Here is a 144,179-nt window from a genome sequence, read left to right on the forward strand (position 1 = left end):
GAACAATATCTCATATGTTTTGAGTAAATGAAAAGCGTGTCACTTTACAAACAAATCAGCATGTTAGAGTGATTTCTGAAGAATCGTGTGTCTGTGAAGACTGGAGTAATGGTTGCTGAAAAAAAAGCTTTTTCAAAACGGGATTAAAGTACATTTTAAAATGCAAAGCAGTTATTCATAGTGAAGCGATCCGTCCTTCTCACTCGACGAAAGTCGACCTTTCGAGTTTGAATGAGATTTAATGAGTTTGAATGAGATTTAATGAGTTTGAGTGAGATTTAACACTATCTACATTAGCGGCGTCCAAGCGCCCTGCTCCTTAAAGGAATAGTTCACCCAAAAATGAAAATTACTTAATATTTTACTCACCCCGAAGCCATCCTAGGTTTGTATCACTTTCTTCTTTTAGACGAGCACAGTCTGCGTTTTTTTAATTATAAGCTTGATAATTCGTGGATATAGGTCATTATTTTGAAGCTCCGTAAATCAGAAATATCTGCAAGTTCTGCGACATAAAACTAATCTACTCGCTTATTAACCTATTGTCACATGCCATCCGAAGCGGACCGATGGGTTGTTGTGACAAACATATTTCTAGTTTTAAATTATAACGTAAAAAACAGACTGGCTGAGCGACAAAGTCCGGTTTCTTTGCTGACTTCTGACTCAACGTGTAGGACGTAAGTTGCGTCATACGTCGAGTCACGTGTCAGCAAGAACATGGCGTTCTCGTGGAAAATACCACGAGTCAGTTGTTTACATTATAATCTTTTTTTTTTTGATAGGTGAGTAATGTTGAGTTTGCTTTGTTTCACACAACTTATCCTACTGACTTTTGTTTGAATATGCTTGTGTGTCATCACTCCTTTCCAGGATTGTCGTTGCCATGGTATTAAAATAGTGGCAAGGTCCCATGGGGGTATGGCCGTGTTTGTTTTGGTGCTTTCAAATATCAGCTAAAAGCTTCATATGAAATCATTTTTGACTGAAAAAAGTCAATGGACTTAACACTGACTTTTTTTCGTGAATCTTTAAATAGGAAGAACGTTAATTGATGTGATCAGTGCGATTTTTATTTCAAAATAAATACTTTTTGTTATTTATTTGGCTTTTTTAAATCGTATATTTGATGGTTTATCAATGCATTATTATTGTATTTTAAATGGAAGACCTCAAAAAAAGATGCATGTTCCCTTTATAATTAATTTAAAACAAATATTACCACATTGAAGCCTCAAGAAGGTGTAATTGTTCAAATAAAATATTTAAAAAACAATGATAACCCCAAAATATTTTTTTAAGTATAATATTTCTGTAAAGGCTAGGAACAGAAAAAAAAATATCCATAGAATGATCTTTGTGCCTGTAGTTTTAACCATAGTGATTGTATACTATTGTCTATTACAGAGCTGGTGTCAAAATATCATTGCTTTTCCAGTCTGACTGCAAAGATCTCAGTAGTTAGACCTTTCAAACTCAACAAACTTGAGCAATTCATAATCATTTGTTTAGTCACAATGATTTGTCCTCTTTAAAGATGGTTTGAAGTTTGTCTGACCCATAATTTATTATTTCAGGGCTAACAGGAGACAGGAGAATCCTGAGACACAATGGCATGTTCAAAGGTCTTATAGACAATGACCGTAAGTGCAAGCAAATATATAAAATCATTTTCTGGTAATCAACTGGAAACAATTATGTTTAGTCAGAAACCTGGAACACTGATATAGATGCTATAAATAACATGCTGTTGAACATTTTGAACATGTTCATTATTAATGAATGGATTCCAATCAGTCTTCAAACATTTCTTCACGTTTTTCTCCTTTAGCTGTGGTTAAATAGATTTAGTCTGGGAAATGGGTAACATATGGTATTACATTATATTTTGAACAGCCACACTGTGCTGGGAAAGGATAAAAAAGGCAAGACAATATGATGCATTAGTTTTCTCTCAACAACAATTATCCTCAGTAACTAAACAGTACTTTGTTTAACCTGCTTGAATTTCTTCGTCCTTGTCAAATCTGAAGATTGATATTTCAGAAATGTTTTATTGTGTTCGTATAGGGTTTCATATTTGTATTATGAACTGTACCATGTGCGTTTAGTCGAAGTAATTCACAATTCTTAGGATTTATGACTTAATGAAACCTGCTGAGAAAATAGTTTTAAAAAGTATGGAAGTATATGTTTGTGTGTAATTATGTATAGTTTGTTTATTTTACTTATTTTTTTTCACTTTCTATTCGAATGATCTGAAATCCAAAATGATTTATTATAATTAGTTTTTAATACATTTATTTATCATTGATTTGCTTTATTTTCTGATCTTAATAATACATGAATAATATAAACATAATATCGTAACACCACAAATGTATTTTTCCTTTCTAATGAGGGTCCCAAATATTGCTTTGTGATATTATCACAGTGACTACCCCATGAAGCTGATCCCAAAGCTTAAGAAGCAATACAGAGCATGCTGAAATTGTGCAGCGAGAGAGAGACAGAGATAAGCTAAAGGTTTAACAACTACAGTGTGACATCATAGGGTCCCTCCCTCTTGTTAATAATCCAGTATAGATGGTCGTACAATCACACACCCATTTCCAAACACACAAAACCATACCACACAGTTTCTCTCACACCGAGTGTGCACTGACACCTGATCTGGGGTCACTTTAAAGGACAAGGAGAAAGCATATGATTCAAGAAAGAACAATTGCAAAAGTTAGATAGATAGAAGAGGTTTGAGTGGACTATATGAGCTCTGTATTGTTTTCTCTGAGAAAAAAGGACAACATGCGAGTCTTCCTCCTCCTCTTCCTCAGTGAGATCTTGCTGCTGAGACTGACCTCCGCAACCACCATAAAAGGTACCAACACAAAGCAATTCAATCTTGGATTCTAGACACGTTCTAGAACCATAAATATTCAATTTTGAATATTTATAAGCAAATTTGACTGCCAATATATCACTTTACAGTTTTAGCTCTTTCTAGCTGTGGTTAGAAATCCACATGCATGCAACTTTGAAATGATATCCATGCAGAAGGCTAATCCTGCATGCAGTATGCCTATTGTAATGCAATACTGCTGAAGTCATTAGTCTGGTATGCTGAGGATGCATGGTGCCGGTTAAAGGATGCAAGCTCAGCTGTTGGCAATCTGTTTATACAGATATACATAATGTATATGTTTTGTTTTTTAGGTTGGGATATTGCAATAATTTGCTGCAATTGTTTTTTGCAGAGTGCATTAACAGAATTCATTAATGATGTTTATGATTACACAGTAAATAATTTGTATTATATCAACAGTGAATGTTTCGAAAGCCTCGCAGGTCATTAAAATGGACTTTTATTGGATGACTGTAATGGATTCTGTTGAAATTGCAAAACAAATATTGTGCGTTGATGTCTTTACTGGCAGCAATTGCAAGGTCACATCAGGAGGCAGGTCTGTTTGTGTGTGTTTCCTGTTAAAGCTTGAATCTCTGAAGTGAGATTGTTAGAAATATTTGAGTGGGTGAAAGCTTAGTGCATGGGCGTTGGTTGAATGTGGATTAGTGTAGTTTACTTTTATTTTGCTTTAGTGTGCAATATCAAAAATGACCGACTCTGTACTTAATATGACTGTGCCTGAATTTGTTTTGGCCTCAGCACTCCTCATCTCCGGTGTCACGTGTAAGGTACAAGTAAGAGCAGACCCTTGTTGTGCAAACTGACATAAATCATACTGAAAGTTGTAAGCATCAACCCAACAACTGCCACTAAGCAATGGCCTCTTCATCCTATGACACTGCCTTATTGTAACACACCTCAGCCTTGACTAATTTATCCCAGGCCACCCATCTGTTCAGTCACTGAACATCTCTAAATCTCTAGTTCTCATGGAAACCCTTGTTTATCAATTCTTCATTGTCATGTGTTGCACACACTCTCCCAGAGGAAAAAAAATAATTTATTAGATGCTGCTGCTTTATAGCTCAGGAGACTTAAAGCAGTTCTCAAATTCAGATTTCACACAATGAAAATGAAACTTCTGTCATCAGTAGGTCCCAACCTCTACGAATTTCTTTGTTCTGCTGAATTCAAAAGAAGATTTTTTTGAAAAAGTTTGTAACCAGGCTGTTTTGGGTCACCAGTGGCTTCCATAATATTTTTTTCCTACAGCAGAACAAAGAAATTCATGCAGGTTTGGAACTACTGATGACACAATTTTCATGTTCTATTTTATTTCCTTTAAATAAAAACATTTTTATAATAGTAAAATTTTACTTAGATTGCATAAATCAAATGTTGATTTTTAGGAAAATATTCATTTTATTTTGAAAGGATGTATTAAGCTTATAAAAAGTGAAAGTAAAAGAAAGTTAAATTTCCATTAGATCGTTAAGATATAAATAAAGTTCAAATTATTTTGAAATTCTATTGACAACACAGTCCTGAAAAATATTTCACGTTTTCCACAAAAATATATTAAGCAGAACTGTCAACATTGCAAATAATAGGAAATGTGTCTTGAGCACCATGATTAGCATATTAGACAGATTTCTGAAAGATCATGTGACACTGAAGACTGGAGCAATGGCAGTATTTCAAATCAAACATTTTAAAGCAGAAAACAGTTCCTTAAAATGACTGTAATGTTTAAATAAATAATGCTTGATGAACAAAAAAATATTCTAGGAAAGTCTTTTCTACTGTAACTGATACTTTGATTTAGTAAGAATGTAATGATTTACATACTGAAATCTCACACTTTTGACTTTTGATCTCTGAAACTCTAAAGGAGAAATATGCGGGCAGCAGGAAATGTCTCCAGTTGCTTCTGAATCAGTCAGTATCACTGCAATCTGGGAGAAATCATTATTCTCAACGTGTCAGATTCAGTGGATGATTATGTTTATCCATGTTGCATGCAACAAGTGTTTTTTCTCATGTTACATCCACACATGATTTCTGCCATATCTCTGAAACACAGCAGTTTATCTGCTGATTCCTCTGGGAGTCATACAGAAACCAGATCTGATGTAATAAAACATGGGCTGTTTGTGTGATCCGGAGCGCAGTGCTCAATGCCAGGGGTTTCCCTCAAGCAGAAACAACTTTCTCTGGCATAGGATGCTGTTTCATTCTTCAGAAATGGGAAACGCACACATTTATGAGAAACAAACCACACTGGGATTCTTTTACGTGTTTGTGTTTTGTTGTCATAGTTTGCAGAACTAGATCATTATAACGTCACAATGTGATGTTTGCAAGAAAAACAATGCTGCTGACAAGTGCATGGGTACATGACCAAACCACTTTCATTTAGACTGTAGAAGTCTAGCTTTCAGAAAGGAAAAAATGACGCCGGGCTGATTGTTATTCCAAATCTCTTGGCAAAAACGTTGTAGATACAGTCACATGACTTCTGATATCCCTAGCTGAAGTCATGAAGTAAATGAAAGGGATCGAAGTGAATCTGAGATCACTTTTTTGAATTCCAGAGCAAAGACAAAACATGAGGGTGCGTATCAGCGCAGTTGGAGACACCATTGTATTGAAGTTCATCCGGCCCCATGCGGACACCAAACTGGAGGGATATATCCTGGGCTATGGCAGCAGTATGTTCTCTAAACAATTTATCCAGCTACCTGAAGATGGACAACCCTATGAGACTGAGATAGGTACTGTATTTGTTTCTAGCCTTCTTGTTTAGAGATGATGTTTATTTAACAGTTTCTTCTCTGTTTTATAGATGCCGAACCTAAATATCTTGTTGCAGTACAGTCGAAGTTTCCTGAGGAACCTAAGAAAAAGTGTGCTAGTAAGCAACACGGTGACACAAATGAAATTAGATCTGTGTATACACTCATCCCAAAAAGTATTCGGACATTTGAACCACACTTTAAAAGTTGTTGGCCTTCAGTACATTGTAAAAATAGGGTAAGAGAAATATTGTAAAAAAAAAAAATAAATGTTGGAGTTGTAAATAAAGATAATTTTCAATATAATCTATATTGAATTCGGAAAAGCTTTGTTCATCCTCTGAACAAAATGTAAGATATTTTGGATGAAAACTGAATAAATGTTGTTATTTTCATTTTCTTTGTGTAAAAAAAGCATTCTCATCGCTTCATAATGTTACGGTTGTGTCACTGATGACAGATGGAGTATTCTAATATTCATAATTTAATTACTTGGCATTCAGTCAAGGGACAGTCATAAGGCTCCTCAATTTGATCCAAAATATCTTACATTCTGTTCCGAGGATGAACAACTTTTTTACGGGTTTGGAAAGACAAAGGGGTAACCCTTTAATTGTAAAATTTGCTAACAGTTTCTGAGTGAACAGTGTATAATGCATGTTAACTGATGACTGACTTGTGACTTCCAGGAAAAGTAGATCTAGACAAACCACTGAACGTTGTGATTGGCTCAGTAACGGAGTCGTCAGTGCTGCTGTCCTGGGGGACACTACTGACCAGCCCCTTCATGGATACCGTTGTGGAAGACTGTTTTGAAGAAGGGTATGTGTCCTTGAGCGCCTGTGTGTGCATATCCATGTACCGTGTGGGTGTTAATCTGGATTCAATTAGTTTGTTGTTGACCTTCTCTCATTATTACACAGACAGAAGACAGAGCAGGTACAGGATCATGTGTGCAGGTGCCCATGTGTTCCAGAAACAACCAGACAGATTACGCACATTTATGGGAAAAACAACAGACTTTAATAAACTAAAACAGTATTAGAAAAAGTAAAAAAGAAAAGAAAAAGGAAATCGTAAAACACTGTGATAAAATCAACAGATGTTTGGGTGGAAAAAATAATTTGGGAGTGTATGTATGCACCGACGAATACACACATTTATTTTTATATCATTTTTGTGATTTTGCATATATGATTTTTAAACTAATGATGATCTCCTACACGTTCATATTTTTGTTAAGACATCTTTATGAAGTCTTTTTACTCATAGAGACTGTTGGATGCTTGCTGCAATGCATCCAATTTCAGTTTTTACTGTCCTTGTGGGTACATATGGTCCCCTCAGTGTAGGCACAATGTGACCCACACACACACACACTGTCCTTGGACACGTTAGTGGAAAGCTTGACCTCAGCCCTCTACAAAACAGCTAATTTGATCCCTCTGACCCATAAAAACCTTATAAAAGCCAGAAGGAGAGAGAGATGCTGGAAAAATTGAAAAAGGGTAAGCAGGGGCATCTGTATACATAAATAATATCTGAATTTAGCTCATTAGTGCCATATCACGCTGGTATAATACAAATGTGAGTTATTCAAACCAGAGGTCTATTTTTCACCTAGTTTATAGTTTCTGGTTTGCCGTTTTGTCTCCTCTCAGTCAGTTCACAGTGCGCTATAGAGAGAAGGAACCCAGCAACACCTGGAACTACCAGACCTGTCCATCCACCAGCACGGTCATCGACAACCTCAAACCAGATGCTTTGTATGAGTTTACAGTCCGAGCAGACACTGACACCAACAGTGGAGTCTGGAGTCCACCAGTCGTCCATAACACAGCTGGTGTGTCCCACTATAAAATATCCATTTTGCAATGAGTCATAGTTAACAATTGTCTTTTGTTTTTGATTTCACTTATGGATGTTTAGGATGAATGTCTTGACTGATATTTAAATGAAACATACTATAACTAAAAAGTTTACAAAACTTTATTGATTTTTCCCTCCCAGATCAAATAATAGAGCCTAAAGAACTAAACCAGGCGAAACCTAAGGTAAGCAAAGTTTAAGGACAGCACTTTTATTACCCTGCTTTATCTTTTATTTAATTTGGATATTGCTTCATAAACAGAATCCAGTTTTAGCAAGCCAGGAATCATTGCCACCAGAGCCAGGTAAAAGACATCTTTTTCCTTCCTAAACACATTACTACTGATAGTAGTAACGAATATAAAACATTTCATGAATTTTCCTGCCACTCTCTAGTCTTAAACAACATTAACCAGACCAGAACAGCTCCTCTATTCAGATACCCTAGCCTTCCAAAGCCAAGCAAAACATCAGGTAAATGACATTTTCCCAAGCAAAATAATACATAAGCAGAATGCAATACAAGTGTAATGCACACCACATACAACAGTATTAATGGCATAATGCTTGCTATTTTTTAAGTTGTATGTGAAACTGTATACAACATTAACTTGTATGCTGCCTTTGTCACCACATTACAAACATGCATATTTTAGTATGTTGACCACCAGTCATCTCAAAAACAAATGTGGTTATTTTGCATTCTTATTTGTTTTAAAAAAAAATACATATATACCATATACATACACAAACTGCAAAAATAGTATAAGTATGCCACAGTAGTTTGCTATACCAACCATCTCATGCTCTGTAAAACTATTTTTCTCCCATATATTTTCAGAACACTTCTTGCATGTAAAAAAAAGTCACATTTCTACTTCTCTAGATAGAAAACAATTCATCTGTTTTTTTATGTACACACACCTGGTTTTCTTCGTAAAACAGAGAGCCTGAATCGATATCATAACTAAAATGATTTTTTTTTTTTTGCGCTTCCAGCTTTAAATGTTTAGACATCTTTAAACACTAAACAAACCAAGTGCACCTGCTTTTACTCAAATTAATTATCTATGTATGTAAAACAGACTAAACAATTCTTCTGTTTTATGTCTTGTGACCTAAACTGTGTTTTAAATTAAACCGCTCAGTCTGCACATGTAGTGAGTCTCCTGTCACAGTGATTTTCAAGATAAATTTCAAATAAATGTCCTTCCATGTGTATCATAATTCCATGTGCCAGATGTGAATTTTCTGAAATACGCACAAGCTGAAGGTTCTGTTGGAGGAAAAAATATGTTTATAAAATTCCTGCTAAAGGATTTTATTAAAACCTAAAAATGTCCCATTAACTTCTGTGACAGGAGAGCTGCATGTCTCATTATCAACAAATTTATATAAATGCTTTTTTTTTTTTCCTGTGTGACATTTTCATTGACCGCCTGTAGTATAAAAAGTGTCTTTTTCTACAGTTTCATCAACATGGACAGTTCCTGACAATCCACCTACCTCAACTGAGGCCCTTCTTTCCTCTCAGACATCTATAATTCTGCCCACTCCAAAGACCACAAACACAGTTCAACCTCAAAACCTCTCCAGCCATCCCAGTACAACCCATGCAGATCTTCTGCCAGAGCAACATACTAGCATAACCTCACAACAACCTACAACATCTCAGCCACCACCTTCCAGTACGCAACAACAAACAAGCACAACCCAAACACCATCCACTACAATCCAACAATATACCAGCAAAATGCAGACCACGGTCAAAGATCAACCAAATACAGCGCAACAGCTTCTAATTACAGCCCTACAACAGATTAGAGAAACATCTACTCCAAATCCACCTACAACCAAACCACCAATTCAACAAACCCAACGACTCACCACAAGCACTGTCCAGGAACATCCTCGCCTATCTAAAAACAAGACACTATAACTCAAGAAACTGTCCATAGAAGAAAAATACAGCCCAGCACCAAGCTACATCGACTGAGCACAACCCAACGTTCACAAGGCACGTCCAAACACCAAACCACTCAAACTTATTTTCCAGAAACCACATCTCACTACCAATCCAGCACCATCACACATCCTGAACAGCCAAACACCAAACCACCACCAACAACACAGGATTGGTCCACAAATAGCCATTCACTGACAAAGACAGCTTTGACTTCACCCACCACTTTGACAAATATTGTCTTAGTAACAGACCAACAAACAGATATCTTAGTATCGCAGCTGAAAACCGATGTTAGCAAACATCCGGTGTTTAGCTCTAATCCACCCATCCCTGAAGAATATTCTACATCTCATATTCCCAAAACTAAAAATCCACCTATTACTGAGAACATACAGAAACTGACTCCACATCCTATATATCTACCCACAACCTTTTGGTACCAGCCCAGTCCCAGCACCATAACTAAGCATTCCAGCACCACTAAAAAGCAAGCTAGTACTGCTAAATACAACCCCAAAACGGATTCCCAAGTTGAAAATCAACCACCTACCCCTGAAGAATGGTTGCCAGATACCCCAATACTAAACATCACACCTCAAACAACTTTCACCAAATCCGATGCCTTACAAAACACACCTGCGACGGAGAGGGTAACAGTGGGGACGAGTCATCCAAGTCGACCAGCGGGTAACTTCTCCCCTAGACATATGATGTAGAAACAGGCTAGTTTTAGAACTTAAACGAATAGAGCACCCCAGAATAAAAATTACCCCATGATTTATTTGACCTCAAGCCATCCTAGGTGTATATGGCTTTCTTCATTTAGATGAAAACATTCAGAGTTATATTAAAAATCTCTTGGCCCTTTCAAGCTTTAGAATGGCAGCTAATGGGTTTTAAGAATTTGAAGTCCAATAACATGTACCCATCCAAAAAGTACTTTGGGGGGGAGTGAATCAATGTGTTTGACTAAGAAAAATATTCTAATTTAAAACTTTTTTAAAACCAAAATCTATAGCTTTCAATAACTGAATGTTTATGAGAGTAGAAGAGAGTCATATATCCCTAAGATGGCTTGAGGGTGAGTAAATAATGGGGTAATTTTCATTTTTGGGTGAACTATCCCTTTAAGACAGTAGTGTCAAGTCCTGTTCCTGGATGGCTGCTATACAGCAAAGTTTAGCTCCAGACCTAATTAAACACACCTGCATCAACTAATCAGGATTGCTCAAAATTTCCAGTCAAATGTGTCCTAAATTTTGCAGGACACTGGCCTTCTAGAAGCAGGATTGAACAGGTTTAAGAGATTCTTGGATGTTTTTCATTCGTTGTTATACCGTTTTTTAAATAAATGGTGCCAGATATTCCTTTCGCTGTCATTGATGATCTAGACAGACTAAAAGCTATTGTTCCACCTCTGTATGTCAGCTACTTCCCAGCCAAAGGACGAACAGCTACTGTCACAGCCAACACTTACAAATGAGGTGGCCAATAGGAATGAGGGTAATGATATCAGCTCCAGTTTTTTCTCCTAAATGTGCTGTTTGTCACCTGTCCATATTAACCACATAAATCTTTGTTGTACACAATAGCGTTTTGAGTGTCAGCACCAAACATCACCACCACTTCCAAACATCATCCTGCTGGGCAATGCCATTACCACCTGACTAGCACTGAAACAGCCCCACCACTGCCCCCAATCACCATTAAACCATCACCAACTGCACCAGCTCTCACATTACTGTGCCATTTATTCACCTCAAGCGTCTTACTACTTCATCCACTCTTCATGTCCAACACTTGCACTGTCATAATGCTACGCACACCATTTCCACCATCTTTTCTTCTAGATCTGTTGACTTTTGTTTCTGGATAGCTGGTGCTCTTTTGTGAGCTTCCCAGACTCATTCCCATCCAGTCAGTAAACAGATCTGTTGCCATAATCTTTAATCATTGTCTCCTTCCCGTTGCTGACTATGTTTGTGTTTATCTAGGCAGAGGTATCTTTCGCAACTCTTCTTCTGTGTCCCACCTCCTGGCACGAAATGTTACACAGAGATTAACACCTAATGGTCGTGTCCCTTCAGTTCATCATACAAGGTTTTTCAGGCCATCCTCTGGATATCGTAACTCAACAGGCAACAAGAAAAAGGGTATAAAAGGTATTTGAGATCTTCACACTGATACAGACATTCATTTTCATCAATTTTAATTGGGGCTTTTGACTGTTCAGTTTTCCATGCGTACATGCTTCCAATAATATATCCAGCCATCCTTACTTTTTTATTAATTAATTCTGTCATTCATTTCGTCTGTCTGTTTTATTAGACTTTTTAAATGTTATGTAGTGTGCAGAAGCTTGTAAGTTATGCTGTAGTGTACACTGCAGTGTTGCTGAAGTAAATATAACATATTATATGTTACTATAATGCATACATATTTTAGTTGTGGCTATTTTAAATATTTAAGCCATATTTATTTTATATCCATTTATATCCTTTCATTTGTTGAAATATTATCTTTATTATTTTTGCTTTGTATATTAGTAAATTGCAAAACAAATACTCAGTGTAAATTCTGAACCCTGTTAATATATATGAACCCTATTTAAAAAAATGTATAGATTACATATGTGAAGTGAAACAAGCCTTAGTCTTATTCCTAATATAGGTCCAATATTAACTTTTTTCAAGAAAACAATACAACGGTTGGACATATAATACATATAATGCATATAATCACAGTGGATCGAAAGAGAAAACTGTTTCTATACAGTCCCTTCTATCATTATTATGTTTATTTAATATTCTCAGTTCACTTGGAATTGTTAGACATGGTTAAAACTTAATTGCATAGGCTTATGTACAGTGTATACTGTGGACATTCTTCTTTGCACATGGTTTCTTGGGTGGATTTTAAATTCATTTTTAAGGGACTCTTCGGACCTGTTGACAAGATTCATTTGTTATCTACAGGGAAAAGACAAACACATACAGTCTACCTCTTTCTGCCAAAAGTCTGTTTCCCATCTTATCCTCTTCACGCTGTCATTTAATTCTGCACAACAGCTGATGACTCCTGTGACACCTGATATTACAGTTCAAACTGCATGGTTAAAAATAAATAAAAATTTAGTCCCTCTTTTTCACATCTGGTCTCTTACTCTAATATATATAAAATATTAATAAATATTATCACATATAAACATTCTTATATTTATTATATTGTTGTTTCTGATATGCTTTTAACACATTTCTTTAATTTTCCCTTTAATTTTAATTTTTTTATGACAGTGCCCCATGGTGAGCAACATCAAAGGCTTTTGGGGTCCAAATTTCCAAAGGGAATCAGAGAGCAACTGGGTAAACTCCTTCATGGATTCTGAATGCATATATTAAAGGTTATCTTAGTTTTATCTATATAAGGGGTTTCATGTCAATGTCATATTTGTATTACAATCCATGTTACTGTAGTTCTAAAACCTGGTGTTGTGTTTTTTAGTTTATTGTATGATTTTGCGGTCCCTGTCCCAGGAAACTGTGAATCCAATTGAACATAGTGTTAGTTTGGATACAGTTTTAACATGATGTCTGAGATAGATGTCCCTGTTTGGTAGAAAACATCTCCTGTCTAAAGAACGATTCCCTTGCAGCTGGATTTCATGACTATTCTGGGCCAAAGAAAATATTTATGTGCTGTTCATGTCATGATGGATTTTCAGAGCTTATGATTCTTTGAAAAAGCATGACAGATCAGCCATTGATAAACTTAGCCAACCAGTGATGAGAACCCAGGATCCTCTCTCACTTTCTCCATCAGCCTCTCCTAACCAAAGACAACTGAATAATAAAGAATCAGACCCCTCTGTCCTTACTCAATTGCTCATCCTATCCATCAATCTGACTCATATTAGAAAGTTTACTTGAACACATTTGGCAGATTACTTGAGTAAATGTGAAACTGTCCTTCTTCCAACTTTTCTTAAAAACCTTCTATTCATACTATATTAGGTTTCTGAAAATGATCTGGAATGTTTTGCGTATCGCATACTGGAATAATAGACCATTAGAGAGATGGCTGCTGGAAATTACATTTGGAAATTGATTCATCGACAGGCTTTGGTTAATATTATCCCGCACTTCTATTTTGAGTGAATATGCAGCATTATATCCGTGTAGTTCTGCACTTCATCATAGCATTGGTCCTTGCTGTTTTTGGAGAAACCGCACGCCTAAGAGTCTGGACAGCATTAAAAGATCCCGTTTGGCTCCCACCATACTCTGACTGTGCGGACATTAACCTGATGTCATACATTATATTTTAAAATTCCAACCATGTCAGTGTTATGCAGAACATACTTTAACTTTTAAATGATAGTCAGTGTGCAGTGTTTTTATTTAGCCTTCGAGAATTATATTAATGTGAAATAGCTGTTTCTTTATGCTGATCTTATTTTTTAAAATGAAAACTAAATTAAATAGAGCAAAACACCAAAAAGTCTTACTCTGAGCAGGCCGTAGGAGCTCCAGCTGTCTTATTGTTATTCAGATAATTCTCAGCAACTTGGGTTTTAATGTTTTTTTTATTATTATGGTCAAACTATTAAATGACTCCTCGATTAACCACAAACAATTACACATTATCTCCTACTAACCTTATGCCTTTTTTACAGAAAATACAAAGCTGAACCAGGTCTCAGAGACTAAAGAAAAGGGTGAGGACACTGACAGATAAAATGATCAAAGTCCACATGGCGAGAGTCTTGTTGGACATGCATGTGTTTCTTGCCAATTAATGAAACAATTTCCATGTTAACTTTTAGAAAACATTATTGATCTGAAGCAGATGGACCCAGTACCAGATTTAAAACCTCTAGCTCCACCCACTACTGAAAGACCAGCCAAACAACGGCCACCATCGACAACAACACCACAATCTCTTTTTGAGGGTATGCTCTAATTCGAGTTACCTCGTTTGAACAGAACTTTGATAAATACAACAATACTAAATGCTGAAATTAATGTGTTTCTGTACATATGTCTTCTGAAGTACTGAAAACATGTAAAACAATACGTTGAGAATGAGAGAATTCGTGTATGAGTAGTTAGAGTGTTGAATTTCTGGTCTTACGGTGTTTCATGTTTGCTTTTGAATCTTAGGGAGTCGTTTTGACACTGGTGACAACTCCTCTGTATTCAGTTCTCATCCCCTCTCTGAGGTAGATGCCACAGGAAAGAAACGTTTCGTAGGTAAGAATATGAGATAAAAGCATTAATATTTTGGAACTACCTTAATGTCAGACAGAATTGTGACTGATTTATGATTCACAGCCTTTTGAAATGAGTGTTGGACCTCTGATTGGCTGTCCTCCTTCTGCAGGGCCTCATGTGATCTATAGAACCGACAAACGTCCGGAGGAACCATGCTCTGTCACTAACTCTCTCAGCTTCTTCCCTGATGAGGAGATCGGATACTTGAATGTCACTGGCCCACCCAAGACCCCTCCATCCAACCTTACTGTGGTCACAGTGGAAGGATGCCCCTCCTTCATCATCCTTGACTGGGACAAAACAGACAACGAGACCACAGGTAGACAGAGCATTTGATTATTGCTTTTGCTGGCTTAAACTAGACACAGTATTGAAGGAGATGATGGACAACTTGAGAAATGAATGGGAAAAGTTGCAATGCCCAATATGGCAGCTGTTGGAAAGAAAGTTGAAAGAGCCAACTGCCTTTTTGATGGATGCAAAGTCTGTTTTTTTACCTCTGGAATGTACATTAGCTGAGCAAGCCTCAAAAATATTGGTTTTTAGCTTTCGTTTGAGCTTAGGAAGCTAAATTTATGATACCATTGTTGTCAGACTTTATTGCGAATTTGAATTATGGCTTTGAAAAGTTCTTCTGACAAATCTTAACAGATTTTTTGTATTTCTCCATTCCAGCAGATAGAAGTTGTACTTTATGTCCATTACCTGCATAGAAAATCACTGCCAAGATGGCCGCCAAGTGAACTGGCTTGCCTTGTGTGAATTTTGGTTAAACTTACTTTAGTTAGATTTAACAAGATATATGAGATACAAAAATGAAAACTGTCATTATTTGCTCCTTCCAAAATTAGGTAATTCCATACTTTCTTCCCTCGAATAACAGAGATACACTACTGTTCAAAAGTTTGATGTTTTAATATTTCTGAAAGAAGCCTCTTATTGTCACTAAGGTGTAATAAAATATTGTGGCAACACTTTATTTTACAGTCTTGTTGCTCATATACCTACTATGCACTTATTATAGTAATTACAATAACTAGGTAATAACTAGCTACTAACTAGGTACATTGTTGGATAAGTACATTGTAAGTACACATACTGTAAAATAAAGTGAACCAATATTGTGAAACAACTGTTTTTTCTTTGAATATTCTCTTTATTTTATGTAATTTCCTCCAGTCTTTAGTATAACATGATCCTTCAAATCATACTAATATTCTTATTTACTGTTCAAGAAACATTATTATGATAATAAATAGATTCTTTGATCATTAAAAAATCAGGTCACACTTTATATTACGGTGTCTTAACTACTATGTACTTACATCAAAAAATGTTCATAGTGTATTGCAAGACACTTTTTCTGCTATTGATTTGGATACAGATAATTTGAGGGACAGGATTGGTGGTATGGGTAAGTTTAAGCGTGGGTAAGTTATTAAGGCCACCTGGTATAAAGTGGTACCAAAAAAAAGTATCCAAACTTTTCAACAGTAGCTTTTTTAATATATTTATTTACTTCCTTACTCGCTTATCCCCAAAATCCAAATAAAACACAACAGATATATTTTATTAAATAATAATTCTCTTTGGTGTTCTACTAAACAATTTTAAACAACAAATTGTTTCTGTTGTGTGAATAGAATATGAGGTAGTTTCCTCCACCAAAGGTCCGCATGGTGAGGAGGTCTCTGTCCAAACAACAAATCAAACACATACTGCTGTGGAAAACCTGAAACCAGAGAGCAGGTATAAAAACAATATTTTATTAAATTAAGCTAATTGCAATTGCTACACACTAACTCATATTTCTACCCTTACAGACAACATGACAAATAGTGTATTGTTTAGTGCTGTTATGAAGCTTTTTGCTGTGGGGCCGTAAAAGTCCACTTAATGTTTGTTAAAAGAAAACATAACTCATTAGTAATGTTTGCTTGTCCGATCAACATTATATTGGTTCAGAGTTATCAGCTCTATTTTCTCTTGTAGTTATGAGTTCAAAGTTACACCCAAGAATGAGCTTGGTTCAGGCCCAGCCAGTGAACCTGTCACCTTCAGTACTGAGTCAGGTAAGTGGAGAAATGTTAAATTAATTCATTATAAATACATTGTGTTTTGAAGATATGTGTAAGAGTCTCAGCTGAAAGTCCCAGATCTGGAACCACAATCTGTTCTGAGGTCATTGTGAAATCATTTGGCTCATCCAGTGAATCTGAGCTCTGTTTATTCCAAAAGTGTCACTGGGCCAATTGTATCAACAAGAGAAGCTTTAATGGTTTTTGCTTGAGTTTTACACTATGTTTAAGTCATCTCAAGCCATAAGACAGACCTAAAACTAAATCACTTAAATCTCATTCAAATCTTATTCATGCTTCGAAACCTTCGAAAGCATTGCGATTAGTCACAAGTTGCGTGTCAACCGATTATGTTTGACATCACTGAAAAATTTCAAGAAACTGGCACTTATATGAGAGTAGAGTCATGCAGGCCAAGGTAACTTAAGAATGAGACATCAAACTCACAGGTGTGTGTCATTGGCAGTGAATGGTTGCTGTAATGTATATGTATAATTAGCATATAAGCATTACTGTCGGCAGTGAGAGTAATGAGCCTAATGTTCAACTAATAGTTCCAATGTGTTCACTCTTCTGGGTCCATTGCACTTATTTACTGTAGGTAAAGGGGCCCTGATAAGCTGCCAGAAAATAATAATAACCATGAGGATGTCTGAGACAAGCTCTGGAAAATTGTACATCATGATAGTGAGGACAACTCTTGGGTCTTTGGATTTTTAATAACTTAAGTTGAAAACCATGCCGTGTCGTTATATTCAGGCGTTGAGTGCAATAATAATTGCCTGAATGGCATATTATTTGGCTTTGTTTACCTTTGACGGCTATGTTTGGATCAGCCTAATTTATTTATGTATAGTTTTATTGAATTTTAAATGGGTTTACTTCATTAACTTCATTAGACATGCATTTGCATGTACACCATGCTTAAATGTTTGGGGTGAGTAAAATTATAGTTTTTGAAAGAGATCAATACTTTTATTCATCAGTGATGCATTTGTTTTCCATTTATCAAAAAATTCTGAAAAATGCATCACATTTTCCACAAAGGCATTAAGGAGCTGTTTTCAACTTGATGTCTGAAGGATCGTATGACACTGAACTGACTGGATTAATGGCTTCTGAAAATTCAAAATGGAATAAATGGCATTTTACAATATACACAAAAACTTATTTTACTTTAGTTTTTACTGTTTTTGATAAATGAAGGAACTGCAGCCTTGGTGAGTGTAAGAGATTAAAAAAAAAAAAAAACCCCAGAAACTAAATCTTACTGACCCCAAAATGTCTCATCAACAATGCATTAAGCCACAGTGACATCATGTTTTTGTGCATTGCAGCTGATCCTCGTGTGAGTGAGATCCAAACCGGTAAGAGCTCGGTCACCTCAAGCATACGATATTAAAATACAAAGAAGAATAATCCTGTATACCAACTGTACATGTGTGTCTAATTTATATTGGGTCTCACAGGTAAAAATGCCATCTGGTCATCGTTTCCATTCAAGTCTGACTCATACTCCGAGTGCAACGGGCAGCAGTTCATAAAGCGGACCTGGTACCGCAAGTTTGTGGGTATCCAGTTGTGCAACTCTCTTAGATACAAGATCTACCTGAGCGACTCTCTCAAAGGTCCGTCTTAACCATTTACAGACTCTACAGATATTTCTTTCATTTAGTTACTTTGTAGTTTTTCTTTTTCTCCAGGGAAGTTTTACAGCATAGGAGATCAGACTGGGTATGGAGAGGATCACTGCCAGTTTGTTGACTCGTTCCTGGACGGACGAACCGGTGGTCCTCTTCAACCACATCAGTTACCACCCAGAAAAGGTTACTAATAAAAAATGTTTTATTGAACAGAAACAGTAATCTAACACTAGCATGCAAGATATGACGATTCCTCCTGTCTTATCAAGGCTTTTACCGGGCCATGCGCCAAGAGCCTGTCAAGTTTGGGGACATCGGAGGAAATTCCATGATCAACTACGTGGCCTGGTATGAGTGTGGGATTCCCATTCCTGGGAAGTGGTAGGATCCTGAGGAGCAGATGGAAGACGTGACAGATAAGAAACATCCGCTCCTGAAGGAAAACAGCCTTTTCTATGGGATGTTTGTATAGAGAGTGATTTAACGGGAGTGTTTATCTGAATTTTCGGGTATCGGGCACATACAGATTTATTTATATACTGAAGTAGTGCAGCAAACGTACAGAGAGCTAAATCAGTTTTATTGTTGAGATTTAACTTTTGAGAATATAGGGAAGCAGGCTCCCTTAAAGGCGAAATGAATGTGTATATTATTTATCAAAATGTTAAATATGCCAGTGAAACGAAAATGACCACGGCCGACTTAAAGGAACGTTCCAGGTTCAAAACAGGTTTTGTAGACAGCATCTAGAACATTACAGAAAAATATCTTTACTAACAAGTTATATTTGTATTATATAAATGTATGTATAATATAAATATATTTATATAATTATAAAAATGTCACTTATGCTTTGCTTTTTACAAAAAAAAAAAGTGATTTTTGCACGTTTTCTCTGTCAGCGGTCCTTTTTTGGACTTTGCAAGTACTGTGCAAACGTTACCAGGTTTACGGGCTTTATATGGTCATACACTAGTCTCATGTGAATATCCTAATTAAATGTTTTGGCTTCACGAAATACTGTGTATTTTAAGCTTTATCCGGGTGCAGTGCTTTGCCCCATTTTCATTGGAGGTGCTTTATTCTGACCATTTTTTTCCAAATAGAGTCAAATGATTTTTCTGTCAATATGTCACAGATGCTGTTAACATACTTATGTACTAAGCTTGAAACATTCCTTTAACAGCTCAAGCGCAATGTTAAACAAGAAATTTAAAGACTAGGTCATATAAACTATTGTTCAAGACATGCAGCTTTTCAAGTAATTGTTGTAATTATACTATGTATGAATGTCAGAAATGCAACATCTCTTTAACAAGGAAGTCTATTGTTTTGTACAGAAGTTCAGTGACTCATGATTTCCAGAGAAAGCTTTTAAATGCCAGATTTTATGTAACATGTTTTTACATTGAAACTTTGATATATTTTATAAGGTTTATAATGAATCCGCGTTACCAATAAAAGCACAAGCAGTTTATTTTACGATCTTCTTTTTTGGTGGCTACAGTTTAAAATTGTTCGAGTCTGACATGAAAATATACATTTTTTCATGTTGTTTTTTTGCAATCCTGATCAGTTAAAAAAAAAGACCCAAAACAAGAGATAAATGTTAAATCCATGAACAAAGATGATTCAGTCTCAAAGTCTTTATTCACCTCCTGAAAACAATGTTACAGTTTATACAGAAATGACAGGCTTCACTGCAGAGGGCCAGTCAGGGGTTAGTAAAAACCAGGACATTGGAAAAAGTAAAGAAAACAAGTAAAGAAAACTAAACAAATATCACTTACTTTGATTATGATAATTTTCTAGTGTTTAAACAGACTCATGGTTTATGACAAAATAACACCAATGAGGAGACCGTGATAAAATAAAATGCACGCGCACACACACACAGCTGTCCACTTCCACACCATTTGGTCTCCCATGTGTGCAAACACACACATACAACCTCAATCTCATTCTCACACGCATTCTTTCAATCACGCAAAGCACAAACAAACACAAACACGATATTAGAATGTCAAACACAGATTTTGGGGGCTGATGCGTTGGAGACAGAAAACTTGTAGCGAGGTGCTGTGAGGATACTAGTGGCCTCTTACCGATACCCAGGGCCCGGCTGGGTGTAGCCCTGGCCAAAAGGGGGGCGGTTTCGGGCATAGGGGTTGGCACCCCCAAGGGGAGGGGTGGCGCCTGGCGGCGGGGTGTATCCGGGACGAGGCTGATAACCTCCTGTGGCCTGGGAGGTTGGAGGCAGGCTGTAGTTAGCTGGCTGCTGAGAGGCCTGGGATGTGTAGTTTTGAGGCGGAAATGCTCCAGGCGGGTATTGGGTGGGTCCTTGGGGAGCAGGAGGCTGTGATTGGCCGGAAAACCCTGGGGCGGAGCCAGGAGCACCAGCAGCCTGAGAGGTAGGGGCGGGGTAATTCTGGAACTGCTGCTGAGGAGGCGGAGCCTGAGGAACACCAGACTGAGGAGTATAACCAGCTGAAAAAGAGGATTAAAAATTATTCATTTAAAAATAAACAATGTTACAATTTGCTAATATACATGTCTTTGGGCGAGGAACTGCGTATGCGTGTTTGTTTGTATGTATTTTGCTGTGATACATTCAGGATTTTTTAATAAAAGAACAGCATTTATTAAAAAAAAAAAAAAAACTTGATGGTGAAGACCTACAACTTAAATAAATGCTGTTCTTTTTAACTTTTTTATTCTTCAAAAAGACAAAGTATCAGAGTACACAAAATACTGATCGGCACAACCGTTTCCAAAATTGATAAATCGACAAACTGTTAATAAGCCAGAATGATTTTTAAGGATCATGTGACACAGAACACTGGAGAAGCAGATGATTAAAATTAAGTTATGCATCACATGAATAAGTTATATGTACAGTATATTAAAATAGAATGTTTTTGTGCAATAATATTTCACAATATACATTTTTTTCTGTATTTTTGATTAAATAAATGCATCCTTAAAAAAAAAAAAAAAACCAAAATCTTACTGATTTCAAACTTTAAAAAGGCAGAACATAATTAGTTTATATTTCACATATTACATTATTTACATTGTATTAATAGTTATGCATTAATAACAAACGCACATATCAGTAACTAGTTTTTTTTCATACGTTTAAGAGAAATTCAGCATCACACCAACTTAGTTGTTTGCAAACGCCTGCATCACTTTTGTTAGGAACAGAGCTAGCAGAGCTCTAATTCACAAAGGCATCATTAGTGGGTGTTTCGGAGAATTACCAGGGTACTGCATCCCGTACTGCTGCTGGGGTCCAGCTGGTGGAGGGTATCCACCTGGAGCCTGATACTGCTGATACATCTGACCTGTTAGATAAACATGTTTTCTGTCATTAAGACAACAAAAATTCATGTTTTTGATTCACACCGTTAAGGGAGGGAATTCCCTAAAAATCAGGGACATCAGCGGATCCTAGCGAGGATATCCCACTGTTACTTGGTTTCATCATCAAAAGTTAGAGAAATATCTGGGACACCAGAGGGCCATAAATATTAAGAACTGATCTCTCTCACTCTGTGTCGGAATATATTTTAATGTGGGATATCTGGCATGTTCCTCTGGAATATCAACAAATGAAGAGCCAATGCAGAGAGGCTGATTGAAAACATACAAATAGGATAGCCACATAAAATTGAGCAGATAATAGATCGTCCAAACACTGGCAGTCAGTGACAGCCTGACCATCTGCGCAGAGCATGGCTCCTGACTGAAGATGAGAGACGTCTGACCAACTCATTTTAAATGCTTTGTTTGGAACCAAACGTAAGTAGACTTAAGAAGCTCTAAATGGTTTTAGACCCACGTTGCGCAAATCACAACGAGTAAAGACAACAGCAAATATGCTGAGACAAAGCACACAGACTATCCAAAGTTTATAAATGTTTGTGTGTATAGCACCAAGAAACTAATGAGAAAAGGCTGTGTGTCTGTGTGTTTCCCTTTGCAGTGGATGATGGGAACAATAAAGCAGAGAAAAGCATCACAGCTCCATAACTCTATGTAACCATGGAGACCATCCACACAATCTGCCAAATCTAGAATAGCTCTGCACAATTTCTCATGTGTTCTGCGTCTATGTGGAAGAACTTCTTTGGAAAGAGTGATGGGGAAAACAAATCCAGCGGACGGGCGGAGAATAACATTACGCTCCTGACTTGAAGGCCATTCTGGTTCATTTTTCTTCTGCTGTACACCTTCCCAAGAGCCTCACTTAGAAGGCAACATCTGCAAGGTGATGTTTTTTTGCTGCAAACAAATCCGTTTTGCGTGGGTTCATGAAGAGAACATGTGTATGTACAGGTGTGTGACCTTCCTGCCAAAGCAGCATGACCTGCCAAATCAGGATGCGTCCTGCATTTCTCAAGTCCACTGGAGTGATGTGGGCGTTTTTTGGAAGGAAAACGAGGGGAGATATTTCAATGGCCAAGTGGAGAATAACATCATGCTCTGAATTCACTACAAAGACTTTTGAGCCACATGATTCCTTGTTCATCTTTCTTTCACTGGACACTTTCCCGTAAGCATCAGAAGAACACATCTGCAATAAGGATGTGCGAAACCGCTATTCTCTAAATCGCCTGGCCAGTCTATATTGACTCTTTTCAAGTTGTATGATTAAACTGGGTCACTCGACACTGACCAGGCATGTTTGTTAGTGGGCTTTACAAAAGACACACTGCTTATAAGTCACATAATTTCAGATCACACACTACATGTAGTACCATTTCAGACTTTGGGTACAAGTTTTAAAATTGGTAGATTTACCATCCATAGTAGCAGAGGGAGGTTGTTGGACCCCTGAGTAAGCTGGAGGAGCCTGGGGAGCCACAGCAGAAGGGGGCGCTGCAGAGGATGAAGAGGCAATACTGTCAGGAGTAGCAGAGCGCTCCTCTGCAGCAGCAGTGGCGGCCACAGCTGGAACTGGAACACAGGGAAGAGTAAAAAATCAGGTGGTTCAAGATCTTAAATGTGACCCAAGTCAATATAGCAATAGCCAAAAATACATAGTATTTTTCTTTTATGACAAAAATCATTAGGACATTAAATAATGCACCCTCAAATTCCAATTTTCAAATAGTTTATCTTAATATTGTCATATCCTATATAAACAAAACAAACCAAAAATACATCAATGGAAAGTTTATTCCTAACAATTTGCCCTTATGACTGCTTTTGTGATTCAGTGTCACAAATATAAATTAATTGGTTACACTAGAAGCCACAAGATTGCACATCAAATGAAATCTGTATTAATGCAGTATGAGGCTAAAAAGTATTACATAACAACTGTCAAGCACTTTACCGCAATGGCTGAAAAAACATATATAAGCCACAATCAAGCACTATGAAGTCTGTACATGTATAGGGTACCTTGGGCAGGTTCCTCAGACAGGCCAAATGCAGAAATGACATTCTTGTTGACTTCTTCCTGGTTCTTCAGAGGGTCGAATGCAGACATGCTAGCAGCACTGACTGGAGGGGCCTGCTTCACCGTTGAATCTACGGCCTCATTCACACATTCTGTCACCCAGAGACATCAAAACAGCTTTAGTATCGCCTGTCTTCACCTCTCAAGCGACATTTATGAGGTGAAAACATAAAAGTAAATGAAAACACTGTCGTTGTCCTCATTCGGTTCCAAACCCATGCAATAAATGTGGATGCATTTATTCAAATTGTCATTTTGATGACAAATTATTACTTTGCAGCTTAAATATTAGCCTTTTCAATAAATAAAAATGTCTTATTGACACATTGACTATTTTTGAGTTGCTTTTTGAAATTTGGCCACTGTATGCTTTTGACTGCAACATCGTTAAGATTTACCAAAGGATCTCCTTTGGTGTTCCACAGTAGGAATAAAGTCTTATGGGTTTGGAAAGACACAAGGATGTGTAAATGACAACATTTTTACTGATCCAACTCTTTATGTTGTCCACCTTTTTATATCCAAATAAGCTTTTAAGAGAGACTTTTTCTTTGCTCCAAATACTTTGGCAACGGTACTAGATATGAAGAACATGAGAATCCCTCTGGGAGAGTTCACGTACCGGTTTCTGGGTTGGTGCTCTCTGGGACAGACTCTGAGGGGGGCTCCAGGCTGTCCAGCAGGCTGTTGACTTTATTCCTCAAATGGATCAGTTCTCTACGCAGGTGCTTCACCTGAGACGACTCCAGTGGCCGAGGCTGCCCATTTACTGCGAAAACACAAATATTATTTTTGACAGCACTGCCTGACACTAGTCAAAATGCATCGGTCCATGTTAGTCTTTATCCTAACCAGACATTTCATTGACTGCTTTGCTTCTATGCTTTTATGTTTTCTTTTATCCAAAACCCCATCATAACATATTAAACATCAAAAATGCTCAAAGTTGCTGAGATTTTGTCATTTCATGCAGCTTTTCGCTTACAATGCTGAAAAAAAAAAGAAAAAAAGAAAAAGAAAAATACTCGATGCTGGAGGCTTGTCCTAATTGGCCTGGTCAGGATGTCAACAAGTGAACAACAAATTTAGATCATTTAGATAGCCAGACTGACGTCTATATGATGAGGTAACCCAGAGGTTTGGCACTATGTGTGAGTCTGGAATGTTTTTTTCCTGAGTCCATATGTGTGAGACCGGCAGCCGCTTGAACCGTTCCAGACTCTTCAGAGATCACAAGAGCTCGAGCAGGCGTCCAAAACCCAGTCTCTGTGCGCCAGTCACACGTTTGGGATGCATACACGCACGTGACATTATACAACCATGAACCAGCACATTTGAACTTTTAAAACTTTCCCAAAATTCTTTTTAACTAGTTAAATCATCCAACAAAGGGCAGGGCTACATTTGCTAACACAAGGTCAAGCCATGACATCATCTTGGACAGTGCAGAGTGCAGACTTGAGCAAAAAGTTATTAATTTCTTTTTATTAGGAAAAGAAGCACACGTATTTTGAGTTGGTACTTAAATCGTTTCTTTCATTGTCTTCGAATACAAGCATAAATAGTGGATTTAGTTAAACCTGCACAGACTGCAACCTTTGATTTTGGCAGGATTTGATAAATAAATCACAGTGTAAAATAGCGTATGAATCAAACAGCCCAAATCTACAGTCTCTGCAGCATTTATGATGACACATTTGAAGAGTAGTGGGCGCATGCTGAGAACTGGCACTCTGACACTGCAGTGCAGATGTACCTGCTCGAGCCAAACTTTGAACAGAGCATGACGTTACTGGCAGGCAACTGCGTCCGATTTTCCTCTCTTGAGAATATTTGTTTGTGCCATGTACCAGTTAGAGTGTGGCTTTTCAGCACAGCTCACATGACTGAGAGCAGACTTAAAGTCTGTAAGATGACCTAATCTATCTTAAAAGCAATAGTTCACCAAAAATGAAAATATTTACTCATCACCAGGTTGTGCCGAACACAAAAGATGATCATTTGAAAAATTGGAAACACTGGATCCCACTGACCTTAACTGTAAAGTTTGAATAAACTTTCCCTTCGTTCAGTGGTTCTCAAACTTTCTGACTCCCAAGTCCCCTCAATTGTCCACAACAATATTTATTCAAAGGCCATATTTTTGCTCTCAAGACTTATTTTTAATATATGGCTATTTAGTTTCTGGAAACTCATTTACAGTTATTCTCCGAACATACAATCATTCATGATTTACTGGATAATAATTTTTATTTTTTTAATTTATACATTTAATAGTCTTCATGTTTGGAGCTGTGCATTATATCTGTTTAACACTTTTAAAATCCATGTTCTGTCAAACCATATTTAGCGGCCCAACAAATATTTGGACTCCCAAGTCACACCAGATTTTAACGTCCCTTTGGGTCAACCTTCTGCTAATAACTTTACAAACACATGGACTCATTATCAGTTCAAATCCTGTAGTATTGTGCCCTCTGCTGGAGATTAAAAGCTGTAGCTGTGTTTATCCCGCAAGAGAAAAACGACATCTCCTGGTTGGATGAAATATTACCAAATTCAGCATTTTAAGATTAAAAGAGCTTAACTCCGCAATATTACACCACCCATGCGATGTGGGATTATGTTCTTAACAGAGAGTCCTTTTAACCCAAAGGTTACAGAACAACACTGTTTTCTGGGTCACAAAGACACATTGAGAAATCAAGAAGCTTTAACTTGATATGCCTCTGTTATTTTAGTATGGAAAACACCAAATAAAAAGAGCATAACACAACTATGTGCTTTGACGACATTCTTTGAGCTACAATTATTAAAAGGTTTGTAGCTCACATGAGCTGCTTGGTTCTTATAGTCTTGCGCACCTCTCTGTTATTCTGTAAAGGGAGACTATGAGCACTGAAGCGTTTTTGGAATATGATCTTCCTGCAGGTAAGATAAACCTACACATGCTCACTGACCTTAACTCTAGGCGTGATTAGCACTGATGAGAACAGCGTTGTTGTGCCTGTATCTATGGCCTTTTGTCATTTATAACAGAAAATATTTTATTTTACAAACTGAGGGACAGACAACAGTAACACAATTGTAATTTACAATTGAAACCTAATAGGCAAGTGGGCTGTGCTTTACATTTAACCTTCAAAGCATCTAAACTATGCTGTTCTACGTTGCACTTTTAAGGTGCAATGTAAACTATGCTTTAAAAGAGATACAACACACTCCCTTCATGCTCCTTTCCGGTATTTTTGTGCAGATATATTCTTTAACATTTATGAGCAAAAATACAGATGTCTTACCAAAAAGAGTGAGCTTCAATATTCTACTGCACTGGATTGCAAAGGACAAATCAGAACTGTCAAAGATGGTGATAAGATCATCATCTGGAAGAGAGCAAAAACATAAATTATGAAATGGATACCAGAGAATGAATGAGGTACTTACAAACCTAAAATAAAACGATCACATGTAAAAGCAGTAGAGAGTATGTGATCTGTACCTCTGAAGTTTATTAAAAACAGGCGTACAGATCTTATATTTTTATACTACATGACTGATTAAAAATGATTAAATATACATGCATGCAAAGTGTCCAGTTACTACAACCTTATATGCTACATGCATGTTTTCCAGAACTGACCTTCATCCTTATATTTGATGGTAACTTCGTCGCTGCTCTGGAGCTGCCCGCGGAAGACTCGCTGCATCATCAGCAGGAGCTCGTCGTAGGTGATGTCTTCATTGTGGATGGGGATCCGGCGGATATCATCACCCAGCTGAGCTTTAATGATCAGCTTCCCACTCAGGTCCAGCTGGCCATTCATACTGCTGAAAAAAAAATACAGTTGTGTTTAAAATACCGTGTCTAATGTATGTATAAATAAATTAAAAATATGCTTTTCATCAGCCAAGAACAATGTAATTAGCTAAAGAGAATATTAACCAAAGACAAATGAAAAACAAAATTGAGATTGAGAATACTCCAAATCCATGTATAAAAAAAAATCTATAGTCAATATTACACTTTCACTATTTGAAAGTTTATTAAAGAAGCAGAACATTTATCACAGTTTAATACATCACATGCCCATTAGACGTCATTTGATAGTACAGGAGCAAACTGAAACCAAACACACTGTCAGAGCTGCAGCAGTGATAAATACATTAAACGTTGGCAGTCCTAACAGACAAGAGAAAAAGACAATTATTATTAATAATAATATTCGATCAGTTAACACAAAAGTTAACCATGAAACCTGATAGTTACTTGTAACTCAATGAGTGTCTTCACTCACCACCAACACAGATGCTTAGGTTATGGATATAAAAATGTCAGTGAATGACTTACTTGGAAACCCAGAGCCTAATGTCTCATGTATGAGGTTATATCTGAACTGCTACTGTACATTACTGGGACATATTATAAAAGTCTAAGGGTCATGAGATATAAGATGATTTGGCACATGCGGATGGCCTACAATCATTCTTAACTCAGACTTTGGCCTCATGCATGATTATAGAGGGAACACTTTGGGGTTTCGATCACAATACAAACAATCTGAGTGTGTGATCAAGGACAATCTTTCTCTGATTAGTTCATCCTGGTACTCTGCAGCATGTAGACAGACCTGTATTTATCTCTTATGGAACTTAATGACAGGCATGACTGAAACTCTTGACATGCTGCGCAATGGACAAAGAAAATGACAAAACTATAAAGGAACTGATTGCTCGGAAAACAATGAATGAAATTAAACGCACTCTCTAGCGTCTTATCTGTCAAGAAGCATTACCATTTTAATTTGTCATTCATACGAAGAGCCATCAGCTAACTCAGAAATTCCTATAAGAACATAAGATGTGGTTTCTATCACAACACATCAGGGCCACTTTCCATCATCGTACCAGCATAACGTTTAAATATCTTGCCTAAGAATGATCCATTTCAATCATCTCATCAGGCCTTGTTCACCTGATGATGCAGCAACTTCCTGCCAAATAAAGCTCTCCCGGTGTGAAAATATGAAATACTGTGATCAATTCTCAAATCAACCGCAGCGACCATTATTCGTGCGTTTTAAATCCGATTATTTAACTACGCCACAGTATTGTTCAAAAGCAGACGTTTGTACAAAACCTCTCTCTTGGTTTTTTTAGCTTGCCCTAGTTTCTCACAGGCTAAGCTAAGCTAATGCTAGTTTGCTTGACAACCGGCCTACTACTAATGGTTCAGTTCCTGAGGTGCCCTAAAACTGTCCAGTTACTATATAAAAGTATGTAAATGTCAGTAGAAGAAGGCCCGCGTCTCTACCTGGTGGTTTGGACGTGTCAATCCCAGCAGCAGCCTGTGTGTCCTGGACTTTAGCTGAACGACGCCTGACTGACTGATGATCGGAAACGCCTCACAGCGACCTGTACGTGGCAAAACCACAACCGCGCATGCGCGCTATCCGGACACTGCTTACACTGTCCTGTAAATTTAATCACCACGCTTTATGAGGTGGCCTATACGGCGTCTGAGTGCGTTTTGTTGTCCAAAATAATATAAATGTGTTTATTATTAATCTGTTTAATTATTTTAAACACACAAAACTGACTGAAGTTTCAATGAAATAATCGATATACTGGATTCTCGTAAAGTGATGCGTGTTTAAGTCTGACAGTGTGTTCAATATGAATTTACCTATACTATTTATTTTTTAGGTGACCCTCTGAATTGTTTCTCTGTAGTCTGTTGTGTTTGTTTTTCAAATTTTGTTTAAAAAAAGCATTATTTTCTTGATCTAAGCCACTAGAGGGAACATCATTTTAACCAGAAATAATCTACAGTCTTTACAAGAGTTTAACCTTTTTTTTTCAATTATGATCAGTCAGACACAAAGGTTTATTAAAGCCTCTATTTACATAAGGTAAAATATTCTAGATTTGTCGTAACTCTAACCAGATACTGATGAAGCACTTAGTCTATAAAAATAGAGTGTTTTGAGTGGATTTCTAGGCAAACACGCTATTGTTTTTTTATTTATACAAGATTAAAATTAAATCAATTAAAGGAAAATATTTAAAGAAATATTTATTTTTATTTTATTATAAAGAAATAAAAATGAGGTGAGTGGCTCTGTATTCTTGACATGGACTAAACATTTTGTAATACAACAGAATTTCAAGTTTTAAATTACACGATAAAACAAAAAAGGTAAACAATTTAATAAGGTAAGCATAATTTTAACATGTGAATAAATAATAATAATAAAAAAATACACATATTAAGTAAACTTTGTTAGCTTACAATTGTGTATTTAAATTGCAAATATCTAAACATTTATAATAATTGCATGCATTAACAACCGAGACAGAAAAATATGGTGGATGAATTCAGGTATACAACAGCATGTTTATTTCTTCTTCTTCTCTTGTGTTGAGTTAAACCAGGCATCCAGAAGCTTCTTGCTGTAGTAGATTTGCCATGCGTGCACCTGAATGGTGATCACCATGAGTAGATACATCACAGATACAGCTGAGAAACCAAAGATAAACCGGTAAGCTTTTCCATGTCGGTACAGCTGCTGGGCCAGTGGAAACATTTCCATTGCGCCAAAAATCAAGGGTGCCACTGAGAACAGACCAGCACTGATCATGGAGATCACCAGATAGCTGATGTTGTTTTTTGGCATGGCCAGGGCTCCGATGAACGAGGGCACGAGACTCAAAAGGTACGGATACTCCCACTGATAGGGCATGGCCACCAGATCATGTGACACCAGATTGAGATGACTAACAGCCACCTGTGCCGCCACCAGTATCCATATGAAGAAATGCACAACGGTGAGCTTCTTTATCTCAGATTTCAATGAAGCACTGAAAGACAAATTCAAAGTTCATATATATATATATATATATATATATATATATATATATATATATATATATATACACACATACATATATATGCAGTTACTGGTTATGTTATATTGCTGTGAGAGTATATTGGATATAGTTACCTCATCTGATAATGAGAAGCCACTTTCTCTCTGTGTTTAAAATCACTCCCATCGGTCCCTGCAGCTCTTGGGCCTGCACGTGATGCCATTGCCGATTTCCAGACTGTAACAAACTATTTTACAAAAATGTTATTCACAGCCCCCAATACATGACATATTAATTTAGCAAAGTGGAACTCTTAACGTACAGAGTATGTATATAAATATCTCAATAACGCACAAATGAATTGTAATGCATCGAGCCACACAATAACCACTGCGACATTCAATAGGGGGTCCCAACATCAATGAAATACATTAATCCTGTAACATCTGAACATCTGCGCAACCTTACATTAAAAATGAAACCCGACATAAATCAAAGCAAAGCGTGTGATATTCACGTTCATAACATAAAAGGCGAAGCACGAAATACACACATACATGTGTCTAAGGAAATAAAGGCATCAAATAAGTGGTCTATTTAAGACCATATAGGCACATTTTGCGACCGGTTTCCGGATGAGGGATAATTTGAACTGGCAGGATCACCGTAAATATAAAGTAGTTATTTCATACGATGCGCCTTTAATAAATGACTTACCTTATGTAGTGATGAAACGCGCCGAAAGCGACAGTGAGATTAGACGAGGAAACGTTAACACAAAGGATTTTTATCAATGAAGGCAATAATATGTTGCTCATGCGCACAAACATGGCAGTGAAGAATCCCTCCGCCCCTCCGCCCCTCCGCGCAATGTGATTTGACAGCGCAGCTTCTCGGTCTGCGCATCCTCAGCATCACCGGGGACCGAGTCGGATGCGATGGCTTGGCTCATGAATGCTGAGGAGGTTTCTGGCCATTCTGATTTCCTGAAAGAAGAGGATGTGACAGCTGGCGAATCCATCATCGCATTTTGGTGAAGGCTAGGCATATTAATATTAATGAGGTGATGTGACCAAACCGATCCAGGAAGGTTATCTTAGAGCTTGAGCATAATAAAATTACTGATGAGCCAAGCTTCTGCCATATTACCTCATAACATCGAATGCATTAGCCAGATACAGGTCTCATTTACAGCAAATAGTAATTTATTATCTTCTTTTTAAATGGCTATAAGACCAAGATATCACAGTAGTATTCTATTTTGTTAATGATTAATATAGTATTATTCACAATATTTTTAAACGACACATTTTAGAGTACCTATTTTCATACAAGATAAATAGACCTTAATTTTATATTTTAGGTAACTTCCATGTTTTTTTTTAAGTTACATGTTATTTCTTGTCGTGTATAACAAAATGAAGAGCACAAAAATTAAGTAATGGAGATAGAGTTATGTATGTAAATCATCTTTATTAAAAAATTCAAAGAAAAAGACAAACAAATGAAAATAAAAGGGGGGGTGGGTACTCAAACAGATTTTCTTTGGATTAGACACTTTTAGCATTGGAAGTCATTGCAAGTGACTGACATATAAAAACAAAGGTTATTATACAATCAGTAGTCAAAAAAAAAAAAAAATCCAACAGCTGAAAAGCCAGCAATTGAATTCAGAATAGGGTGGAAACAAAGAAAGTGATGTGATATTAATGATTAATGTTTGTGAGATTTAAGGTATTGTGAGTAAAACTATCATATATCTGATGACAGCTCATTATAGAAACGCAAGTGGTTTTCAGACAAATTAACATTTAAAGTTTAAAATGAATCTTTTTAGGGAACAGGGAGTAAAAACCTAGAGAATAAAATATAGCACATTAGCTCTCTCATGCTCATGCTCGCAGACACACACGCACACACACACACACACACACACACACACACACACACACACACACACACACACACACACACACACACACACACACACACACACACACACACACACACACACACACACACACACACACACACACACACACACACACACACACACAGACAAACAATTTCATACTTTGGTTGCAGTTCACACAGAGGTTGTGTTATAATATTACAATTGTGCAAAACCTTCAACATTTTGTAAAACCATTGATAAAGAAAGACAAACATGATATGTGATATTTTTGAAAAACTGAATGGCTTTTCTCATCTCATTCAAAGCGAATACATTAGTTATTAACGTCATTAAAAATACTGTTCTAAACATTTTAAAGCATGTATACTCATGTTGGATACCACCAATTAAACAAATACATAAATACGTTACAAAAACAATCTTTTCAAAAATATGTTTAATTGTGGTATGGAATTAAATATTCTTACTACAATCTGTGAGTCTTTGGGCAAGTTGTATCTTTACAGACACAGTATACTGTAATTATCATTGCATATACTCATACAGTCTGTAGATTTATATTGTTAGGTTGAGTTTAAAGGACCTGTTTCTATAAGTCTTCTTCTTTCCTGTGAAAATATGGACATTTTAAATAAGTCAAACATTTTAATGTCAGTTCATTCTTCCCCTTTTTGTCTTTAAAATTCTTTCAATTATTCTTGCGCTCTACATTGGGTACAGTAAAAAGCCAGAGAATGAGGAGTGGACATACTGTCCTGCATAAAATCCAGCTGCCTGGTCAGATGGTAACTGTAAATAAACTGTGTCTCCTGGTTGTAATGGAATCACAGCACTCCCAGATGCTTGATCCAGGTATCCCTTCTTGTACTCATCATATGTATACATAAGTGGCTCCCCATTCCTGTAGAGCCCAACCCATACATTTGCACCCTTGCAATGCACATGATAGGCAAAATAGTAGATGCCTGGGAGTTCACAGGTGAACACACCGGTCTGAGGGTTGTAATTCTGACGCCCATTGTACAGCAATTTGTCAAGCACAATCGGAGTGCCAACTGGAGGGAATGGTGTGGTCAGCTGGGCAGTGAAAGCAGGCATCTCTAGACCATTGGCACCCATAATGTCACCCCCACCTGCATACTTCCCTTTCTTGTACCCACCAGTTTTTATACCATCTATGGCAGGGCCCATCTCAGGGAGAACACCCATCAGGTCTGGAGAAGGTGGGGGTCCTGGAGGTCCAGGAGGACCCGGTGGACCTGGGAGACCTCGCTGACCTGGGGATCCATTAGGGCCAGGTGGACCTGCTGGACCAACAGAACCAGGGATTCCAGCAATGCCTTCACCGGGTGGACCAGCTTGACCTGGTGAACCTGCTTCTCCCTTTGGCCCAGAAGGTCCAGGAGGCCCAATTGGTCCTCCTGGACCTGCAAGTCCTGGAATACCTTTAGGACCCTGTGGTCCTTCGAGGCCAGGCTGACCAGGTTCTCCTTTAAGACCAGGCAAGCCTGATGGACCGGGTGTACCAGGTAGACCTCTGCTTCCTCCTTCTCCTTTAGGACCTATGGATCCTGGTGGTCCTCTTAGCCCAGGTTCTCCATCTTCACCTTGGAGGCCTGGTTGACCAGGAAATCCAGGAGGGCCTGGTTGCCCCATTGGTCCAGGATCTCCCTTAGCTCCTTCTGCTCCTCCCTCTCCTTTTAGACCTGGGGAACCAATTCCTCCTGGTGCCCCCATTGGTCCTGGAGGCCCCAGAGGACCGGTTTGGCCGGGGGGACCCATCATGCCTGGTTGACCAGCATAACCTTTGTCTCCTTTTGGTCCCTGAGGACCAGGAAGCCCTCCCATCCCTTTGTCACCCTTTGGGCCAGGGTATCCAGGTTTGCCAAATCCAGGTAATCCAGGTTTCCCAGGCAACCCTGGTGGTCCTTGTAATCCTTTGTGGCCGGGTGTACCTGGCTGTCCTGGTAATCCTTTTTCTCCTGGAACTCCAATGCCAGGGGTTCCCTGTGGTCCTTGTAGGCCTTGTCCACCAGGCGGACCCTCTGGACCTGGCTCCCCAGGATCTCCAGGTTTTCCTGGTATACCAGGGGGACCTGCTACACCAGGAAGACCAGTCTTACCAATCCCCGGTAATCCTGCTTGCCCTGGGGGGCCAGGTGGCCCAATCGGACCTTTTGGCCCTTGTGGGCCTTGTTGCCCAATTCCTCTGTCTCCTTTAGGGCCAGGTAACCCTGGGAGACCAGGAAAACCTTTATGTCCTGGCTCTCCCTTTGCCCCTGGCTGTCCTGGTAATCCTTGTCCACCAGGCTTTCCTATTCCTGGCAGGCCGGGGGGTCCAGGAGGGCCAGATGGCCCAATCATGCCTGGTTGTCCCTCTTCACCTCTGGGTCCCTGTTCACCTTGCTGTCCAGGCTGCCCAATACCCCCTGGCTTCCCGGGCATACCTGGCATTCCTGGTTTACCAACTCCAGGAAATCCTGGAGGGCCAGGAGGTCCTGGCTTTCCAAGAGGGCCTTGAATACCAATACCTTGAGGCCCAGGAGGTCCTTGGGGCCCAGGTGAACCAGGAGGCCCTTGCGGTCCAATCTCTCCTTGAACACCCTGCTCACCTCTGGGAATTGTCTCACCTTTGTAAGGGAAAGGCAGGGTCAGTACTACAATGCCATGTATACCATACATAACGTAACTGTAAGTGCTAAGACACACAAGGTTTTTATACCTTTGATATCTTTGCCTTTGTTTAGGTGCATCGGAAGGTCTTTTCTGTAATGTGGATATGGCATGTGTGACATATCCTTTCCCATGCCCATGTGAGGCATCTGTGGTAAGGGTTGATGTTGTTGAGGATGTGGTTTGTGTCCATAATATGCACCTCCCAACGCTGATGGTAACAGAGCCAAATGCACCAAAGCTACTAGGAAAGAAGCCATGTCCATGGCCTGTGAAAAAAAACACAAAAAAATTATTATTAATTCAATCAGTGGTCAGTTATATTATCAATTAATTATCCAATGTAGTTAAACATCAGTAAGTGTTAATCATCAAATTAACTTGACATAAATAATTTATACATAATCTTTAAACATAACTAAATAAAAACTAAATGACCATTAACAAGTTTGTAAAAAGACCAAATAATCATATAATATATATTGCTAGCAGTATCAATTAATCTGTGCAAAACACCTAAAAACAAAAAAAATTATATACCATCTTAAAAACATTAAACTACCAAAACACTATCAAACAGTGATCTACTGAGAGATCAAAGAAACAAAAACATCAAATAAAACATCAACAACAGTTTTACCTTGAAATGAAATCATACCTATTTTATGATAATTTCCATATGATTCACACATCCAGGCCATTTAGCTTAAAATGTTAAGAGTAAATGTCTAAGAACAAAAGAGACCTCTTTAAAAACATTCAAAATCCTATATTGACCCTAGACTTTTTATCTTAGTGTATAATTAATAATATACTATCATAATGTAGTGTCAATGTTAACATCGCCTTTGAATGTTTATTTTGAGATTAGACATGACTTTCTCAGTTATCTATATTTAGCACATACTCTTAAACATGACCTTAAAAAGGACAGGAAGCAACCTGCTTATTGGAATTTCTCACTTTTTTGAAGGACCTCTTTAGTGAAGTTGTGCATAACTAGAAAGGAACTTTCAGTAATTTACCTTTCACACTGCAGAAATCCCAGACAGTAAACAGTGGGTGTTCATGCATGCTTACATTGTTACATTTTCATTTAATGTTTTGCTTGTCCAGTTACATGACGAAACACGCTTTCAAAACACATTGATGCTTCATTAAAAAAAAAAAAAAAAAAAAAAATCAATATCAACAAGATGCGAATGAAAAAAGATTGCTTCAAAATGACGGAAGTGCTGGAGCTGACCTTTGGCTTTTTCTCAGGCTCCTGAGAATCACACAGGTATGCCATGGGCCATCTAGGTTTTCCGCTCTTTGAGACTTTGAGATGTAAGGATATAGTTTCTGGTCAAAGACTGAATAGCTGAACACTAACATAAATCATTTTTAATCTGATTCAGCATCATGTAATGCTAGTAATAATGTCTACTATACACCAAAAGCTTGTTAAAAAAACCCATTAACATGTATATGCGTCATTAACTATTTAATTAAGTGTAAAGCATTTCCATTACATATTAAGAAAGTGTAATGACCGCATTTATCAAATTATGTGGTATAAGGCATACACTTTTATCCAACTACACACATTTATTGTTGGCTACAATTAAAAAAGCATATTAATCAACTCACGAATCACAGCATTCTCAAATGCAAATGCTAATGTAACTGACTTTTCTTATGCCTAAGAAAATGCAGAAGAAAATAGAATAAAAAGATGAATGTGCAAAAAAGTCTCTTTCAAAAAAGCTTGTTCAAGCAGCGGCCATATTTGCTATGTCTCCAGGTAGCTATTTAGCCATTTGAGTCCTATTAACCTGAACCCCCATTTAAATTACATATTTTAAATCAACAACAACATCTGACATGAATAACACTGAGTGAAACACTGATGTAGACCTTTTCTTCCTTTCATTTGGTCTCTTTTTTCTCCTTCACTCTCTCGCGTTCTCTTCCAGACCTTTCTTTGAACTTCATTTTTTAAAAAGTTTGGACACATGGAGGACACATTCGGTCTCATTCACTCACAAAAAAAGCTAAATCATTTAACAAGTACAATGTGATGGGTAGGAAAGGCACTGAGTAACATACATGTAAACGCTAACATTAGTGTTTTGATTAGCTAGGCATTAAAGCAATGACTCAAACAACATACACATACCAGTTATAATTATAATAACACAATTGAAAATAATTACAATGGAAAATATAATTAGAAAACAGTTTATGTGTAGATGTATATGCCAATGTCCATATTTAAATTAAATTATCTACAAAGGTTAATTTGTATTAGATGCTATCAAGCGATTAAGCGTGATTAAAGTGTTTGTTTATATAAAATATATGTATGTCCAGTGTATATTTATTATGTATATATAAATACACATACATATATGTTACATTTATGTATGAAATATATTTATATTTATATATTTAAAATATGTGCTGTATGTGTGTCTTTATATATACATTTTATATTATAAATATACACAGCACACGTACATATACACATCTATAGTATAAACAAAATAGTTATTTTGGACGCAATTAATGGCGATGAATCATTTGACAATACTATTAGATATTTCAGGGATATCTTAATTATTTCATGGCATGTCATAACTTAAATTTGTCAAATATTTATCATAAATCTTGATTTTAGTTTATAGTGTTTTGTAACAGATTACACTTGAAAAAAAGATTTTCATAAAAATATTAAGCAATAAATATTTTCAAGATTCATAATAATAAGAATTTGTTGAGTATATTGATGATTTCTGAAGGATCACGTGACACAGGATTAATGGCTATTGTAAATACAGTTTCACATCACAGCAATAAATGATCACTTAAAATACACAATAGCTCTTTAAAATTGTGAAACAAACATTTACCAGTATTTTTGATCAAATAAAGAGAGCCTCATTGAAGATAAGATAATTTGTTCATTAAATAAATAATACAAATCTTACCAGTCAAAATCTTTAAACATAATGTACATTAATTAATAATATAACATCGGTTTGGATGTTAAAATCACCTTCCATAATCACAAGCCTTCAGTCTTTTTCTTTGACATTAGACAACTCTGAAGAAATGAGATGCCAGCTCTGTAGCATCTAAATTTAGCCCATGCGTTTAAACACGGCCTCTGAACCCAGTAAAAATGAAAGTCCTCCGTGCTATTTGTGAAATGTTCTTCTGGAATCCCATCGCTTCAGTAACTGAATGCACGAACACCTCAGCAAATAAGTCTAGTTAAACACCCACATTCAGCCCCTCACTGAGACCCAGATGGCCAGCAGTGTTTACAGAAATTCTTCCATGCTCTTGCCGCCTAGTCCCTCATTCTTCCCTTCTGTCTTTCATTTCATTCAGTCTCTCACACCCTTTTCTGCCATCACAGAGTGCTGCATTCACAAAGAAACACATAAATCATCCGTGACAAAACTTTTATTCTGGCTCTGAATGGGAAGAAAGGAGAGGGCTGATTTTTGGTGCAAACCTAGGGAGGATTTCAAAAGGTCATGATGCAGTAAGCCAATATATTCCACACTATATCTGCTGAACTGCTTGCCTAATATCTTTTTTACATTTTCTGCCTTTCTGTGGATTCATATTAGAGACGGTGTCAATGATCAAATACAAGCGAACTGTAACTGCAACAAAATTGCATATTGGAGTTATATTAACGTTTAACTGGAACAACTGAATTCTGTGAATCCCGACAGATGAGACAGAGACCGTACTGACTCGCTTGTGTCGTTGCAGACCAATCAAAAGGCGCCTAAAGAATTCATAAGCCAGTCAGCCTACAGGATATGGCCCTGTGACGTAAGCAGTAAATGTCTCACTTTATCTACTGTATGATGTAGCAGCCAGGTGCACTATATTGTGCTGTGGGATTCACAATTCCCAGCCCAGCTCTGAAACAAGCAGGCCTTTTTGAGATAAAACAGGGTCCTCATTCTCTCTAAGCATCTGTTGGGTCACTTAGATGCATTTTAACAGCTGAGCGTTAATAAGAGTGAGAAACACAGCAAGGGTCTGCTAGCCTCAAAGTGCATGTGTGCAGAGAGAAGAATGTCTGTAGAAGACAAAGAATTTATCACTACTGAATTAACACTTTAGATTTGTAAAGAGCTTAACATGTTAAATATGATTATGCTATTTAAGATTTATTATAATAATCAATATAATTGATAATACATTCAAATCTCTCAAATCATCAATGCAACACTTGTCAAAATAGTACATAAATAGAAAAATATCATGCTGCTCCGTACTATAAACTTACTATGAACATTAATAACATTTAGGATTGAAGTGAAAGCCCCTTAGTTCCCATCTATCATCCACTCACCTAAGTGTAAATGAACTCCCTGTCATTATTCATGTGGATAAATTTGAACATTTGTCTTCATGTGTTGGTTTGATGACACACTAAAACGCTGATTGGTTTTAATAGTTCCCTACAATGAAAAATGGTTGGTTATTTTTGCAGAGAGAGGCAACTTTTTGTGATTTTTCGCATGTGTTAATGGCCAACAATAGTACAACATCACAGAGAAGTTGAATGAGCAGGAAAATACAGAAAAAAAAAAAAAAGGTTTCACTAGACACGGTTTTTGAAGGTTTTTATATATATTATAATCTATGATATATATATATATATATATATATATATATATATATATATATATATATATATATATATATATATAATCTTTATATTTAAACATGATTTTGAAATTTCATGTAATTTCATTTCAGGGATAGGCAAGTAACATCAATTCTGATTGAGTAATAATAATAAGCTCTTAATATTTGTATAGTGAATAAATTACTGATAGAAGACATGTTGACAAGTAATAAGCATGTACGAAACATTACTGGCCAAATATTAGCTGATTAATCTGCCATCAACCTATTGCTAACTTTAACATAACTTAATAACAAATACTATTACATGCTGAAACATGCCGTGTTTGTCAGTCACACCGTTTATTTCCGTTGAAACCATGACAAGCTGCCTCTCCCAAGTCACATGCCATTGTGCTTCTAATGGATGTCTGCTTTATATTCCTCTCACAATTGAGAGTTAAACTAACAGTGCACTATCAGGTACACACTACCACAATCACACATGTATGCCAAGACTCCATATGGCTGCCACCAGGAGAGGGAGCTCATACATTATCTTAGAAACTGCCCACCAAACTTCATAAAGCATCGAGGTGTATTTCTACTCAGTATTTCTGTAATGCATTTGATAACTTAAATATATATAGAACGTTATCTGTTTTAATGTACACTGTACACACAAATCGTATAAACCACTTATAAATGATAACAAGATAAAAAACAGCTTTCGCTTAATATACATCATATTTGCGGCATTAAAATACATCAGCTTTATTTGTTAGACACAGAGATAATAGTCCAAACATAAATAGTATATTACCTTCAAAAAGTAAGAACAATTTAATATGAAAGTTTCATTTAGATTTTCAACACTGATACTACCTGACACTGATACAGAAATATGTTAAATAAAATGCAAAAAAACTGCACATTTTTTCTAATTACCTATTAGCATTACTTGGCTGCTTTGATCGTCATTTTTGCAGCAGTTTACAAATTATAGGTGCAGCAATAAGCATCAATACAATAAGCAGTTACAGACTAAAATAATGAATATATAAATGCATTTCTTTACCTTTCCTTTGAACGGCCGTAGGAGGAGATAATCTCAAAGATTGTCAAGCTCACACTCAGAAAGACCCCGAAACACACACCTTGACCAACTGACCAATGCAAACTGGACTTAAACAAGAAACAGTGTGCAGACAGCCACCTTTTATCCACAGCAGGGTGGAGTCAGAGAGCAGGGGAGGGAGAAGAGAGGCCGATAGAGAGAGACATTGCTACAGCATGGATGAACATGTGACGGTATAAAGGTGCAGTGTTTTCAGGGTAGACACCGAGATTTGTTTGATTTTCCAAAATCGCTGTCTAGTGATGGGCAGCTACACCCGTACTGTGGTACAAGATGTCTGTAGACCTTCCTGTTCACTGATTACTCACCACATTCTCAATTGAGGAAGGGCTGCACTGTTAGGTTTAACGCAAAGTTATAAGACTCCTTATTCGAACGTGTTGAATAATACTACTACTACTAATAATAATAACAAAAAAACATTTCCACATGAGAAAAGATCCACAAAATCTTCCACAAAAAACAATCTGATGTTATAAGCTTGAATTTTTTATATAATATAATAAATGTAATTTAAGATTTAAGATATTTGGTTTAAGATATCTCATTCCGTTTTAGCTTATTTTAAAATTAAATTTACTCTTGTGATGGCAAAGCTGAATTTCAAGTCTTCAAGTCTTCAGCGTCAGTGAGAAATTATTCACATATGATGATTTGTTGCTCAAGACATGATGAGTTTTTTTGTTATAATCAATGTTTAAAACATTGATACATTTTTGCAGGATTATTTCATGTAAAGACAGTAGGCTGCAGCATTTATTAGAAATAGTAATCTTTTGTAACTTTAATGCATTCAATTTAATGCATCCTTGCTGAATAAAAGTATTAATTAAAAATATATGCATATATATATTGACCACTATCACTGTATATAGTGTTACACAGTCTTCAATTTATTTACTTTTTAACCCTTATTTTATGTATTGTGTTTAAATAAAAAAAAAAAGCAATAAGCGAAGAGTGAAGTTCTGGCGTTTGGGACGTAACAGCAGAAGCGTATTAGTTGAAGAAGAGGAGTATAGGGTCGCTATGGGGACAGGTACAATCAGTGTGCTCAGTCTTTAGTAATCAGTGTGGGAAACAGGCTGATATTGCCCTCAACCCTGTGTTAATGAACAGTCAATTACGGGGCTTTGCGGACTGAAGTGGGGGTAGAGTGTGTCCACTGCGACGCCGCCATGTGAAACGAAAGGTTTTCCAAACCTTCTTCAATCTGTTATAACTAAATCGACTGTAATTACTCATTCTGTACTTCATTCATGCCTGCTTTTCCATTCATCCAGCGCCAAAAATATGTTCGACCGACACGTCATTAACCTTTGCAGCGACAGCTGTATGAAGCAAACCCACAGGGAAATGTGTTACGAAGTGCACGTGCACGTGCACCCTTTCAGAAGTCTGTTCAAGTGAATGATTTTAAAATCAAAATTGACTATAAATATTGCGTTTACCCAAGCTAATGATCTTAAAGTTTTAAAGCCACTTACAGCCACTTAGCTAAAATAGCACCCTAAGGATAGGACTCTCCCTAATACTATGCGCATTCACACACTTTTTCACAAAGGCACAAAACTCAATTAGCTGTGAGCGTGTTTGCTAATCGCACACTGTCCTGGCATCTGTTGCTGGGTTTCCCCTCAGGAAAGAAAAAAAGTTTCGGAAAGGGAATTAATACTGGCGTGAATAAAATTAAAAGTCTTTCAGATGTGAAGTATCGGTTGTTAGCGTTATCCCTTATTGCTACTGCCGTAGCTTTTCGATATTAAATACATATTTTACCGACAGAAGTATCTGTCAGAACTCTCACGTGGCTGAATTAGCTGGAAATAAATAAAAAAACAAAACTCAAAAATAAAAACAAACAAAAAGGTTCCATTTGTTAAAAATTACTACATTATTTCATATGAAATTCCATATATTAGTATTAGTTAGCTAATTAAAATAAATTACTTATACAAAATGTTAATTGACAAGTATTTGATGTTAGTTAACATTGGTTAGTTAAGAGAAAGTAACGATTAGTTAACACAAAGGAACAATTGCATTTGTATTAACGAACATAACAAATATTAATTAATTCTCAGACAAATGTATTGCTCATTGTTAACTATTGTTCATTAATTATGGTTAACTAATAGAATTTTATTGTAAAGTTTAACCAAACCTAAATACATTAAACTTAAATAATAACAAAAGTAACATATATATAATATATAATAACAAAATATTACTAAAAAACTATATATTGTATATATTGTAATATTGTATAAATAATCCATGCATTTCAATAAATATATTACAAAAAGGATTCTTTATCATGCTAAAAGCATATTATTAAGCATAATGTTCAATTATTAAAATCTCTAACATTCCTAAAAGGTGTAGGTTGCCAATGCAGCTGATTAGCGTCATACTTATCTGTAAATATTTGTAAGGTTTACGATTAGCGATGTTAAATGTGTTGGTAGGCCAGGTTGTCTAGGTGACAGGGTCTTCGTAGATTGTATAGTCAACAATGGCAATAAAATTGCTACGTTCCCACAGCTGCTGTTGTTCTGTATTAAGGCCTCGGAATGCAGAAAGCATGCAGTCATTACCACGGAAACCTATCACGGGACACCAATCCACAAAGGACAAATCAAAAGTGCCTCGAATCATTCTTGTGAATGTACCAACACCGCACACATCATCAAAATCACTCCAGCCCAGGTGGTTCAGGAAAGGGCCTGAACTAAAAATGTAATGAACTACTAATCATGCATCGGCACATTTTCAGTGTGTGCGTGGAAGTGTGTGTAAATGAGTGTGTGTGAGGTCTGAACCCCCCCTTGGTTCTAAGAGGCTGACCTGACTGGAATCCGCAGCTGATTGGCTGTTCCTTTGGGAACTTGTAAAGTCATCGCCATGGAGACCTAAACCTGTCACCGGTAAGATTTAGGGGTCCCAGAGGTTGTTTTAAAAGTTTCAGTCTGACAGCAGGCAGCAAAAGTTTATTTCTCCGTAATAACTTCATATTGCACTATACAAGCTACAAAAAACAAAACAAAATCAATTTTAATTCTTTTGGGATCCACTTGCAGTCTTTGAACGTTGTCAAAATGACTTCAGTTTATTGATGATCCTAAATCTGCAATCGTGGTGACTTCTACAAAATTGCGTTAGCATACAAAAAAAACTAGATTTCTAACACAAGAAGAGTGCATGAGATTTTTTACATTATTACAATACGTTTATGTTTCAATTGTACTTTTTTATTCATCAGAGAATCTTGAAAAAAGTATCAGTGTTTCCAGAAAAGTATTAAGTACAACTGTTTTTCAACATTGATGCACTCCCTTAAGAATAAAGGTTCTTTATTGATATCTAAATCTCCATGAAGAACCTTTAACATCCACAGAGGACTACAATTGCACCAAAGGTTCTTTATTCTGGAAAAGGGTTCTTCACAAAAAAATTGGTTCTTTTAAGAACTGTTCACAGAAAGGTTCTTTGGAGAACCTGTAAATGGTTTGTATATAGCATCACTCATTTAATTTTAAATAACATTTAAAATATTTATTGCGCATCAAATCAGCATATTAGCATATAAGAGAAAAAGACAAGAGAGAAAACATCTAGTTCAGAATTCTACACATGGTATATGAAAGCCCATACTAAATAAAAGACATAATGTAAATGATCACCCTGTGAGAGAGAAGATTTTCAAACAAATTGTTTAAATTTTTTGGACACCAATATATCCATAATCAGTTAATATGATTTATATCTTAATTATTTGTTACTCTATTAACCCAACCCAAAACCAAACACTAAAGAGTTAACACACACAATTTATGTTTTGTGTGTGTTATGTCTGAAAGAAAAGGTCACCGTGGAGGATTAATGTTGTAATAATGTGTCTGTGTGACTGTGTGTATTTGTGCATGTGTGCAGTGTACTTCACATTACAGTGTTACTGTCTCCCCACACACACACACACACACACACACACACGCACACGCTCACTGTCTATCTCGCAGTGGACATACAGTCAGCAAAGCACCAGCATACCTCCTTCGTCAGTAAGTTATCGCAAAACTATCTGACTCTGTGTGTGTGAACTTGTCTAAATGTCATACATACAGTATTGCCGGTGCCATCGTGTTTGACCTGCTGTGTGTGCAGTGGGTGGGTGGCTTGTGTGTTTAGCTGTAGGAGTTTACTGTGAGTGTGAGGCAGATGGCTCACCCCTTACACCTCCGTGTTCCTCCGTACACAGTACCCACAATCCTTTGCCTCGGTCAACAGCCTGTAACATTCTAGCGCAGTGAACTGTCGTGGGGAAGGTGACATCATCGTTCTGCAAAAGTCAGACGGCGTTATGACTATTGGCATTTCTGCATTAAAAAAAAAAAAAGCTTTAATATAGTGGCCCTGAAATGGAGCAAAAAATAAACCAGCTGGCAGCAATTTTTCAGCTGATGGCTGACAGTCTGTCACCTATGCCTCTGAGACATTACTGTCTATGTGTCTGTGCTCACACATGTGTGAAAACCTATTACTAATAGTGCTGGAGCCATTTTGCTCGACACAAGATAAACGACAAAGTCATCAGAATATATTTTGACAAAGAAATTCAGAAAGGCAAATAACATGTTCGTGTTAAAAGCAACACACACCTCTTAAGCTTGTGACTTTGTGTTTGCATGCATGTGTGTGTGTGTGTGTGTGTGTGTGTGGCCAGACGGATCTCAGGGAACCGTGGAAATGGCTGCCAAGCTTCATTTAGGGTGGACAGGCAAACCCCTCTCTATATAGGGCCCCGACCCCGCACGCCTCCCCAAATACAGACAAAAACTGCAATATGCGAAGTTGCAACACTGCCAGACGTTGTATTATCTATCAACAAGCAAATATAGAATAACAACACGAAAGATAATAAATGAAAGCCAAAACACCAATCTCTCAAATGTTCTGATTATGCAATGTTTTTTCATTAATGTCACTTCATTATTTAATGTCATTTCATTAATACACTTAATATGTATTGTATGCTATCTAAAAGTCACAAATAATTGTTATAAGATTTCAAATAACTTTCTATTCATCAAAGAATCTTTTCCATATAAAAATATTAAGCAGCACGCTTACTGGTAAAGAATATTTTTTTTTAGAACCGAATCAAATAGAACGTAGAATGACTTCTAAAGGATCGTGTGACACTGAGTTCTATTTTAGACAAATACATAATTAAAAATCATTTTAAAACTGCAATGTCATTTGTAATCTATAGTATGTTTATGGTATATATCCATTATACAATCGAACATTAACATTTGTAACAGCTTAAAACGTCCCTTTTTCTGTTGCTTTACAGAGCAAAACAAATCACGGACGTTACTGTAAGCATAGACCCAGCGATATAATATTTAGCATCCCCTAACGTTCACTGACCTCGCAAAACATTGTGAGTGATGCATTTTCATGTATGTTAGAAAAAGCAGGTGAGGTTAAAAAAAAAAAAAACTATGGTGTTACCTTTTGGCTGTGGATGTTAAATGTGGCTCAGAACTATAGCAAGAACAGCCTGCTTTACTTTCACACCCTATAGCCATTTGCAATAACATGAATGACCTCTCCCACGCTGAACTATACCTGTACACCTTGGGCTCCTTGACGTCTGTCTAGTTGTACATGTGTATATTATGTCTGTACAGGGGGTGTTATGGTCTCTGAGTACATGGTTGATGTCAGATTTAAAATGTGAGCTCTTTTGATTCACTGTTTTGGTAAGCGCGTGATGGATTTGGCATTCTGATGTGACAGGGAGCTTTTATCTACGTGAACTCTTAACTAAGCCATTAACTTTTAAAAATTAAATGTAATCTGAATGTTTTTTCTTTTCCTTGGGGCCGGTTCACACATAATGTGTTTCACACCATTACATGCTTAAAAATACAGTTAAAGCTACAGTCCAAAGAAAGCCTTTAAAGTTTAGGTCATCCAATCCAGCAGTTAGTCCTAACGCACTGCATTATGTACAGTGTGGCCTATGCTTTAAAGAACACATAAGCTAATCAATGATAAGAAGAACTCATAATATAACACCAAGAATCTCTGAAGAACCTATTAAAGAACTCAAACGGTTCTTTTGGAATCTTTGGTTTATCAGAGAGCCCTACATTTTTATGATGGACAAAGCTGTCTATAACGCAAGTTTGTGAAACACAGCTTTGTTGATTAAAATTAGAGCATTCTCTGAATTCTTCCTTGTTTAACTTACTTTCAGTATAGACAGGGAGTAACTTTGAATATGCAGAAACACCCAGACGTATGGGTCAGAAAGTCACATGAAGCAAATTCCTAGAGAGGAGTGGTGACTGTCTTTTATAGGCCTAATATTTATGAACAGATTCTTGCAAGATAATTTCATTTTTTATTCATTTTATTTATTTATACGCTTCATTCATTTAGTGTTTATTTTTTAAGAAAAAAAAGGCAATGAATGAAAGGTTATATTAGACAAAACAAAGAAATGCATATACCGTCGGATCCGGAAACACTGACTGAGTTTTTGTACTATTGCCTTAATACACCATTACAATAGATTTGAAATAAATCAAACAATATGTGACTGAAACGCAGACTTTAGGCTTTAAATCAAGGGGCTGAAATATAAAATAATATGCTTAGGAATCAGAACTGTTCAAAAGTGGTCAAATAAATGTAATTATAAATAATAGTTTGAATCTGTTCATAGAGAATATGACCGTACACTTCAGAATTCAAGCTGTTTACATCTTATGTCTCTATGTCACATTATTAATTAAACAGCAGTAACCCAGTGTCACTAGAAGCTATGCATATTTCACTACCCAATGTTTTACAGATGATGTTGTATGATTTGGATCATGAGCTGTTCATGAGACCTTTTCCATAATTCTCCATACTTTTTTCTTTCTATCATTGTCATCTGGCTGTTTTTGACTAAGTCTAATCAAGGCCCTGCAACTTGTGGTGAACCCTCTGTATTTGCTCTGGTGACGTTTTCTCTTGATTGTAGACTTTGACAGTGACACGTCTACCTCCTGGAGAGGGTTCTTCACTTGGCTGGATGTCTGGATGAAAGGGTTTTTCTTTACCGTGTTCGTGAACCTTCCGATCATACACATACACATACATTGTTTTTTTTCTCCAGATCTTTTACTTGCTTAATTGATGCAGAAATAATAAGGAATAGCCCACATCTGTCCATGAAAAGGCTTTTGAGTCAACTGTCCCTTACGGTCCCTTGAAAAAAAAGAGAATATACATATTAAACTTTCCCCCAATTGTGATGAGAATACTCTCAAATTAAAGCTCGGAATGTGCACATTAAGCCCATATTCATTATATTGCAGTAACTTGAATATGTTTTGTTCAAATATGTATATACTAACACACACACACACACACACACACACACAGAGTCATGAAATATGATCAAAGAAGGCTGTGAAAATTCATCTGCATTGTTAATGCTTTTGATCTTTTATAAAAAAAAAAATCCAACCTTTCATTGGATAATAAGAATTTAAAATGGGAGAAATTATCATTATGAAATAAATGTCTTTCATAAATACCTGTTGAACCAATTATTGGCACCCCTAGAAATGATATATATTATATATATGAAATTATAATAATTATAAAATATTTCTGAAGTACATTCTTATTCATATTCACAATCTTGAGCACTTCACGGTGATTATGAATATGAAATTATGCATGGCTTTATAATATAAATTGGAAATATAAATAGGAGGGAATACAAAGCCAAAATTCCTCTAATAATCTGTCAGAGAAAAAATATATTTCTGATGTGCAGCGAAAGATAATTGAGCTTCATGAATAAGTGCAGTGGCTTTCAGAAAAGAGCTAATGCCGGGAAAATTCCCATTTCCACCATCAGGGCAATAATTAAATCAATCCGATCTACAAAAAATGTTAGGAAACTGCCTGGAAGAGGATGTGTGTCTGTTTCGTCCTAATGCACATCGAGAAGAAGAGTTTGAGTGGCCAAAGACTCTCCAAGGACCACAGCTGGAGAATTGCAGATAATAGCTGAGTCTCGGGGTCAAAAAAAATAACAGAAAAGAAAAGTCAAACAGCACCTGCATCACCACATGTTGTTTGGGAGGGTTTCAAAAGAATTCTTTCAGCTAATACAAAAACAAACTCCAGCACATTCAGTTATCAGACATGACTGAAACGTCAAATAGGACTGACTTCTATGGCCAGATGAAACTAAAATATGAGCTTTTTACCAGCAAACACTCAAGATGGGTTTGCTGAACCAATATACACGTCCAAAATTTACTGCTGTAATTTTGATGTTGTGGGCCTATAATTCTGTTGGCGGTCCTGGACACCGTTTAGATACATGAGCTGCTTTTCCACCATCGATCTGAACGGACAACAGACAAGTGACAGATCCTGATTGGAGACATCACGCACACGCACTCTATCTGCACAGCAGCCATTACTCCAGCTTTCAGTGTCACATCATTCTCATAAATCATTCCAAAACACTTTTTTTTATATTATGTTTAATTCAGAAAATGAATGCTGCTTAAAATATTTCTGGTGGAAATTATGTTATTTTTAGCCTTTTGTTTTCCTCTTTTGTTTGTAACAGCGTATAAGTTGTCAGAACTTGTCACACTTTGTCAAAGTAACAACATCTTTTGGGAAACAAAACTCAATTTGTCAGTAAAAATCTGCATGTATGTCATGATTAATTTAATTTTAAACTTTACCTTAATATTTACTGCAGAAAGTAGGAAATCAGACAGAATGGTCCAACTGGTCCAATAACATGATGCGGATGGCTACCCTGAAAAAGAAATAATAATAAAAAAAAAAACATAAATTAAACATAAAACAATATACTTGTCCACAATTTCAGGATTTTTTAATATGTGAAAAATTGGAATATTTTGAAATGACATATAATTTGTAATAAATCACTGTAGTTCAGTAAATGATACGTCTAATTTTCAGTGACACATTTATTAATCATTTTATTTTACATATACACACAACCACCAACCCACGTGCCACACACACACACAGTGGATAATAAAAATAGTCACTTGGAAAAGAAGGAAGATTGTAAGTAACACTGAGGTGCAGAAATGTGGAGAATGTCTAGCATGTTTACCTGGGACAAACACGCACACACACACACACACACACACACACACAATCACCCTATCTGTGGGATTATTACAGTCAAAGATTAGTGACTGACAGGACATTTCACCAAAATACTGGACTACAATAACAATATTACCACAAATCAAAATCTAGAAACTGTTACAAACATTGTGATACAGAAACTGGTTTGTGTGTGTGTGTAAAGGATATAAAAGACAGGGGCATGTGTTTGGTCTTATCAGCTCTCTTTGTTAGTCTGTTTATATGACTGGGTTAAGTGTTATCTTTGTCTCTAGTTCTTGAGAATGTTGCCCAGAAAAAATATTTGCTCAGATGTTGCTCTTTCAAAGAGTTCTGAGTTATATTTAATTTACAGCACTTGTCAACTTTCATAAAATTAATGAAAACACAAAATCGACACGAGAGGCGATTGTGAACACACTGTACAGAGCAGTAACCGCTATGAAACTAAAATCGATAATATACTAGTTTAGATCATTTACAATCTGATGTAAAGACATCGGGCTGATGATACAAGTACTACTTTCTGAGCAATGTTACCAGGCAACTAGCCTGACTCTGTGAGACTAAAGATATACCGTGCTGCAGAGGAGCAGCTTTTGACCTTTATGAACAGTTTAGGTATTTTTTCAGGCTTTAATTTAATCACCCTGAAAATGGCTGTTGGATACATGCTTTTAGATATGCACATCCTTATAAACCGGGAGACACATGACCTGTGACCTCTATAAACCACAGACCACCAGACAAGTGCTCTCTCAGTCATAATTTATGTTTCACACTCAAATACACATTTAAGCAAAATAATAAACTATGAAAAATAAAAATCTTACTTTTTATACAATACATAGTGGGCAAGTTGTGGTTGAGAAACAGGAGTGAAAAGTTAACTTCTGAGAAAATGTGATTGCAGACACCACTTGGTTTGATATTTGGTTCATATATTTTACATGATATAATATAATATAATAACATAATACGATATAATAGGATGTAAGTTCCTCTCTAAGCAGTGGCCTTCTTAGACTTCAGCTGTGAAGGAAATGTTATGGCACGGTGGTCAAACCGAGTCTGAATCCAACCAAATCTCCTCACAAATTAAACAAACGCTTCTACGGCGAAAGTGACTGACAGGTGGAGACTCTCTGACCTTGAGGTTAAATAGGCATACTGTTTATTGGGATGAAGGGATGTGCGTCTATAGGCGTATATATGCGAGGTGGGGTTGATGGAAGCAAGGAAGACATGTGTCCTCAGTGGTCTGCGTTTACAGTGGGAATCCATGCTCGCTGGAAAGGAAAATACACATGAAGTAGAAATGAGAGAGTACTGACGGACATCACACAGAGAAAGAGAGAAGGGGAGAAACCAGATGCACCAAGGGGACTTCAACAAGTCTCCTTCATCCAGGCCTCTGCAGACTTCTTTCAGCACAGATATTCAAACAGGACAGAGATTCAGAGTAAATGTGACTCTGGACAACAAAACCAGATTCACGTAGTGTATTTGTAGCAATTAGCCAACAATAGCTTTAATGCTATTGATTTTTTTTTTATACCAAACATCATTAGGATTATCATCATTATTTAAATATCATATTCTAAGTAGTATATTTTGTCAATATTAAGTCAATATTGATTGAGTCAATCGAATTTTGTCAATATTGTGATTGTGTGTCTCAGCCAACAACGATCCTATCCCAACAAACCATGCATCAAGGGAAAGCCTGTTATTCATTGGTTCAGAGTCACTGATGTTCTCTATCTCAACTCAACAAGTAAACACACAGACTTGGAGTATGTTTACGTAATATTCTACAACGTTTCAATAATTAAATTAATTTAATGAATGTTTTGTCTAAGAATTCCTTAAGATTTAATAAGAACCTTTAGAAGATTTGCTCCACGTACCTTGTTTTAGAAAGTATGTCCCATTTTCTGAGCAGATCTTCAGTTTTTCATTTTTCATTCTGACATTTCTCCATCAATTCTGCATGTTGACTGTTGGGGAGAAAAAAATCAACCCGTTATTCTGTAGAATCTGTCACAAGACAGTACTTTTACCCACTTTTAACTATAAGCTATAACATTAGAGTTAGATTAATATCTACACAATGCTGTAATTTATCCTCCGGAACAGACAGAATCGATAAATATTCTCCTCAAGAGCTCAGGAAGACACTGCGACACGCGAACCTATGAGATGGACCGCTGGACCACACTCTGTGAATGAGTGACAGTCGAGAAGTCATTTTTAGCTGTGAGTGACAGGCGCACATACAGGTGGGACACACACACACACACACACACACAGACACACACACACACACACACACACACACACACAAGTGTGCCGTGACCTTGGGAGTAAATTATGTCCCATATACCCCACACATACAGTTGCAAAAGAAAAATCTCATATAATGCTGCTTATTTTTATGATCTCTCAGAAGATGAGTGTGCGCATATTTTTGTATTTATATCAGTGTCCTACATTGTTCTCTATATGTGCAGTCCCAGGTAAAATAACAAGTACACTATATTTCCGCACGCTAATTTTGTACTTATTATACTAAAAATGATTCTTTAGTACTTCTTAAGATAAACTTAAGATCATCTAAGTGTACTCAGCTGTGCTATTTTGAGACACCATGAATATGAAATAAAACACACTACCTTTGTATTATTGTAAAATGTTATTGTAAGTTGCACATTAAACTCCTCTGAGAATTTGCATATATTCTAAGATATGATTAAGCAATTAATCCTTCATAAATAAATATGTAGCAATTAAACAGCCAAAATGGTCGACCTTCGCATACTATTAAGATGAGTTAGACCTGCAGTCCAGAAATAAATCATAAAACAGCTAATAAAGCTTGCCGAGCATCAGTAATGAAGAAGCAGTAGTGTAAATTAACACAAATTTCCTTGTTGCTGGATCTATTTTTAAATAGAAACCTCACTCATTTTTTAAACTAAATGATTAATATAATATAAAAATGTAATCTAGAATATTGCCTAAATATTTAAAGGTGGGCAAAAAGCGAGCTGTACTGAACACAGCAGGAGCCTATTAAATATTCTGGGTCCCTCTGTCTAGTATTTGATGAAACACTCAAAGCTTTGAGAATTGCGAGTGATGTGCTTGTGTCTCCCAGCTGCAGAACAGTGCTGAAACACAGACGGTGTGATCTGCGTCTTCCGCGCTGCTCTGCTGAGCTCTTTGTTTTGATAGACTGTCTGAATTGGCCGCTGTGGTGCCGATGATCAATGTCGACTCTCAGAGGTCAGGGAGGCAGAGGAGATTCACTCTGTCTTTTCTTAGCTAATGAGGTGGAGTGCCTTAAACAGATCCGAAAGCAGTTGATCAAGTCTTGTGCTTAAAGACTCAAGAAAAGGGTATTTGGGGAGAAACACTTTTTCTTTTAAGTCTCTTTGAGTAACATGTAATAGTTATGGTATTACACGTGCATATGCATATCAGCGGGATCCAGTCCAAGCTTGAGATATACTAAGACCTATATAAATGTCCAAATCCAGACCATGTTAATTTAAACAGATGGAGAAAGACTATAAAACAAGCTAGAATTATTGGCAGGTTCATTTTCAGATTCCAACAATAAACACACAAGGCACTCATAAGATCTTTCTTAGAATACCATGGTATAAATACAGCATTTCGTTTCAAAATGTTATGTAAAAGTGACGTTGTATTTTTTATTTTTTTTTTGGAGCTACTGAAGTGTAAAGTCAAAGAATGGCAGAAACGTCTAGTATGATATATAAAGAGAAATAAAAAAATGACGTAAAGAACAAAAGGAAAAAATGAGATGTGAAGTTTGTTCATCTGCGTTTGACATACATGGCAGGACAGAATAGTGTGACACTTCAGTGATTTTTTAACTTCATAGCAGACATCTCTGACCCACATGAACCCAGGATCAGACTTAAAAGAGCAGAGAGACTCAAATACAAGCTTTTTAGTCCAACCATATTCCTCCAGCAGATTAAAGTTAGAGCACCTATTTATCTATCAAAGATAAAAGATTTATCTTTGATACAGTGCCCCAAAAACTGCATATGGACACTTAAGCCACACTTAAAAATGTTATTGGATCAGATTAATTATGTTCAATTTTTAAAATTAGATTCTATTTTAACATAATAAAATTGTATTTATTCCATTGATGGCAAATCTGAATTAGTCAGCAATTAGCCATTAGTTTAGTCTCCAGTATCACATGATCACTCGTTCTAATATGATCATTTGATGCTAATTACTGTCAAATTATTATCAATATTACACTATGTTATCAATATCGTGTGTTTTATTTTATATATATTTTGTTATACAAGGATATTCATAAGCGCGCGCATTATAATTAGCAATAAATAAATAAATGATGGGCCACTCGGGGGCATTGCTTTACCTCGTGTTTCCACGCTGTGGCGGTCGTGTTCTTTTAATCATTTAACAAGACGACGAGGAGTCCTGCACCACCAGGTGGAGTCTGTGACATAGAGACCGTAGACGTGCAGAGAAAGACCTTGTCGTGAGATAAAAGATAACGGCCTTGGCTGAAGGACTCTGGTTCTCCATTGAGCTATCCCAAGGACTAAGAGAAAGGAAATTAGATATAGAGACAGACAATGAGAGAAAGAGAGAGAGAGAGATGAATCTGAGAAAAACAGAAAAACCTAAACCCTTAGATATTTTGACCAGGATGAACAAACTCAGCTCGCCTGGTGCATCTAAAAGACAACACATATTCATTACATCAAAATAGAAGTCCTCTTTTTATTGTTATTAGCATGTTATAAAAAAATACGAATCATCAGCAAATACACAGATAAAAATTATGGCGGTTTTGCTTACATTTTAAATCGCAGAAAAAGGTATAAAATATGCTTCTTTGTGGTATCTGTGCTGTGGTTAACAGTTTTTACACTGAAGTATTCAAACTACCTAAAGGGCCTTATTTCACAGAAACTGAAAGCTTGAAATGTAGTGTATTACAATATGCTTTTCACTCAGTTAAACTCTGTAACGTCTACGTTTTCTTCAGCGAGAACACGTGACATGAAACCTCTGACTTAATTTATAATTGATCTTATAATTATTATAGCAAATTTAATATTCACGGTTGTGAGCTTCCCGTAAGTCTTCTTTCTCTGCTTTCTCTGGTCTTTTATAATGGATATTTGACATTATAAAAGACACTAGACGAATGACTGAACTTAGTGCTTGACCAGACCTTTAAACAAAAGTATGTCTACTTAATAAAATATAAGCTGTATTTCTAACAGATTATACATTAAGCCTATTATGCATCTGTTAGGTTTCTAACAGACACAAACTCATACAGATACTCATACAGAACTCAACAGATAATTCAAGGTCAGCTTTCAACATGAAGGTCCTCATTTCTATATTTTACCAATGAGTTCAACCAAGTCACAAAAGTCCTATGAGTGTTATAGCTTTATGGAAATCTGTATATCATCTCATCAGTGAAACATTACATGCCAACCCAAAAACAAAATAATTACTGTGTGATATTCATAATAGGTCAAAGATATACTTTATGCATGACTAAGGTACATATACAATAAAAAGCCTTTTTGCAGTACAGTAGGCCGTTTGTTCTATTAGGTGCAATAATAATAGCCTACGAAGAAGAAGAAGAAGAAGAAGAAGAAGAAGAAGAAGCAGATCTATTAAATGTCATTACTATGCGCATCTTTTACAGTATTAATAGCCTGTATATAAAACGTCAGCTAATAATATGTTTTCACTCGTGTCTCTTCACCTTCACATTTTGTTGCAAACATGTCTTTTCGTAAAGCAAAAACAAATGACTGATTCCTCCCCATCCGGAGCAATGTATGGAATACCACAGAATTCCCATCTAGGGGCCGCTGTGTGGTGGGAGGAGCGGAAGTTGAGGAAGTCGTGTAATAGATCGGGGAATGAAGAGACCGTGTTTGTTCCAAACGGTGCGCCGCTCCGGAGTTCAGGAAGCGCCGATAAAACCATCCCGAAACTAAACACACACGCGCACTCGCCGGCGCGCGCTCATCGGGACCGTGACTCGGGACCGGATCAGGACACTTTTGCATTATGCATTCGGACTGCAGGCTGCTGGGATGGACGCGTCGGTAATGGTGGGCAGAGGGACCGGAGGGGCTGCGGTCTTCATCCTGATCGTTTTTATCTCACTCCTCGGTGCCAGAAGCTCGCGGGCGCAGAAGGGTACGTGATCTTCAGAGGGGGTTAAAGTTTCTAGGAGTTGCTAAACTTCTCCCAAACCGCTCCGCCACCCTCGGGGTTGGGACTGATCGCGGTTTCACAACAAACTCTTGGGGTGGTGCGGTGTAGCAGTTAAAGACCCAGACTGGTCATTGAAAGTTTGCTGGTTCCGATCCGGGCTCGGTCCGTTAACATCACACATGGTTTTTGTTTGATCAAGACACCGGTAACTGACCAATACACACCAGCTACGGCTGAACCCGTAATTAGTTCAGTGGGTAAACACCTCAGCTCAATAACGGAGTGTGTGTGTGTGTGTGTGTGTGTGTGTGTGTGTGTGTGTGTGTGTGTGTGTTGTGTACTTACATTGTTGCTGCGCTACAGCTGGAGCAACAGAAGAACGTGATGACGCAACGCGCTGCCCCCGCTGCTTTCCCAAATATGTAGCGAGTTCATGTGCTGTCCAGCGTCAGCTTAGGCTGCTGCACTTAAACAGAGAAACTAACAGCACGCTGACTGCAGATATAGGCCTCCTCGATCTAAGAGTGACTCAATAAGTGGTTTAACACAGAAGGAAACGGCACTTTTGAGAAATGTCATATAAATTACGCACGCTCCAGACATCATATCACGTATCACATTACCAACCCTTTCATGCAGTTGACTGTTATGAGCTCAAAACCCATTATAAACGCGTGCTTATTAAAGCATTAAGGCCCAAGAAGCTGTGGTTCACAGTGAGTTGCAAGCAACGGCACTATCAATTTAATAAGGTGACTTTTATCCTCCAAGCAAATAAAGGGTGTCCGGTATTGTTGTTATAGGGGCATGTTGTCACAGATGATTTTCAGGTATTCGTTTAAACAGAAAGTGGATTTTAAATATATACCTAACCTGAGAAATGCAGTCAGGAAAATGTGTGACAGCTAGCCTCAGTTTCTTGTACAGATCATTATCTGAAATATATAGCTGACTGTGTCTGAAATAGTCTTGAGTGTGACTTCATGTTTTCAGATATCATTCTAATATCCTAATTTGCTCCCTGAGAGTCTGTGTATTATAATCGATGTTAAAACTGTTGTGCTGCTTTATTTAAGAAATTAGTATTTTTTCATTATAGAACGTTCAGAAGCACAGCATTAAAACAGAAGTCTTGTAACGTTACGAATGCCTTTGCTGAACAGTTTACTGCATCCTTGCTTAATAAAAGTATTCATGAGAAAAATTCAGTGTAACGAGTAAAAACTAGCTCCTGTTCCTCATACCGAATGTTAGCTGAAATAACTTCCTTTGCAGATAGTACTTTCTGTGCATAAAACTTTGGAAGTGTAGGGTTGTGTGGGTGTAGTAAAGCTAGGGGAAACATTGAGACTAGAGGTGTGTGTGTGTGTGTGTGTGGATGGGGCTGTTGTTTTTGCTCCGGGGGTCTGAATATTGTCCAGCAAGGATTACGTAACAACAGCGCAAGCTGAGTTTCATTCGGTGTGTAAACGCGTGACAGGCAGCGCAAGCAGCTGCAATGCAATGCGATCTCATCTCATCTCATCTCTCTCATTCTCCTCCTCCTAAAGATTCAACAAGGAGCTCTTTTGCACAACTTTCAAGCAAAGCATTTCACCAAATGAAGTGTTAGTTTTAAGCGGCATTCTGTGCATAATTAAGACAAAATGTGGGCACTTTATGAATCCCTTGTGCAGGGTTTCTCAACTCTGGCCCTGAGGTCCATTTTCCTGCAGAGTTTAGATGCAATTCTAATCAAGCGCAACTGAACAAGCTAATCAAGGTTTTAAACTTTACAGGCGGGTGAATTTGATCAAGGTTGGACCTAATCTCTGCAGGAAAGTGGACAGAAAGTTTAGAACCCCTGCCTTGGCGAATCATGCAAATATCATCAAATTAAGTTGATTGTACCGCATCCAGATTAGACCGTCATTTCCATAATGCTAACAAAGAATGCCTTGTTGTAACGTACGATGATTTCTTAATGTTTTTCAGGGGACGGCTGTGGGCACACCGTGCTGGGTGTGGGCAGTGGGAGCCTGGCGTCTCTGGGGTACCCTCTGTCCTATCCCTCAAACTCTGTGTGTGAATGGGAGATCAGCGTGACCACCGGACACATAATCCTTTTGCGCATTGCGGATCTTGACATAGACACAAACAACTGCCAAGTTTCTTACCTGCGACTCTATAATGGCCACGGACCGGGGCGAACAGAAATTGGTGAGAAACACTTCTGAACAAAGTGTGCTTTGTGGCTGTTTTTTTTTCTAGTCTTCCGTCGCATTCATGCTCCTAATATAAATTCAGAAAGTTTGCAAAAAAGTATTTTCTTTTCAGAACTTTTGTAGTCTATGGCCCTGTTTACAGCTGGTGTTAATAAGATTTGCCCCCAAAAAAATGGATTAAACCTTTATAGCCCATATATAACACTGTAATAAAGTATAAATAATTTCAAATCAAACCAAACAATTAGAATAGCAAATGTAACAAACTTTAATGTTACCCTAATGTTAAATAATATACAAGTAAAACTAATTATTTTGTTAGTATCTGTCGCAACGAGAAGATAAGTTTCTGTTTTATAGCAGCAAAACCACCCACTAATGCACAGAGTGCTGATGAGTAAATGGAAAAGAGTTGAACGTGATTTCCATTTCTCTTTCTGCAGTGAAGTTCTGTGGAGGGAAAGAATGGAGAGACGCTGTCATACAGTCAGAGGCGCATCAGGTCACTGTGCAGTTCATGAGTGGACCGCACAACAACGGCCATGGCCTCTTCCTCTCCTACACCAAAAGTCAGCACACAGGTAAGCAGTTAAGACTTTTCACTGTTATCAGTGTTGAAAACAGCTGCGTAATATTTTGTGTGGAGTCTGTAGGAAAGTTCAAAGGAGCAGCGTTTATTTAGAATAGAAGTGTTTTATGACATTATACATTACTGTCAGATTTGATCAATTGAACACCTACACAAAAATATCGATTTCAGCAAAGAACTTTCCAGCGGTAGAGTACTTATTGTGCTGTATGTGTAAAAGCTTGTGTTGAAGCAGGTTTGGATGTGTCTCAAGATGCATAAAGGGGCTGCTATGGCAACTGTGCGTGTTTGTTCAGATGAGACCGAGGAGCGACATGTGAACCTGATTACAACGATTATTTCAGGGGTATGTTTTTGACTGCAAGGGTGTTAGGGTTTTTCCTGGTTCCAGGGCGCGTCTGGAGAACTTATACATGGCAGGCAGTTAATTTAACAGATGAGTCAATAGTTTAAATTAATTTCAAATGAGAGGAAATTATGTCATGGCTGTTGGTTCTTGCGTCATACAGTACAAAAATGTCACAGAGTTCAAAATGCATCTAAACATCTTGATATTTCCCACTTTCTTGGAAATGTTAATGCTTTTGAAAGTTCCATGTTCCTAGAGGCCTGTGGGTTATTGCTAGGTGATCACTTATTGGCCAAATCTATATCCTTGTTCCAAGTTGTTGCTCGGGCCACTCTTTCAATGCCTGTTGGATTAACATTGCAAGTCAGATTGCTTAGAAGATCAAGTCAAGGTTATTTATATAGCACTTTTATATGAAACAAAAAGTTTCTAACCAGTTTTACAGTAAAATAGGCATGACTGTGTATTATATATTGTAAAAATACTTTCATTATTTTATAAACTTCTAAAATAAATTGCATGTCCTATATGCAATTTGTATCATTTTCCCTATCAAATGTTTTATTTTTTTCCAAGCTTATGTTTTATTTTTACAATTTTATTTTTAATTTCTGTATTTTAGCATGTCTAATTATTTGAAAGCATAAAAAAACAAAAACAAAGTTCCTTTAATTGACTTCTGTTGTGATCTAGCACTATAGAGAAAATAAAAATAAATACGATTAGCTTGACCTTTCAGGGGGTGCCTAAAAAAAGCAGGGGAAACACTAATTAGTACAAAAGATTTTTAGTATCTTTGTGCACACAGTGTAGCTGTCTGTGTCCAGTGTAGACATGATGTCAGAAGTTTTTTTTTTTCAAATCTCTCGTTCTAATGCCAGAAGCGTAAGAAAAAGTTCTAGTTATTTTTGTAATAATGTCAAATGCTGCAGGAAAGTTTCAGACTGCAGTGTAAGCACGTTTGTGAAGGTGTTCTGTGCAGCACAGTACATCCTGAGCCTCCAAATCTGTGGAATCACAGCTGTGCACTTCTGTGTTTGATGTGTCTTAACAATGACATTTGGCCTTTGACCTCTGGAGCTGTCTGAGGTCAGGAGTTCACTCTGCCATGTGGGAGCTACACCTGTTTACCCTAGTGCTGCAAGACTGTGTGTGTGTGTGTGTGTGTGTGTGTGAGAGAGAGAGAGATCATATTTCCCATGAGTCAGGAAAGAGACAGATGAATCCATGCTGTGGGTGTGAGTAATGGGTACAATAACACCACAAAATACCTTGAACCAGAAATGCGCACACACAGTCATACGCATTCCAGTATTGTGGCAGGAAGTTTTGCACGGGTGAGCACCACTCATATTTACTAAGGGAAAAAGTAACGGATGTGAATCTAGTTGGTATTGATCTGTTCATTCAGATGGATGCTTTTATCCACAAAAATGAAACGCAATACGCCAGTCTGTTACACCACTTACTGAATGACCAGTGTGCACATAACACACGCACGCACACATGACCGTGTATTGTCTTTGTTTGGAAGGATGACATTAATCAATAGTGTCACCATGGCAACCATCAGACGTGCTCTTTTTTTCTGACAGAGGTAAATATATTTCAAGAGGGCTCAAAGAAAATGTGTTTCTCTTTTCTCATCCTTCAGACCTCATCACCTGTCTGGAAAAAGGAGAGCACTTCAGTGAAGCGGAGTTCAGGTACTCACGTTTACAGCTGTCTGGGGCGTGTGTATACACACACATATACACATGTTCTTGTGTGTGGCTCATTCCTGTCCTGCATTTGCAGTAAATTCTGTCCTGCTGGATGCCTGACTGATTTCGGGGAGGTTTCGGGAACCATACCGCATGGATACAGAGATGTAAGTATTCCAGTTTAAGTGGATATTGGATTGAAGGGTTAGATCCAAGTTTGCAATTATATTTTTCAAGAATGTGAAAGGAGATATTGCTACTAATGTGTGAAGTTCAAGGTATACTTAGGTTTTTATGCAAATGTTAGTGTATGCATAGGCTCTTTCTCCAGAGTTAATAAGTTGCATAATTGTACAGGTATGGCGATAGCACTTTTAACAGTTTATAGCACAGATCGTTGAATCCACTTAGGCCAGTAGTAGTAGTATGCTACTGGTCTAATCAGATTCAATGATCTATGCTAAGAGTGCTATCATCGGACCTGGAGATTAACTGAATGGATTAAAAAATGGTAAAACTCAGCTTTCAACTCTGGAGGAGTTGGAGGAGAATGAGCCTGTTTCCAAAAAAGTGGAGTGTTCCTTTAAAACGAATGTGTCCCAAATTGTAGTATGTTGAATTGAGTATCCCAAACTTGATCCCAAGTAGCATTCTAAGGGATAACAAACTTTTTAAAAAAATCAAGTGTTATTAAGGGTAATATTTCCGCTGCAATAACATTGTAAACATTTTTAAAGGCACGTTTGGTTGTAAGCTTTTAAATGCATCATTATTCTGTTCGGCTGTGAAACAATAGGCAGCTCCACGGTGTTGACACCTTGTGGACTAAATAATTACTGCCAAAAATTCAAGTTACACATGCAGACTAAGCGTTTAGAGTATGTGCAGTTATATAAATTCAGGCTGAATTTTCACATCAGATGTGATTTATTAAACTGAATGTGTACTGATGCTTTCAAGCGTGAAAAATAAAGCCAACGCGTCTTAAAAGTGGTCAATATGACTTATGTACTTTAAGTCCTTTACCCTGTTTTGAGAATATGACTGGCATTTATATCATTATTTACGGATTATCTTCTTTTCCAGTGAGCTTTCAGCTTGAGAACCACATTGAATCCTTGAGATCACTGAAAAGATCTGACTCAGACAAACCAGACACCGCTCAGGGACACGTGCGCTGGTGCTGTCGCTTATGCGTTATATTTTTTTGTTTATCCTCTGTAACTGCAGTGATTCAGCTTTTCAAATTAAAATATTCTCCTAGGGTTTCATGTTTGAAATGTTCCATCTGAAGTCTTTACATTCTTAAGAAGAAAAAAAAAACTGTCCTTCATTCCATAAAAAATATGTATTGATGTAACACAAAAGAAGAGGCATTCACTTAGAAATCATTTTTTCAATGAATTCCATCAAGTTGGTTGTTAAGAAACAAAGAAACCTGTCCTGTCCAGACTATTGAAATTGCACAGTTGCACAAATAAATCATTTTATCGCTATCATATATTTAACACGTGCTGTTTAACTGTTTGGTTGTGTTTTCTAAGCAGTGGCGTATTTGAAACACTGTGCGTAAGTGCATCAAGTAATGTTTACTGTAATGTGTAGAAATTGCTAAATTAATGTGCATGAGTCAAAATGATAGTCCGTGCTGATGAAAAGCATGTCACAGATGCTGTCAGCTGTATTTAACAGAAGAATATTTCCGCACACTGTCTTAGCTGTATTAGGTCATTGCTGAAGACTTCATCGCTGCTTTAATGCTTCCTGCTTGCGTTTAAACGGTTTAATTTTGTCTGTTTGAACACAATAAGCAGTTTTCTTGAGAGCTTAATTTTGGGGTGTATGAATAGGAGTTTGAGGGAAAGACGGAGCGTGAAGCAGACGTTCTTCTGAAGTTGAGTCATTGTAAATGATTCTGCGTGTCAGTTTTAGAGCTCTTGGTCTCCTAGGGGCGTGTTGGTATGCGCGTCTGGGTGTTTGGATGTATGTGTGCGTGTTTTTATGTGTGTATGACAGCGTGTTTCTCGGGGAGATGTTAGATCAGGTTTGGCTGAATGGTTTTCTAATGCACACCAGCTGACAACAGTCTTGTTTCTCAGCTTAGATAAACCCTCAGAATTAGTGTGGGGCCCATATGACGCTTTTTACGGATGTGTGTGTGTGTGTGCACGCGTTGTTTGTGGCAAGAGCCATGTTTTATTTTGCCCAGAGGAAGTGGTGTATGTTTGCGGTGTCGGTGTGTGGGGGTGTTGAGAGTTTGCCTAGTGCTTGTGGTCTCTTTTTGGTTTGGAGTCCCAACTGTGTGTGTGTATGTTTAATCTTTTTTTTTTTTTTTAAACTAGCAATTTTACTATTATTCCAGTGCTGGGCAGCAAGTGGCTCTGGCCATATACATATCGCAGTTATATGTGGTCGTTATTTTCTCCCGAGTCCTTCCGGGACGTTCCTACTTGCGAGTTTGGACGTCGTGATTTCGGCATGATGTGCATTCGAGTGCCACCGCCAATATAAGTGCAACGTAAAACACGCATCTGTGGATCAAATTGTTTAAAACTTGTTTATTAGGACTGTTTTTCTTGCTGACAGGCTTGTAAGACTGATTTAAATGCGTCTGATTATATTACGTTCACATGCACGGCAGACATTTCTGTTGTAAACATAATCTTGATTTGTTTATCTGATTAATTGTGCAGCTCTTGGACACATTAGGGAACTTATTAAGAAAGACAAGGAGCTTTTTAAAGCCCTCATTCAACAAAATAGAGGGTAGGATGCACATTAGGTGTGTAAATGATACTTGCGTTTCGTCCTTTATGTGCTGCCACAGCAGATGGCAAATGTGGTACATTTCCTGTCACCTCATAAGCTGCTAAATGAGTTGTATTTTCTGGCAAGCTTTATCGCTATTCTTCAGCAATAGTCCACAGAATGCATGCAGAATAACATTGTATAGTCGACATTCACAATTGAAAATGAACCAAAACCAAGTTGCATGTGATTCTTTTCATGGACGCAAACATACATATATTTTTTTTGACTGACATCTGCAACTGACAACTGAATTCACTAAGAATTCACGCTGACAGCCAATTTTTCAGTTGGTTGCAAATGTTCAAAAGTAGAGTGGGGAAAAAGCAGAAGCATATCAGTCATCATTTTCTCACCCTTGGGTCGAACGTAACCTGCATGACTTGTTCACTCCTGAGGAAAAAAGGTGATATGTCTACAATGATTTTAGTTTTTTCTTTTTGGACCCTTTTTGACGTTCATTATTTGGCCAGATCAGTTGAAACATTTGAGACATTTTTGCTTCTCGTGCAGAAGAAATAAAGTCATGTAGGTTTGGAGCAACATGAGGGTGTTTTTAAAACAAGTCTCTTATGCTTGCTAAAGCTGAAACTAATTACAGGCCTATTACTAAATGAATGTGTGTGTGTGTGTGTGTGTGTGTCTGTCTAAATCCTGTAAGAAGTTAGTCAAATGAATCATCCATCATTCTTCATCACAGTGGCATAAATGATACCACTGCAATTCTGCTTCAAGGATGTGACCTCATCCTGCCAAGTCACAGCTTGTGGGTTTTAGGTGAGTCAGTGTCAGCTGTCTTAATGTCTCACCGTCTCTTTCTGCAGTCTTCTCCTCTCTGTCTGGCCGGTGTTCATGCGGGTGTGGTCTCCAACACTCTGGGGGGGCAAATCAGTGTGGTCAGCAGCAAAGGCATCCCACACTACGAAAGCTCACTGGCCAACAATGTGACATCTGTGCCGTGAGTAACCCATCTGCATTCTTGTTTGCTTTCTTCATGGGAAAATCCATTTCATTTAATTACAGGGCTTGCAAGGCAGTGCAATATTGTAATTCCTCTTAATAACATTTTCTTAGTCTTTTCCGCAAATTAATTAACTGTGTAATGCAGTGTTTTTTTTTTCTTTTTTTGCCAAGGACCCTCCAAATATTGCAAGGAATCTATGTATCCGTCTATTTATCCGTCTGTCTGTTTTTTTTTTTTTAACCGAGTATGGAATTAGTCTAATTGCAAGTTTTCCAACAAGCAAAAACCGTCTCTATTTTTCTTGAACTTCTAATTATAAGTTGGAAAGTAAATTTGATCAAAGCTTTGACTTAAATATTATAGTTATTACAGTGTTTTTTTTTGTTCTTTAGTATTTCGCAAGAGTGTACAGAGATGAATTAATATAGTGAATTAAGCACTGTCATAAGCAACAAAGCAGCACATGGATCTGTCTTTTCATTATGAATCGTGTGTTGCCATAGAAACAAACACTTTCTGAGTCAGAGGACCTGAACTGCTCTAAATTGTCATCTGGTAATTATGGTAATTCTGACATGACGTGAACACAGCTTAAGCGACAGCTTAACATTTGCATACTGGATGCATTTATTTGCAGCTATCTATGATTGTCTACACCGTAAAGATGATCTTGTGTTGTGTGTTGATTCTCATGCACAGCTGGTGGAAAACTAGATTCATGCTGTGTGCAGAACATCTCTGATGCAGCATTTCATTTACTCAGAATCAAAGCCCAGAACTTCTACATATTAAAGAATTTTGCTGCCTTGCAAGCGCTGGTATTTATTTCTGGAAATGCAAATCTAGTTAGATTTGATTCTGCTCTTTGGTTGAGTTTCTTTTGCTCCTATGTGGCAAACTGATTGATTGGTAGACAGAATGATGGCTCTGCATCTTTCTCCCTCTTACAGTGGAAATCTCTCCCCAAGCCTCTTTACTTTTAAGACCAGTGGTAAGTGAATCAGTAATGTGTCAAACTTGTCTGTTATGTTGTATATTACAGAATGAACTGTTTTGTCCAAATTGTTATAAAGAATCTGTTGAAATAACTATAAGATTTTGTTCTGTATTCCTGTCAGTTCTACAGAAACACCTTGATGATCTAATAATAGAAGCTTTCATTTTCCCTCTCTGTCAAGGTTGCTATGGCACTTTGGGTTTAGAGTCGGGGGTGGTCAGTGACTCTCAGATCACAGCCTCCTCAGAGTGGGAATGGGGCGGTCACGGAAAGGAGCCCACTGTCTGGGGCCCCACAGGGGCCCGACTCAAAACACCAGGACGTCCGTGGGCAGCAGCCAACAGCGACACAAAAGAATGGATTCAAGTGGACTTAAAGAAGGAGAAAAGAATAACAGGTAGAGTTTGAGTGTGTGAGAGAGAAAGAAGGAGCGGCGTGTTTGCGTCTGTATCTTGATTGGTCAGTCAATCGATTCTGCTTCTCAGGTATTACCACCACTGGCTCCACCCTCCAAGAATATCAGTTTTACGTTTCAGCCTATGAGGTGTTATATAGCCATGACGGACAGCAGTGGAAACCCTATCAAGAAGTTGGATCCGATAAAAATAAGGTATGGAGGATTGTTTGTTTCGTGTTAGCATGGTTCTATTCCATAATCTTTTAAGACAGCATTCTAACCATCACTAATTTTATAAATGACTGATTTCGAATACTCTTCATTGGAAGCAATAAAAAAAAAAATCAAAAGATGATGTTTGATGCAAGCCTGATGCTAAGGCGTAGTATATTGGGTTACAATTTGGATTTAGCAATATCTTTTATTAAATAAAATCTAGGTTTACAAATGTTATTTTATTTTGATTAATATTTATTTTATGCAATTTTATTTATTTTATTTTATGAAGTTTTATTATATGCAGTTATGATTTGGCTCTTTTTATTTAATTTCAATTTTATTATATTCATTTACATTCTGTGCAGTTTAATTTTATGCATTTAAATTAGGCCAAAAGAAGGCATTTCGAAAGGCACCATACATTGACTAGCATATCCAGCTCTGTAGGTTTTGAAGCTTTGTTGTTTGTTTTTCTTTTTTGTTTGGTGGGTATTTGGCGGTGGTGTTGGAACTGCTGCAGAATGACTTCACGGTTTGTGTATTTCCAGGAAAAAGGGTTTTACATTCCTGAGGTTTAAGGAGCCTGAAATTAAAGTGCACTCTGTGGTCATTAATAATGAATGTCCATCGACTGTCAGAGAGCTTAACGAGAAGCGCATTGATTAGGCGTAAATAAGATGGACCTTGGTCTGAGGCCAACTTCTTTGTTCTTTGTTGCCAAGGCGATGTGTCCTTGTGTGTCTGTAACAGATTTTCCAAGGGAACACCAACTATCTCCAGGAAGTACGGAACAACTTTATTCCTCCAGTCGAAGCACGCTTCATCCGAATATGTCCATTGCAGTGGCACCAGAGGATTGCCCTTAAAATGGAGCTTCTGGGCTGCCAGCCTCATGCAGGTGAGAGGTTTTTAGAGAAATCAGACTCCCATTCGGCCAATAAGCCATGCTAAACATGATTGGTTCTCTTTGTTTTTCAGCGAGGCCAAGAATCTTCCATCCAGCTCCTCCTCCCCCTCGCAGAAGAAGCACAGTGCCCCCCCTACAGGAGAAGACCACACACACTCCCAACATCCGAAACACCACCATGCCTCCTCACTCTCATGACGGTAAAAACACACCTCATTCAGCTTTTTAACATACAAGCTTTGTTATACACCTTAGTGAGATGCCTTGCTGTCTATATAGGTGTCCCATTCTTTCACACAGATTGCACTTTTTTTTTTTTTTTTAATGCAAAGCATTGGAAAAACAGTGACAAAAAGCATGTCCTATAGATTTTTTAATTTTTGTTTTGGTGTGGCCACCGGGTTATTAGAATGGTCAAGAACTTCTGTCTACATATTTTAAAAAATAATGAAAAAGCAGCACACTGGAAGGCTAAATCATATTCTGTGTGAACGGCCCATCGGGCAGCATTCTTTATAAATTGCAACCTCATAAATGGCTTATTTTAAGATGTTTTATGTACCCAGCAAGCTCTTTTCATTGAATCTCATATTGAGCGCACTCGTAGGATTTTGTGTTGATTCCCGTTGATTTTCATTTTAGCGTGGTGCTAAATTAACAATTATTAAAAAATACATATCACATGCATACATTGGGTGAAATTTGGCCAAATTTGAATTGGTGTAATCCATCTGTTATTACTGTTTAGTACAGATTTTTATTTTTTTAGGCAAAACTGTATTAATTGACACCAGATCAATGTTATTAATGTGCTGTGTAAATGTGACAGAGGTGGCGCTGGTGGCGGTGTTGGTTCCGGTATTGGTGGTGGTTCTGACAACGCCTTTGTTAGTGATGGCGTGCTCTTGGCTGTGGAAGAACAGGTCAGTAACATTTCAATATCTCAACAAATTATTTAACCCAAATAGTTGAAAAACGACGTAATAGATCTTTATGTTATCATACAGTACCCAACATTTCAAGAGGATCAAATAAGTTTTGGTTTTTACAACTTGATGAAAGGTTTTGATCAACTTCAAATGTTGACTTCTGTATTTTAGCCTAGTGTTGAAACCTTGTTATTCATGAAAATTTTAACTAAAGGTCCTTGCACACCGAGTCTGTAATTTTCGTATGGGCCCGTATTTGTCATCCTGTCCTATCAAAATGCTTGCTATGGATGTAAAAATATATTTATATTATATTATTAAGTATATATATATTTATTTATTTATATATTTATTTATTTATTTTTTATGACTGCACAAAGGTTTCAGAGGCATTGTTTAAACGTGATTAACACTTCATTTTTATATTCACTTTTTATATGGAATTTTATGTCGAGAATTTTGACTCGTGCAAAGACCTTTAATGCAAATAAGCATTTGAGATGATAAATTATGTTCACCATCTGTATTGAAACCTACAGAAAAAGCCCAGAGGTGACTTATGACCTCCCACACTGGGAGCGCACAGGTGCGTCCGCTTTCATTTATTTACTCTTTTGCATTTCCACTCACATGAATAATTAAATGTGCGTGAATGTGTGCTTTAGTGTGGTGGAAGAGTATGAAACAGTTGCTGCCTTCTAAGTTGGATGGAGAAGACTGTGTTCGATACAGTTCCACAGCACGAGTGGACCACCAGAGACCCCGGGTGGAGCCTGCAGGTACACATGCAAACGAAACTGTTGAAATTAGTTTTATGTTCTCTGACAAATCCTTAAACGATCTGTTTTCTGCCATCCCTGTCTGTGTAGAATACGCCCAGCCTCTTGTCACCGGTACAATGGCCTCTCTTGGACAAAGGTCAACATTTAAGCCCGAAGAAGGCGATGCCCCCGAGTATGATGCGCCTATTCCCCCTGAACATTACCACGCTTACGCTGAGCCCCTTCCTGCGTCTGGCACTGAATATGCCACGCCAATCATGATTGACAGGGCTAACCACCTATCAGGAGGCACCCTGCCATTCAGGGGCCGTGGTTTAGTGGCTCGGACAGACAGCAGCCAATCAGCAAGCTCAGCTTATGACACACCCAAGAGCACATCTGATCAAGTCACACCCACAGAGGGACAGTTGTACCAAGTGCCACAGAACTCCCACAGTGCACCGTGTCAGAAAAAAGACTGACCAATCGCAGAAGAGCGTACCCTTTTGGAAGCCCGCGGCTGAACACTACCTTTCCCAGAAATCTGCAGATCAGATCAGAATGTGCCGTCTCAAATAGTACGCCACGCAAGTCCTATCACTGAAATAACACACAGGAATGTCAGGAGAAAGAGAACAGCAGAGATCTCTTTACACTACTGTGTTTTGTGGGTGTTTTGTGTGTTCATAAGTCTAAATGTGTGTACGAGTGCATATATGTGACTGTGCTCTGCTATCAAACTGTGAGTCCTTAGATATCTGTGCATTTTTCTGAGAGCGGAGATGTATTCGTCTCTATCGCTCGTTGTAAGGCACATTTTTTTTTCTTTAGGCAAAGATATTTTCAACAAAACCGCCCTCACGCATAATACCAAATGATTGCATTTCAAATGAATAGACAGACACTCTCATAACACTGTGATTCACTGTCATGTTGCACTGTTGTATTGTATTCTGCTGTTACATAGGTGCCTTCTTTGTGACATAGCAACACAGGCCTGCGCTGGTTTCTTTAGTTCTGTTCCAAAACCTGGTGAGTTCATCTGCTATCTATACTGCCTACATAGACGCCTGCCTTAACAGTGCAGCATGCTAACTTATAGGGGTGAACATCTCACATTGATTTTCATAGCCGTAGGTACAGAATTTGAGATCTGGCTGCTTTTTTAATAGATTCAGGGGCCTGTGATTGATCTATCAGTAGTATGATATTATATTCCCGTTTCATTTTTTTTCATTCAATTCACAAATGCAGCCAAAATATAACAATTGAACTCTGAAAATGGCAAATTCTGTATCTTCAACAAAAAATCGAGTCACACATGAGATCATCAGTCATCTGATGACAGCTCATCATTGGCTTGTGCAATGATATAAACCATGACGAAAGAAAGAAAGTCTCTCAGTGCAAATTTAGCGCTCTAAATTCTAAATGAGGTACTCTGTTGTTGAAACAATGTACTTGTACTGAGGCGAAAAAAAAGAGGCTTTTTTTATAACAAACAAGTTTTCAATTATATCTCATAGATATATGAAAATATCGATTTTTTTTTTTCCAGTGTTGAATCGTTCCACATTGTTAGTCACCGACAAAACGTTTTGTCTTGTGATTTTACGTAAAATCAAAGCGTTTGATAACCACAGAACCAATATACGATAACTAGTGTTTAAAAATCTGTTTAGATTTGAGGAGTCTTCCACCTAGAGCTTGTATCTTGAAGATAACTAATTTGAATTGGTTTATAATGGTTAGCATGTTGCTAAGCTAACTCCTCAGCATTGTAATAAGCAGAAAATAGTTTTTTTTTTTACACAAATATTGGGCAATTGGTAATTTTTTACATATATTTAACTAGTTAGAATATAGTTTTCATTATTTAATGACATTATGTTCATCCAAGTGCATACTTGCATACATTTTTCACTGAGCGGTCTGCTTTTGGGGGGAAAACATTTAATGCCTTAAAGCGCTGCCTTGCTAGGTAACTCTCAAGGTTTTGGAACAAGATGATGGTTGTGTGCATTGTTCAGTTAAGTCTGAATAAATTTAAGTTGGACGGGCTGACAAACATTTATTCAGCACAGGAACTAGCGAGGCCTTTCTTTAAAAAAAAAAAATAATAATGGTACAGCAATGGTGCTGGTGCTGCATTTTCAGTTTCCCATGCAAAAGTCCTCCGTGCATGACTGCACATATACATTCATGCCAGATGCATTATTAGTCATGCACGTCAAAACCTGTGCCACGCAAAAATTCATTTTATTCTTCCTGCTGATGTGTCTTGTATTAATACTCCCAAACCACTAACAGGTCGAGTTTAAGCTAGCTCCTATAGTTACACTGTCCAAATGGATACTTTACCAAATGTGACCCTTCAAAGCGGTCAAAGGTTAAAGAGCAAAACACAGGATGCCGACATTCTTGCCTATAACAGGATTCACTCTGTGCCGAGTTGTCGTTTATATATATATATATATATATATATATATATATATATATATATATATATATATATATATATATATATATATATATATATATATATATATTTTTTTATTGTTGACTTGAAGACCAAACAACCTGATGGATAATCAATCCAAGCATATTATCCATTTAACGTTATCAGACCAAACATTGCCTCACACTATGGATTTTGGATACCAGGATGTTGCATGTTCAAAGTCAAAATAGTACACTGTTATGTTTGTCATTTACTACAGCATTATAAGTCATTTTTCGGTACTTGCATTAGTTTACTGGCTTAAAGCAAAGAAATGTCCACAGTGGGGGTGCTATGGACATGCCTGTATGTTTCAGTGTCTTTGTGTGTTTAAGAGTGTACCAGATTCAGTTGTGTATGTGCATGACTGCTTGTTACCAGAGTTCTATGTAATGTGTTTCTGTGCACTGTATCCACGTGTGTGTGTGTGTGTGTGTGTGTGTGTGTGTGTGTGTGTGTGTGTGTGTGTGTGTGTGTGTGTGTGTGTGTGTGTGTGTGTGTGTGTGTGTGTCTTCATGTGTGTCTGCTGTTTACTGTACATCTGTCTCTAAATGATGATTGGTACTGTAGGTTGATTGTAAAGAAAAAAACAATTTAAAATGGTAAATTGAAGTTTTATTAAAAATGTAATTACAAAAAGCAGACAGCTGGATTAATTCCTAGCCTGAACTAATTAACTCAGCAGAGCCTTTTCTTTTTTTTTTGTTGTTTTTTTGTTTTAGTCATTTACTATTCACATTAATGCATTAAAATTAAAACACGCATCTATTAATGAGACCCAAGCAGCTGAAATCCCAAAACATATTAACAGATTTGAGCTTGAAAATGTCTTCTTTTTTTTTTCAACATCAAAATTTAATTTTAAAATGTATATTTTTACACAAAGACATGTTATGTTTCAATATTTTAAATACACACTATATTGTAGTTCATTCAATAAGTCTTGCAGTGACAAAATATTTTTGTTACACATTCTATGTAGTACCTCAATTAATAAATGGATATAATACGTGCAATAATTATACAAATATTAGAAGCCGCTTATTTTGTACTTTGATATGCCAGCTACTTAATAAATTTTTCTCAATCATAAGCAATTGACAAAATTTTCCCACTAGCAGGCCTAGTCTGACTGATTGACAGGGCATTATACCAAACTGACATACTGACAAAAGAGTCAATTTGTAAACTATTTGGCGCAAAGCAAATACAAAAGGCCAAGTGTCTAAACTGGTGTGTTCTTCTGCAACTTTTACATGAAAAATGACCACGCACTGTATAACAAGTAAATGCAGAGTTCAGTGAACACAAGTGGTAAATTGTCAAAGACGCCCCCTGCTGGCAATTAATGCACATTACTGGAACCCTTTCTGCATATGCGGAGCATACTTTATGCTATTATTATTTATATAATTTATTTTAATAAATTGTTTTTAAACAGTATACAGTTGCTGTTGGTTCATTCATCGCGATGTAACTAGATCAAATCAAATGTGTGCGCTTTGTATACTGCGCATTTTATATATTGTAAGTCATGTGGGTATGTACTGCAGAAAGTAAATTTGCATACACTGTATATATATATATATATATATATATATATATATATATATATATATATAAATATAAATTAGTAGTATTGTATTCCAAACTTAGAATATGCCGAATGTGAGAAAAGACCTCAGTGATTTAAGTCAGCTAGACAATTATAATTATCCATTACTCATTTCCTGTCTGGAAATATACAGGCCAGTTTTTACATTTCATCAGAAGATAATCATGTAACATACAGTGGGGTTCAAAAGACCACTTGTGAAAATCTTTCTATTTTACAATTTTCTGCTTTCGTACAAGTTCGGTTGTTTCTTTGCATCACAGATTATATTTTAATCGTACCAATTTTAGTAAAATATCAACACAAAACACTCACTCAATCTCTATTTTCGAATCCTGAATCTCTATATTTTCCACCGTATATCAGACAATAAATATTATTATAGAGTGTATCAAATAGGTATTGGTAAACAATGTATTCTCAAAATTAGAAAGGCTAAGTTAATTTAATGCATTTAACCTCTTTCAGTGCGCCTAATAATGACTCTTAAGTGCAATGCTTACGTCATCATTGTTTTCCGATGGACTTTCCATCTTTTGGTTTATTCCTCCATGTTCTTGCCCTTTTTGCCTACTTTCACATACACCGTTGTGAGCAGGACAGACGTCACCAAGATCAGTCCGCTGGTTACCAGGTATGCTATGGGCAGGAAGTAATTCTGCCCGCCAAACCAGGTCACCGTTGAGATCACTAGCTCCTTTCGACCTCTAAAGGGTTCGGCGGGAAAATCTGAAGTTACCGGTCAAGGCAAAAATCTTGTTACAGGGAGAAAAAGTTTTCCTCGTGCAATATAAATCAATGGTCACCAAAACTGTTTGGCTACTGTAACAATATGCTTCAAAACATCTTGTGCTCTTCAGAGAGAAGTCCTAGATGTTTAAAATGACATGAAAATTAGTAAATCATAAAAGAACAATTTTTTGGGGATGAACAATGCCTTTAAACAATATGTAAATTTGTCAGTTGTTTAAATAGGTTTTGTCACCAAACTGAAAGCCTGTCAGCGCTGCTGAACAATTTCCTTCCATTTACAACCAATCCTGTTCTCCATCAAGCAAGGATACTGTAATTTATAGAGAGGGTGTAGTTGCCGGCAGGCAGGCCTTCAGTGAAATGCCCTTGAGCACGATTGAGAACCCCATAAAGCTTTTTGAAATTAGGGAAGGCCGCTTCTCTCATCCAAACAATCAGGTCATCATTTATAAAGCCATTGTTGTTGGAGTCTGTGTCATCCAGCTCATAAACCGAACGCTGCCAGTACAAGGGCCTAGTCGTGCCTGAGTGCAAACAGAGAGACAACAATGACAAAAACAGACACATGTTCATAAACGTGTGGCGTATGGTGCGTGGAATACCTTCAAAGGCTCGCTGGAGAGTGAAAGTGTTGTTGGTGAGAGGGTTACGGAACTTGACGTTTTTGTCCGTGTACCAAGCGATGCCCTTCCTGTAGAGTGGAACTTCTACTTCTGTCCCACCCGCATTATACATCACTGTTAACGAGTCTGAAAAAAAAAAAAAAATCAAAACTGATTTTATTCATATATATTTTGAAAGTGGGTGCAAAACACTAGATTCCATTTATGTGGGCGAACACATTACGCTCAAAAATTCTTCACAGAGTGGACTGATAGATATTTGGGATCAAAAGTAATTCGGATACTTTGACCTGGCCATGTTTTGCTTAAGTGTGTTTTGAACTGAACAAAATCAAGCACGGCTTGACCTAAACTGCGGAGGCTACTCGGATTTAACAGCTGACAGTTATTCAAACTAATTCATTACTTCTGTCAAAGTTACCTGACATTATCAAATCGAATTTGTCACATTTCATTGGCATAATTTTTCAAAGCTATAGTTAGTGTGAGAATGTTGAATGTGTATAGTATGAGAAATGTTATATATATATATATATATATATATATATATATATATATATATATATGAGAGCACGAACAGCAATTAAAATGGACGGCTTATTATTAGCATGATTGTAACATGGGTCTTACCATTGAAGATGCTGTTGGCCACGGCGCCGCAGGGGGCTATGGGTACTCTGTTTGCATCGTAATCGAACGGAGCGCAATATGAACTCGGTGCCTACGTGAGCAAAAAACAGCATCTTGAATGTGATAACAGCGCTACTAATGCGAAGCGTAGTGAGAGATCAAATAAAGACAGACGTTATTTTAATCAGCGAGTGGGAGGGATGAGGAAAGAGCGTGAAAAGGGAGTGCAAAAACAGAAGGGGAGCGAAAGAGACGTCGTGCACCTTCAGGTTGTTCTTCCTCCCCACCATCTGTGCATCATCGCGGGAGTCCATGTACCTCCGCAGGTTCTGATGAAAGTTCCTCAGACCGTAGTAAAAAAACATCGCCCTGAGGGAGACAGCGCGCGCTCAGACGAACCACTACATCATGTTGAAAGGGAACACGCTGATGACAAATTATGAGGTTCACGAGGTTGTCTCGTTTAAATTAGGCGACAGACTTTTTTTTTTAATGACTTTAATCTAGGACGTCTTCTCTTTTGATAAAAAGCGACGACGGTGTTTTAAACGGTCTAAAAACTGAGGCATACAAACTTGCCATAGAAGATTATCGGTGGGAATAGTTTAGCCTATAAAAAACACACAATTGTGCGTCTATTGGGCAGAATACAGGTATTATTTAAGAGCTATATTAAATAATAAAATAATGTTACATGAATTTATGTAAATCATGCTTTTAGCAGTGGGACTTTAGGCTACTTAATATGCTGTCATTTTTATATTGTATAATTACAGGCCTATTAAGTTTGCTCAGACAAGGTCTCATGCTAACTTGTAGCCTATAAGCTATGGAGGTTAAAAAAAATAAATAAAATACTGCTCAAAATTTGGGGTCTGTAAGGTTTAAGATATTTTTGAAGTTATTTGTAGAATAACTTATGGATGTGCTTAAAAGGTTCTTAAGAGTGATGCCATCGAAAAGAACCATTTTCGGTTCCAAAAAGAACCTTTTTCTTTCTTACCTTTTTATAATTGGGAAACGACCTTTTGTAAAACGGAAAGGTTCTTCAGATGTTAAAGGTTCTGTATAGAGCCATTTAGACAAAAAGGTTTTTCTACGGCATAGTGAAGCCCCTGTATTTTAAGAAGTGCGTCTAATATTGTGAAATATCAATACAACTGTAAAAAAAAAAAAAATGAAACGTTTTCTATTTTAAAAAAAGTCAATATACATATAATGTATTAGTCTCAAGGCAAAGCTGAATTTGCAGCACCATTTCTCCAGTCTTCACATGATCTTTCAGAAATGATTTGGTGCTCAAGACATTATCAGTGTTAAAAACATTTGTGTTCATATTTTTGCGGAAACCGTGATACATATTTTTTAGTATGATCTTGTGAATAGAAAGTAAACAAAAAAGTTAAATAAAATGTTTAGTAACATTATGGACGTCTTAAATGTTTAATAGCATTATAGATGTCCATTTGCTGAAAAAAGGTATTCATTTCTTAAAATAACATTTTGACCCAAAACGTTTGAAAGATGTTGTATATATAGTCAGACCCACTGGAAAGGTTTTGGGAAGGTGGAAGCCGACGGTGCATGTGCAGGTTGTCCTGAAGGCATTGGCATGCTTTCTCAAATCGAAACACCGTTCGCATGATCCAGCATCGGTATAGTCCACCTATACAGCAAAATAAACAAATAACAAATTACAATATGAATGTAAAATGTGACTGGTACTCCAGCATGTAGAGCTGCGTCCCTCAGTCATTCCACAAACGATATATAAGTAATTCTATAATTTAATATATTTCACATCTGAAATAAAGTGGAAAAACAACATGATTTCTCACTACAACAACTACTTTAAATGTTGACCTATATTTCATCAATGTAACACTATTTTGACATAAATATGTGCTGTCATCTCTTATGTTGCTATGCAGTTGCTAAGCGGTTGCTAGGTTTTTTTTTTTTTTTGTAAAGATTATTTTAAAAACATTCACCCCAAAGCTATAACATTCTGGTCTCTACATATGGCTTCCCTAGCAAGCAGTGCTAATAACAGCACAGGTGACACATGACCATTGTAGCAAGTCATGTAGTTAAATTAAACGAATCAAATTATTTTTAAAAGTTGGTACGGCTTTTTATTTAAAAATGAACATCATTATCAGTGTGTTACGAACAGTTTGGCTTTTGACCACCAGTCTCGATTAAAAAAAAATAGTAGCGAAACCAGAAGGTGTTAAATGTATCAAATGATATATATTAGGTCTATTACAAGTAAAAATAGCAAAAGGCCAACACGCTTTAAGAACACACGAAATTCACTTTCTGATGGATTTGTGCGTTGCGTCGAGTTGGTTTCGACAAAAGAACACATCTTCCTGGACTATTTCTCCACTTCCTGCTGTCTTGCAAACTGGCAGATGATTAAAAACATGTCTAACCTTCAGTTCATATGTGTTCTTAACAGTGACGAGGAGCCATACGCCCAGTATCAAGCAGACGAGAGAGAGGATGTAGAAGGTTGGCAGCACGGTCTGCGCCGTGAGAGATGGAGACCAGGCGGGTAACCTCTGCTGTTTAAATGCCGAGTTATCCGGACGCCTCGAAAGTGGCCCTGTACCTGCCTGCTTCTTTCCCATCTCAGATTCTCTAGAACTCCAAAACTACTAATAACACAACTTCAAATAAGCAAGTGTTTTCTTTAACTGCCACCGAAGGAAGTTCTCCCAGTTCCCAGTGTGACTGAACCTTTGAACCTGAAGCGATTGTTACTTATTAACTGCTCAACCGCTCCACCTTACACACACAGAGAGAGAGAGAGAGAGAGAGAGAGAGAGAGAGAGAGAGAGAGAGAGAGAGAGAGAGAGAGAGAGAGAGAGAGAGAGAGAGAGCAGTTCTCCCTGTCCTTAGCTCTGACTGTTAAACTTTCTCAGTGCTCCACACATTCTTTTCCATCAGAACGGAGTCTCTCCTCATTCCTGGACTCTGCTGTAATGTGTGGGAGCAGATTCTGGATGAATGTGTGTGCGTGATGCCTGAGTTCGTGTTGCGACAGAATATTGCAAAAAGCAGTAGGCCTGTATCCTGAATGAAGTATCAATAGTTTATCATGGAAGGGGCTCCCGGTGTACGAGACAAAATAAGGACATGTTTTTGACCAATCCGACTTGTTTTTTATTTATAATCATAAAAAACAATCACACACCACATGTTTTGATCTTGCAGCAGACAAGTAAACGAACAGTAAATGAACACGGCTGTTTGTTTAAATAATAGAGAGCATCTGTTTAAAAGAGTCCTATTTTAACTGTTCCAGCCTTGCAGCTCTGAATTAGACCATGGTCCAACATTTTCAGCAAGTCTCCTTTCACCTGAAACAACAACAAAATTATTCTAGCTTTTTTTTCTTCCAGTTATCAAAAAACTGTTAAAGTTTATGGTGAATTAAATCAAAATTAAGTTTACTTTTTCAGACATTAATATTTAGAAGTTAAATAAACAAAAATAAATATTCTTACGCACACCAAGACTAAACTAATTTCAACAAGAAACACAACGGACACAGGGCAGGAACTATATTCAGGGTGTCACCATCTCATTACATTATTAGATCATTGCGTATTCATTACTATCAGGATTATAATTTTTATAAAAAATATCACTGCAAGTCTGTGCAATCTGAAAGCAGCACTTATGGTTACCTCTGGAATATCCACCATTCTCCTATGTTTCTGGTCTCGGTGGTTCCAGTCCAGAACCAGATATTTTAGTCCTTGTGTAGTTAAACCCTCTAGAGCACCAGGATCAGAAGTCAAGTCAAGCGATAATAATAAAAAACATGTAAAAGTCGGATAAATAAAAGATGTTTAAGAAATGTGCATCAAAGCAAACCTTTCTCTAACAGGGCACATATTCTCCCAGGAGTTCCAACAGCAATATGGGTCACACCTTTACTCAGTAACTTGATCTGTTCATCCACCTTGATGTGCTTTGCGAACAGCTTCAGCACTTTAGCTTGTCCTTTGAACACTATGAGCTGCCTTAAACACAAAAAGAGGGAAAAAAAGTCTAACAGTTGAGAAAGCAACGCCATATTATTGAAAACAGGACATCTGAGACTCACTTAATGACATCAATCGCCCTTAAAGCAGATTCGCAAACGATGAGCAACACCACTGACCGGGTCTGGCTGTGCTGCTTCTGTATTTTTGCCCACTTTGGACAAACTGAAAAATATTTAATTAAAAAAAAAGCAGAACATAAGAAAACAAATGTCAAATATTAATAGCAGAGTTGCTGATTAAACATAAGGCAACGCAATACAATTACACAATAATAAAGCCCTCAGAGTTGTCCGTACAATATCACTTAAAAGACAGATTCTTCTGAAAGAAATAATTACCTGCTTTTATTCAGCAAGAAATATTTAATTGATCATAAATGACGGTAAAATAAATAAACGACGTTCATCTGAACTTGCCACTCATGAACGAATCATGAAAAAAAAACATGAAAAAATCAGATTCCACAAAAATAGCAAATGTATACTTCATTCAGAAATGAAAAATCTGTCATTTACTCACACTCAAGATGCCTTTTCTTCAGTTGAACACAAAAAGAAATAGATCTATGGAATTCAGTTTAAACATTACAACTATTATCAACACTGATAATAAGAAATGAGCTCCGAATCAGAATATTAGAATGATTTCTGAAGGATCTTGCACAAGATAATTCAGTGTTGTCAAAACAGGCATCTAATGAATGACATCTTAAACATTTTATTTTAAGGAATTCATCCAAATAATGATTTATATCTATTTACATCTATCTGCTTCTTTTTACAATATTTGTGTTTTACTATATTTTTGCACATTAGACACTTCCTTCAAAAACTCCAAATGTTTTAGGTTTAAATGCTGCAATAAGAAAATCTTTCATTTTTCTTTAAAAAGCTAAAACAGTACACGAAAAAGCATTTCACCTTCTTTGAGGTAGGAAGACAAGCTATGTGTAAGGTCGTTACAGCGCAGGAAACAAGACTCTGAAACAGAAAAGAGACGAACAAAATCAACTTCCTAAACCAGATTGAAATGAAACCAAGACAAACACGCCTTCATCTGCTCACCGCTTAGCATCAGTTCCTCCTGCTCGATGACAGAGCGCGTCTGGCTATGGTGACTCTTCAAAAGGCTCAAAAGGTCAGCTGGAGAGCCAGGCACAGGCTCAGAGTTTGTCAGCACATCTGTGATAGTTTTCTTCTTCTGAAGACAAAGAATTATGCAACAACAGCGTGTTTTACAGCGCATGCATTAGGGGCAGAGGCGGTGGCTAGAAAGGGAATGAATGAATTCCGATTTGTCCTCTAACATAATTTAAGAGGCCAGTTTCTCTACATAGTCAATGTTAACCGCAATGAGAATTTAATAGTCAAATTATGTTTAGCAATATAAAAGCATTTCTGCAGCAAGTTTGCTCTTTTTATCAAGCACGAAGCAGCATATTGAACTGGGCGAAAGAGTTTGACATCCACAGTAACATTAACCGACATGTGAATGATAATTCTTACCTTTCTTCTCTTCTTGTTTTTGTTGGACCCCTTATCACCCGTTTCCTCTGATCTCTCCTGTGTGATGAAACATTCTTTCTGCAGGGAAAGTAAGACACTCTTTACTTAAAGATGCCCTGGTTCTGTTTTCGCTCACAAGACCTTTTGTCTCAAAGACATCTCTTTGATGAAAAACTTAAATGCCTCAACCCAAGAAAAAAAATGACTCACAAACTTGCGGTTTCTCCATGTTTTGAAGTGCCATGTTATGCTCATTTACAACTTCGTAATTTTATTTTTGCGGTCTGATAGAATACATTTACATGATTTAAAGTAAAAAAAAAACACCACATTGTTTTTCTCATAGTTTCTGTCTCTTTAAAGCCTTCCTTTCTAAAATACCCAGACTGCTCTAATTGGTCAGCTGGCCCATTTTGTCGTGTTTTGGTTGGTTGTTCAACTGCATAAAGCATTAGTGCTTTTTTTAAAACATATTTTTGTCATTCGGCAATAAACACCATTTGCAGCCTACAGGCAAAACCGTTTTAAGCAAGCTTTTGAATCTTTGTATTAAAGCAAAGAAATACAATTGCAAAAGTGACAGTCAAATTAAAAACAAAATATACAAAAATTAAATGCAAAAAATACAAATATTTAAGTAGTTTGAGAGACTGACATGATTATGAAATTCAAAGTGCTTCACACGAGTGACTTTCTTGAGGCCAAGTTATTGTTCATATTTAATTCCTCTATGGAGAAAATTCATGGGAAATTTTACTTCCAGGACCCAAATATCACACACTGTTCTGGCAGAAAATATTTTTAATGGCAGTATATTTGTTTGTGTTACCTTAACAGTTTTCTTCCTCTTCTTTTTCTTGGTGTTGTCCTGATCCTGGTTTTCACCCTTCCTTTTCTTTGATATAGGTTTCTGCGGTTGTTCTTCTGCAGGTGGCTGTATGTTCTCCTCTACCCCTGACACACCTGTACAAAACAGATTGAAGACCACAAAAACATCACAATGCACATAAATAACAACAAATTAATATAAAAATCTGAACTGGGTAGTAACTGATTACATGTAGTATACATTATCTAATCAGAATCCAAAAATGAAGTACTTGTTATTAGAATAAATCACATTTTGAAATACTCAAATGTAATCAGACTACAGTTACGTTTTATTTATTACATGATTATAAATTATTTACACAATAGCAATAAATTGTGTATCATTTATTAAATCTCCACAATGCCTCTTAAGCGTCCCTTGCTAAAAACCCAGCTATTCCAAAACCTTTTTCATCCTTTTGAATACCTGCACTTCATTTTAATAACATCAATAGAATTTTTTTTTACTCGTTGTATTTTTAAATGAATGTGGTACAAGATTACTCTATTGAAACCCATGTGATAAATGAGTCTGGTCAAAAGTAATCAAAAAGTAGTCTGATTATATATCACCTAAAAGCGCAATGTAACGTATTAAGTTACTAACTACAACTAGTGTCATGTAATTTGTAATTAATAACGGATTTGTAGGTGACATAACCACTAAAATACAAAATTTAGGAACTGCAATTATTCACGTGGGGAAAAAAAACTACATATACCCCAAGATGCTCTGTGGGCAGGGTAAGCACGTGTTTTGAGTAGCCTGAAGCCAGTAAGAGATATTTGGTCGTAGATATGTGAATACACAACTAACCAAGTTTTAAAGGGTGCTCGCTTACTGACAGAAGTTTCATGTACGTCAAGTTACAGCTGAATTTTAATATATCTAACCGAACCTTGTTAAAAAGAACCAGTTTAAAGAACCACAAAGTGTGCACTGGCACGGCAGGCAGTTTAAAGCCGACACGCGCAGAGCAAAAATACATTATACAAACACCAAGCTACAAAGTATAGCTGAAATGAACAAAATACCATGTAGTATCACATAGTGGACACATTTGCTACCTGAATTGTCGCCTTGGGTCCACCACTCGTCTCCCAAATCATCAGCCATGTCTCAAACCGCAATCGCGTGCCTGGAGTTTGCGCACGGCAGATTCGCCTGGATAGAAAACCTCGCGAATCTACCGACAAAAAAAATAATAATAAAACAAACAAACAACAACAGCAAAAACCCGACGTTTTCATTATACGTCTTTCATATAATTGGTAACAGAAAACATTTGAGTACTAAAAATGCACTTTATTATTTTCAGTTATGTTTGATAATTGAATGTGTGCTATAGGTTTTTATTTTTGAATCCAAAATACGCTAAAAGTAACCGAGACAGTGGGCTTTTCATTTATTTATTTATTTCCGTGTAGTTCCATTAAATGCGGTATTCAGATTAACTAAATCTAAACCACTAGGCGGCGCTGAGTCCTATAAAATTATAATTATCACTCTGCAGGGTGTTTACTCTCTCTCTCACTATGTGTATGTGTGTGTGTGAATGTTGGACGGGGAAGGATCATTTAAAGCGTGTGTGTGTGTGTGTGTGTGTGTGTGTGTGTGTGTGTGTGTGTGTGTGTGTGTGTGTGTGTGTGTGTGTGTGTCTGTGCGCGCGCACGTACGCGCGTGTTCGTTTGTTCCACTTTCCCTCACACTTTTTTTGACTGGTCATAACTCTATAATTCCTCCTTTCTCATTCCAAGCGCACGCACACACACAAGAACGCGCACGCAATTATTTATTCATCACAAACATGAATTAAAAATCTCTGTTTCCCTTCAGCGTACAGCACTGAAAGCAACTTCACAGGCTGTTCATCTAACGCAGAGATCACTTGTAGTTGACCAAAGATGGAAATGATTTTGCAGAGAAATCCTCTAAAGCCATATCTAATTATTCAAGAGCAGTTGGCAACTGAGAGAAGGTTGCCTAGCAGTTTGTTTTTATGCGTTGTCCCAAATACTGCTGAAGATTCTCCGAATTTTACTGTAAAGATCGAGTTCTTATCATGAACTGCAGTTGTGGAGCTGCATTTTATGAGATTGAATTAAGATTATGCAATTTCAACTTGGTCCATGAAACGAGGAGGAATATTTTACAGCCTTGGACTTTCAAGTGCAACCTTAAAATACACATTTACATGCACACTCTCACACACACAAAGAAAGAGAGAAAAAGACCCTCAACATTGTAATTTGCCCTTAATTACAACCATTCTCTCTCATTGTCTTCTTTCTTTCTTTATTCCTTCCTTCCTTTCTTTTTCTTCCTTTCTTTCTTCCTCCTTTTCTTCTCTCCCTGAGTGATCCTTGGTAACAAGTAGGTTCTCGTCATGGCAACATGCTCTGAAATAGACTGTGAAGCTGTGTTGGATTCAAGCCGCGGTGGTCAAAAGACTGATGGAGTGTGGAATGCGTTCAGTGCATTATGGGATTCATTGTTTCAGTAGATTTTCTGTGTTATTAAGAGCTATCCTTTGGGCAACAACACTTAAGGCCCATGGGAACGCAATGGAGTAATGCAGCAATCAAATCAACTCTTAAAACCGAGTGCAGATTGTAGTCACTGGCATGTTACATTTTGTAATTTTGCTGACGCTTTGATCCAAACTGACGTACAGTACCTCACCTTATTACAGGGTCAGTCCCTCTGGAGCAACCTGAGGTGGAGTGCTTTGATCAAGAGCACAATGCTTATAGTTCATAGATCAGCCCATTGTGGGGTTTGAACGTGTGTGATTCATTTAAACGTGCCTTTACAGCACAACGGTGCTCTTGCTTGTGTGATATTTCTTACATAAATAAGGAACTGACATATGACCACTATACAAGTGTAGTGAAACAAAATATTAGTTATTATAACCAGGAACTAAAACTTTGGCTGGTTAGTATGACCCACTGGCCCCAGTTTGGAGTCGCTTATGGTTAACCAAGGCTGCATTTATTTGGTCGTAAATTCAGTAGAAATTTAAACAAATTTAAAAAAAATCTTCATATTTATTTTACTATATTTTAAAATGTAGCTTATTTCTGAGATGTCATCATTCTAATATGCTTATATTATCAAAACATATTTTCATTTACATTTTATTTTATTTATTCATATTTTTATAGAAATCGTGATACATTTTTTTCAGGAATCTTTGATGAATATAAAATTCAAAATTTATTTCAAATCATGATCTTTATAACACATTTTCGCTGACCCCACAGCTTTCAATCAACTCAATTTTACGAGGAGGCTAATTCGTATGACCTCACACAAATTTATATGATTTCTGCTAAATCGTGCATATTTGATGAAGTGCCAGTATGTATGAATTTGTACGAGACTGTGTTGAAATAAAACTTGTCCACTTTTGACCACTTGCATTCAACGAGACCGAGAGGTTTAGAAATACCTCTCTGACCAAATGTCTTCAAACAGCCACAGAAGATAGTCTCTGCTCTCCACCTACTTACCTAGCATGTAAACATTATGGAAAACACTCTGAAATGGCAAGTTTGGTTTGAAGATGAAAAATGTAGCAGCACAGCATTGGCTGTGGTTTTGTATATACCAGGGAAGAATAGAAAGAATAGAAAGCTGTGTTTTTTTCTGTCATCTGATTCATATGTAAATCGTGCAAGCATATTTCATCCATTAGATCGAAAGATCTGATAAAGCCCATGCATTTACCCTCCCCCCAATAAATGAGGACAGAAGTGGTTGAAAGCGGACAAAAAAGGTGAATTAAAACACCAGGTATAAACGGAAATATGCCTTCCTTGACTATCAATGATCTGAAGCTCAAATGTTGTTTGGTTCCCAGCGTTCCACAAAATATCTCCTCTTGTGTCGTGCAGATGAAAGATGGTCAAACTTGTATGAAACAACATGAGGGTGAGTAGTTGTTGACAGAATTTTTAGGGTAGACTGTTTAAGGATTCAATGAACCTTGTTGGCTCCGTGCTATCCTACTGCTAATATAGCTTATTCTGTGCCCCAAGCAGGCCCTTCCTTCAATCCAGTCACCTCATTCAACAGACTGCATTGTACGGCACCGATCTGTGTTTGAATATGGGTTAAATATGCATAACAAATACAACTCCCAGCATGGATGTGAACTTTACATCGCAGTGGCCTATTTAATATCAGCACGACATATGATGCATCTCTTATATATGTGCACCATATGTAACATAACGAGAGACAGGGCTGGTAAGTTGGCGGGAAGTCGCTGCCGAGTGGTGCAGAGGGGCTTTTTCGTCAAAGGTTGAAAATAACAGGAATAGGTCATGCAAGAGTATCTAACAGAGCTTTGAGAGCCCCAATTTAAGCAGCACAAAAGAATGCGGTTTATGTTCAGAGCTGAGAGTCCTTACTCAAACGCAGTGCTGACAAATCCAGGTCAGCGCTTCTCACTTGGAAATGATAAGAGTTTATTGTGGCTGGAGATTCGAGCGCCGCAGAAAAGTAGGAAACAACGGCCCAATTGCATTCACGAGGCACAGAATCTCCTCTGCATTTTTTGAATTGTCATTGTCACCGCTTGTCCTCCTCCCTGTGATGATGATTTGAAGATTAGAGGGCAATTTACCAGGTCCCCGTTTGAAAGAAGAAAGGTGATTTAACGTGGCTTTGAAAGGCAACAATCTAATCTCTCTTTCTAATCATCCTCGCTTATTTCGCTCATCTATTTTTTCAAAGAATTTGACCTCTCTATTGTGGCGAGGCAGTGTGCGCCGATACACACACAAACACATGCATCTGCAATATAGACTGTGTGGGAGCTCAAATGGTGGCAATTTGTGTGGCTATAAGCGATTGGTTGACACAGAGGTGCTGATTATGGGGTATAAGTGTTAGGTTCCGATGGACCCATCCACACTGATGCCCTGATTATGGATAATTTACCCCTACTGTGGCAGCATGGGACTCTACCCACGCTCCCATTCTCTCTCTTTCTTTCTTTCTCTCTTTCCTTCTCTTACGTCTCGCCTGATATCAAAGAGAGATGGAAAGAAAGGTTGTCACCGATTCCTTCGATTCCGCTGCCATGCCAGTCGTTTCTAGGGTAATGCAGAAACTCATAAAGCCACTATTGAATTGAATATCTGCAGTCTAATATTCCTTGACAGACCCATGAGGTTTTTCTCTATCCTTCCACCCTTATGACTCGGAATAGCAAATAACCGTAAATGACGATAGTCAAATCTCTCTGGTATACTAGATGGCGCAGGCCTTTTCCTTTCGCCTTTTCTGCATCTAATATATAGCATCCAAAGGACGCCTATAAATTACACGGTGTGTGTAATATATAATCCAGCCTAAGTGTGTAAGAAATGGCCTGCAGATCAAGCACAGAATGAGGCGCTTCACATTAAATCATTTATGGAGTCTGCATTCAAACAGGCCGTGTGGAGGAAAACCGGCTCCAAGTGCATACATCATTTAGCGAAGCTTCGCGTGCAAGGCATAGCGACATCTACTTCACATGTGCGTTTGAACACATCTTGAACTCAATTCAAATATAACGTATAGTATTTTGCCGGGAAAGGCCAATGAATACGCCCACGTCGTCTTGCGTGTTACTCGCACGGGAACGATCCGCCCACAGTGACACATGCTGCCGTTGGTGTGTGGTCGAATGCAAGGACACAGATTTCTGCCATATGGACTGTGAGGCTCAAGCTACAACTGGGTTAAAGATGGTTCTTGATGTCCTGGAAGAAATGACTCGCAAAACAGCATCACATGTGCGGCGAGAAGACCAGTTTAATCCAGAACGATTTCCCAATGCCGCTCTGGATTGTGGACATCAGCCCACCAGCATCAAAAAATGACAGCAGCGCTGGTCTCTGTCTTTTCCCTCCCTTCAGCATACCCTTTATGTTTTTATCTCTCCCCCGAGCGCTGCCGGCGTCATTCAATAAAATTTGTCAGTCCTGCATTCTCCCAGATGCAATAAGTCTTTGATACTGCAACCATTCCTTTCCATTAGAGTGAATTCCTCTTTATCAATACTGCATTTAAATGCTGCAATCAATAAACAAATTATTCACTGAGTGTGGCATCTCTTCCCTGCTGTCTCATGCCGAATAGTTCATTAGTCCATGCCAATGCACTCTGTGGTGTGGAAATATTCATACACGCACACACAGTATTGACTAAACATGAGGCCAAACGCGTACTGCTAGTTTTGACGTTAGTGCTGTATGCAATAATTGCGTACATAGTTAAAAAGTGTTTCATCACTCTACAACTCAATACTACCAGTGTTCACAAAGCAGCATGCGGCGGGCATGCCAGAGTGATGACAGGATCTGTCTTATTTAAATATGACTGTAAGATTTCACTGTACCAGCCATGTCAACAAGTTGTTCTATTTACGTAAGTACTGTGTCTAATATATATATATATATATATATATATATATATATATATATGTATTTACATAATCAGTAAACATGTTTGCATGCATATACATAATATGTATGTGTAAATCGTTTTATAAATATTTATTAGTATTTGCTTGTATATATGTATGTTTATTACATTATAATATTTTATAAAGATTATTTAATGGTTATATAATACAACATAACATAATATAATATAATAATATACTTTTTAAAAATATTAAAAGAGTCTATTTTACATCTCTGATGATTTGGTCTTGGACAAATTTGATGAGAAATATTTGAATGAATTTTGAAATCTCTGAGTTTTGATGGCAGACTTTGATATCCTGGCACATCCGAGTGCAGCTCGAGATGCAGCTGAGCTCTCAAGAGGAGACATGCGAGATTACCAGGGTCTTTTTACCCAGCAGACGAGTCTGAGCAGCAGAAGACTTCTGAAAATCTCAATTTGCTCTCCAGTTAATCTCACAGCTGTTTAAACAAACGAGAAGTTAAACTGATCCCATTTGTGAGATTTCTTTCCTACAGAAAGCTGCTTCTTCACATATTGTAGGTAGATTTGGTCTGGATACAGAACAGTTATTATATGAAATGGAAACTATATCCATATCCTGGCAGTACAAAATGTCCTCAATATGCTAAACGGCTGAAATGCTCACCATGCTGTAAAATAGAGTGACAGTATGGTACAGTTATGTATTCCCAGGTGATGCTGCTCACTTGCCTGCACAGATTTTACATACCCAACAGCTCAGCAGAACCCGGGAAGAGCATGACTCAGAGAAGCGCTCATACTGCCAAATGAGGATGAAAGAGACACTGGTTTAATCCACCCAGTAGATATAAGGAGGGGTTGAGAAAGAGAGAGAGAGAGAGAGAGAGAGAGGTAAGTCCTCACAAACTGTGTCCTATTCTCCCTTGAAAAGCTGCAGGGTAATTCACCCTTCTGAATAGTGAACTGTCCACTCAAATAACTCAAGACTCATAGTGATGTACCGAGATCCTCTCTCTGGAGGATTAGGGGCAATATGATGTGCATTTTTATGTGAAGGTGGATTTGTGCGTGTGTGTGTGTGTGTGTGTGTGTGTAGGTGCGTTGCGCTGTGTTTAAACGTGTGTGCATAGCAGATCTGGTCTTAGTCTTGAGGCGAGCCGAGTGTGACCCACTTTCCCTCTGAGCTTCTCTGCTAGAGATGCACTCAGGCAGGCGCGCGCACACACACACACACACACACACGCTAAACGCCAACATCAGAAGACAGAGAGGAGGGGAGATAGAGAGAGGGAAGGAGCAGGGAGATGATGATACATAGCCGCTGCTGCACTCTTCAATTCAAAAATCAATCCCTGTTCCAAACCCGCCCCTCCAGCACTTTGTCATGTGCAAAAACACAGCGCCCATTTTGCTGGGGGATTTTCATCCAACAAGTAAGCACAGCTGCACCCCTGTGTGTGTACTTGTGTGTGGGTGTGCATACATTGCATATGCATGAGCAGAGAGTCGTCAACCTCGGCTACGTGCCAGCGTGCGAATCCTCCATATAAAATGGTCTATACGTTAATAGTTCATCTAATATTAATGAGTCCCAAGTGTAATTGTATCACTGGGAAGACCTGCACGGAGATTACCCATCGAACTTTAACCGCAGAGCGCTGCGAGCTGCTAATGTGTATTTATTATCAGGTCAGCACTCGCAATGTTGCACGCTATTAATGTGTGTTTCACAAATGTTGTAACAACAGCACTGTTAAGATGTTAAGAGGGTAATAAATGTAATCAAATTTTAAAGATACAATCTAAACAGACAATTTTTTATTTTTTATGGCATATTGTGGTATTAATTGTAAATTATTTATTCATGCAGATTTTTTTAAATTCATGCACACCTGTAATCATTAATGCAAACCATTAACATTTTCTGGGTCTCATTTCTTAACATCAGTTATACCACAAGGCTCTTGAAAACTGGATTCTGATTGGTTGATGAATGTTCTAAAATGTGCATTTATAATATATATATATATATATATATATATATATATATATATATATATATATATATATATATATATATATATATATATATATATATATATATATATATATATATATATATATATATATATATATATATATATATATATATATATATATATATATCACTTTATCTTAACGCTAAATTATGTTTTATATATATATATATATATATATATATATATATATATATATATATATATATATATATATATATATATATAACATTCATTCATAATATTCAATATCAAGCAGCAACTGTTTTGTACAGCTAAAAAAAGGCTGGATGTGAAAGAGACCGGAAGCTAAACCCACAGAGTTTACAAATGGCAGAAAAGTTGGATAACAGCAAATGAACTAAACCCACAAACGACTCTGATCAAGGTTAACACACAACTAACAATCCATAACTTTCAGTCAGGTGACTACTTTGAAGACCTGGAGGGCCAAACATCCATACAATTGCAGCACAAGCATAATATTTATATATAAAAAAAACCAATAAAACAAAGGTATATGAAAAAAATTCAAGTTTTTGCAATTTGCAGTCTATATTAAGCACCTGTGACAATATTTCAACTATTACACAGTGCAACAAAATGTTGTAGAAACACTAAAGTGCCTTAATATATTTAAAACAGTAATCTTAAAATATAAAATTCAGCAATCTCTGTATGTGTAGTTTACATAGGAAAGCAGATGAGGCCGGAATATGAAGTGTTTTCCTTATACCGTTTTTTATGAGAAACCACTAAATGTAAAACTTGCATTTTGCGTTCACATTCTGGCTTCATCTGCTTGCCTGCACAAAATATAAATCATCACTAAGGTGTAAAAATTTCACCTTTTAATATCTGCGTTTTACTACATTATAACTTAATGCAAACTGCTTCAAAGTGTTGGTCAGTGGAGCGATTCTTTGTTTTGTTTTGGGGGCATTCCTATAAGGGTGTTATGTCACATTAAAAACTATCAATAGGATAAAAATGACAATTTCCAAGTTATTCCAATCAAATTACTTTTTATTATTATTACTTTAATTTTTCAGTACAAAGGTGGTAAAATTGCTGTTTTTGAATCAGTTAAACTCACAGTTTCGCCATTAGTAGATATGCTGTTGCTGAACGCTGGCTGAGAGATGCAAAGAAGCAGTTCATTGACAAACACTTTATTTCTCCTTTTCTCTGTCTCTCTTTCCCAATTACTGCATTAGTCTGCATATGAATGGCTCAAGCCTCTGTATAGCTCTAAAATGACGTTTTGGAATTAGCACCGGAGGCATGGGGTGAGATGGAAAAGAAATTAGTTCTACACACAAGAGCATTTGAAGGACAAAATCCTGACAAATGGATTAAAACATCTGAACAGTGTCTTTAGGTGTTGTGTCCATGGTATGAGAGGAATAATTGAATTCCATCACTCTCAGAAAAAAAGTACAGAGCTGGCACTGGGGAAGTACCCTAAGGTACAAAACTGGAAACTTACTAAAATAGATACTAATATGTGAATTTAAGGTTATACTTCAGGCAGGTATACAATATAGGTAATATGTACTAATACTATGAAAGCACTAATATGTTCTATTTAGGGGTAAATAAGATACAAACATGCACTATTTAGCTTTTGTACTTCAGGGTATTTGCCAAGTGAGAGCTTTTCTTGCAGCAATTTAATTATTTAAGAAAAATGCACACTGTTGTCAGTTGTTTCTAACTTAATGCATTACCTAACATGAACTAACAATATACAATATATATATATATATATATATATATATATATATATATATATATATATATATATATAGGTTTTATTGACCTTTGTTCATGTTAGTCAATAAAAATACAGTTCACAGTGCATTAACAACATTTTGATTGATTATTAGTTCATGTCAACCTTGTTGTAAAATGTAAAATGATAAGATGGTTTATAGAATACAGGCTATCAATAAAGTAGTCACGTTAAGTGAAAAAGGACCGTGAAATTAGTACATAGGACATATAGAACCTTACAAGAGTTCTGCACTATACTCTATAAAACTGCAAGATTTCTGAAGCCATACAATACCATTGTGAAAGGAAGGTAATGGAATTTCAGTAATTAATGACAGCAAAACTCAAATTTAATTTACGCGTGATTACTGAAAAGAGCCGAATTAACATTCTAGCAAACATCATCTTTTGTGTTTGTTACAGGTAAATGATGACAGAAGTGTAATTTTGGGATGGACTAGCCATTAATTTGTCTCATAGAGTGGTGTAGGTATGACATCAGAACCTAGAAGACTAATTTGCCGCTGGTTCCTTTTCTCGTGGGGTTTAATAAAGGGTAAAGTAAAACATAATAATAATAAGCCAAACAAAGCCTTTGGTAAACACAAAGTCTCAGTCCCGCAGATCTGGAACAAATGAGTTTATTGTTAAAAGCGCTATATAAATAAAGGTGACTTGACTTGACTTGACACTGTCAGTGGAAATCAGTTCAATATTATAGCATTATTTCTAATTCTGACGGTACAGAACCACACCTACTAGCTACCTACAAGTGTAAAAGACTTTAAACCAGTGATTATTTGAACGTAACACCAGTGAAATTCTCAAAGTGACCTGAAGTGTTATGGCACTGTGCCATACAGTAGACGATTATACATTATTTGAAATGACTACTTATGCATATTTGGTTAAAAAAGAACCAAATGAAACCTACCATTTAGGTGGAAGAGGTAAGTGTTATCAGTTTTCCATGCGCATATATTTCGGTTTGCATATGAAAAGCAATTCTGAAAGTTATGAGTCTAGCCTCAACCGCATCATAACTTCTCATAAAGTATTTGGACACTGAAGAAACGCTTAAAAATGTATGAATGTCATTGCATTAGGTAAAATATGAAACCAACAGGCATTTATTTAAAATAATGATTACAGAAGCACACTTTTCAAGCAAAACATTTCTTGAAATGAAATTTTAAATTTATATTTATGTTTGAAGATTCCACTATTGCTTTCTGCAGCGAGTGGCATTCATACATTTTTCAACTGTGGCTTAAGTATCAAATACTTTTTGGGGCCATTAGCTTCTGTACTTCTCAAGAAAGACAAAGTAGTCAAAATCCCACTGTAGAAAATAATTAGCCTGGCACGATCAACTCTTTTCATCCACCCATCTTGCGATTAGTTTTCGGATGCAGGTCTTAGCGAGTGCCACCTTAACGTAAACACAGCTAATTAGCGGAAAGGCAGTAGTGCGCTGGTGAAGAAAAAAAGTCAGAAATGAGCAACTCATTGTGCAGCGTCAACTCATGTCAGTGAATATAGAGAGAGAACAGGAAGCAGTCTCTAAGCTCTTTTTGGAGCGCATTAGCGGTACTTGATGAGTGGTAAAATGCTGCATTTGTCATTGTGACACACTCCTGGCCCCCACAGAGACAGACTGCAGTTAAAACTCAGCCCTGATAGATTACAGAGACGACTACATTCATAACCCAGCTGTATACCTCTACGCTGAGACGTTGCACACGTACGTCCTGCCTGCGGATGTTCAGGTGTTTATTGATGGATGCCTTTGGATCTGCATGGAAATGGCCTGTTATTGCTTTGTTTGCTTATTTATTGTGTCTGTCCTTTTGACAGCAATCCATCTTGGTTGTACACCAGGGTCAGTGTGTGTGTGTGTGTGTGTGTGTGTGTGGCAAGGGAGGAGAAAGAGAAATCGCGTGTCTTTCAAAGTGTAGTTCATCTTGTCACTAAAGAACAGATTTATCATAATGATGTGTCACTGTATACAAAGCATCATAACAAAAGCATAATGTCTATAATGCAGGTCAAACTAAACAAAAGGCTATGCATACACACACACAAACATGGCCTTTAATGCATCTAGCTAAGCAAAGACCATCAATAACAGTGATCTCAGCTTCTATTGCAGTCATAAACAAGCTTTTTATTCTTCTCTCTCTCTCTCTGTCTCTTTCTCTCTCTCTCTCTCGGTAGTATCAATATGCCTAATGAAGAAGATTACAGGACATGCATACTAGATGTCCCAAATGATCTACTGAAATTTCCATTTCCATAAGAAACCCCAAAGCGGTGAAAAATACTCAATGCAGACATGTGCAAATATCGTTTACCGGGGGCCTTTATTGTGAAGCCTGTGTTGTGATTCTGTGAATAGTAATACATGCAGCTTAGCTCTAGTTTAACTCATTTTTATATTGCAGAGTGTTCTGCCCTGATTATGGAAGTCACCGCGCTTCAGTAATAAGGGATCATATATTCATGTTCTGTGCATTTAATGTGCATTTAATAAAACGTCTACTCTGGCTGTGCTTAGATGTTGCTCTTTCATATCACAGGAGATTTAATGGAGTTCTGTTTAATTTAAGCATCAACTCCGTCTCAGATCGCTCTTCTTTTATATTTCTCCTCTGGTATGGAGACAAAATGATAAAGTTGTTGATAGAAGAATATAGAGTAATTCAATGAATAATACTGACAAATACTAGTACTAGTTATTAAAAATTGTTTAAATATATATATATAATTTAGTCTTAGGAGATTTTAAAAATGTGGAAATATAAGAAATGGAAATAACGTGATGCAGCTCGCCATTTGATCGTGCAAGCAAAAAAGCCTTATATGTTTTTTTGTTGAGGTCAAAGGTCGTACTAATTACCTGTACAGAAATAGGTTAGGCATTTGTCAGCGTGAACACGTTGCTTGGCATCCACTCATCCTTAAAAACCGCAACTAAAACTACGACATAAATAAATAAAAAAATCTGACCCAGACAAAATTAATAGAGTTTTACTTGCAGCGTGGATAAATGAGGCTTGTGCTGACCACAATTTGCTTTGTGCTGTGATTTATTGGCTGCCAAAAGCATGAAAACAATAAAATTCAAGAGAAATTTAGAAGCTGACAATTTTCCAGTTCGACCTACGTCCTGTCAGATCTTTTGGCCTGCGTAGTTCATGGCAATAATAATTCTGCTATTAATTATATTATCATTTTAAGGTTTAAGAGTTAATCTTTTAAATAGCATTCTACCTCTGTTATTATCATTTATATTAGTAATATTAAATACGATTCATTTCAGTGTTTGATTTTAGCTCTAATTTGGATCATTTTTCATACCGTGTTGGGTTGTCACTTAATGTCCGATGGAAAATCTGCATCCCAAAGCAAAAGCAGTCGGGAGCCTGGACTCTTTCTCTCAGGGGAAAAATCTGAGAAGCAGGAGACTTAAGCAAACGTCTCCATTCACTCTCCCATTAATTTCATTGCTGTCTAGCAGAAACGCCTGCCTTTTTAGAGAGATCTCATTTGTGACTTTCTTTCCTATGGGATCTAACTTCCACATGAGGGGAATTTTTGCTTAAGTGCTGTGCTGAATCTGTCCTGTGGAACGAGATGAGGTTTGCCTGCGAACATCTTGGGATGTCAGTGCCTATCTGGACTGAGCACTTCTTGAGGTCATAAAATGTTGACGTTGAATGTGTATTTTCGTCCGCTGCCATCATCCCACTTTCAGGGCATCCATTTTTAGAACAAAAGCCATGATTTCATATCCCAAAATAACAGCGACTGTACACAGGAGGAAACTGTCTTCTGCGCACACATCACAAAGCCGCTCAACCAAAGAAATGCAGGTTACAACAAACTGCTTCATCATTATCTCTAGCTCTCTTTCTGGCTTTCTTCTTGTCTGGAGCGCTCTTTTCCTCCTCTTTCGCTCTCTTTCCGTCTCCTCCTCGCTCTCTCCATCCATCCCTCCCTTTTTCTCTGTCAAGGAGTGGGCTTTGATTAAAATACATCTCTTTTTGTCCGTGAAACCTGACTCGGTGCGCTTGCACTGTACCAGCTCACATCATTATGCGATGAGCACCAAACAAAATCTGCTCCTCTTTGTCTTATTCTCGTCTGTGACTCATTCATTACCATGTGAAAGATCAAACTCGAGCACTATAGCTCTCACAAAAGAGAAGCATGCTAAAGCGAGTTTTCCAAGCCAGATTTAAACAAACAAACAAACAAGCGAACGAGCAAACAAACCACCCTGTGCTGCAACGCATCACGTCCTCGTTTAACTCTACGGCGTCTTTGATTCGCGCTGCAGGCTCCTCGCAAGTTGCCTTATGAAACCGAGTAGCTTATCTAGAGCATCTTGAGAAAAAGCTGGAGGAAATATTGTTATTATTTCATTTATTTTCTTATTTTTTTCAAAAAACGAGTTGAGCCAATATACCCAGGCAGGCCTGGTCCTCTCCAGATGGATTCCAGGCAGCCTCATCTTCTTCATCCATTATTGATGAGTGGGGCAAAGAGAAATAGGTCAGAAGAGAATGAACTACATTCTCTTTGTTCACTCGGCTTGTTACATAAATGATTGAGATTTATTGCTTCCACTGTCATATTTAGTCACTGGCCTCTGATCGCCTTACAAGACTGCCCTCGGATGATTGTTTGCAATATTAATATATACACTGCCCTGCTTAGCCTTGTTCCCAGGTGTAAATAAGTCATTCTTTTCATGTACATGATAGGCAGAAGCGGAGGAAGATATAGATGCTGACTTAAGTGTGAACTCAATACAATAGCAGTTGGCTGCGGATTGACGGCAAAGATGGATGGATTATGCCCCAGGCCTATAGGGCCAGTGTTTTGGGACCTGTGACGGTCACAGTTTTCCCACACCTGGAAATAAGGCACTCTGAATGTAAAATATGGACAGATGAAAAGAGCTGGAATATGTGCCAAAGACGTGATTTAAATGAACAAGTGGGTTTACTGGGGTTTTGAAGTTGTACATCAGTCTACATTAGTGTCACAAATTAGATCACACAAATGAGGGGTACAACTGTAATTGCACCTTAAGTTCTCAGAATTGCTACTTCTTGTTATTTGGACGATGAATCTCCCAGTTTCAATATTCATTAACTTTTTATTTTACTGCAGGCTAAATATTTCTGTTTTGAAACTTTGAATCTGGCAATGAATATAAACATGTCAACAAATTATCATAAATCTGACTATAAATGCAGTATTAGCTCTCCAACAGAAGTATATGGACTGAGTAACGGGGTTGTGCATATTTATTTATGTATCTAAGTATCTGTCTATCTATCTATCTATCTATCTATCTGATCCATCGATTCATCTATCCATTCATCAGTCAATGTATCAATCTGTCAATCTATCCATCCATTCATCTAACAAACTTTTTTAGACAATTTTAAACTAATTTAAAAAACCTTTTTTATTTTAAATCTACTACATTACATTCAAACTGAAATTCTGCATCCTGTATGTAAATTCAATTTCAGGAATTGTAATCAACTCACCAACCATCTAAACCATCTTTGTCCATCTAACTAGCAGCTTCAATCACCTAGAGTCTATCTGAAAGCAGATCTGAAACTGCTGAAACAGTCTGAAAACATCTGAAACATCTGTTTTTATTTGGATTTTCCAGCGTGGCACAGACATAATGCAAGGGCTGGACTGTGCTATCAGGGACCATAGAAAGGTATCTCTTCAACGCCGGTCAACAAGACAGCGCACTACAGGTCAACAAAAGAGTGTCAGTGTGTATAATTGTTTGGAGAGCTTCTACATGACTGTGTGTTTGCACGTCTATGCCCTGAGCCTTTTAGATATCACGCCAATTTTAGTATGTTATTGTCAGCATGAGAAATGGGTTATTGTTCTGTATTCTGGAACAAAGTGCAATAATTCATTACAATGCTAATTCTGCTGATGACCTTTCTGCTGGTACGCTTGCCCGTTTACACACGAACACACACGCATTAATCTTCCTCCCCAAATTAACCTTTATTAGAACAGTGTTGGTGTTCAGAGGGCTAAGACATCAATAAATTAATTAGAATAAATGTAATTAGGAGTTGGTGATTATGATTAAAGGTTTGTTAGAAAAGTCTGTCAGAGTGTTTGGTTTTGCACATTGTGTAGCGAAGCGTGCCTAGAGAACGCTCGCAGCTAGAGAGAAACTAAATGATGACTTGATTTCCTATGAAAACCACTATCACAATGGCATCTGAACCCAAGGCATTTGCTCTTAGGCTAAAAACAAAACTTGTCAAACTAAATTTGAAAAACGGCTGCCGAGTCATTGTTTATAAGCACCTGATCTACACTGTGACAGCTACAGTAAACATAGAGCGTACACTGTTAAAAACATAGAACCTAGATTGAGGAACCTGATATTTTTTTAAAATTAAGTTTATTAAAAAATAGCACAGATTCTTTCTCCGAGAATTGTTTATTTAGGCATGACTAATACAACTATTTCTGTAACCAGTGATGATACGTGCATAGGTGAGGAGAATTGTATTTCAGTAGAAACGGCAGAAACGGCACAAAAAGTGATAAAATCCCTCAGATATTTAAAAAGTCGTGGCAAAAACATGTGCAGCAAGTGCTTCCATTTCGTTGAATCTGTTATCAATAATATTTCATATCTAATATATCTTATATTGACAATATGGAACTGAATAATGCATAAAACCCACTAATTATTTAAAATGCTCTCTAGCAGAATGTTTAATGATATTTTGTGCATTATTTACTTTGAATTTGATTTGATTTTGCAAGCAACAGCCATAAATGGCCGGCTTTTTCATTATTAATTCAGTTTTTGAAAGTTTTTGACGTAAATGGACAGTATGCATTATTTCCATATCGTTAAAATAGAAATCCTTTCCATAGAGTAAATATCGGCCCTTATAGGAATAGAGTTCATTTGTACTATTTGACACATGTGTTACTCTACTCTACATGCATTAACCTGAATCTGTTAAGCCCTGATGCACCTGAGCAGCTTTAATCAGGGCAAAGGTCAAACCATCTGGTCAGGGGTCAAATTCAGGATCACTGAAGTCAGGAGTGTTAACCCATGAGGTTTATTCTGACAGGCATTCTCCTGCTATTTCTGCCCCAGTGATTCATGGGCCATTTAATGCAATCTGTCACACTCCAGCATCATCCTGAACTCTACACTAGCTGACACTTCAGAGACAGCTCTGATAAATGGGGCTGTAGTCTCCAAGGAGGTCGTTTTGGATTCAAGTCATGGTTAATCTTAAAGCAAACATTGCAATAATTATGTCTAAATGATCTCAGTTTAGCTTCTATGTCGTGTATAGATTTGCTTGCTTTATCAAATGACAGTTTGCCAACTAACTTCATTAATATCTTATTAGTTGTTTTTTTTTTTACTCAGTAAACATATATAAAGAAAATCCCCCTGTGATTTCTTTAATAGTTCCACACAATTGTAAAATAACAACAAGCAGTGTCTTGTTTTCACGGTTGTTTAGGAAAATAGCATTTGTCAACAAGCTTGGTCTTTTTCACTCAGTGTAAATAGAAAATGCCTATCAAGGGTTCTTGAATGGTTCTTTGTAGAACCTTTCAGCAAATCACCCTCTTGAGTTGTCTGAATAGTCCTTTGGAGATGAAAAAAGCTCTCGTGCTATTCTCTGGATCGATGTATTCATTTCGTATGTTTTCTTTTAAAGTTGTGTAATTAAAATGAAAGTCATTATCATTTAATATACAATATTTGATTAGTCGGCTGGGGCATCTGGTAGGAGATTTAAGATTTTAATTAACGCGGACAGAGCGGATCCTTATTACGTAAACAGAGAGTGAATGACAACAATTAAAGTAATAAAAATAATTGACTCATAAGCAAATAAAAAAGAAGCTAATAAGCATCTGATCGTTTGCTTAAAGCACGCTATGAGTTTGTAGAGCTCTGTTCGTTCGTGTGCCTGACATTTTAATCCTCTTTGAGCTTAAGAGAGCTGTAGTCGTGCAACTAATGTCTGCTGGATCACAGTCTTGGGTTTCAAACGCTTAGCAAAGAAAGGGGACTACATTCATGATATGTATATCCCAGAAGGCATCGCTTTAATGAGGTCTCCACCCCTTTTTCAGGGTCGCAGCCTACGTACTTCAAATATACATCGATATTCATTTTAGTATAAGCTTATATGGGATGTTCTCAGGGATTTGAATGAAATGGCTGTTTCTGGAACTAATGTATATGCAAGTGAGCTGCACCGTCCCAACCCTGCAGGAGAAAGAGGTGAGAGGACAGGCACATATTCTGGGATGTAGCTCCGATGTGTTCAGACTCACCGGGGCTTTGGTGCATTATATGAAAAGCCAGAGTTAATTTAATTTCTATATTAATCTCGCTCAAAGAAAAGTCACCTGCTCTCATATCACCTGTATAAAGATGTTCAAAGGCAAGAGGTCCAGGAGGACACCCACTCATTTCTGTGAGAAAGAGGAAGAGCGTGCCCTTCAGCTGAGTTATTTCAGAGTCATCCACCTGGACTTTCTTCGAGGAACAGGAGAGGACAGATGAGAGAGAGATAGGGCCTCCCAGCGCAGTTTCTGGGACAGTTCCCCTGACCACAGACGGCTGAGAAAAGAATGACATGCGTGAAGGAAGAACGAAGGCAGAGGTAAAGGAAGAGCAGTCGGCCGTGGTGTCTCGTGGGGCTGAATCTTTTGGAGGGGATTTGCGAGTGTGGTTTTTGTAAGGACAGAGATTATTGAGATGAAGTTAGATGCCCTTTCCAACACGCCTCCCACCGTAATCCTGCAGTGTGCAGCGATAGCACAGTCGCCGCTGACTTTTTAAGGACGCTGTGACACTATCAGAAATCCGCAGACACAATGACATCGCCACCCTTTCGCGGGCTGCATGACATCACCACAACCCTCAGGCGTGATGTCATCACGCACCCTACCCTGACAGTTACACCGCTGACCCCAGAGGGTGGTGTGGTGTGATCAAAATCTATATATGGGACCATGAGAAATATTATATAATTCAGCATTACTGTATTAAATAAGAATGTGGTAAAGACTATTTATGGAAGTGCGTTAAATGCTGTGTGAAATGGTTTCAACAAAACGTAAACTATATAGTGACAGATACTTTGCAGGCAAAACATCCAGAGAACGGCGACATAATGGCACATTTTACATTTGTTTTAAGCCACGAAAAGAAAAACAAAGCAAAGATATGTGACCCATGATCCAAATACACAACTCATGCTTAAGGTGAGAAAAAAAACTAACACTTGATGAGACTTAATGTACAATGAACAGGTCAACATTTTCAGTAGGCCTATCCTATGAAGCATACAAAAGGTAAAATACATGTATTTTTTCTAGTTCGAATCTATTAACATATTTACTGACATAGGCTATTGCTCGAGACTGATATAAAAATTGTAATTAAACTGTATTTGGAGAACTATTTGTGCACAATGCACATTTTTAATATTAGGCCATTAAATGTTACTATAAATGAGAATTGTATGATCTTTAGATAATATTGGTATTTAAATGCTAAATATTTAAAGTGTTCCTAAAGTAAATATTTCCACTGTAGCACAATCAAATAGCCTATACTTATTTGGACTTCAGCTTCACTTCAGCAAAAAATTCAACTCAAGTAGTAGGCTACTATATAAGCTAAGTAAATGTAGGCATTTATAAATACATTATAGTATATTTATTTTTCACAATACAGGCAAGCAGATATGCTTAGTATGAAAGCAAAGTGTTAAAATTGCAGATTTTAAGTGTGTTGTATATTTAGTTTTCTGCATGAAAACACTTAACATGATATTTTTCATGTGGCGTTTATATTTTGTATACATGTGCTTGGCACATTTAATGGTTGACGCACAAAACCGGCCACCAGATGTGTCGATATTCCCGGACGGCATCCATGAGGCACACGGGTAAAGGAAATAAATAAACTTTTACTCACAGTTAGTCACAGTTCAAAAGTTTGGAAAATTATTTGGAAGTATGAATTTATTAATCTGCGTTTCCCACAGCGGCGTCCTCGCAGTTGACTCTCATTGGTGGAAGATTTGCGCGCTCGCCCCTCAGTGGAAATAAACTACGGAAGAGTTTGTTTGGTTTTTTTTTCAGATGACTTTCTGTGCTTAATAACTTTGCTATCCTAACTTCTGCTGCTATTCTCGTCGGCTCATGGAAAACGTCTGTTAAAAGCTTTTTATTTACCGACTTAAAGTTGAATAGTATTTTTGCCACGCGTGGTCATTGATATTTTCACCATAAATAGTTTATAGATGATCTTCAGTTTTTTTCGATATTTGTACATTTGTTTTTAATTATTGATTTTAATTTAGCAGGCAATACCTCAGACACTTTTCTGTCAGATGAGTGGGAGAAACATTGTTTAGCATTACATTAATACATGCGATTGAAAACCTAGTATAAATATAGCAATAGCCTACCCACACAATTTTCCATATTAAAGTAATGCAGCCGTGATTTATGGGCTTCTCTTTTTTTAAATAAAAATTATAACATAAGATTAAAGAAGTAACATAATACTGTAACCCATTGCTTTCTAGCAGTGGTCTCCATTGATAAAATTAAATCTCACAGATGCAGTGACATCTCAGGGTTTCCATGGTGACGCTGTCACAGCCACATCATTAACTGCCCACTTTCACAACGACAGTAACAACCCTCTGTTATGACCTCACTACAGCTCAACAGGCACAAAATCTGCATCTTTTGATGGTTGGATAACCAAAATACTATCATAAAATCATCCCATCGGACAGGGTGACATGGTGTCTTTTTTTATCTTTTAAACAAGCAAGTGACTTCAAACGCATGAAGTGTTATGCATTTCAAATGGAATATGCTATCGTGAACTTACATCAGTGAAGTGCATCACCTCTTATCTCGCATGCTGCAGTGTGGCATAGCTCTAAAGTATATATATATATATATATATTTGCGCAAATCTTGATACACGGATGCTTTCCAGTAGTTCTTCCTTATTAAGATAGCTTATATGTTTGTGAATAGGATATTGCAGAGGGTCTGTAAAGTATCTGTCATTTAAACAATTCGCAAAGTCCATATTCTAATATTCACAGTGTGAAACCGAATCTGAGCCCGTTCCATCGCTGTGAATCTGACAGCTGCTATTCAGCTGACAGACCGCACTTGTAACTAGGTTATTCACTGGACTTCACAGATGTGATAAATGCATTTTGATCTATTATTTAGTCTGCTGTAACATGAGCATTATTTGAATGTTAAATGGGCGCTATCGCACTCTCTGATTGGGGCTATCAAAGCTTCTGGAACAATCTGTGGAAATGAGTTTGAGAGCAACAGCTGATTTGTCACGCCTCTTCCCATATCCCCCCTCAGTAAATCATGCCAATTAAACCCTTGTATGTCAATTATTGTGTTTATCTGGAGTTGGTTGCTGAGGAATTAGGTAATATATGGGTATATATATATATATATATATATATATATATATATATATATATATATATATATGTGTGTGTGTGTGTGTGTGTGTGTGTGTGTGTGTGTGTGTGTGAGTAACCTCAGCTGATGCCTAATAGGCGGAGTAACAAACAATGCACTTCTGCATATAACAGATTCTTCCCTAATAAATATTCAGTTTCTATCCATAATGGTCTAATTGAAATTTGAATTCAAAATGTTTTCAAGTCTGCAGTAAACTAGTCTAGCAGCCGTCCTTCACACTGTTAGAAGAAAGATTAAATGTAGAAACCTGGATTTTCCGGGCAAGTTAATTTGAGTTATGTTAAAATGTTGCGCGTGTAGGCCTTTTAACTTTTTAAACTCTGTAGAATCCAAAGGGAGAAGTAGCTCCTCTAGCTAAACAGATGCTGGATTGTTAATATTCAAGCAATGGAAAGAGTAACTGTTCGGCACTTTGTAGAGTACAAGCTATGTTTAAAAATTTACCAAATATTCAAAATGCAGCAAGTTCTTTTGTAAGTCTCACGGTTTTGTGCTTACAATGAGCACTGATTTTTTTTTTCTTTGAGAAACCTGGTTATTTGGTTATTCCAAATAACCACGTTTATTTTATTACATTTTTTTATATATTTTCCCCATCCTGAATGTAAATGTCACGTTAAAGTAAATTCGGCTAGTCATATAACAGCATTCCTCTCATTAAGCTGACCTTTGTCATTAGGTTCTGTATTAAACTCGGTATGATTCTCCACAGATTCGACCATTCTTGCAGAAAATTAAATTAACATAAAATCAATTAATACATTAATTAGTCTGGTTTAATCACATCATTCCGAATCTACTTGGAGACTAATTATTTATTTCATAATTAATGGAGGGTGATTAATAGTGAGGTTTAGAAGGAGTATAACGCGTTATGTCAGTCCAGCAAAAAAGGTTTAGATAAATTCAGACCAGATGCTGCTGTTTTCCATTTTATTATTGTGTTCTCAGAATATCTGTGTTAGTGTAGTATGAACTGAGAATATGCTAGGCTATATATATATATATATATATATATATATATATATATATATATACCATGTGACCAGGACACAAAGAAGTTGTTAAGTGACTTACACAACACTGCCATGCAGGTGATAGCTTTTTTTTACGGTACACTTATTAAAGGAACAATCCCACTGGAATTAAACCTGAAATTATCAAGGACACAGTGGTGAAGGTTCAGTGGAAAGAAATATCTGTTTAATTTCTTTAATATCTCCATTGTTTCTCCTACGTGACAATAGGTTTAAATGGAGAGCAAATAGATTCTCAGATTTTTCTCTGGAGAAAAAGACCCCAGTAATCTCATGTGTGTCTTCTCTGGTGTCAGAAGAGAAGAAATAATGCCTCAATTTGTTCTCAGATTTGCCAAGATATCAATGTCTACAATCAAAACTCATGCAGATTTTCATGCAAGTACAAACATTTCCCATCAAATTCTTTAAAGACACAATATCTGAGCTATGCTGTAAAAATGTGAAGATTCTTGACACTTGAGGTTCCTCAGATCACGCAGTGGTCTTTTCATATTCACAGTGCGAGTATCCTTGCATTTGCATTTATTCGTTTAGCAGAGGCTTTTATCCAAAGCGACTTACAAATGAGGAATACAACATAAGTGAGGCAGTGACATAAGAAGTGCCGCAATATGAAGTTCCAGCAAAGTAAAACAGAGATGACACTGAGAAAAGTATAAGTTTAAGAGGTTTTTTTACACTAAGTGCATTAACAGGATTCAGTCAAATGCTTACTGAACAGATGTGTCTCTTCTCGCGGTGCCTCAAATATTCTACAGTGTACTTAAGAAAATCCAATATATTTCAAGTATCCAACAGTGACACAGGCTCCCATCAAAAAAGCGTTCCCATGTTTTGATATATTTTTTAAATTATGTTATGGGTATATAAACTGCCTATACCTGCAGCAAAGTAAAAATCTGCTCCATTGCTGAAAATAATTAAAAGCTTTGTTTTCTAAAGTATCTTCCCAGCTAACCAAATTACGTAACGGTTACTGTGGGTTGTTGATTCTGATATGAGAAATTGCTGCAAACATCAAAAAGTGTGCTAAAATTGTGAATCTGACATTTTTAACAGCTGATTTAACTATTCTGGGTGTACTTCCTGCTAATAGCTGAGTAACAATATAGAATTACCAAATTTTGCGTTTGTTACACACACACACACAGTTTTATTTTGCTGTAAAGCTGCTTTCTAATCATTTGTATCCTAAAAAGTGCTATATAAACATACTTGAACTGAATTGATTTAAAAAAAAAAATCTAGATTTAATTAATAAGGTTTTGGTTTTATTTAGTAATTTAGAGGAACGCATCAATTTTAATTGGTAAAAAGGGTCCTGTGACGACAGTGGTCTGCACGCATTTCCCTTATGATGGTGTATGCTGTCAATACAGTTTTTGCAGGGGCTTCTGTCTTATGTTTTGTTAGTAATGGTGCAATCCTTCAATTTTTATGGTAACGCTAGTCCCGCTAATTTATAGCTATATGCTTTTTGTCAACATTTTTCATTTTGGGTCTTTTTTATTTCCCCAAAGGACCTTTAGAAGAAGCATGTCAGTTTCATTACAGTTGTTTTGAAATAGAAATAGTGACAGACCTTTTCTTCCATATTGTGAAGCGGATCCAAGCAAAATGTTTTATTGATAAAGCAATATGCTGAAAGTCATCAAAAGATCCAGTTATGACATTTTGATTAAAAACATTGAAAAAAAATAATAATTTCATGTTGTTTTTAAAAGACAAGCCTAACACAAAAAGAGCATCACTAAATACCCCAAGCTGGGAGTTTTCACACTGCAGCCTAAAAACCTGCAGGAAGTTTAAAGAGGGTGCTAGAGGGTCTATGGAGAAAGTGAGAGAATTAGTATTTTTAGGCAATATTTATTTGTTTGTTTTTGCACAATGTATTATTCAGCCCAGTTAAATATGTGATTAACAAAGTGATTCTGAACTAAATTAACCAAATTTTATATTAATGCTTAATTTTTATTTCTCAGGATGAAAATCAAGAGATTAATCGTTTTTTAAAATCTAATTACAAGCTCTAATTTAAGCTGAACGTGTCCTAACATTCCAATGCACGGCGTTATACAGTTTGCCGTGATATGCTGTGGGACAACTGTCCTGTTCTCTGGGCTGAAATCCCTTCTACATCCTAACGAGACTCCCATCAGATGGCTTCTAGCAGTCAGACACCTGCTAGCCGAGTGTGTGTGTGTGTGTGTGTGTGTGTGTGTGTGTGTTCAGGGTGAACTTCCTCCTAATTAGCTGTCATTTGCTCTGTGCCCATATCAGGGGGTCATGTTATCATTGGGGCTGATGTATTCTCTGTAAAACCACACCACTCCTCCAAAGGGTACGTTTGAGGGGGTGGAGGGAGGCGACGTGAACTTGGAGAGTTAATGAGGAATCAGACATAATTTAAATGCAGATGCGTGTCATTAATCTTGGTGTCCTCCCTCACTCTTACGGCGTTTTATTCACTCGCTCTCCGAGACTTCTGGAATAGAGCTAGCCTGATGTAATTTGGGGATAAAAGAATATTACACAATACATGATGCGTTTACGATGCCTCTCTGACCACCGGGGATCTGTGCTCGAACGCAGCGCGTGTAACCTTACCGCTACTTCCTGTTTAGCTCCTGTGCAAACTTTTCGTCAGTTCTGTTTCTCGTCCAAGCTTGCGAACTTCTCTGAGCCCACCTACACAAGCCTGTATGGCTCACAGATGAGAGTCGAGATAAATGTGCAGTCAGATGGGCTCACATCCCAGAATAGACCGGTAACTACGGCGACTGTACGTTGGAGCGAGTGTACAGGAGTTAATGTAACCACCCCTCCCGCGCTCGGCTCTCTCTTTCACGCTCTCTCAGAGTAATTGCGCGTAATTGGTGGTCCGCTGAGACGGCCCTTCCACTGCGTGTCCGTCCCTTGTCTTTCTTTGATTGTGAAGTGGATTGCTCGGGTTGTGTCACTGATAAGGCATGTGTTTAATCGATGTTGAGAGGTAGCCGTGGTGATGACATGACCCTCTCGACGGCGTACCGTAATTATGCCCACCCCCGGCATGCGGCGCTTGATCGCAAACAATGTTTGATTTTTTTCCCCCCACCTCTTAATTATTTTTTAATTAGCAGCCTCTACACAAGAGAGAGTTGGAAACGCTAAGCACCGGAGATCATTCCGTAGTTAATTACCACACACGCACGCACACACACCCACATTATATGGATTTTCCACGTATTGTGTTAAATATCAATATGATATGCATTACTTTGCATATGTCATCTTGTTTGTCGGTTGCAATAACACAAGCTTTCCCTTATCGGAGTGAATCGACGCACATATTTTCGGTCTTTAATCTGGCATTTGAAAATCAGAGAGCAAGAAATGAAAGGAATAACAGAGAGGCTTGTCTGCAGAAGATTGTATCTTATGATTCTAGATCTCCATAATCACACTCTTTATGAGGCACTGGTTGGGTGATTGTTATAGTTTCTGTCCTTCTGTAGGTGTTTGTGTGGTGATTAAGATCACCATGACAACAACGAGCAGCTGGGCCAGTGCTTAGAGCCTGCAACACATTACCTGTTTCATATTGAAACTCATTTCGAAAGAAATAGATGTGCAATTATTCCGTCCCTTTGAGTTACCTAATAGCAAACACCGGGTGTATATCATGTGTGCATATGTAAGGCAAATATCATGAATGTTTTTATTCATAACACATGTCGTTTGTAGCACAGATTTGATTATTAAATCCCCTTCGTTCAGTTTTTTTTTTTTCTCACCCAGACTAATTGGAAGAGTGTTTCATTTACATTTCTGCAAAATGATATTACATTTGAACGACACGTTTAGAGTGAAATGTCTGCTGAGGGGTGCTACAAGTGTGTTTTTCAAAACAGATGAATGTAAATCTGACATTGTTTTATCATTTTTGTTGTTGTATGGCTTGCACCAGTTTGTAACTGAAATATGCATTAAGTGGCTCTCTAATGCTCTAATGCATTTGAAAATGATGTACCACCTGCACTTAACTTTTCCCTAAACTTAACTGACAGTGTTAACAGTAAATATTAGGCAAAACACACACACACATTTGCTAAAGTAAGCATGCTATTTTGACTTGCAGGTACAAGGTTTTTTTTATTGTGTTTCACTGGACTGGTACAGTTGAGCTAATAAGCAAGTTTGGTTATGTGATGCAAATGTGTTATTTTACAAATCATGTCTTCATTAATCTGCTCTCACATTTGTAATATGTGTGAACATGAATATACATTTTTATTTTGCTGCCACCAGTGGACATTTCAGCTGGAGACTGCAGGAAATTGTGTATTGGTACATGCTTTTAAGTTTAGCAGAAATGTTGCCACAGGCAGGGTTTTTTTCAGTGAGCAGCTTGTTGTTTATGTGTACTGCACACTAGGCACATTTTCTGTATGCATGGAATACTCACATGCCAAAATACTGCACCACATGTTGCAGCGTGCTCGGCCTTCCTTCTCCATTGTGACAAATCAACCATGATTTTTTTGACACTTTTCATTCCAAACAGAATAATAGGAGTAGGGAAAAATGTCCAAACAGGCAATGAATGCCGGAGCAATAAAACAAACCAAGATGAACTGCAGTTCTCGGGGAGAAAGGCTGAATAATCATCAAATCCCCATTTTACACAAGTTGATATGATTCTTTAGGGTCTTAAGGATAACTCTGCAACAAACATAAAAAACACCTTCTTTAACCTGTCAAAATCAGTTCATTCTGGTTCATATTGCTTCAAATGCTAACGTGCTCTGCTGACCCTGCTCCTCGTTTCCATGGAGTGACGAGCGGACCATAGATGTGTGTAGATCTCAGCATGGGCAACTTCACGTCATTCACTAAAATAATCAATAAATATTCTAAGATGTACAAGCATATTATTAGTTGTTGTAGTGAAACTGGCTAGCACATTATTAGGAAAGGCCATTTACAAAGATTACATAAAAACTGATATACTCATTTCTTGTCACGGGTGTAGTTAGCAGGAGAGCACACAACGAGCATAAAGGTAACTAAAAGCTTTAATCTACTCAGAGATGAAAATAAACGATATAATTACAGGGAGGCAGGTAAACAGGACAAAACCACACGCACATAAAGATGAGATCGGACAAACAGAACTGAAATCACAGGACTTAAATACACCGGGTAAATTACTAAATTAACCACACACAGCTGAAGACAATAAAGACAATTAACTAAAGTGTGTATACGGAACACATGGCACACGACAAAAACAATAACAAAGTCCGGAGACGTGACATTTCTTCTGTAGATAAAGCTGGATCATGACTTATCCGCACGGACATACATGCATTTAGGTAGATCAGCGATCAACGCTTTCCCTTCAAAATGAAAGTAACATTAAACCTCTGCATCTTCAGCAGCTCAGATGTCGATAACGATGTTCATTATTACATCCAATAGCTAAATGCTTCAGTCACTTAAAGGAATAGTTCACCCAAAAAGTAAAAATTCTGTCACCAGTAGTTCCAAACCTGCATGAATTTCTTTGTTCTGCCAAACACAAAGTAAGATATTTTGAAAAATGTTCGTAGCCAGGCTGTTTTGGGTCACCATTGACTGCCACAGTATTTTTTTCCTACTATGGAAGTCAGTGGTGACCCAAGTCAGCCTGGTCACAACTTCCTTTGTGTTTGATAGAACAAAGAAACTCCTCGAGGGTCAGTAAATAATGACAGAATTTTCTCTTTCGGGTAAATTATTAATTCCTTTAATCGGAGACAGTCTAGTCTTCCCCTGCACCAGAGTCCACACCATAGCAGACTGAGGACAGCTTACTCAGGATAGGTCTAAGGTAAGACGGCCTTGTCATTTAACTACCATGGGAGGGGCCTGTGCAGAACTACATCATTCTGACGGGAGTCTCAGAAGAGCCTGATTCGAGAAAGGGGATTTAAAAAAAACGGGGTGGATTTTTTATCATTATAGGATGGATGTATCGAACACTTCAACAAACTTTTATGTTCAAACAACTTTTCTTTTTAAAGTTGGAATGTAGTTATTTTTGTCAAATTATTAGCAAAGACATGTGACAACAATGTCACATATTAAATGCCAGCATAATGCACACAGTTCTCATTAATAAGTACACAAGTATTTTGTTTAGAACATAGGCTTTATTTGCTAGATTTAAGTCTGAGATCTGCGGTGTTTGTGGAGTTATCTTCCTGTTGTTTTCCTCTTCAGGATCTGTTTTTCTTTGGAGCAGCTGTTGAATTCATTGTTTTAGCATTCACATATTCGAGTACATGAGCCAGGCCATATGGTGGCAAATCACTGAGCCAGGACTGGAGAGATAGATAAAGATAGAGAAAAGCACACAAAAAATCCTTTACTTGCCCTCTCTTTCTTTTTCGTCTTATCATTAGCACTGCTATTAGTCATACTGTTGTTATGGTTGTTTAAAGTGAAGGTTGATTGCTTTCGGAACGTATTTATACTCCGCAGTGCCGAGAGTGTAGGCAGGATTGAGTGTGTGCGGACAGCCACATTTTTCACCTGTTCACCTCCTCTTATCCAGGCTGCCGTTCAAGGTCTCGGGCCTTTACAATGGCCCAGACACAAATGCAGCCACCCATAGAGTGAAATGGCACGGGCAATTTTAACATCCATCTTGCTGCATATATTGACTATACACGAGAGAAGTGCTCCCGCTAGAAAGCTATTTGTACGCTTTGAAATCCAGGAAGGCTAACAATGGCCTTATTTGTACTGCAAAAAGTCTGTTTGAGGAATGATACAGGCAGCCATGAACCTTGAGTTCTCTAAAAAAAAAAAAAAAAAAAAAAACATAGAGACAGGCTGCCCCATAAATCGATAGGCGCGGGTTTATCTGTTTACATGTATTTGTGTGTGTTTTTAGTGATTTATTTGCGTTAAATAACAATACACTTCCGTCTCTGATAGCAGCACGAGTGGCATACTTTGACAAAAGAGTAACTATGGCAACCTTCCTCCTTTGCTTCATTGACAGAGTGACAGTTTTAATGTTTCTGAATGAAATGTGGCCAATGAACTTTCTGAATAAGTCTGGATGCCAGTTATGAGCCAAATCTGGGCTCGGGGAAGGAGTTATGGAGCCGTAACCAAGGGCATGGATCAGAGGGGTCATCTATCTCCGGTACCTGTTTTCCGACGCGGATGGGCCCATGCCTCCGGTGTGTTTATTATAGCCTGTATATTATCAGACGCTGAGGATTCCACCGGTAGTCCCTGAAAAACTTTATGAGTTCCCTTTACAGAACACATAGAGGAATTCATTGGATAGCATTGTCTAAACCTCACAGCCAAAAAAAAAGCTATCTAGCGGTATTTAACTGATAAAAGCAGTAATATCAAAACATTAGGTTAGCTAGTTTTAATAAAGACAAAATGTTTAATTAATAGGATTACTTGTGATTAATATGATTATTAAATAATTATTCTAAATCATTACATTTTTTTATTATTAAGTAATTTAGGGTAGGGCTAGTACAAAATTATTCTTAGATGAAACTGGAAGCCTAAAAAAATTTATTATGGAATTATAGCACATGCTAATTTGTTTTTCAGGTCCCTAGAAAGCCTTTTTTGAGGAACTTGAAATTACCACTTTTAACAGTGGGGTTTCATTTATGAAAGTTATGATATCATTATATTTGACAGGAAAATTTGCAATAATCTGATTTCACCGCATGTAGGTTTGGACTGTATGAGAATATAAAAAATGAAATTATAAAATCTAATGTGCGTCTGCCTATTTTTATTAAGTGGTGGAAAGCAGGACCCCATTAGGAGTCTCAGTGGTTTGTCTCTCCTCCTCCTTTTTTCCTCTCTTTCTGTGTGAAGTGCTTATTATAAATGTTCCATATGTTCTACATTAGAGCTGAGCTCAAGTGTAGTGTAGATAGATGCTAATATAATCAACTAGCCCCACTTACAAATATACTCCCTCAGGACTACAAGCATCCCCACCCCCACTCATTTTATATATATATATATATATATATATATATATATATATATATATATATATATATATATATAATCTCCTGCTTTGTCATTAATAAATATTCTACAAATGGTTTTAGCTGTGTTTAGATATTATTGCATCAGGATTTCAATCGATCTTAACGGTCACAATGAAAACACAGCTTATGTGTAACTGGTGTAAATTAAATTTTTGATTATATATATAATTTTTATTAAAGAGATTTTTAAATTTAGCTTATTTAATAACTTATTTCTTTTTATATTTTTTGAGAGGGTTTGGGTCATACTTTAAATATACAGTTTTCTCATAATAATATCCAAAGGAATTCTTTACATAAGGCTTCCTGCCAATCTCCTCTTCAGATGTCGCTGTATGCCGTAGCTTTGAGAATCATCCTCACCCTCGCTGGAATTGCTGCTTAGCTGTTTAGTTAATTAGCAGCGACTGTCCACATTCCTTGTGGCCACTTGTGTTTGGTTTCCCTCTGTATATTTCTTTTTAGCAGTACTTGTGTAGGTTTAAATGCCGTGTGTCATCAGGGCAGGTAGTATTATGGATTGCTGAGTGATTGATTCCACTCTTTTCCTGAGAGATTTCTTGTAATGCAGATTTTAAAATAGCTCACCTTTCCATATTGGCTTTTTATGCCGATTCTGAGGATGCAACAGTCGAGTGTTACACTTATCTTCCCCCGACTGAAACGCATAATGTATCGCTTTTATGGATTGCTATGACAGCGCTCGTAAGAGAGCAACGACAGAGTCGGCATTCATTAGTACCTTGAGGATGTGACAATCGAAATTAGATCCCTGCGATGCACCGGTCCATATTTCATCTCAAACCTGGAGGCCTTTCGCTGCTTACATCCCGAGTTAGGTAACCCATGCTTCATGCAAAATGCCACTGTCAGAGTGTTCTAGCATGGATTAATGTGATATTCTGCACATTCGATTTGTGCTTCTGCTGTTTTCTTGGCTTTTTCCCAGGCTTTTACCTCGCCCTGTGCCTGCTCTCCGTTCTGGGTCAGCGAGTGTGTGTCGGTGTGAAAGGACGGCTTGTTCATTTGATGTCACCCTGCTGTTAACCAGATACAGTTACTGAGGTTAAACCTTGTCATCTACCACTGCCGTGATCTAACTGAGCCAAGCCTGTGGTTTGTGCACAGGAGTGCTGTTAAACTAAAGGACATGCCAAAAGCGGCACACACAAGCGCGCACACACTGGGCATCGATGGTAAAGACTCATCTGGAAGAAAAACAGACTGTGAGTGTAGCCAAGCGAGTCTGCACCAGCTGATCAGTGTGTATGTGTGTGTGCGTACTTGCAGAAAGAGCAAAGGAACAGTCAATTTACTCATCAAGCCAAAATGTCGAAACTTCGAATGCTTTGTCCACTAATGTGACTCAAATCAATAAACTACCCGTGATGTCGATAGGCCGAGTGCGCGTTCTGAAACTCATCTCACAGCTTGCGGCTTCATTTCTAAATGCACAGCTTTAAGCGGCCAATATTAAGACACCCGACATGCATTTTTCTACGCAGTAGTGGTTATACATACATACGGCTGTCCAAACACCATCTGCGATGTTCAGGGAAGTCGTAAAGGCAGCAGAAATGCAGAAATAACCTAGAACAAATCTATAAATGTCTTAGGTTTTATTTTTCCTGCATTGATTCACTATCAAAAATACAGACTGCCAATGTTTAAACATGTTTGAATTTTGAATTTGAGAATGAATGCAAAGAAGCCTACATGCATTAAAACCGGCTAAATTCTTGCCTGTACTGTTAAGACAGAACTTGTTGTTAAAGGAGTAGTTCTCCCTAATTATCATAATTTACCATAATTTAGCTTGTCATTCTTCTATGGGCCCCAAAAGCAGATGTTTGGCAGAATGTTGATGCTGATCTTTTTTATACGATTAAAGTGAATAGCCACTGGGATAATGGAAATATAGGCTTGTCAATTGAATTTTATGTATTCCAATTCTTGAGCCACGTTAATTAAAATAATCACATTATATCAATAATTGTTAAGAACAGTCCCAAGAAGAAGATGATTCAAGTGCATTGTTGTGGCAGAGGAGTAAATCAATAAATGGACTTTAACAAGTGCCTTAGGAAGTCAATATATAGTTTTATTTTCACATTACTTCACAGCAGTCCATACTGCAATCAAGTTGTCAGTCTGAGGTAGATTTAGAGACACAAATTATTCACGCAAAAAGAATTATGTACATTTTTGACTGTGTATACGTACATTGTGTAGTATTATGGTTCTCAGCATCTAATGCCATGTTTTTAAGTTGCAGTGTCAAGTTGAGTTTTTAAAAAGCTGTTTCAAGACCATTTTATTCAGTACCATTCTGTTCTGCTCCAGCTGTTTTTTGAACAGAAAAATGTATGCGGCTTCTCTGTTCCTTTGCCATAGTTGGGTGAGACTCGCAAAAAACATGCTAATATTATAGCGTATAGCTTTTAATTGCTCGGATGGTAGTCTAATTTCATTAAGGAATTTAAGAGTACATGATAATTCTTTTCAAGTTTTTTTTTTTTTGTTTTATAATGTTTCATCTTTTTACACTCAATGACTAATATACATTTAAATTTTATTTATGCTAAATTAACATTAAATTGACAGCCCTAAAGATAGATTAATTGTGTTTTTTATGCTTTGAGAATATGAGGTATAATCGGTTAAATGTATTTCATAATTAATGATAAATTTGTGCTTTTTTTAGTAGTTAACCATACTAAGTGAACTGTAAAAGGCTCTTTTTTGACACACACATAATTACATTAACACTGTACCATTCTATCCCTGGCACACTGAAAGTTCTGGAATCTAACGGACACTCAACTCAAGTTTGGCAAGGGCTGAGGGGTTTTATATAGACTCACATTAATCTCGTGGCCTTTAGAAAAAAAAGGCTTATTAACCCACATAACCAGAATAAGATAATTACCTTTGTTACTCCTCTTCTGTGTTTAATTCTCGGCGGGGGTTCAGATGTGTGTGTGTGTGTGTGTGCGCGCGCGCATGTGTATAGGAGGGATACTATAATATATGAATTATTAATACATTATTATCTCTTAATTAAGACTTATCATTTTTCTGACATTTTAATATTGCAGATGCCTAGGAACTGTTTTTTTTTCTTTTTTAAGCCCGCGGGGGTCACGTCAGCAAAAACATAATATAGTCACAATATGCCCAAGAAACCGTTCAACTGCGAGCCGCACGTGAGGAATAAAATGATGCATATGTGCAAAAGGAAAACCCAATATAAATATATGAACCTCTGCGTATTAAGCTTGCTGTTCAAAACAGGCTTGAGGAGAACAGTCTCCTTCACTACAAATAAAGGAAATGCAAAGTAGGATGCGCTGAGACTCAGCCAATCAATGCAGATTACAGCAGTGAAGGGATGGACTCAAACGATGACATGTATTCTACTTCGGGAGCCACGTGCGAACACGTAACACACATCAAAGTGACTTTGATCACTGCAAACACAAACACACTGTTGCAGGTAAACAGGGCAGGGAAGGAGAATAGCTCTTTAAAATCGAATACTAAAATAGGCTGCTGCTTACTGCATATTTGACAGTATGTAATGTAGTCTGACTACTATTTTGTCTGAAACTGTATGCAGTGCGCATTGAAAAATGTCTCAAACTGCAGTATGCAACTTGCTATGTTAAATAGTTCACCCAAAAATGAAAATTATCCTAAACTCACCCTCAGGCCATCCCATATGTAGATGAGTTTGTTCCTTCATCAGAACAAATTGTTTTTAAGAAGTTTAGCGTTATGTTACTTGCTCACCAATGGATCCTCTGCAACAGTTTCAAGGTAATAATGTCTAGATGAATTTGTTCATTGCAAGTTTACAGCTTTTTGCTTCCAAAGATGTTAATTGATAGAGTGACTGGAGGTGTATAGATTACTTGTAGATTATTGTGATGTTTTCATCAGCTGTTTGACTTATTCTGCCGGCACCCATTCACTGCAGAGGATCCATTGGTGAGCAAGTGATGTAATTTCTGCAAATCTATTCTGATGAAGAAATAAACTCATACTTGGATGGCCTGAGGGTAAGTACATTTTTGCAAATTTTCATTTTTTTGCGAGAACTACTCCTTTAATTTAGCAAGCGCAGTCTATTTATCTCAGAAATAAATGTGGTTATTTTAATCCAGGTTTGAGTAAAAATGTCACGTAATTGTAGCAGCTCAAAATATGTTTCTTAGGAACTGAGTGCCTGAGAGCAAAGATGGCAGGTTGCAGGTTGTGTATTTCAGAGGCTGAATACACCAGCTGAGCATCTGCTATTGAGATGAATGGAAATGCTAACGTGCTCTCCAGGTATTTAGACCTCCTTGGGTGTAACTTATGTGTTGAGCATCAGGGTCGAAATCACATTTAAATGTCAAATTTCATTACCGTGTTCACTGTATCTTATCCCCATGGACAAACTTGAGCACAATTGCATTAAAATGATTGGCACCAGTCAAACATTATCAAATCAGAACATGCAAATCTGTCACTGGTGTTGTATCCTTTCAAAAGATACTAACATATACCATTTAAACACTAATATGTTCATTTATGGTGCTAATGCTCCCCTTTGGGGTCTTTTGAAAGGATACCACCCCGGCTTTTGTATATTTTTTCCCCTTAGAATGCAGGCTGCTACTTTATGCCTTATATATTATTTTTTTGGATATAGGTATAGCATTTCTATCCAATTCTTCCTCTGTTGTGAGTTTTAGGTTTAGTATCATTAACAAAAATGAAAACTAAAACCATAAAAAAAACTTTCACCTAAACATTATTACTGAAATAAAATAAAATATAAAAAGCATTTTAATTATTTCATTTACATATTTGGGCTGCTACATTCTTATTTTTTAAAATTAAGATACTAGAATCGCATAAAACATAAACAAAATTAATGAATAAACTAAAAGTATTGTATTAGAATTAATAAATACTGTATGTAGACATAAAACAAAAACTGCCGACAAAATTCTTAAAACTAAAAAATATAACAGAAAATATAAAAATATAATAGAATTTAAATTATTTTTTCAAGTATATTAATTATACTAAAATAATACAGGTTGAGCAACATTTAGTTGTGCACCTATAAACTTAAAAGTCATTTGAACTAATTTGTCTTTTGTTTTTGCCATGCTTTTGTCAGAGTGGGGTTTAGTGTGAAGGAGCACTCGACGAAAATAAATAAACTTAAACAGTTTTAACCCTCTTCAAACGGACAAAACAATAATATGCAGACAGACAGGCAGAACAAAAACCACACGTATTAACCTCGACGATCGGACAAACTGAATACAAACACACAGGACTTAAATACACAAGGAAATCACTAAATGAACTAGACACAGGTGAAGACAATAAAGACAATTAACTAAAGTAGGTCACACGGAACACATGGCACACGACAAAAACAACAACAAAAGAGTCCAAAGACGTGACAGCTTTATTGTCGTACATTATAAAGCCGTGTGATTGCGTTTTCTTAGGTCTTCATATTTCACTCAGCAGTCATAAAATCAGCTTCTATGCAGTTCCAGGTTTTACTTACAGTAACTGTTAAAAATGTTTTGTATTCATTTTTAAAATTACTTTTATCCCACCTTATTATACTGAAACAAACATAATCAATTCCTATCATTTCCCTAAATGACACAAGTTTGCAGGCAGGATTATCTGGTTGCTGACTAATGACAAATGATTATTTGGAAACCTGTATGAAAACAATCATTACTTTTGCTAATCCAGTTGGTGGTACTAGTAGCACAAAAATCTTGCTATTTTTTCACTTGATTTAGGTTAACTTTATGTTAACTTTTCCTGTTTTTTCAGGTTTTTCTTTAGGTTTTAATGTAATTTTTTTGTTTCTGTGTATATCTTTGACATTGAAGATATTCTGTGTTGCATATGTTCTGTATTGCGCCTGCCCTTGCCTCCTTACTTCCTGCATTTATTCAACTACAAACCTGATGAAATGACAAAGGACCTTTAAAGAGTCTTGAAAAAATCACCTACTGTATGAAAAATGAATTCTCTCTGTTGGGGGAAGGCTTAAAATAGCTGCTAAAACCTCTTGTGACATTTTCCTTTCCGTTCTAATTTCCGTTAAAATTATATTAGACCTAGACACTATGACAGACAGATGGAAACACAAAGAGACAGACAGATAAACAGATCAGTGGACTAACTGCAAGGCCATGGAAAAATACCTTTTTGTTGTTTATTCTAATGTATGCTACAGTGTCTGTTTCTTACATCATTCATAGAGACATTTAATCACAGGGAGGTTGTAAGCATCCACTAAAATGATTTTGAGACTGCTGGTTAACAGTAATTGCAAAATCCTTCAAAAAACAGAAAAAACATCTATCATCATCAGTTTGTGGATTAAAGTATTGCTATACAGTATCTAAAAATCGGGTTTAAAATATTTTTCAGGCGACTGTATTGGATTTTTTAACAACACTGTAAAGAATCACTGTAACTTTAACGGTAAAATACTATAAAAATGCTGTAGTAAAAATTGAAGTTCTAATCTACTTAAGTTCTTCTATAATATATAATGAAAACCTGTACATGGACATTAAATGTCATTTTATGGTAATATATCGTTTTTGGAATTGAAAAAGAATGAATAATTTGAGGTGAATAACCATAAATGGACATTCCTAGAATTATAAATTTTAGGTTTTTTATTTTGTTGAAATAACTATGTTTCTTCTTAGTTTTCTACTTTAGGGTTGTATATTTACTGATGTTGTTCAATTCTATTTATGTCAATATTTAAAAGCTGCTTTTGGTGGGCTCTGGTTCACCGTGTGACTTATCAGTGGATTACAAAGGTGCAAAACAGATATCAGTACTTCAACAGGTTGGTATGTTAACGTTATATTAACATTATAGTATTACATTAAAGTATTTAAATAGAAATTAACATTAAAACCATAAAACATCAAATGCCGCTGTCGTAATTTAAAATTCCAAACTGAAAGAATGACTCCAGAAATGTTGCGATATCTCAGACTATTCAAAGTACGTTTACTTTGTTGATTGGTTTATTGCAGCATTCATAAAATGAGCTCATTTGTAGGGGTTCTGCAGAGATTTCATCCAGTTTGATTAATGCACTTATAACGATTTAAAAGTGCCACTTTCAGCAAATCCATTATTTATAACATTATTTTGGCTGTTGGGTTTTTCAAGGTCGACTAGCCTCAAAGCGAAACAGTGTAAGTTTCCAGTCTCCGGATCCAGGTTTTCGAGTGCAGTGTGTGGAGAGAGATTACTGTAGATGTGCAGTTCAGAATCGGCCTTACAAGAGATTGAGCTGTATGACATCAGCAGAGTGGGCAGCAGATACTGGAAGTTATAAAAACACGTGGACAGTAACTGCAGGAGAGAACACTCTCCCTTGGGCAGGAGGAATATACAGAGAGAAATGTGTGTGGTTTTATGGATGAGAGAGGGAGAGAGAGGTAAAGAAACAGGCAAAACCAGAGAAAGAGTGTGTGTTTGTGTGTGTTTGTGTTCTGAGTGGGCTTTTCTTCTGCTGTGAACCTCCTCATTGTTATGCAACTCACAGAGCGAGAGACTCACCCTGGACAGGACAGCAAAGTGTTTTGGAAAAGACTCTCTCTCTCCCTCTCTCTCTCCCACTCACACACACACACATGCACATACATACACACCAGTGCACACACCTGGGTCTCAAGGCTGTCTCTTTTCAGAACTCATGTATAAAATGCACACACATACACACGCTCTCTATAAGTTATAAGAAGTAGTTCACCTAAAAATGATTGTGTTATCATTCGATCATCTTCCTGTTCTTCCGAACCTGACTTTGATTCTTCTTGGAACATAAAATAATTTTTCTATAATGTCCTGGTTGCTATTTAACATGCATTGAATTTACACGCTTACTTTTCATGATGGGATTTAAGCCAGTTGTAAAAACATAATGATTTATTGTTATTGTCTGATTTTTTTTTCTACTTTTTCTCTCTTTTTTTTGATTGCATGTGCCATATTGTCATTGATAATTTGTAAAATAATGAAAAAAAGTATATGTGTGTATGTCCGTGTCCGTGTTCTGTGTGTATGTATCATTTTATCATCTGTTCATCGATTTATCTGGAACAGGCTTCTCTAAATAAGCACCAAATAAGTACTATAAGTGTAGTGCATGACTTCTGGCTATATCAAGTCTTCTAAAGTCATGCAATAACTGTGCGGAGCAGACTGAAATTGAATTTGTTATTCACCGAACAGCTTTCCTTCTGCAGTAGCTGTCAAATCTCATTTACATTCATGTGCATTCAGATATGACCAGCAGCTATGTTTATATGTACACCGATAGTCTGATTATTGGCAATAATCAGAGAGAAACAAAAAAAGATGTCAACATTTTCAATGACATTTACGTACTGCTTTTCCTTCACTGATATCTGTACCATATACTTCTACACATTATCTTTATTAAAAAATGTTCAAAAAGATTCAGTTTGTTGTGGCTATTTAGTAGCCCGCTTCAATTGCTTTTTATTTGGAATGGTTTGTTTTATTTAGTGGTTTTTTTTGTCCACATAAACCCAGTGTCTTCATTTTTAGCGTTTCCTACCATCGATAAAACACATGTCTATGTCACATAAAACTGTAAAAATAAACTTTTTATTGTTGTTCCCAAAAGAGCTTCTCATAGCTGTCACTGAAATTCACAGGGCTTCGGGCAACGTTTTTATTAGTGGACCCCTTTTCCTTAGGCCAGATGAGTAAGGTATACAATAAAGGACCCAAGCGGGGCCCCCTGATCACATGGCAAGGACAGCATTCTTAGTTGCTTGCGGCCATGTGGCTTTTTCTATTCTGCTACGATTTCAAACCTGTTCATAAGGGTAATACAGCAACACTAGTACATGGTGGAATAAATGCAATTGAAATTCACTCCAACGAGATGATAATAGATGAACTGGAGTCATGATGTCAAGTTATGACTTGGATGGACCGAGGGTCAGACTCAGTAGATTAAACACATTTTCTTTTTGGATCAAATATTGCTTTAATGACATTTAAAATGTGTACGATTTTTAGCCTTTTGCACAAAGCTGTGTTTTGACTTCAGTTGTTTTTTGGCGCTTGAAATCCACACTGGTCACATATAGTCACGTGCTATAATTGTGCGAGGAAGAAACGGCAATAACCATTCTGCTTTTTGCAAAAGAAAGTCTGGAGAGACGTGAGGGTGAGTAAATGATGACACAATGTTTATTTTTGGGGGGGTGAGCTATTCCTTTAACTGAAGATGTTCCTAAATACATGCAGCCCACCACAGTCGTTGCGCGCGCGCGCACGCGGGCTCGGATTCGGTGCGGACTTTAGGACCATGGAGAGTTCTCCCACAGCAGCGAGCGCACACAGCCCGTCTTGAAGAGGAAACCCCCACAGGAGCTCTAGCTGCCGGATACCTGAGACATCTCAAATCATCCCTCTGACCGACGAGCGCACGGCGCGCCACGGAATGCGCAGGAGCGACCGACTGTCCGCTGGACGAGGGCGCACGGTCGAGCCATGGGTCCTTCTTCAGCAAGTTCTTAATGCATTATGATGTCCTAAAGTCATAGAGACCCCTGGAAATCCTCCGAATCCTCCTTAAGGCAGCGTCTGTATTGGAATAAACTATCAGCTGGTGATTTTTTTTCTGTTCGGATGGATGATTTGGTCAGATTCCTCATTCATCGTGATGCGCGTTCATTCCTTTTCCAAGTGTCTTATTGACTGACCGCGGATCAATTTTTGGACGTGGGCTGACGGTAAGCTCGCGCTCTGTTTTAGTTACCCATGCGAAGTTTGAAGTGTGTGTTTTTGGAGAGGTTTCATGGTGATGCGGGGGCGGCGAGTTGATTTGCTTCGGCTCGTGTAGATGCCTGTGTGCTCCAACCTTTACAAAATAACAAAATCGTGTAAATGTGGAGTTTGATGCTTAAATACCGACAACTCAGTTTCATCAAGGCAGAAATGCAGAGTTAGATCTGCCTGTCAACAACATGTCCGGATCAAATTTCACCTCAATTTAAATAAATAGGCAATTATGTTTCGTGAAAGAAGACAATGAGCCAAAATATTTTGTATCAGTAGGATCTGATTGCATTGTGACACTATTTTCATGACTATTTCACGACTACATACCCCCCCTTTTTATTAATGCGAAAACATAAATATATAATCCCTATAGCTGTAATGATATAAAAGTAAATTGTTGTCTTTGTTTTTCAAAATCAAGGTGTCTGGGCAGGATGTTTCTCGTTAGTCTACTGTATTACAGTAAGCTAATGCGACTCCAATAAGACTATTCATTGATATTTATGATATTTTTCAACAAACCGATAAGTAAAACATACGATATGAGGGCGAACATATGCTTCGCTGACAAAAAAATAATAATGGCACGATATAGACACGACTTAATGGTTCTACAAGTACACAAATATCTATATAATTATTATTTTTTTGTTTGTTTTTCAATGTATGGTATAATATAACACGGACGTTTGTTCTTCAGAAATGACCCACACCTAAAAGGCAGCATTTGAGGTAGAATTCAGTTAAGATCTCAGTGAGACTTTGCATAAACGCAAAAACAAGACAAGGTCTTAATCGTGGTGGGATTTTTTACTGACAAAACGAAGGGTTTAACATTTTATTCCAGTTGTGTGGTCTGTTGGCAAACCGCTGTTATATGTTATCTCGTTTTGGTTTAGTTTGACTCCAAATAAATTTAGAAAACGCGACGTGATGTGCGGCAGCGTTTGAGATGGCTTGTTTAAAGGCGGTGTTTGCGGGAGTATTGCACCCTCCTGCGATGGTACGGACAGAACACACGCACACACACATACACACACACACACACACACTCTCTCTCTCACACACACACACACACACACACACACACACACACACACACACACACACACACACACACACTGCAGTGGCTTCTGATCACAGTCTGCAAGAGAGTGTGCGAGAGAGAGTGCGCAGGAGAATCTGTGCCGACACCGGCTGGTACACATTAGACCTCTCTTGGGCTTTTCACACTTCAAATCGTAAACCCAGGGTCATTTTTATTCCTGGGTTAACCGAATCCCTGCTGGGTTATCTTGTTTGTTTCCCACTGCTCATTCACTGCCCTGGGTTAGTCATTAGTCAGGTTACGAAATTTCACTCTTCGCGTTTATCGTTCCTATTTGCATATTTATGAGGTCAGTAACATTGATTGGACAAATACTGCACGCATCCTGTCGTGTACAGACTTTTCCGACCAATGTTGAAAAAGAAAAACCGGTCTCTTCCTCATTTACTGAGTCACTGCTCAACCTTTCCAACGTTTTCAACATTTTTCTCCTCAGACGTTAAAATTAAGTGCGTGCAAGTTTATGTGGCATTAATATTTAATGAGGCAGGCAATTGCTTGGTTTATGATTGGCTGACTTATGCTAAACAATTTACCGAAGCATTCTAATGCCGCATTATTTGGTTTTCCATGCTTGAAATTGTTAATCCGAGGTCATTCCCAATATTGGCTAAACGTTAAACTGGGTTATTTCACTGTAAGCTTTTTTTTATTAAAAGATGAGTCGACGCACTCATTTGCATATTTATGAGCTTAGTAACATTGATTGGACAACTATAGTGTAGTGTAAATGTCGCCATGTAGAATCGCTCTGATGGTTTTAAGCCTTATAAAGCATACAGCAAAACAATACTTAAATACTTTCCTGTTATCACCGGTTAATGCATTTGTATGGCTGTTCTATATTTTCCCCTTACCATGGGGACTAAACATAACATAAAAGTTTATGCAACATACAAAGCTCATGAATACTTAATGAGGTAAGCGCTGTTTGTTTATAATTCGTTCTCTGTTGCTAAACAACTCACTGTAATGTTTCAGCACAACATCCTTTCTCACTGTGTACCAGTTTATTAAATGTTAGCACCGCAAAGACTGAAGCAGGGCTTCATAACCCAGGGTCAGAAGCCTCACTAACCTTATTTCAAAATAAGTGTGAAAGTTGCTTAACCCAGGGTTAGAATTGGCCTTAACCCAGTTAAGCGTAGTGTATAAAGTCTTTTGGCTGGCCTAGTGATGCTGTTGCAGTCCAAGGTTCGTGTGAAAACACACACAAGGCTTGATGATCACACTCGTCATGGATGCAGATTCCTAAATTTACATTGTCCTCTTTTCCCTTGTGCCACCTGCAAAAATTCTCATCTGAACGCAGACCTCCATTTGATGCATTATCAGTATAAACAAGCCAATCTCCTAATGCTAATGATTGCTTTAGCTTATTCCCTCAAATGTGTGCCTAGAATACACAGATGAAACGTTGGCGAAAATTGTCTTTGACAGCGCCATTGACTCCTCTTAAAGGAACTGTCACTCAGGTTTGAATGTGGTGTGGGGCACAGCCCTGGTTTATTGTGTCATTGTGTGTGCGGTTATAAAGAATGCATCAAGTCCCATGGTGGGACTCCTATTGCCTAGGGTGAGTTTGAAGATGGACCCACACACACTTCCCTACTTAAGTTTCCAAAGAGATCTGGCTATAGCGCATGCCATTACCGGCAGCGTTTGGATGGCCTATTAATAAACAAGGCATGTTCTGTCATGGGTTTACTGAATGGCCAGGGGCATCGGTTAGCCACTTGTCGATAAAATCTGTGAAGTAGAATCTGCACAAGAACCAATACATGTTAAAATGCACTTTGATGTGATGTGGTTATTTGACTGTGAGTGGTGCTGAAAGAACAGCTCCTTTTTTCAATGAACTACAACACATCTGTCAGAACCTTCTCTGCCTTGATATATCAGCAGGTCAACTCACGTATCACTAAAATGACAAAACCGCTATACCTGATGCCCCTGATCTGTGGGAAGCTAAAAGTCACGTCTGTGGCATTCTGATAAAAAAGCATGCATGTGTAATTTAAAGCCTGCGTTGCAGAATCCAAAACTCAAATTGGACTCCATATTGCAGTTGACTTCTGAGTCTGTTGTGCTTTTGAATTTGACTGGAATTGGTGCATGTTGCAGAGTCAGTCGCTGCTGTTAAATGGCTCAAAATCTTGGATGGGGTTAACTGTGAAAGTTCATGGGCTTCCTGAGTGTTTACATGTATGAAATATAGTTGTATTGTTTTCCCGGCGAATAAAATGCACTCATGAGACCCCCCTCCCGGTTTCTTAGGGACCACTTTACTGGGCACAATATCAATAAGATGCTTGTAGCTATCTGTGTGTGTGTGAGAGTGTGTGTTTGTGTGCATAATGAGGAGAGTATGCTGTGGGAAAGCCCTCATTATAAAACAGTTTGAGCTCTCGGGCCATTAAAGTCAAGTACAGCGAGTCAGGAAGCGAGTAGAGGATGCTCAGGTGGATTGCTAGATGATTGAAACAATAAGCTTATTCTCTGTTGTCTTGTCAGTAATGGCTACTATTGGAATCTGTTGGGTTGAGGGCTCTTGTCAGCTCTTGTCCTGATGATGGTTGTGACCTTAGGTCCAAGCTGATTGATTGGGTCTCCAAAGAATAGTGATCGATTAGTAATAAGAGAAGAGAACTCATCGATTTGGGTCGGTGAGAAGTTGTTGGGCTTTTGGGAAAGTTCACTATGGTTTACTGACCTTGATGGTGCGCATTTCGCTTGAAGCACAGCTGTGGTGAGGTGAAGCGTCACGCAACAGAGATCTAGCATCCCATATTTTCATAGCACGTAGGGAATTTCAATTTGAAGGACGTACAAACAACACATGCACGCAAATAAATAAATACAATGAGTTCATTTATTCATAAATTTGTGTGTGTAGAATATGCAAGTCGTGTCGCATTGATGCATGCACACAAACTCATTTACTGCTGGTTTTCCTGTTGCTGATGAAGTCTGACATGTAATCTTTCCTTGTTTTTTTTTTCTCTAGCTCTCTCCCTCTCTATTACTGTCACTTTCTCTCTCCCTTAAGACTGTCAAACTGTCAGAATCCTCACTGATTCTCACCGAATAGTACTGAAACCTGCAGTGTGTGAATCTGTATGAGTGTGTGTTTGTGTAGACCCAATTTAGTCTCATATGTAACAGGGCGTTTGCAGTACAACTAGAGTTTTCAGTTTTTACAGCACTTCCTACACTGATTTTACTCTTGAAATGGCTCTGAATGTTTCTGAAACACCAAAGTTCTTCATTTATTCATTATTGATTTCAGACAGATGGTAAAATTCAACACCTGATCTCTTGTTTATGGCCTCAAAGTTTCTTGATTTTATTCATTTGGCTTACAGTTTGAGAGCAGCTTCGTTCTGATTCTCTCTCACCATTTAACCTTGGAGTATAAGCTCATGACAAACGCAATGGATTCTGGGGCGGACAACCTTTGATGGAATTGAGAATCTGCCTCAATTTTCAGTGCTCTCCTTGTAAATGAGATGGTGCAGTCATTTACATTAGCGAAACTATGTCAGGAACCTAGACATCAGTTAGAAAAGTAGTTCCATAATGACAATCACAGTAATTCTGAAAGCATTGGTCAGGATGAAGATTTGGAGTGAGCTAGAATACTAATTTCCCAGAGGAAAACACAGGAAAAAAGACAGATTTAAACACACTGTACAGTGGGCTTCTCAGTCCGACCACTAGTGAAAATTCGATGCAGTACTTTTCACTTCAAATTATAGTAGAATAGCATTTTGAGGGGGGAAATTTAATTGGAAAATTAATGACATGCAGAAGTCTCAGTATTCGGTTTGTTCTCCTTTAATGACAGCAGCACTTGAGCTGACATGAACTCCACAAGAAAAAAGCTGATGATCAGCACGATTCGAGAATATTCTAAAGAACATCTTGTGCTTAAATGCAAGAACATTTTTACCTTTTGTACAAAGGAATTCATGTTGTCAATTTGACAAATTTGCTCAATAATGACCTAGACCTCTTAAATACTGATCATTACTTTTTTTGTTTCAGAAAGGCTTCCAATGTGGTCTCAGGCCCACAGTATATAATTTTGTAATCAATCAATTACGGTCTTTAAATAGTGATGGCTGTAATTGCATTGATTTTCGAACTTTTGAATGAAGCAATTGTTTTATGTGACAAACTAAACGCATTAAACTCAACCACAGTGTTCATTAAAATTGGTCAAATAATATGAGCATGAACATGTCAGACCTTTTGGCTATGAGATTCAAGTATGTCCCTCTGAAATTATTGCTGTACTTTAATACCTAGTTCAAAACACAGGCAAAAGGTATGATTTGGAGCTGTGCCGTAATGCTAGCATTTAACTGGAGGTTGGGCATATTCAAAATTGTAACATGTTGTTATAGGTTTTCTTGGAATTAGGTTGGTTGGGACACTGGAGTATTACAGTATTTGATGAGTAATGGCATTGATAATGCTGTGTACCGCTAGACATTATTGGACTTTGTCTTTGTGAGGTTTTTCTCTTAATGATATCCTAAATGTTCACAGAAGTTATTGTGTCTTCTTTCCTCTCTTCAATTTTGCTGTATCCACACGAGGCAAATTCAAATAGGCTTTATGACCATAAAATGTCACGTAATGTTTTTATTACTGTTCAAACTTGATGGAATTTTCAGTTATTTTTCATTTAATCTAAAATTTAGTCTTACCTGTTTCTTGAAATTAGTTAGGGAAAATAAGAACCAGACTAAGACAATTGTTCACATACAATAATAATACAGAGCTATAATATTAATATGAATGACTTGGCTCTGATAATTTGGCAAGAATTAGATAGGAAAGAAGGGAGAGTTCATGTTGAAATCTCTGACGTTTCGTTGCAGTAACTTAGCAAATCGTGCTGTTTGAGAAGCCATTGAGAGCCTCTTCTGAAACTCAAGAGGGAATACTTGTGAGATTACTGGGGTCTGAGAAGCAGGAGACTCAAACAGCTCAGCCAACAATAGTATTCTCAATTGTATATTAACTCAAACAGTAAACTAGAATGTATTGATTGAACCTGATAATTAACATACAAATTGCTATGGCCCCATGGCTCGCTTCTTAAGCAACTGTGCTTGACAGAAAATTTCAGTTGCAAAAAACTCATGTCATGTTTTTGTGACACAGTTTGCCTCAGCGTCTTTCTAAGTATGTGCACCAGTGATTAGAAGCAGCCCAAGGAATTAAAATGTAAACAAATCTATGAAACATTAGTCGTAGATATTGCGAATTTATCAAAAGTAGACCTATGCATAATTGAATACTCAAATAAAATGTTTAGGTCACAACAGCATCTGTTTCTGAATAAATTCTGAATTAATTTATTTGGCTTAATTGGTGTTTAATTTCAAAGCTTATTAGCTGAGCCTACTCTACTAGAATGGTAACATTCTTTTATGTCGTTCTAACAAGTAATATAATTCTAATTAAGACAGTGTATCACTGTAGACTGGTGGTAAAAATACTGTTCAGGAATTAAAAACATTAAGCTGGCTTGTACGCATTGCATATTTGTTCTATCATCATCTTCATCATCCGTGCAAGTTAACTAGTATAAATTCATAGATAACTGTAATTTTTCATGCATTGGAGGATAGTTTGGTTTTGCATAAATAGCTCATTTGACTAATTTATCCATTCATGATGTGCCAGTGGCAGGTTTCTCACTCATGAAAAACCAGAGAATTATAAAATGGTGATTTCCAGGCTTGTAAAAGTCATGGAAGTCAATTAAATCTCAGAAGTCATTGAAGGTTCTATAGTGAGCATACAAAATCATTCTATAAATATCATTATCTCCTTCTGTAGCCAATGTGAGAGTAGCGGCCTTCACATCCCACAGACAAGAATACGTCGAATCAGCAATGTTTCTCAAGCTTCAAAAACAACTGCAGTAGTCAGTTGGAGTGGGAGCCCTGCAGATATATACACCTTTCATCATGTAAAGTCATGTCAGACGTAATTTAAATTGAAAACCTTAAGTTTTCTCCACGTAGCTCTTTTCTTCTCTCCCATTGCTATCCATTATCTTTGCTAGCCCTTTTGACCACCTATTATCTTGTCCTTTTTTTTGACTCCTGACTGAGAATGAGTGTGTCTGGTGAGGGGATTAGCGGTGCTGTGTCTGGAGGTGGTGTAGGAGAGCAGTAATACTCAATAATTAATCACCATCAGCCGCGCAGAGCATGGAAGAGTACTCAGGGGTCCCTTGTTAGCTGGGGCCGATCAGTGAAGTGTGAACAGTCTGCAAGCCTCTTAAACCACATACACACCTGATCAATATTCTGAATTTCAATTCATGCTAAGGGCACGGAAAGACCGTTACATGAGTGTTCTCTGACTTTTTCATGGCTGTGATGTATGGTGAGCGTAGAGCACCTGTAGTCAAGGTTACATGTGCACTAACAAGTCAGTGTCATAAAAAAGAAATCTTTCAGGAGTCCATATTTGAGTCTATATTTATTGTTTCTCATTTCCTGCTTTCGCACTCAGTCACGCACACACACTCTTTATGCCCTCGAGCGTGTTCGACTTCTACTCTGATATTTGGCTGGCACGAGGAAGCTGGAACTGCCACAATAAATAATGGAGTCCACAAAGACCGGCGTGGTCTTTATCTTTTTCCCCCCTCATTCTTTTACAAATACAAGCCCACACCTACAATAACACATACACACACATGCACACACGTCTATTTGGCTCTCTTGTGAGCCGTCATATATGTAGTGTCTGAATATAGATGTGGTTCAGGTTGTCCTTGAGTCATTCGTTCTGCTGTCTCGTAAGTGTGTGTGTGGTGGTGGTGGTGGTGGGGGTGAACGGTGTGTGTATCTCTGTTCATAACGCAGCACTCTTCCTCCAGGGGCACTGTTATATTTACCGCATGGTAAATGTGTTGACTGTCAGGCCTGGAGATGTGGAGAGTTTAAATTGGATTAAATCATAAAATCACCACATCAATCATTCACAGCTGGGCCCGCCGCCACACTCCTGTCCGTGTGCATGTGTGTGAGCGACCGTACATGTGTATGTGGATATTAGCTGCAATGAGAAATGAGGAAGACCTTCTGTGTACGCCTCTAACTGGACGGTGATTGAATTGCCAATTGTGAGCGGGGGGGGAAAAAACAAAAAATAAGCAGTTCTTATTTGGACTGATTTGATCTTAAAAGTGTTCAGTCTGGCAGATGATTAGGTGACTGTGTGATTTAACAGGTGACTGAATGATTGAGGATGATTAGTGTTATTTGCTAAGTCGAGCATCTCTAGCATTACTTTTCAAAAAAGCGTTAACCCTAAGGCTGGAAATATGGCACATAACTCATCCCACATTGTTTGTTTGTACTACGTTGAATCATGCGGCTTGTTGAGGAGAGGTGTGTTTGTTACTTTTCTAAGCAACCAAAATTGCACACATGTGTTTATATATATGCAAAATTACATAAAATTAAGCAAATTAATTTTTATATGTTATATAATGCATATAATAAAACTACTTTTACATTTAGAGTTACATTAGTGATGGGAAAGAATATTGATTCTCTGATGCATTGAGATAAGTCTGATTCTGCTGATATTATTTAATATAAAATGCACTAACTAATTCGGGTATAAAAATTTAAAGTGTAGCCATAATTAGCCAAAACAGAGGATACAACACACTGTGATGCATCATGATAACAAATTGAATTGAGTTATTGATAATTGTAATTGAATTGTGAAACCAGTGAAGACTCACGCCCCTACTAAAAATTTTAATTTTCAGATGATCACACTGTACAGTTTCATCTAAAATCATCATCTTACGTTTTTCTGTGAAATCTGGTTGGCCATGATTCAATTTATCTAGTAATTTAAATGTATAGTTAGTTATTTACATACTCTTATATGACTTTTTTTGTGTCTTGCACTAGTTGCTGTTTTCTGTGCAATTATAATGAATGTGGACTGGAACCTTAAGCTTTAATATGTATTATAATGTATCAGAAATGTCCCATATAATAAAAAAACACTTAGATTGTGTGAGGATTGAAGTAATTGTTCACTGATAATTTGCTGTGATTCATTGAGAGAGATGAACTGAATTTTCTGAATGAATTGTTTAAATTTTGTGAACTGGATTAACCAATTCATTGAAAAAATCTGACTTAAAAACAATCAATTCACAATTCAGACATGCTGCTTCCCGGATGAAAACATTTTTCATGAGATTTTCAGTTAATAATTGCCTTAATGGGTCTGTTCCAGAACAGTCCTATAAAATGTACCTTTTATGTTTCACAGAGGAAAGAAATTCATTTGGGTTTGGAACAGCATGAGGATGAGTAAATGTTGACAGAATTTTCATTTTTGGGTGAACTATCCCTTTAATTAAAGCCGTAATAAGTGATCTCATACGCATTAACTGGTGGCTGTGAAAATGTGAAATCTTTATATTCTACCTTTTCTCATTTTTTTCCTCTCTGTCTCTCTCTTCTCTCTCAGAACCCTGAGATTATGTGTGGGAGAGGGATGATAAGCCCTTTAAAGAGATCACAAGAGCACTCTCTCCCTTTCGCCCCTTTGCCTTTTTAACACACACACACACGGACACACAAACACTCCCACACACACACAAAATAAAGTCTATTAACCTCTCAAATGCTACTGTTCCTGATGGGATTTAGGCCTTCCAGTGTCTGAATTTGGCATGCAATTCATCATCAGTAGAATGTTATTGTAAGATAATTACGGATGAAGAGGAAGGGTTTGCACACACTTATTAAGTTTACATTAATTATTTGAAAAAGACGGGAAGCGGGGAATATAGGTGTTATTTGATTAGATATAACAAGTCTTGGAGGGAATTCCAAGAATACCATATTGCTGCAGGGAGTAATTTAGAGGTCTGCGTTAAAGTGACAGAAGCAGTGCATCATGGGGGAGTCATGTGACAGTACTGTGAAATGAATTATGAACCTGAAATGATGTTAAGGTGCTTTATCAGCTGGAGACTTCAAATAAAACCGTAAACAGGGGTGATTATGGGTGGCTGACATGAATATGTAGTACTTGTGTTATGGGAAATGAATTCTTCACACTGTATTTAGAGATATTTATATTAACTGCAAAAAGCTAAACGTTTGTTTAAAATACCCTTCACCTTATCATTTAATGTATTATTTACCCAAAATCTTGAAAAATGTTAATGTTCCTTGTTAACCATCCATATAGATTTGCATTTGAATCCAGTTGCCATACTCTCCGTCTCTTTATTAATGAATATTTCAGTCAAATTTGGGTTCAATAGACTTCAGAGGATTGCGCATAGCATTCAGATATCTAGTTGGCCTCTGATCGCTCTCATCATTTGTTCTTGCACTTTAAAGGGAGATGAACTACACTAAATCATTACCGCATATCTTTTTTTTCTGACCCCTTTGTTAACAAGTTTGTTAATTAATTCTCTTAAAATGTTACACACCCAGAGTTCTTTTTCATAATCGTGTGTGTCCTACATTACTCAAACATTTGAGTAGAAACACCCATTCAAGGCAGGAGGACAAAGAAATCAGCGTGCGCTTATTCTGCAATGGAAATGGTTTGGATTCCCTCTGAAAACAGGCTTCTCAGTTGGGAGAATTGTGTGGACATTGTGCACAGACAGCAAACGGAGATTAAAATAGATTTCAAATATGAACACAGAACGCAGGTGATTGAGTGGCTTCGTGGGAAGGCAAAGAAATCAGATAAAATATGAAGAAGTCATACTTTAATATGATTTGACCAAGAAAGAAATGCTTAAAGATTGTATCTCTCTTAGCTTTGTATCACACATATACATATATATGGAGAAGGTAAGAAAGCGAAAATGTCTGAATTCCAGAGAAATTCAATTTTGCAGACTTTACACATTATTGCTGGATCTTTGTACATAGAGCAACTATAAGGAGAGCAGAAAGTTATTGTATTTGGCCATTTGCAATTTCTATTATGACCAATTAAGCATTTTTCTGCTTAGTACACTCAGATATGATTTAATTATTCATATATATATATATATATATATATATATATATATATATATATATATATATATATATATATATATATATATATATATATATTCATGAAATATTCATTTTTTATTTTACAGTTCAGCTTTATTATAATAATGCAGATTATGATGACAATGATAATTAATATTGTTGTTATTATTATATAATCCCTATCAGAGCTCCTCTCACATGATGCAACAGAGTTTCAGTTGATAAGAAAATAATCTAAATTAAATTAACTTGGATACTGTTTAATTATATGATTATATGGCCTAGTGGTGAATGTGGTGATTTGTTGAATATCAGGGTCCTGAAACAAAGTAAAAAAAATGGTAGTATCGTAACAAGACACTAGGAACAACTACAGTAGATTATTATGTTCTTCTCCTTGTAGGTTTGTACTACCACTACACAAATTGAATTTGTGTCATTTTAATAACAAATGTGAGATCTAGACAAAATATTAAATTTATCAATATTAACATATTTTGCATGTTTACTGAATACAGTATATAGGATGGTGGGCAGTTAAGGTATTAAACCATATTTATCAAATTAATCATATTCTTAAATGGTAATTACTCTGAGAGTGTTGCAATGTGGTTAGTATGACCAACTATATTTGTACATTTCTGAGTAAATCGTGAGGGGGTGGTTGCTATTTTGAGTGTTCTGGTATGTTGCTATGTGGTTGCTAAGGTACACATGAGGCAACGAGCCACAAGAAGTCATGATTTACAGAGATGTTTAGAACTGCTAAGATTATACCTGGCAGGGTCTCATAAGATAAACACAAAGCAACAAAAGTAATTTAATTTATTGGTAACAAATAACCACTTTTCCGAATTTACCAAATTCGTCAGCAGTGTCTAGCAGCGACACACATATGCAGCAATGAACTAATACTGATGTGATGGTGCTATAGACGTTTGTTTCTAGAGTATTTTGCAAATATATTCATGTACAGAATTATCCATTTTACATACTATTTAAAAAAAACACCATATTAAAGATTTGCTAATCGGATGATAATATACACTGTGTGTTTTTAGCATCTTTAATGTTCTGGGTGGTTCCAGATCAAAATAGCCCATCTCTGTAGTAATAGCTTAATGTAGGTCTATTAGGCTTTTCCAGCAGTATTATCACATTTTAAAATAATAATAACGACGTTTTTTTGAATATATTGTTCTAGTAAAGTAGTCCTTCCCCAAATTCATGCCATTGTTTGAGTCAGAAGTTAAAATGTCAGGCCGCTCAAACAAACAGAGCAGTGTTTGACAGCGTCAGCGTGTTTACCCACTTCACAAAGTCAGCCTCCTGGGCTTTAACATCGACAAAATTACACACTTCACCTTTAAATCTTGTGTTTTGGCGGAAAAAGCGAATGCGGGTCTGGACGTGGGTAGCTTGTATGTTGCCTGTATGACATGCAAGGTTTCTCTCTGTGTCTCCGTCAGGCTGGAGAGGAAGATGACAGCTCTCAACCCAGTGCTGTTCCTGCTCTGCGGTGTCTCTGTGTCTCTGACTCTGAAGGTGGTGTCAAAGAGAGGCTCAGGTATGTCCAATTCTCTCTCTCTCTCTCTCTCTCTCTCATTACTCACAGAGGGCTTGCTCTTCACATTAAAGTGTAACATCAAATATTATTTCACGGCATAATGAAAGCTGCTATGCTAAACCGCTCTCACCGGCCATGTGACTGTACATATTAAAGCTTAATTTAATGCAGCATTGATTGTGAAGGTCATTCTTGTGTGCTGAGATAGTGAGTGTGTATGTGTGCTTTCCTTTACGCACAAGTAGGCAAGTACATAATCGCTAAACTGCACACACACACAAATGGGAACACGTGTAAATACACACATACATTTTGCAACAGAGAACAGGTTGGGAAGAGAGCAGTGCCAGCCCATCTGTCAGAGGTGATACTCTAATGTGTGTGAGGGAGGGTGTGTGTGTGTGTGCGCGGGGGTGTGGGTGTTTAAGGGAGCGAGAAAATGTGTGTGTGTGTACGGCTGACTGGGAAAAAGAGCACAAAATGCAAGCCAAGACCACCATGTACTCCAGATAATTAGGTGCGGGGAGGTGTTATGAGTTAAGCTGCAGTTTGATGTTCCTCAGGACCGAAATTTGTATTTCTTTATACCTCCGTTTTCTCCTGTAGCGTAATGACAACTCAAAAAAAAAGAGTTACTCAGTTACTGAAACTCAAGGCGTTCACTGAAAATGATCTAAAAATATGAACCCCTATTTCAGCGTTGGCTGAAGAAACAGTTATTATGTACAGTCTGATGGAAACTGGCGGGAGTCTTTTGAGGGCAACTTTAGTATCTTGCCTTAAAGTCAGCATGAAATGGCATTCGCAACCCATTATACTTCCATAAGTAGCCATATTTTCGATTGAAACTGGATATTCAAGCGGAAAAAATGTAGAATGGGAGTTGATTTTATCTGTAAGCACTTGATTGGATTGTGAAAAGTGGTTGTTATGTACCAGAATAGAGCCAGATCTGCATGGGTGTTTGCTAAAACAGTTCTTAAATTGCTATTTGGTTTTGTTTATCCTATTCAATCCAAAATCAAGCAACAAGGAAAGTCAATTCAGAGATGAAATGATGATGAAAGATAATTGTTTTGGAATTACATTTATTTATTTATTTTTTTCTTCAGAATGTCATATCTTGATTTTTTTTTTTTACTGGTTTGTGGACTTACAATAGTTTATTCCACCATTTTTGCAATAAACTGAAAGCTCACATTCAAATCTATTTAAAGGAACTCGCACTGGTTTATGTTGCACTGGTTGTCTTAGACTAAAATTGGCCCATTGTGGCATAGATAAGTTTTAGGTATTGATTCCATTGTTAAATGTGCTATTCACAGTCAGCCACCATCGATTCATTTCGTCAACAAAGGTTATGTGATAACAAAAGGGTTATCAAGATAATGAGGAGTATCTGGCTGACCACGTGCTTTCAACTTATAGCTACCACCATAAATAGAATAAAACCGCTTTTATAAGGCAAATTATATCTCATATTTGTGTCCATGCTTTTAACCTGCTCTCTAAAGAAGTCGTATTCATTTCTGCTTGAGCAAAACTTTTTCAATGTTCAGAAATGTTAAGAATGTGCAATGTTCAAAAAGTAATTTGAGTCCATTTTGATTTCATGGTGACTTTAAAAAGCATGTTTCAGAGCACAGTCATCTTATGAGAACGCACTTCAATGTAGCCTTGAAAAGACACTCGAAATTCACACGCTTGAGATCACTTAAAGCACAGCCTTACAGAGACTTTTGACCGTGGGGGTGTTGAAGGCACACTACTTTAAAGGTTTTCTGAAGGCACTCTAAAATTACAGCGGTGCAGGACTGCCACGACCACTGTGTGATGAAAGCATGCCGGATGTAATGTCTAGTACAAAGATGTACTCAAATTTGTACATGCTGGCTTTGCTCTTATAGGAATGTCTGAGGACCACGAAATAATATTTTTGCTGCACTTTTTTTTTTTTTTTTTTTTTTTTTTTAAGAATTACTTACAGTAACACATTGACAGTACAGCATAAATATCAAATCGGTCTGTCTTGTCTTCTGCCTTCACAAAAACGTAACCAATTCTGTCAGCTTACGGGTTGGGGCTTTTCATATCATTTGCTATCTGGGATGGAAAATGGGAACATGCTTTGTGTAACTTTAGCAACACATTATTAGCTGTTTAATAACAAGCCAAAGGCTAATGATATAAATTTTCTTTACATGCCAGATGTTGCAGAGAGCTCTACATTAGTTTGTCGATAACCCTGTATGCGACTTGTTATTCATTTTCTTTGTAATCACTTTCTGGTTCTAAGATACATAGCTGACTGAATCTTGTATTGCCACTTGTCATTGTGTAGCATTAACTGCTTCGATTAAGTGAAATAAAAAATGAGGAAAAATGTTTTATGGGAAATAACATTTAAATATGTCATTTTGATTATCGAAGATGAGTTTTAACGGGGAAAATTACTGACTGTTTGCTTTCCCTTGGTATCATGCAGTGCAATCTTTTCAACTTCACCTTCTTTTTTCAGTGTGACGTATAGTCAGAAGTAATATTTTTTTAACTCAACGGTTTGTTAAAACGTGTTCATTAATTCACTCACTGAAGTAAAATGAAATCGTGAGACACAGTTGCATACAGCATACTGTTTCGCATGCTTAAAAATGATTAGTATGCTTTATACAATACATACTATGCAGTATGCAGTATACTAGTTTTCCATTCCAAGCAACTGTTAGGAACTGCACTCAAAGGAGTTTCATCACTTATGCATGACCAGAAGTTCGTCCACCCGGAAAAGTAGTCCCACCTCAACAGGACGATTCAGACAATTTCACAACTCAGGTAACACATAGAATTCTTATAACAGCTTTAGGAAAAACACAAGCTTCATATTTTCCATATTCCAGAATAAGTGGCAATTGGCATGTTTTTCTCCAAGACCCAAAGTAGCCTGTAATATCCCTTTAATGAAATTGGGAAGTGTGTTGGAACCAGCAAGAGAGTTTTTTTGGACTGTTCGTATACTCTGCACTGTTCAGCTCAGTGACGCTTCTGAATGTATTGCGGCAGAATCAAAGCTTCAAAGACACTATTAAATGTCAGACGCATCAACATCACTCTCCATGCTGAATATGAAATAATAACTCTTTCCTTTTCCATCTGATCATCTCAGCAGAGGCCCAAGGCATGGCCTAGACATCAGTATGTGTGTGTGTGTGTGTGTGTGTGTGTGTGTGTGTGTGTGTGTGTGTGAATGTGTGCGTGTTCGTGACTTTGAGCGACACAAACACACATCTCATCAGCACAGCATGCATTCCTCTTGATGTGTTTTAAAGGACTTCACAGCTGTAATTGAACAGGGACACGTTCTGATTGGTTATGAAATATCAAGCTCTAATTGTCTCTTGCATTATGGATTATGAAGATGCTGAAATTTGAATGCAGATTCATGAAAAGAGATTTTTGAGAAATGAGGGGAAAGATTTCATCCTTAGAGAGGAAGAGGAATGGTTCTTTTATAAAGAAATTATTTAAGTTGATTTGAAGCTGATTCATTGATGCATTTTACACAGTTTTTGCTGATGATATTTGTATTAGGCTTGTGAAAAGAAGATTTGGTGATTTCAAGACCTCATAAAACAAAAATAGCTTGTAAATGGACTTTAGTGAAGGTAGACACCATGTTTGACGTCAACAAAACCAAGGCTGTGAGGAGCAGAAGTTCAGTCAGTTTAATGCATTGTTAAGTCAAACTAATAACATTTTTTCACTTTTTTTTTTGTTCAATAGAATTTTTTGAAAAGCCATATTTCTTTGACTAACAGCAATTCTCCAAACTCTAAATGTATCCCTCTGTTTGATTTAACTTACAACATTAGATGCCTTCAAACCAGTTTGGCTGGAGCAAGTTGTTGATGTACATTTTATACCTTTTTTTGGTGATTGTGCTGTAAATATATATATTCTATATATATATATATATATATATATATATATATATATATATATATATATATAAATATAAATATATATATATATATATATATAATATATATATATATAATAATCAGTAATAAACAATAATGATTTCGAACGTTTCAGCAAATTGATTGTCAAATACACCTCTATCCATTGCATTCACCATGTTTTCATAAACCCAGAATCTCAAGGTTAAAAGAAAATCCACAATTTCCCACTTGCTATTACAACATAGTTGTGACAATGCATACGCATTCAACTTGTGAATATTTGTTAACAATAAAATCTTTCCAAAATAAATTGAATGCAACCAAAAGATTTTTTAAATGATTTTGATGCATTTAGTTTATGTTGCACTTTTCATATTCACACCTAGTCTTGTGGATTCTGCATAACGCAAAATGCAAATGTTGCCAGGTATTAATGTGAGAGTGAAAATGAATTCGAAATCAGCCTTCATTCATTTATTCAGCAATGAAAAATGCCCAGTACTGAGGAGATTACCTAGGTGAAGATAGTAAAATTCAGCTGGTCATGTTATCTCATCATGACAGCCCCCATGAGGCGACCAATTTCACGTACAATAAAACTGCTTTTATTAAGCTACTGATAAGATTTGATATGCACAAAGAAAATGTCAGAATACTTTTTCTTTACATATGAAACATTTTAATGAGAAAAACATTCCCTAAGAGTGATCAAGAGATGTTTGAGCAAGAGATGTTTGTATCTAAATATCCAGTGATGGAAATCTGTGGGTTTATACAGTGAATGTGAAAGTTTGACTTATAAATGACAGAAATTCCAATTAAAACAATCCAACACAACTCCGACATGCACAAAAAACACACACACACACACACACACACACACACACACACACACACACACTCAAAGTGTCAGTTCATCCTGTCTCATTAAGCACACTATAGTTCCCTCGCTCTCTCTCAATCTATGTCTGTTTTTTAAATGCTAATGATGGATTAGCCCGTGCTCTGGCCTCAGGATTTTCTCTCTTTATTCCCATGTTTGTTTCAGTTCTCTCTCTCAGGTCTTTCTCTTTTCTCTCGCTGTCATGTTACCGTGACCCGCGGACCCTCTCTCTTTATGCGAGCCAATGAAAGGCCTCCAACGACAGAAAAGACTTCAATCCCTCTTTTCTCCATCTTAGTTGACTAAAGGAATTTTTCCATTATTCCCCACCGAGCTGTGAGAAAATCGCTCTCTCCCATTGGTTAACAGGCCACCTGCTCGCCCGGCGAACCTGCTCGACCTCCGTCGCCATGGCGAGCCAGAGGCGGAGGTGAGCGGATGAGAGGTATGGGAAAAGATCAGAAACGAACAGTTGCATTATTGTCCGACAGAGACCTGCTTGAGGTTGGCGGAAGCTCGGAAAGGTCAGCGCGCGGTCGAGAAAAGGTCAAAACGGGGGGCGGGGAGGAAGACGCTCGTTCGGCATAGCGTGTCGTCATGGAAATGTCCTCAATTTACTTGATGCATTCTGACTAAGACAAATTAGAGGCGGACAAAGCGATTTTTGCGATCACTGATCCGAGAGACTCCATGGGAACAGTAAATAAGAGCAGCAATGCATTGTGGGAGATTAAAATCACTTGTTTGGCCCAAAACACATCAGCTTAGAAATATGGGGTACATAATGAGTTTATATGAATATACCTACTCAAAACAGCTATAACCATAAAGCACGGAGAAGCAAAGGAGCCCCGTTCCACCTCTTCCTCTCACTCTCTTTCTATCTCTACAGAGAGCAGTAGGAAATGGAAATGCACACTTTATGGGTCTGGGTGATTGGATTTGCATGGCGTCAAGCCAGCGCAAACACACACACACACACACAAACACACACTCGCACACTAAGACACAAAGTGTCTGAGAGAGCAGTGGTAACTCAAAGTCAACATGACAGTTTTACTGGGGTGCAGTTGCTCTCAGTGTCTAAAGCAAACAGCCATTTACTGTTGCACTAAATACCGACTAGCATTTGCCCTCAATATCAGAGAGAGAAATTACCAGCTCAAATTCAAGCAGGGAATGGAAAATTAGAAACCAGCGTTCAAGTTTCCTCTTAAAAGAATGGCCGTTAATGCGTGGATGCGACGAAAGAACCAATCGAGATTGTCAAAATGAATTTTCGATTCCTCCGAGCATGATTACATACCGTATCTCTCAATTACAAATAACTGTTTCATCTTTGAAACTCTCGTTCTCTCATTTAATGGAAAATAGGACTTGCAGTCACTTGTTTTTTTTTCTGTTCAGGCTCTTGTATTTATTTCTGAATGCAGTGAATTGATGATAATTAGGGCTGAAACGCCAGTTTCAGTCTCTCACGTTCAGAAGTGTTTGCTTTATGTTTCAACTCCAACACTTCAAATTGGCTTTAGATGCAGTTCAGGTTTTTTTTTTATTGTGCGTAAGAGCTTCTGGAAAGCGGCTCGAGTCTGTCGCTAGCCCACCTGTGGCAGGATGACAGCATGTGGCGTACTTCTGCTTTATTGCGTTTGATCAGAGGCCTTCGCCAAGTCTTATTAAGATGTTCCAGTTTAAGTAAGTGCGAGATATACTCTATATCCTTAAATGGCGCTTTGTTAAGGCAGAACATTTGAATTAAATGAGATACAATGGTTAATTTAATATTACTGTAATTGACTCCAGTGGTCGGGCATTCCACGGTAATATCACAGGGAAGGACTGCCTTCTGGTTGAAAGAGAGCGAGAGAGACGGGAGGAGAGAGTAAGAGTGACAAAGACGGAGAGTGAATGTTAGGAGACCTCGAGGGATGAGGTGACCTACAATTAGTGACAGTAACATGATAACTCAAGGCCAACAGCAGTCCATTAGCATATTTCATAATTGATTACAGAATATCTTCGGAGGACGAATATTTATTCAGACCTAGTTAGGGCCAATTTGAGGGCGAATTAATGAGGAAACGAGGCTTAAAACGAGACCTGTGCTTTCTCTTTCTTCCCTTTTCCTTTAGATGTTGAATTATGTAATTATGCAAATTCAAGGTTGATGGCTGCTGAGGAAAACAAATTCCATAACAAATATTCATCCCATGTGACCACGATGGAGATCTGTTCTGTCCAGTCGCGTCCCGTAATTGTTCTTGTTTTGTTATGAAAAAAAACTTGTCATGTATGCCCATCTCTCTACTTTTTTTTGTTAGCCTGTGATTCTGACATTTCAAATAGATGTATGATGCAATTTCTATTTCGCCTATTTTCTTTTGCAGAGTTACAAAGCTCAAAGTTTCCCACAAAAGGATTTATTTTGTCTAGAAGAGAAGGCTGATTCAAGACCGGCCTAAAATGCAACATGTAATATATACTGGATCTAAGGAGTCAATCGTGGCTTGTGTACTACAAATACATGCAAGCGTCATGTCTTTCACGTGACTCTATTTCACTTTTAGGCTTGGATTGATGGTAAAACTAAGGACATTATTAAATTGCCTTTATATTTACTTTAAAAGCTCTCGATTATGGAAAGTAGCATTACATTTCCAATGCATGTTTGTGGTATTCGGCCAATCACAATGCACTGGGTCAGCTGGCCAATCAGACTGTGCTTGTCAGAAGAAGGGTCGCGTTTGACGCGTATGAGAGAGTCTGGCCATAGAGGAGTTACAATAATGTAAAAAATATATAATTTGAACATTAAAGGATGTCAACATATTCTATTACACCGTTTACAAAATAAGGATCTTTAAAATAGCATCATATGACCCTTTCAACAGATATTTTGGATACATAAAAATGTTGCAGTATAATCTACATGTGGTATAATCTGATTTAAATACAATTTTTTAACATCATTAAATTGACCTAAATATTATATGTTATACCAACAAAACAAAGTTTAAGGTTTAGATAATTTGGAAATAGTTTTTACATTTAAATATCAGATTTACTTCAGAAGATCTGAAATATAGCCTCATTGTGCTTTTTTCTCTTGCTTCTTGAGATCAAAGGCATCAATCACATACTTTAATTGTATGGTAAGCAGCAAACCGGTTTAGAACAACAACGGTGACAGAATTATTCTTTTTGCATTAAAATATCCATTTAGGAATACATTTTGTGTATTCTTATATTCTTTTATATATATATACACACACACACACGTAGCCATTTCATTCTAGGCAGCGAAACACCAATCTGATGTGTTAATCATAACCTCACTGCTTGGAAATGTGTCTGTAGTTATGGAAACTCTGTAGTGAAGCGTTTTAACAAGGTTCTTATCTAAGCAACAGAAACCCACTTAAACTAATTCTCCACCTCCATCTACCCAAGCAACCACACACACACACAAACACACACACTGAAGATGAGTGATTCCCTCTAACTTAAGAAACAAGTACACAGAGAGAAGATTGCACGATTATCAAGTAAGATTATCTTTATTTATCTACTCCAATCTTTTATTTTTAAAGCATTTAATAAAGAAATTTCAAATAATAATAATAATAATGGCAATAATAGT

General features: G+C 37.2%; 8 protein-coding genes and 1 long non-coding RNA gene across 12 annotated transcripts in view; 3 read left to right on the plus strand and 6 right to left on the minus strand.

The window, feature by feature from the left end:
* The first annotated feature begins 2,619 nt into the window (after positions 1–2,619).
* LOC122351607 (target of Nesh-SH3) lies at positions 2,620–20,423 on the plus strand. Its single transcript, XM_043248806.1, has 23 exons — positions 2,620–2,878; positions 5,500–5,679; positions 5,751–5,819; positions 6,390–6,522; positions 7,362–7,543; positions 7,711–7,754; positions 7,832–7,874; positions 7,966–8,043; positions 9,039–9,461; positions 9,500–10,222; positions 10,964–11,038; positions 11,530–11,697; positions 12,829–12,897; positions 14,208–14,249; positions 14,358–14,483; positions 14,695–14,784; positions 14,915–15,124; positions 16,449–16,554; positions 16,798–16,877; positions 18,221–18,250; positions 18,353–18,511; positions 18,587–18,709; positions 18,796–20,423. Exons 1-23 carry the CDS (start codon positions 2,767–2,769, stop codon positions 18,909–18,911), a joined length of 3,381 nt encoding a protein of 1,126 aa, XP_043104741.1. The 5' UTR covers positions 2,620–2,766; the 3' UTR covers positions 18,912–20,423.
* On the minus strand, positions 20,158–29,442 carry tfg (trafficking from ER to golgi regulator). 2 transcript variants are annotated; one of them, XM_043248805.1, is made up of 8 exons: positions 29,308–29,442; positions 27,637–27,824; positions 27,296–27,379; positions 24,619–24,765; positions 23,939–24,088; positions 23,333–23,488; positions 21,790–21,873; positions 20,158–21,013 (listed from the first exon to the last, which is right to left on the minus strand). In XM_043248805.1, the coding sequence occupies exons 2-8, from the start codon at positions 27,818–27,820 to the stop codon at positions 20,628–20,630; spliced, it is 1,191 nt and encodes a 396-aa protein (XP_043104740.1). In that variant the 5' UTR covers positions 27,821–27,824; positions 29,308–29,442; the 3' UTR covers positions 20,158–20,627. The 2 variants fall into 2 exon arrangements, with proteins under 2 accessions (XP_043104740.1, XP_043104739.1); XM_043248804.1 differs by having other exon boundaries at positions 27,637–27,821; positions 29,308–29,435.
* Positions 29,443–30,068: 626 nt separating this feature from the next.
* On the minus strand, positions 30,069–31,735 carry jagn1a (jagunal homolog 1a). The gene is made up of 3 exons (XM_043249349.1): positions 31,581–31,735; positions 30,998–31,110; positions 30,069–30,854 (listed from the first exon to the last, which is right to left on the minus strand). The coding sequence occupies exons 2-3, from the start codon at positions 31,084–31,086 to the stop codon at positions 30,392–30,394; spliced, it is 552 nt and encodes a 183-aa protein (XP_043105284.1). The 5' UTR covers positions 31,087–31,110; positions 31,581–31,735; the 3' UTR covers positions 30,069–30,391.
* Positions 31,736–33,067: 1,332 nt separating this feature from the next.
* On the minus strand, positions 33,068–41,263 carry col8a1a (collagen, type VIII, alpha 1a). Its single transcript, XM_043249420.1, has 3 exons — positions 41,171–41,263; positions 35,501–35,720; positions 33,068–35,408 (listed from the first exon to the last, which is right to left on the minus strand). The coding sequence occupies exons 2-3, from the start codon at positions 35,715–35,717 to the stop codon at positions 33,484–33,486; spliced, it is 2,142 nt and encodes a 713-aa protein (XP_043105355.1). The 5' UTR covers positions 35,718–35,720; positions 41,171–41,263; the 3' UTR covers positions 33,068–33,483.
* Positions 41,264–47,703: 6,440 nt separating this feature from the next.
* Positions 47,704–57,218, minus strand: LOC122351639. The gene is made up of 6 exons (XR_006251782.1): positions 57,047–57,218; positions 54,861–55,046; positions 52,339–52,428; positions 51,579–51,717; positions 50,008–50,084; positions 47,704–48,499 (listed from the first exon to the last, which is right to left on the minus strand). It is a non-coding gene; the product is annotated as an uncharacterized LOC122351639 (long non-coding RNA).
* dcbld2 (discoidin, CUB and LCCL domain containing 2) lies at positions 56,149–73,674 on the plus strand. Its single transcript, XM_043248858.1, has 15 exons — positions 56,149–56,683; positions 58,676–58,900; positions 59,349–59,486; positions 61,498–61,549; positions 61,641–61,713; positions 65,179–65,312; positions 66,269–66,309; positions 66,497–66,712; positions 66,801–66,925; positions 67,682–67,829; positions 67,910–68,038; positions 68,668–68,761; positions 69,307–69,353; positions 69,433–69,546; positions 69,637–73,674. Exons 1-15 carry the CDS (start codon positions 56,578–56,580, stop codon positions 70,008–70,010), a joined length of 2,016 nt encoding a protein of 671 aa, XP_043104793.1. The 5' UTR covers positions 56,149–56,577; the 3' UTR covers positions 70,011–73,674.
* tmem30c (transmembrane protein 30C) lies at positions 72,629–78,393 on the minus strand. Its single transcript, XM_043248859.1, has 7 exons — positions 78,088–78,393; positions 77,198–77,315; positions 75,913–76,019; positions 75,650–75,740; positions 74,999–75,145; positions 74,708–74,920; positions 72,629–74,372 (listed from the first exon to the last, which is right to left on the minus strand). Exons 1-7 carry the CDS (start codon positions 78,283–78,285, stop codon positions 74,185–74,187), a joined length of 1,062 nt encoding a protein of 353 aa, XP_043104794.1. The 5' UTR covers positions 78,286–78,393; the 3' UTR covers positions 72,629–74,184.
* A 403-nt stretch (positions 78,394–78,796) lies between these two features.
* On the minus strand, positions 78,797–83,286 carry cmss1 (cms1 ribosomal small subunit homolog). Its single transcript, XM_043248140.1, has 9 exons — positions 83,154–83,286; positions 82,045–82,178; positions 81,216–81,293; positions 80,775–80,910; positions 80,631–80,690; positions 79,770–79,872; positions 79,538–79,686; positions 79,348–79,436; positions 78,797–79,017 (listed from the first exon to the last, which is right to left on the minus strand). The coding sequence occupies exons 1-9, from the start codon at positions 83,200–83,202 to the stop codon at positions 78,934–78,936; spliced, it is 882 nt and encodes a 293-aa protein (XP_043104075.1). The 5' UTR covers positions 83,203–83,286; the 3' UTR covers positions 78,797–78,933.
* Positions 83,287–122,501: 39,215 nt separating this feature from the next.
* The window catches only part of il1rapl1a (interleukin 1 receptor accessory protein-like 1a), a 66,500-nt gene continuing 44,822 nt past the window's right edge, over positions 122,502–144,179 (plus strand). For 2 of the 3 annotated variants that reach the window (XR_006251850.1, XM_043249611.1), the window contains exons 1-2: positions 122,502–122,897; positions 135,600–135,697. Coding sequence is in view for 2 of the 3 variants with exons in the window: in XM_043249611.1 (XP_043105546.1) it covers positions 135,613–135,697 (85 nt within the window). In the remaining variant the exon portion in view is untranslated. The remainder of the gene's footprint in view (positions 122,898–135,599; positions 135,698–144,179) is intronic. The other variant, XM_043249612.1, reaches the window with a different exon arrangement.

Source organism: Puntigrus tetrazona, chromosome 9, assembly GCF_018831695.1.
Source record: "Puntigrus tetrazona isolate hp1 chromosome 9, ASM1883169v1, whole genome shotgun sequence".
Lineage (NCBI taxonomy): Eukaryota > Metazoa > Chordata > Actinopteri > Cypriniformes > Cyprinidae > Puntigrus > Puntigrus tetrazona.

Coding starts and splice junctions, on each gene's coding strand:
- col8a1a (XM_043249420.1), bottom strand. CDS start 35,717: ATGGACATGGCTTCTTTCCTAGTAGCTTTGGTGCATTTGGCTCTGTTA. Junction 35,409..35,500: donor CAAAGGCAAAGATATCAAAG/GTATAAAAACCT, acceptor TCCCTTACAAAG/GTGAGACAATTCCCAGAGGT.
- LOC122351607 (XM_043248806.1), top strand. CDS start 2,767: ATGAGCTCTGTATTGTTTTCTCTGAGAAAAAAGGACAACATGCGAGTC. Junction 8,044..9,038: donor AAAGCCAAGCAAAACATCAG/GTAAATGACATT, acceptor CTTTTTCTACAG/TTTCATCAACATGGACAGTT. Junction 10,223..10,963: donor TCATCCAAGTCGACCAGCGG/GTAACTTCTCCC, acceptor TCTGTATGTCAG/CTACTTCCCAGCCAAAGGAC.
- dcbld2 (XM_043248858.1), top strand. CDS start 56,578: ATGGACGCGTCGGTAATGGTGGGCAGAGGGACCGGAGGGGCTGCGGTC. Junction 66,713..66,800: donor GAAGGAGAAAAGAATAACAG/GTAGAGTTTGAG, acceptor TCTGCTTCTCAG/GTATTACCACCACTGGCTCC. Junction 69,354..69,432: donor CCCACACTGGGAGCGCACAG/GTGCGTCCGCTT, acceptor TGTGTGCTTTAG/TGTGGTGGAAGAGTATGAAA.
- tmem30c (XM_043248859.1), bottom strand. CDS start 78,285: ATGGGAAAGAAGCAGGCAGGTACAGGGCCACTTTCGAGGCGTCCGGAT. Junction 76,020..77,197: donor CCTTCCCAAAACCTTTCCAG/TGGGTCTGACTA, acceptor CTGTCTCCCTCA/GGGCGATGTTTTTTTACTAC. Junction 74,921..74,998: donor TCTCCAGCGAGCCTTTGAAG/GTATTCCACGCA, acceptor GTTTGCACTCAG/GCACGACTAGGCCCTTGTAC.
- cmss1 (XM_043248140.1), bottom strand. CDS start 83,202: ATGGCTGATGATTTGGGAGACGAGTGGTGGACCCAAGGCGACAATTCA. Junction 81,294..82,044: donor AGAGGAAGAAAACTGTTAAG/GTAACACAAACA, acceptor CTTTCCCTGCAG/AAAGAATGTTTCATCACACA. Junction 80,691..80,774: donor GGAGGAACTGATGCTAAGCG/GTGAGCAGATGA, acceptor TTTCTGTTTCAG/AGTCTTGTTTCCTGCGCTGT.
- tfg (XM_043248805.1), bottom strand. CDS start 27,820: ATGAATGGCCAGCTGGACCTGAGTGGGAAGCTGATCATTAAAGCTCAG. Junction 24,089..24,618: donor GAGCACCAACCCAGAAACCG/GTACGTGAACTC, acceptor TCTGGGTGACAG/AATGTGTGAATGAGGCCGTA. Junction 21,874..23,332: donor TCCCTCTGCTACTATGGATG/GTAAATCTACCA, acceptor TTTATCTAACAG/GTCAGATGTATCAGCAGTAT.
- jagn1a (XM_043249349.1), bottom strand. CDS start 31,086: ATGGCATCACGTGCAGGCCCAAGAGCTGCAGGGACCGATGGGAGTGAT. Junction 30,855..30,997: donor GCTTCTCATTATCAGATGAG/GTAACTATATCC, acceptor TTTGTCTTTCAG/TGCTTCATTGAAATCTGAGA.